The sequence below is a fragment of the Nesoenas mayeri genome (genome assembly GCF_963082525.1).
Source record: "Nesoenas mayeri genome assembly, chromosome: 2".
Taxonomy (NCBI): Eukaryota; Metazoa; Chordata; class Aves; order Columbiformes; family Columbidae; genus Nesoenas; species Nesoenas mayeri.
In genome coordinates this window covers 2,945,348-3,070,030 of record NC_137543.1, presented here as the reverse complement: position 1 = coordinate 3,070,030, position 124,683 = coordinate 2,945,348, and the positions used below count along the sequence as shown (strand labels likewise).

The window sequence follows — 124,683 nt, the reverse complement described above, 5'->3', positions numbered from 1 at the left end:
TCAGGGAGAAACCAGGTAGGATGGTGCCCATCAATGGAGCTGCTTCCTTAAGCTCAGGAATTCTGGCTTCCCGGTGCCATTCATAACTTTTCCATGCAGCAGCCACAAGCAGGCCATGAAACCCTTCACAGAAGGAGCAAGCTTGACCACCTGCTTTCACCTCCTTTGCCCACATGCTTTTATACCTTTGTTCATGTGCCATCTTCCCTGCCAACCCAAACCAGAGGCACCTGTGAAGTTCAGATAACACAAGAAATGACCTTATCTTAAACCTGGATGCCAAGAGTTGGTCTATATTTACAAACTCAGCAGGACAAGACCTGTGGCAGCACTAGCCCCAGCTTAGCCTTGGCCGGTGCCAACTAGCATTGTCCCTAAGGAATCCTAAAGCTGTGAATAGCAAAGGATAGAGGCTATTTCCAATAGTTCAGTTATTACCATCTTATCACCTGGGTATGAGGCAGAGTATGGCCATCCAAGGTGATGGAACTGTTCTTGGCTTGTTTGATGTGTTCAGATATATGTGCCACTTGAGTATCTCTAGATCTGGTAGGAGGGGAGAAAAGTTCGAAGAGAGTAGATAGGGCAGAAGAATGGACAGAAGAATTGAGCCAGCTCAGCAGTGGGATGACAGTGTGATAGAAAGCATGGGGACAACAGAGAGTCTTATGGATTAAGACAGAGTATTCTTGGCCAATTGCCTTTGCACCAAGGCAAAAAAAACCTGAGCTATGGCTCTAGCAAGAAAATACAGGTCAGAGATAAAGCCCAGACTAAGCCTGGGTGAAGGATACAATGAGGAAGGCTGGGAGAGAAAACAACCAGGAAGTGCATAGCTGCATATTGGATGTGGATGGGAGAAAGGGTGGACAAGAAGGAATGGGAGCAAGTGTGAGCCATGAGACCCCATTTCCTTTGCAAACCTGTTATAAAGAGCTGACTGTTTCTGAGTGTTATTATTCCTATGCTCTCGGCAAGTACCTGGTAGAGCGAGCAAAGTGTGTAGCTGCTCTCCCTGTGCAATGAGTCTACGGAGAGGAAACCAGTTGGGTGAGCTGCACGCAACTAATTACCCTGGGAGACCTTGTTGGGTTAATCCTAGTGGAGAGCTTCTTCAGCTCAGGAGAAAGCATTTCAGCCTCTTGTGACTCACTTTGGAAAGGTGTGAGTGAGCAAATCTCCCATTCCTCGCTAAGACAATCCACAGGGAAGGTCAGTGCAGATGAGTGAATTCCTTCCATGTTAACCCCAACAGGGAACTTGACCAGCAAACATAAAAGATTTCTTTTCAAAGTTAGTATTTTGTTACAGATGAAGCTGAAATTTTCAGACTTCAGCAGAGACACAGCAGAAACTGTCTTCTGATTATTTTTCTTTAAGCACCATGCATGATACTTTTCTCCCTTTTCAAAATAAGCTATAATGCCTTTATAAAAGCAATTTCCACTGGAAGATCTTCAATCAGTTTACAGAAAACTTAATGCTCAAGATCCCTTCTTGTTGAGTCCTGCCTTGTCCCCTCTGTTTGCCTGCTGAAGCCATTTCCTTTCAGCCACCTGACCCAGAACAGAAATTGAAAGCAAGTTAAATAGAATACTCTGAAATGGAGTCACAAAATGACACTCCTGCCAATGCAGAAAAAAAAAAAAAGATCTGGGGAGAGGCTTCCTGAAGTGAATGCGTAGTGATTGTAATATCTTTCAGCATTGTTTCAATTCGACTTGCAGATTAATGCTTCTGTTTTTGTTGCTGCTAACGTGGATGCATCCAGCCGCTGCACCTGATGTACCGTACCACATAGCCACACAAAAGAATAAAATAACACTTTATTGTACCTGGTTTCTGTTTAACAACTATAATATTAGAGGCTTCCTCAGAGCAAAATAATACAGGGCAGAAAATGTTGTAAAGGGAAAAATGGCACAGGAGAATGGGCACAGACAAAATGAAGGGGAAAAAAATATGTGGAGTTATAAAGGCCAATAGTAGGAGAGGTGGTGACTATATGGTGCCATTCTGCATGTGCAGGGCTCCACATCACACCTTTCTCTTCTAAACACCATTTTGAGGTAGGGCTGTGCTCTTATGCATTGCCATCAGAGCACAGAAAGAGCAAAAATACTTGCTGGTGGGACATGACCTGTTAGGTATGGAAAACAGGACGACATTCACGCTGTACAGAGGAGAGTTTGATCCCTTGCAATGCAAGGCCAAGCAGCTCCTTTACCCACCGCCAAGTCACTTTAGAAACCCAGACGGAGGATGCAAGCAAGACTGGTCAAGATGCCCAGAGTTACCATGGTGTAACTGGTTTTCACGCTGCTGGCACCGCTGACATTGCAAAGAGAAGTCTCACAGCAGCTGGAAGCAACACCGGCTATGCCAATATTCAGGTCAATTGATGGGCAAAATGCAGAACATTTCTTGGTAATACGCTGGTTACGGTCTTTGCCTGAAGTAAGGGAGAGAGAAAACAGGGAGAAAAGTCAGAGTTTTTATCTTCTGTATTTTTTACAGACTTCGGTGGTAGAATGGCTGTGTGATATCCAGTGGAGAATAGAATCATAGAATAGTTTGGGTTGGAAGGGACCTCTAAAGGTCATGTAGTCCAAGCCCTGCCATGAGCAGGGACATCTTCACCCAGATCAGGTTGCTCAGAGCCCTGTCCAGCCTGGCCTGGAATGTCTCCAGGGATGGGGCATCCACGACTTCTCTGGGCAACCTGGGCCAGTGTTAAGGTATCACCGCTTCAAAGTAGAAGCTGTTGTTTCCCAATCCTGTCTCCAGACTTTCCCTCCTCCTCTCTTGTAGCCTTTCTTCCCCTATATTCTTTCAAATAAATATTGTTCTGTACTTAACACTGTTGCTTTTCTCTTTAGCTTTGGCATACTGGATCATTATTTGTGTATATGTGACATATGGAGACCACCTCCAGACCTTATGACTTCTCTACTGTTTTCAGAGTGCAACCTAGGGCAGGAATCTGGAGATCTAAAGCATTTGTACAGTACAAGATTGCAAGACATCATTGTCACCATGTCTTTATATTGCCCCTTCAGGGGTACTGAGCCTCCTCTTGTAATCAGAGCCTTAGAAAAGCTTCACACTTACCATATCCCATGGTAGAGTAGGTTGTGACACAATACTTCTCGTGGTCAGCACATGTGGTTGTGCTGAGACAGTGAATGTTGGAAGTTGCATCTTTGCATGTGAAACACATCAAGGAGAAAGCTGCAAAAGAAGTACCCAACACTCATCAATCACCTCTAGAAATACCCACAAGAGCAAAAAAACTGATGGTGCTGGTCCAGATGGAGGATCTGTCAAACCCAGCATCCATAGGCAGATGCCCTCCTGAGTATATGAAACATGGCCCCAACCACTCTCATGGGCCCAAATTAAGCTCAGATTCCTGACACTGGTGTGGTTTTCTCATTTAGTAACTCTCAAGGGATCTTTCTTCTGGATAACTACTTGAATCTATTTAAACATCTGGCATCCGAAGTGTGCATCTGGAAAGAGCTCCCTAGTCTACTGCCCCTTACAGCATGAAGCTCATCTGGTTTCTTTCCAACCTGGCTCCTCCAAGCCCTGGTTGCTGGCCACCAGTACTTATATGGAAACAAATCAGCTGATTCCTGTCCACATTCATCCTCTTCAAGTCATCTGAAGAGTCCTGGTCTACACATCTTTCCTCAGACCACACACTGCAATAGTGAATGATCATAGAATAGATATTTTAGATAGATAATAGATAGAATCATTTTGGTTGGAAGAGACCCTCAAGATCTTTGAGTCCAATGATAACCTAACTCTAACACTAAACCATGAGAACCTCATTATTATTATTTTTAAAATCATCTAAAATACAAAAAAGGGAGAGGCACACCTGAGGGTATCCTCACTGACCATATTGGGCATGATTTTTTTTGCTCCGTGCCCCCACAATATATTTCAAATCAGGGACAAATGACCTAGATCTTCACCTCAGTGTTTACTGGAAAGACGGATGCTTGCATGTGGCTGGTTCATTTTCAGACCTCTCCTGTGCTGGACAACCCAGGACCTGTAGAAGACAGGGCTCAACAATCCACCCCCTTGGCTGCAGCAGAATCTGTTTTACAGCCATCTGTGGATGATGACTGCCTAACACTACGAAATGTGTACATCTGTAGCACTGTGCATCAGCAAAGTGCTGTGCTAATGTGAATGAATGAAAACAGCTTGCACTCAAGCTAAAGCAGTCATTCATAGCAAAGAGATCCTTGGGGAACGTTTCTTTGCATGATAAGAGGAAATTCCTACTCATCTGTTTATCTGGAGCAAACACTCCTGCAGTAATGTCACCCACTGGGGATTAGGCTCATTCTTCACATTTCCAGGCTACCCCTAACTGTGGCCAGTTAATCATAGAACAGCTTGGGTTAGAAGGAAACTTTCAAGCTTATCTAGTCCAAGTCCTGCCATGAGCAGGGACATCTTCACCCAGATCAGGTTGCTCAGAGCCCTGTCCAGCCTGGCCTGGGATGTCTCCAGGAATGGGGCATCCACCACCTCTCTGGGAAACCTCGGTCACTGTTCCACCAACTTCAGTGTAAATAATTTCTTCCTCATGTCTGGCCTGAATCTCCCCTCTTTTAGTTTAAAACCCTTACCCCTTGCCCTGTATCACAACAGGCCCAACTTATTTTTGCACCAGCACTGTCCTTTGCCTTCCTTGCTCGTCATCTCCCTCACTCTTCTTCTCTCTCACCCAAGATTCTTTGCCCCTGTTGGTGCCTGTGCCAGTGATGTCCCAACCTCATTGCTGCCCTTGTTTGACCTTAGGCAAGCTCATGTGGCCCAAACAAGCTCTCTTCTCCCTGCTGTCCTAACAACCCTAGCTCTGACCATGACCCAGGTGACCAGGATGTGGAGTCTATTTCATAGGTGGCCACCAAAAATACCTTTCAGGGAACGATTCATTCTTCTTTACCTCTGTGGAAACTGTCTTTTATCCCCACGCCAGCTAACAGCCCCTTTGCACTTTCCATGGCCACTCAACACTGACCAGCAATTGCCTCTCATGGTCTGTCGTCCTTGCACATCCTACACTCTTTTGTCTTCCGCAGAAGAGCAGCTAGAAGAGGACATAGGGGCCAGGGAACTGGTCTTGCAGTGACTCAGATCCCATCTCCCTCCATTCCCATGCTCAACACCCTTCCAATTTCAAAAGCTTCAGACCCGGCACACTCTGATTTGATACCAAGACTGTTGCAATTTTTAATTCCTACCTTGGTCACAGTCATTTCCATCTCCAGGGTCTCTTGGTTGTCCTGCATGGCTCTTGCATTCAATATTCCTCTGCTACTGCTGGCTACATTTTTTTTTGTTTTCAAGTCTGGGACCCTCCTTTAGACTATCTGCACTCAAAGTAGTGTGGCTTCATTCTCTTTTCTTGTGCAAAACCCATCCAGGCACATTTCTGCTCCACCCCACTAGGAACCACCCTTTCCTCCCAGAATAACCCTACACTAGAGCAGAGTCCCCAGACTGGGTTGTCCAGACATGTGACTCATTTTATTCCTTAATTAATGCAGCTTCTTTAATCAAGCCCATTCCAAGAGAAACTTCCTGAATCTATGCAGGAAAGAGTGGAGCTTCTTGCATGCCCAAGTCCTGTTTCATCCCAACCTCCCAAAGCTGCTAATTTAAGAGTAGAGTTGTCCTGAGACACTTTTAGCTAGAGGAGGGGGCAAACAGCTTCAAGGGTGATTTTTTCCAACATCTCTCTGTCTTCAGGAGGTTTCTCTCTCACAATTTTGATCCTCTGTTCTGATAAGTACAATTGCTCATAATACTGAAAGACACTTCTGATGTCACTGCATCTATTGAGATACCTGTTGCAACAAGGATTGTGTGGGGAAGGGAACAATATTTCTTTAGAAATGTGTCCCACTCTGAATGTGATCCTGGGGTTAAACCAGGCTGTGGGGTTAAACTAAGCTGCCTTTGGAGTTCTCCATTCTGTGCCTAGCAAGACCTCTGCTCTAGCTGAAAAACAATATTCCTCAAGGAAAAATTTCATGCAGATAATTCAAGCCGCCCGGGTAAACAACTTACACGTGTAAAGCATTAGCAAGTGCAAGTGTCAGTGGTGCAGGATTTACACTGCTAAAAACCAGTCAGATTAAGTGCAACAGCAACCAGCCTTCCAGTGAGATGGCACAGTGAAGTAGTGCTGCATGTGTGTTTATGTTTACCAACTCCTTTGTTAAGTTTGCTGCCTCATTACATGTTTTTTTTTTTTAAAATGTGATTACAGTTGATAAACTTCAGGAAAGGATCCTTTTATTGCCCTCAACATTTTCAGCCCCATTGAGCACAATGATTCAGCACATGCCAAGTTTAAAGCTTGTGAAGTTCCACGGTAAGAACTTCATAGTCAGCTTCAAATTAAGTGTGAACTTAAGTATTCTGCTAGAGTAGGACCAGAATGGCCAGTAATTTGCAGGTAAAGCCCTATACTGGAGCCTGAGAAAGATTCAGTTTGTAAATAAGGCAAAAGACCCCCAGCATAATGATTCAGCACATGCCAAGTTTAAAGCTTGTGAAGTTCCACGGTAAGAACTTCATAGTCAGCTTCAAATTAAGTGTGAACTTAAGTATTCTGCTAGACTAGGACCAGAATGGCCAGTAATTTGCAGGTAAAGTCCTACACTGGAGCCTGAGAAAGATTCAGTTTGTAAATAAGGCAAAAGACCCCCGAGCTGAGGAAATCAAGTATTTTCCTGAAATAATCAGAGGAATATTCAGGGCTTCACCCCGTGTGTTTTGCCTGACCCACAGGCAAATGGAGCATCTTCCAGAGCACAAGGCAGTGGTCCTTCGTAGAGCCCAGCCAGGCAGAGTTAAAATACATCTTCCCAGTGCCCCTTTCCTCCCAAAAAACCCAACATCCACCCTCACAAGATCAAGAATGGGACTCTGTGTCTGCATCCCAGAGCTGGGGTCAACGTCAGCAAAGCTACATCTTAAAGCTCCAAGCTGCAAGAAGGAGATGGGAGCCAGAATTCCATCTTCTTGTGGCATGACCATCTCTACCAGTTTAGGTAAGGCTGGTTTATAATTGCAACCAATAAACAAGAAAGTAAAAAACCAAACAAAAAAAAAGGCTGTAGTTATATGTCAAATTTGCAGCTTTATTGTGCACATTGTTCTTTGCCTGTCCAGCTCTGTGTATGCCTTAACTAACCCCCCTTCTCACTGAGCTTCACCAAGGTCTATTAGTTGCCACCCTGAGCCATTCCAAGGTCTGGGTTGGGACTGCATGGGTCAGGTGAGGTGGGCATCTCATCCCTTCAGCTCCTCCGCATCCTTCCAACTTCTGGTGGGGACACATCCCTGATTTCTCATCCTGAGCACTGGAATATTATCTAGAGCCTAATGAACCTTCAGCTCTACCGTTCATGCTGCAAAATCCCCTTACCATCCTGCAATATCAAAATAATGTCTCAACTCTCGGGGTGTCTCGCTAGTAGAAAGCAATCCTTGGAGACTCACCACTCTCCGTGCACAGGGCTACGACGAGCACGACAAGAAGAGAAGTCTTCATCCTTTATAGGTCTCACAGATTCCAAACCAAAGAGGGCTCACCCAGGGCAGGTTTTATACCTCTGCAGTGTTTGCTTTGATGATAGGATAATTACCACAGGGCTGCCGTGACGGTGGGTAATTGGGAGTAACGTGTCAGTGCCTGTATATGGAAGTATGCTTTGTTGGAAATCTAAACAGGCGTGTGTTCCCCCCACTTCTTTTTCTAGTTATTTCACAATGCAGCTTGTTCATCTGGTGTCAAGTATGCAATAGTTTCTAATTCTGGATAAGTGGAAGAAAAGCAAAACAGAACAAAAACAGTGTCCATGTGAGAAGAAGAATGTTTTCTTTTCTGGACCAGTTTGGGGCTCAGAGCAGGCTGAATCCTTGAGGGCCCTGTCCTCCTCATGTACTGTTTTAATGCATATGGAAATTGATTGAATTTGAAATCGAACTTGGGATTGAAACTTCTTCAAAATATCTCCCAGGATTTTTCAATACAGCTAGATCAGAAGAGCAATATGCTTCCACTGCATTTCACAGGGGACCAGACATCATTTTCTGTGGGCCTTTTTAAGACTGCAGTCCAAAATCATAAATGTTTCTGTTCAAAAATTGGATATTTTATATGAGGGAAAATGTTCTCTTGTTAGAAAATAAATTCCATGGGGTGGTGAAAATGGCCTGTTAAATTAAAAAATAGAAACAACACCCACCCCCATCACATCGAACAAGCTGTGACTTTTCACAAATTACAAAAAATAAATGTCAGGGAGGAAAAAAACAAGCGAGCTAAAGCATGAAGCATGAGGGATTGCCTGATCAAGAATCTCAACTCATTAAGTCTGGAGAAAAAAATATTATAGCCAGCCAAAACTATGTGAAATGCCAAATAAGAGCACTCCACTGGTTTTCCATACAGTGCTCTTTATTGCTATTTTTTTTTATCATGTTTCATCCTATTTCCCTGTATAAAATAATAATCTTTCTCATCTTCTTCTGATTGCTGTTGTATTTTTCCTCCTATTGTTGTCTTTCTGTCATCTGTTCCAACTGGCTCCCCTTCAGATGACACTCAGAGCTGCAGGAGCAACCTGGTTCCCCCAAGCCCCTGCCAGTGATTCTGTCCCTTGCTGCTCTCCATCTGTTTTATTTCCCTTCTTAGTCTCAAAATTGCTCAGATATCTATCTCCCATTAAATATTTGGGCTTCCAATATGATCCACCTACAGTCATTATCTCACTGAAGAGGCATGCCCAGTTCTTCGAGTGATGTAACTCTTTCCAACAGCTCTAAATTAGATGCCTAATTATTGTTAGTATGGAGACGTGCATGATTAAGGTGAGGAAATTTCTGCTTTCTCAATAGGTAGAGCATGAAATTCAGTTGGAACAGAGGTGGCAATTAAAGAAGAAAGCTCGAAGGAGGGGTGTTGTTTGGCCTCATAAAGACAACTCCTTTGCAAGGCAGGAGGAAAACAGAAGCAGTGCAGCCCTCTCTTCCTTGTGAAATATTTTATTTTTTCCCCAATCCAGAAGAGATTTCTCGAGTCTTTATTGGTAAATCAACTTTTATTGCTGACTGTTTGAGGTAATAGCAGAAAAAGGGGCTGTAGTCACAAGGCGATGCCATTCTGCATCTCGTACATTGCACTGCAGAGGCAGCCCACATTCAGATTTATTTCAGCCAACAGCATCCATTAACAGGTACAGAAATAGCAGCTCAGCCAGGCACTTCTTTTTTTTCCTCCCTTGTAGCCTCATCCAAGCAAAAACTAAAATATCTCTTGCCTCCTGCAAGCTGCTGAGATTTTGAGATGGCAGGGCTGTATTTCTTAAATGAGTTATTGCACGAATTCTGACAGTCAAGATTTTCCATTATATGGTCCAACTGGTCCCATATGTCCCTCTGATATTAATGTTATCTTCATCCCTCACCAGTGCCAGGTATGACAGATTGAAAAGAACCCATGGGGGCAGAAAGGGCACAGATGATCAGAACACCAGAGGGACCAAGGCAAAGGAGAAGATAATATCAGAGTTTACACATATTTGAAAGCTACGAACTTCAAGAAGATTTTGCAAAGAGTAACAGGGGATTTAACTGGAGAGTGGAGGATGGGGTTGGAAATACTTGTTTCCCTTGACACAGTTGCTGAGTGGAAAAGGAAGGAGAGTGTTTTACTCCTCTTGTTCTAAACCTGGTCGAAATTGTCTTGTGGGAAGGGCAAGTGATTTATTTACTTTGGTGAAGATACGTACATTTCATTAAAAAAAGCGTTGAAATTTAAAAGTTACTGTGAAATTCAGATGTTTTTACTGACTGTGGATTTTCAACTTGGACAAAAGCTTCGAGAATCATTTAAGAAATTATTGTAATTAACATATAGGAATAGCAATGGAAAAAGTGGTTAAAGAGAAGTGTGAAAAAACAAGTTTCTGTGGGTCCCTCAGCAGATAATTGCCACAACCATTCTTCAGTTAGCCCTTGTCATATCTAAATAAATGCCAGAACATCCTCCTTGCTCAGAAGTTAAATCTTTATAGGATGATAGAGCCTAATCCCATCTTTACAGCCTTCGTCCAGGTTTCTCCTCGTTGCACAGAAACACATGGAATTTGCAGCCTGTCCTGAAGGCTGATGGAGCAGGACACCCCTCAAATCCAGCTGGGCTGTAAACATCAGGGCTTTTTTCCAGGTGCCACTTATATACAAGCCCTCCCAAAATGTAGCACTGCACTTGTGAGCTGCTCAGCTGGGAATTAGGCACCATCCAGCTCCAAGAGTCTGTGTATTTTGCTTGTCTTAGCTATAACTCCATTCCTCCAAGAGCTGCAAGTGACCTCCAGCCCATTTGGGCTGGACTAGATCATCTCCAGAGGTCCCTTCCAACCCCAACCGTTCTGTGATTCATTTCCTTCATCCCCCAAGCCTGGAAAAGTAGCAGCAACAGAGGAAAGGGAACGACCAGAGAACTTCCCGACAAATCAGACACCTATCACCTTTGCCAGGTTGCTTTTGCCTATTTCCCCTGTTCCTGCAGGGAAGTCATGAGCAATCATTCAGACAACAGCATCTTCTCCAAGCACAGAGGTCCTCATTCTATGAGGACAGGTTCCAGGAGCACCATTCTCACCTTGAACTTCTCCCAAATCTTGGTGTGGCTTTTTTACCTATTTTAAAAGCTGAAACCATCCACCCTGCAGAGGTGACATGAGAACTATGCAGCACAGCCAGGAACACAAACAGTCCCTGCCAAACCCCCAGTCCTGTCTCTTAGAAGTTACAAAACAATTCTCATTATTGCTTGCAATGGGAATGACACAAACATCTTTGACCTTTCTAGATTGACACCTCATTCGTTAGCACTGAGTGATCAGGCACAAGATCTGGCTTTATGGAATGCGTGTCTTGAGCTGCTGGATGCAACTGAGGAATTCAATGTGAAGCAGAGATTTAGACTGCACCCTTTTCTGGCAGAGCTGTTTTCTCAGGCTGATCTTAGCATGGATATAGCAAACACACTCTAGAATAACATAAATCTTTATTTTGTCTGACAATTGTCACACACGTGCTATCAAAAGGGCTTTCCCAGGGAAAATTAGTACAAAACAGCAAATGATACAGGGGAAAAAACAGGAGCTACACTGCCATGCCATTTTGTGGATGGTACCTGAAACAATGTCTTGGAAAAACCAAGGTAGCGTAGACCCTGTTGGAGACACTTGACAGAGGATGTTGTTTCCTCAATTGGGGAATAACTTGTAGGTTCTTGGGCTGTCCCGTACTCTCCCACCCCTCATCACAATCCTGCCTTGATTACACAGATCAAACTGGCCACAGCTCCCAGGAACATCACGGTGTAGCTCATTTTTATGCTGTTGGCACCACTGAAATTGCACAGGGAGGTGCTACAGCATTTGGTGGAATAAGCTGCCACACCGAAGTTCACATTCGTCTCAGGACATTCTGCAGAACATTTCTTGGTGATGCGGTGTCCCATGTCTTTGCCTGGATGGAGAACAGACAAGAAAGGAGGGCTGTGATTTAAGATTCTTCTGAAGTCCCTATCAGAGGATGATAGGAGGAGGAATATTGCTCTATGCTTAATTTGCAATGCAGCATTAACGGAGATTAAGCAATTTGATGAATGCTGAGTGTCCACACAACCTGGATCAAATGACACTAGAAAGCCCTTGGTAGAAACCCACACCATGCTTCATGTAGGACAGCAAAAAATCACTGTCAATGCATTTCTGGTTTCTAAACACACATTACTTAGGTCTAATCCCTTTCCATCCTCCATCACAAAGTATATTTGTAAGCTCTTAGAACATACAACAGCGTCTGCTCATTAAAATCTGTCTGCTACAGCCAGCCTTGCCACATGGTGGTGATGAACATACTCCAGGTGGTGGATCGCAGGGCACCACTGAGGGTTTCACACACATTATGTGTTGTGATTCTTAAAACTCAGTGACTGATTCTTTCCAACAAGACAAACTACTCCCCAAAATAAACTATTGCACATCGGTTTATCAGGAGGACAAAAAAAAAAAAGCCTTGAGCTGTTGCTGGTACTCACCCAACCCAGCAGAACTGTATGTGGTGAGACAGAATTTCTCATTGTCTTCACACTTGTAGGTTTTAAGACAGTTCCAGTTGGAGTGTTCATTTTCGCATATGTAGCAAAAAATCGAGGATGCTGGAAAAAACGCACATGACACGTATTAGTGGTTTCCAGCAATGTCCTCCTGGGAAGAAAGTGTCAAAAGCCATGTCCCTTCTTGGAAAATACAAGGTGAAAAGTATATATTGAACACATTTTCATGACAAGTGAAATAAGCAGCTGGTTTTGATTAATGAAGCTGAAAAAGTAAACAAACAGAACAAAAGTTTTCTTTCTTTACTTGAGATTTTCAGTGATTAAACCTGAAAACACATTTTTTTCAGCCCGAGCAGCACACTCAGGTGACCCTTCTTTCTCTCCTGGGTCCACATTGGCCTGGTTGGCACCCAACCTGCAAAGAAGAACTTGCAACCTGCCCAGCTGGGTCCAGGATAGTCCTGGCAAGGAGAGGATGAACTAGCACTGTCCTCAGGTGACAGCTTAGTTTTTAGCATTTTCAGACTGCATCTGCAAAACACCATACAGATAGGAATTAATTAAAGCCTATGAAATCCCTGTGAGCTAAATTCCTGAGCAAAGAGCCACTTTAAACGGAGTTCCCTGGGAGAGATTGCTCTGGACAATAAAGATATTATTTCTACCAGTGCCTGAACAACATGTTCTCAGTGATATGATTAGCAGGGCTGAGGCAGGTTTATTACAAAGCCAGAAGGAAGTAGGATATGTATTTCTGAACAAAACTGAAGTAAATTGAGCCAAATTTCCAGCCTGGCCACGCTAGAAACACAGGCATGTGCCTTCTCGTTCCCTGGAGATGGATTCACAATTGGTGGAAACTGTTTCCGTCCTGTTCAAAGTCACACGAAATGCTCTTCATTTCTGAACAAGGGTGACAGAGGCAGTTAAGCTGCTTTTTTGCCACCAGTGATGGAGAGCTCTTGGTTGAAGGTGACCAAACTGCAAACCTGGGGGGGTCATTTGTTAGGCTGCAATTTCCCTCATTCGGTTCCTCCTGCCTTTCTCAACCCACTTTCTGCACAAAATAGCCCCTTTCCTTGAATTTGAACCTGTTTTTAACAAAGAAACTCCTCACAGGGACTCTCCAAAACCCACCTGCTGTTGATTCAAATTCACCTCTGAAGCTGAACGTGCCCATGATGCTTGGTTAGGCAATTCCAGAAGAAGTTTTAAAAGAGAATTGAAAGCCATTTTACACCCTAACTACCTCAGGCAGGAGAAGAAAAGGCCTCCTCTCTGTGATGTGGGCAGCACTAGGTGCCCCATAACCAACTGTCTTACTCTGAAACCTCCCCAAATGCTCTTTTCTAGTGCCAGGTGTTGTGAACACAGGTGTTCTCCATGGCAGCAGATAAAATCATTAGTGTTGCATCCTGGCTTTAACTTCTCTGACTATTCAGCATTCAACTGTTTCTCTAGCATTTGGATAAGCTAAACCTCTCACATCTCCTCTGGACATCCCCCAACCCAAGCTGTGAGCTCCTATCCTTTTGCAGACCCTGCCAGAGCAATCCCAGACACGCTGCCCAGCAAGTGTTATTGCATTTTACAGTCCCATGGCTCTCCCTGATTTGTTTTTCTGCCAAATATCACAAAAGTCGTTCAAACCACTTCCTGCTGCAGATGGAGCCGAGACCCCAGCATGTGTGCAAAAGCAACTGAAATGCGCTCGTATTCACTGCCTGATACAAGGAAAATCCCTCCCAGTCAGGAAACAATAACAGCTTAAACCATCACAGCTGTTATAAAGCCTTTCCTACATCTGGCCTCTACCCACCATTAGCTCAAGTTTCGCAAATGCAGCCAGAAATAGCTTTAACGGTACAAAAATGCTTGCAGCACTCCTCGGGATTGCAAGCATGTGCACAGAGCTGCTATTTCTCAGCTGGACAAATCTAGACAATAATTTAGTTATATCTGCATCTCCTTTTGAAAAAGAATAAGCACGGAGCACTGTGGATCCCATTACAAACACACTCACTCCCAGACACTTAAAAAAGCTCTTCCAACCTATGACCAAATTACTCTTATCCTTTCAAATAGCTGCCAGCAATCTAGTTTCTTAATTGTAATGTCGTTGTGGGAAATGAAGTGAAATGCTGGCAGAAGATGCGGTAGTCAATACCAGCCTTATTACCTTTATCAACAACTCCTCAAGTTTCACTCAGGAACCAAAATAAAACCAAAGGCAAAACTGTGAGCCCAGCTTAATTCTTATTAGGATTTTTCAGTTCACGTGTCTATCTTCAGATGTGAGTGGTCAGAGCTGGATACTTGAGGGTGTGAGAAACCAGAGCCAAGCGCTCATTTTCTTTGGATTATGGTTACCTCGGCAGAACTCACCCAGAAGGTGAGACTCAACCACACTAAATACTGCTTGATGCAGCTGATGCCAAAGAAAAACTTCATTACTCAGACCTCAACAATTGCAAAAAAAAAATCTGCCAAACCTTCTTGTCCCTGTTGTTATCTCTGATTTATTTTCTGGCATTTTTGTCCTTTCCATCTGTCTCTCCCAGCCCTCATGTCTCCTTACCTTGCTTGGCACATAGGACTGCCACCAGCAGGGCAATCAGAAAAGCCTTCATGGTCCTTGTGGCCTCAGAGCCAGAACGATGTGGGAAGGTACATCGCAGTAAGATTTTATACTGGCACCGCGTTTACTCTGACTTCCTCTGATTACAGTAATTTGGGGTTTGGGGAGGGATGGCACATATGATGTGATCAGCGATGGGTGTGTTTGTGCAGAGGAATCTATTACAAGGCTCCAAGTAACAACTTTTTTTTACATCTCATTCAGATCCAATCTTTTCTTTCCAAGGCCTACTCCTGCTGATGATGTCTGCATTGCTAATTAGGGGAACAATTTATCTGACTCAGACATGGGAGTCCCTTCTTATGCCATTGGGCTGAACCATGAAACCTGGAGCAAAAACATGTAGCAAAGCAGAGGCAGATGCACCAGTCTGGCGTGGCTCATCGTTTGCAAGATGCTAGGTGTCACCTGGCATCTTTTATCCTTTCTACCATGATATGAGAGCTTCATATCAGTGGGAAGTGGGAAAAGAGGCAAAAAACCCCATGATTTTTGCTAGATAGTCTGTAGGCATTCAGGATTATATCACTTGTACTAAGAAAAGTTCTTTCAGCAGAAAACCAGCTTGTATGGTTCCTGCAATGACACTATTTGTTCCTGGAGATTGTCACTAAGAGGCTTCAATGGGTTGGGCAGGGATGGGGTTTGATGCTTTTGTTTTGTTTTGCTTCTTCAGAAGCACCCAGGGTTTCCAAGCGATTATGTTTGTTGTTACCTGTAGACCAGCTCTGGACTCTGTCAGGTTTTTCCAGTACTTCATGACCTTTCTGCTCCTTCTGAGCTCTCTCCTGCTCCCACAACCACTTCATCACCTCTTGCCAAATGACTCAGGATGCAGCAGAGGCAAAAAGTGCATGGAAAGGGCTGCTGGAGTTAAATTATGAATGGGAGTGAAAGTGACTAAGAAATAAGACAAGTCCTGATCAAGAAGGTATCTCAGCATACCAGGACCCTTTGTCTTCAAAGAGAGAAATTGTAGAATCATAGAATAGTTTGGGTTGGAAGGGACCTTCAAAGCTCATCTAATCCCACCCGTGCCATGAGCAGGGACATCTTCACCTAGATCAGGTTGCTCAGAGCCCCGTCCAGCCTGATGTGGGATGTCTTCCGGGATGGGGCATCCACCACCTCTCTGGCCAACCTGGGACAGTGTTTCACCACCCTTATTGAAAAAAAAATTCTTCCTCATGTCTGGCCTGAACCTGTCCTTCTTTAGTTTAAAACCATCACCCTTGTTCTGTTGCAACAGGCCATGCTAAAAAGTCTGTCCCCATCTTTCTTATCAACCCCTTTTAAGCACTGAAAGGCCACAAGAAGATCTCTCTGGAGCCTTCTCTTCTCCAGGCAATGACCAAGGGGAGCTCAGAGACAAGGTTTGTACAGTCACAAATGATGTGGAAACAGAATAAAGAACATCCCATTTCTCGCTCTTTTACCCACATTACTCCCCAAGGAGTTGGTTCGTATGTTCTTCCTCTGATCAACTGTCTGCAAGATCCTGGGCAGATGACCCCATGTCCAACCGCTCTGATGGGTCTTTTGCTTCCAGTCATTCTTCTTTTGCACATTTTCTCCTTTTCTACAGCAGTTTCAGCCCCCAACTATTTCTGTCTGTGCCTGTTCCTGGAGCAGGGAGGAGGGGATGAGCATCCAGTTTTCAAATCCCTCCACTCTGTTCTCTGTGTTTGCCCTGACCTCGAGCATAAATCTTTAATTATCTTCTCTTTTAGCAAGGATGTGAGAGACCCACGTGACAGCTAATGTAGCAAGTATACTTCAGAAATAATCTGTGAAAAAAGGCCATACTCCCTGAACAAGACTTTGTATAAATACATGCATGAACGATATCAGGCAGGAAACATGATCCGCTAGACCATAGGGAGAAATCGTAAGTATCAGTCCACATGTTTGTTTTAAGTATAATAGCCAGGCTTCACTCAGCCAGCTGGAGAAATGGAAACCAAATCTTCCTTCCCTTCCATCCACATCAAAAATCCAGAAATGAAAGTGAATTATTGCACGGAATTCAGCTCATCTTGGAGCCAACTGAGCAGAAAAATGCAGCTCCTCAGCAAGAAGAAGGAAGCAATGTACAAGCACAGCCCACAACAAGAAAGAAGAAAGGCTTTGAAATTAAAACAAATAAATAAAGAGAAAATAAATGACACTGCTAAAGCTAAGTGCAGCTGAACAGAAAATCTGCAAGTGAGAAATGAGCTGTAGGAAGTGGAAATGTGAGAAAGCATTTAAATAGATTAGAAAGAGGGAAGGTTAATAATAATAAACAAGATTAATATTTCACCCAGAACTGGAAAGAGAAAAGGAGGGAGTTGAAATATATTGGTACAAAGCAAAATAAATCAAAGCAAACACACAAAGCTTGGGGGAAAATAATTAAAGACAGGCAAAGTGAGGGTAAGAAATAAGGTGGGATGGGAGGGAAGTATTAATGCTTCACCATTTCTCCTACAGTGGCATTACTTAGTGCTGTGCAATATGTACATGTTGGTATGTGCAGACACTGTTCAGTTATTAACCACAACCCTTCAAGGTCTGAGGAGTGTTTTCTACAGCTCCACAAATCCCAGCTTAACCAGCCACTGCAGTCAGACTACAGGGTGTCCTGTGGGGCCTGAATGAAGAAGACATCTGGGGCATTACCTGGACCCTGTCCCTGCATCCCTGAAGAAGACTGCAAAAGCTTTAGGACCCAGGCTGGTGTCTGGCCAGGTCCCAAAACCACACTATTGATATTGCAATCACGCCCAGGGCCACTGGAAGGGCTCTGGACTCCAACCAGCATCACAGCGGTGGGATGGGGGACGGGTCTCCTTTGAAGCAGAGAGCAGCCCTTTTGTTGTTTTTTTGCAAGCAAGGGGAGAAGAGAGCTGGAAGAAAAGCCAAGGCAAAGACAACTAGGGTAGTGGGAAGTGCAGATGGTGTCAGGAGACTTCAGGGAAGCGTGGAGGTGTTAAAACTACTTTGCAGGGACATAAAAAGAGATCAAAAAAAGAAAGAGAAGGGCAGCAGGGTGAATCTTGCAGCAGAAATTGGGGTATGTAGGTGTTAACCCAACAGGTGTCACAAGGGGTATTAAACAGTTAACAGAGCCTGGGAGCTTTAAGGAAGAAACCGTAACCCACTTGGAGCTTGGCAGCCGACAGCATGTGTTTGTGCCAGACCTTGGGAGCGCGTTGTGCAAGGCCTGTCCCTTTTTGTGTAATGGGAACCAGACAAAGCGTGTTTTCAACCCGTGACGGAGCAGCGAGGTGGAGCAAACTGCCAGGTCCAGGGACATTTTAATGTCAACTATCCCCTGTTTTTCCCTTCTTCTCCCCGGACAGTGGCTCCGATCACACCCCTCCTCTGTGGTGCAGGTGGAAAATGATGCATTTCAGCTCCGGATTGCAAACTGAAGCCTCAACAGGAAAAGGAGAAGCCATGGGACAAGGTGAGAAGAAGGCACCCATGTGCAGTTCTCCTTGTGTCCCTGAGTCATGCAGACGGTGCATGAAGGGCAAGTAGTCCAGTCCAGCTCCAAGCAGCATCAGGCTGATCTGGTCGTGTCCTCTCCTTCCTTGGCGGGTCAGGGAAGGTTGTGTTGCTTCATCTGGCCATGCAATGGCAACAGGGTTAGGTGAAGGACTGGAAGTGGGGAGATTGGGGGATGCATAAACCCCAGGAGAAAAAGGAGGACACGTGATATTCTGCCTTTTCCATCCAAAGCCTGACTGTTGCAGGCAGCCTGCTCTATTCTTCCCTTCCCCAAAAGCACATCTGGGTCTGTAGCTGACCTGGTAGGCTTCAAACTACAGGACAGAGCTTCTCAGGTCAGCCCCACGGCAGATGACAGAGGCTACCAAACCTCCAGCTAGGAAGGACAGGGGTAACCCAGATCCACCACGTCTGTCTGAAATACAAGGTGATCCTGGTAGACTCCCATCTCAACATGACAGCGGTGACGGTCTCCAGAAGTCTTGCTATCAGTCTCAATGGATGAGGAACCTGAGTCTTCTGGGGCTGCAGCTACCAGCCAACAGGGAATCAAAGCAGTTTTGTCGCATTCACTTTACCTCCAAGGTCCTAAGGTATAATTCAGTCCTGTCAACTTGGAGGCTCATAGGGAGTTATCAAACAGCATCAACATGCACGGAGTCAACTATCATGATTCACATCCCTGCCGATGCCCTGCCTGAAGGGCCAGAACCAGGCTAGCTCACTAAATAAGGCACAAGCCTATCCTCAACGCCCATTGGACCATCAACATGGCTTGGGCACACCCCAAACACCATTGTCTCAAACGGTGCGTGGACATGGGGCTGCTCCGTGCAAGCAATTTGGCTGTAACCACCCTGTTTGTATAGGAGAGAGGTTTGAGTTATAGATGTGAATCATTCTTCTTGGATTCAGGGCCAAGCTTTATTATTCTGTGGTAGCATCTCTTCAGTCAGGAGGGGAGATATTAGAGACCTGCAGGATCTGAAGGAAAAAGGACAGTGAAGAAGGATGGTTAGAAGGAGGAAGAGAGAAAAACGCAGTATTGTCTTGAGATTCCCTGGAAAGACTTAATGCCAGTTCTCGTCAAGGAGGACTACCACTGGCCACACCTGTGTTTGGGGACAAATGATCCTCACAGGTTTATTTAAATTCACACTTTTAACGCAGCTCAGTTGATAGTTTCCAAATCTGTAATTGCTTTTTCACTGAAGTGGCAATTTCCCCTTGTTCAAGGTCCAGCCCTCCTGATTCTCTTTCATGACATGAGCAGCCAATGTGCAGGCACTAAAATGGAACCTTCCTCTGTGACACATGTTCACTCCAGTCCTGACAAGCAACGCTCCGATCTTTCTTTGGAAATCTTGGGCTGCGATATGCATTTGGACAGTGCCAATATAAATGCTTATGAAAGGCTGATCACAAGCTTTGCCACAGAAGATTATGGCCAACATGCACAGGAAGAAAAGCAGGTGACAGCTCTCATCTTTGTCTTGACAAGTGTCTTTCTGATCACTCTGGGGTTTTTGTGTTTTGTTTTGTTTTAAATTGGACTTTAAGATTCTGGAGTCACACGGTGGTGTAGAGAGCAGTCATTTGAATCTGCAAGAGCAGTGATATGTGAGACACATGTAGGACACAGCTGTAGTAGCAGCTGGCCTTGTGAGAACCTCCACAGCCATCTGCAGGGACACCAAGAAAGCCTCAGTCTAGTCATCTATTTTACTTGTGTAAGAAATAAAATTTTCCACGCCTACCCACTATAAAGGATTGATACGCACATGCTGCCATGGAAGGCAGGGAAACAGTCACAGTTTTTAAAATTGCCTTTAAAAAAATTGCTTTAGGTTCTTCCTTTAGGTTCTTTCTTTAGGTTCTTGACTCATCTTTTGTGTGACAGGTATTTCAGGCCTGGAAATAATCCTTGGCACTGAAACCCAATATCCGGGCTTTCCAACATTAGGTGAAAGCTGAGAGTAAAATGACAAAAGCACGTTTCTCTCTGTCTATGGGAAAGCTGTGATGAGCTCCACAGACAACCTCTCTTAATTTGTTTTAGGGGCTCTGGGTCTGATTTTTTCCAAGTGGACCCCAGCTGGGTATGGAAAAACTCATTGTGAGTGGAAAAACTCAGCACACCATGGGAAGATCAGGATGGTCTGGTTTCTCTCCCGACCCACTCCTGCTGGCCCAGCCAGGTACGGCATCAAAACTTCAGTTGCATGGTGAGAACGAGAGCTTGGGCCATCCCTTGTTACGTCTAGAAACTTGTCACGCCTCAAGTAATAGCCAGGCTGAAACCTCTGCAACTGTGGCCAAGGAGGGTGAGGAAAGCAGGGCTGTCCCCAGAGTAGAAGAGCACATGGCAGGTGGAGGAGCTGGAGGTCAAGGAAATATCCTGGCTGAAACCACCCCAACCTGATGGGTGTGTTCAGCAGGGCAGAGAAACAAACAGAATGATATCTGAGAATGCGATCGTGTTCCTCACTGGGTGAGCAGAAGGGTATTTTCCCAGGAGTGTTTGCCAAAAATTCAAGGCTGTGTTTGGGTTTTTTGTTTGGTTCTTTTTTGTTCTTGTAGATGTTGTTTGGTTTTTTTATCATTATTATTTTGAAAAAGCAGGGCATGGTTTTGCTGGGGTGTGTTTCCATGAGTATTTGGGCAGGAGGAGGGAATGGTATCGGTCCACCTCAAGAGCATCCCTGCACACTACATTGAGGTGTTGGCTCCTCTCACTCCATTCCCACCACTCGTGGGGTAGGGTGAGGGCACCTCACATGCCATGATCCATCACATCCATAGAATCGTAGAATCACAGAACAGTTTGTCTTGGAAGAGACCTTCAAAGGTCATCTAAGTCCAACCCCGATCTAGTCCACCATCAGAGCAGCCCCTCTGAACCCAGCTTGCCAACTCCTCAGTGCAAGAAAGGGCTTGTAAACCTCACAGATGACAGCGTGGGAAGGGCACGGGAACCAGAAGCCACCCACACTGATCCAGGGAGCAATAGCAGGGTGGAAAAGCCACTGCGGGTTTGCATTCACCCTCCTACTTGTCAAGGAAAGGGCACGGTAGGAACAGCTCGTCCAGTCTTGATTACACAAGCTGTGTACAAGGCTTTCAACCACTCCCAACTTGTCAAAACATCAGGAAGAAGACAATCATGCCTTGAAGGGTCTTTACAATGTTTCAGCAAAGGCTCCCAGAGCCTTAAAATTTAGTCTGAGTGAGGAAAGGCACATCCAAAGTCAAAGGCATGGGACAGTGGTGACTTTTGCTCCTCAGCCTATGGCAGCTGCGGTGGCTGCTCCTGCCTGTTTTGCTTTGCAAACCAACCACTACTGCAGGAGAAGCAAGGGGGTAAAACACCGGATCTCCAATGGGAAAAGAGGCCCATGAAGGTTTCCTTCCTCTGAAAGCAAAGCCCAGTAATGTGCACTTTCGTTTTTGGGCTGTAAACACGGCAGTTGTCACCAGGCCCTGGTTTTGCTCACAGCTGCTCTCTCCTGCCTCCCTGCATGGAGGAAAACTCACTTTCATTCAAGCTGAAACGGAGCTGGGATGAAGTGCCAACAGAAACGAATCTAGGATTGCATAGCACCAGGAGATATGTTCTTCAGCCAAAAGCTCACTCCCTATCCTCTGGGCATGGCTTTCACAGCAGGCATAATAGGACATCTCATTTTCTCACATCTGTCATGTCCACAGCACCAAGCAATGTCAAAATCTGGCCATGGCATCTCTAGTGTCCTCACTGCCACCTGGTCCTAATGGTGAGGGGGTCCTGCTCACCCACACCGATCCCATCTTATTTCACAGAATCGTAGAATCATGGCATAGTTTGGGTTGGAAGGGACCTTCAAAGGTCATCTAGTCCAATGCCCCTGCCATGAGCAGGGACATCTTTACCCAAATCAAGTTGCTCAGAGTCCCATCCAGCGTGGCATGGGATGTCTCCAGGGATGGGGCATCCACCACCTCTCTGAGCAACCTGGGACAGTGTTCCACCACCATCATCGTAAAAAATTTCTTCCTCATGTCTGGCCTGACTCTCCCCTCTTTTAGTTTAAAACCCTTACCCCTTGTCCTATCACAACAGGCCCTGCTAAAAAGTCTGTCCCCATCTTTCTTATCAGCCCCTTTTAAGTACTGAAAGGCCACAATAAGGTCTCCTAGGAGCTTCTCCTCCCCAGGCTGAACGACCCCATCTCTCTCATCTTGTCCTCATAGCAGAGCTGTTCCACCCCTTGCATAATTTTCATGGCCCTCCTCTGGACCCTCTCATGCCTGCCTTGTTTTGGGGATGGAAAGGGTGCCACCAGCATGCCATACTGTGTGACCTCATGGCTGAGGGACAGACTCTGCCCCGTGCTGTTTACCTGTCTGGATGGAGCCTCTCCCTGCAGCATTTAGCTTCAGGAACTTGGTTTCACCCGTTTTCTCTTCACACTCCTGCCAATGCGTGCAGTGCATCATTCAGCATGGATGGCCTGGAGTGGGAGGTGAGATTATCTGCAGGGATGCTGCTGTGACAGCCTCCGACCCAGCTCCCTCTTGCTTCAAATAAGAGGAAGGACCATTTCAGTAATGCCTGGGAGATGCTGAGCACCACTCCTGCTGGTTTCCTTGGAAGCAGGAGAGCATCTAGGGAAAGCACTTGGTTTTGCCACCACGCCTTGGTGACAGTGGGTATTTTGGGAAATGAAATACGGTCAGACCTAGAAATTCATCAAGTTCTGCTTCCTTCAAATCCTTCAGCCCCACAGAAGGCAGCAAACCTCAAGGAGAGCATCTGTCTCCAGACATATCAACCCCAGCAGCAAGGTCCACATGCCCAGGGAAAGCTTTGTACCACGCTGGAGACACATAGCAGCCTGGGGAGGCTTTTTTGCTGTGGGGAGGGGGTAAAACAGCACCCTCCCTTCTCAGCAGTGATGACATCCAGCTGAGAGCAGGATGATGAGCAGACAAGCTTGTCTCACAGCTTTTGCAGAGTGGGGCACATCCAACCTTGGAGTTCAACAAGGGGTCTTGGACACCATCAGACCTGTTGAGCATCCTCAACCCATCATGAGACCTGTCATTCTGCTAACAGTAAATCAGGCAGTGGCCAAGAGACTGATGCACCGAGCAATGCCCACACTCTTGCCATTACTTCCGTGTTTACAGTAATTCATTATAAAAGTTACCTTGTGATGGGGAGAGATGTCTTTCTGCACTATTTGCATGCCCAGCTTCTAGCAAAGCTCCTAACAAAAGCTCGTCGGCACCACGGTGAGTCAAAGAACAGAATTTCCGGAGGAGTGAGCGACGTGGGAGCAGCCGCGGCTTTGCCATGACATGTTTCTGCATCGCATTACAGAGAGGATGAGTGTTTGCACTGGTTAGAGCAGCACGGTGCTGCAGGGGCCTGGGAGAAGCAAGCTCTGAGTGCACAGACATCTGCAGTGGGTGGGCAGGCTGACCGTTCCTGGGGTAAGGACAACCCTGAATCAGCTGGGTGAAGCATCAACAAGATATTGAGCACCAAGAGGGCAAGAGCCCTTCAGGTCAGGATGAGAAGCCCCACGTTGTTACCTCCATCTTAACTACATGAATCAGAGACACCAAGTGACTCACTTGAGGTCAGACATGGAGAAGCAGTGGTAGAGCTCAGTTTGAAGTTTCACCTAGACCACCCTCTCTCCAAAGACCTCCATGGATTTCTTCCCTTCTCTACTTTCATACAGTTGCTGAAGGCACCAAGCAGTGGGTTGAAGACAGGGTTAAACCACCTGAGTGTGGAGAAAAGAGGTGTAAATTCCATTATTTGCTGTCATGGGTAGCTTGCATCTAGGACCACGCAGTCAGTCACTTATTCCCTCCCATCAAGTGGTATAGAGGAGAGAATCAAAAAAGTCGAAGGAAAAAAACCTCATGGGTTGAGATAAGAACAGTTCAACAGGACAGCAAAGGAAGAAAAAATACTACTAGTAATAATAACAATATACAAATGATGCACAACGCAACTGCTCACAGCCTACAACACCAATAGCTCATTGGTTCCCAAGCAGTGTTATTTGCCCCCCAGACACTCTAGTTTATATACTGAGCATGACATCATATGGTAAAGAATACCGCTTTGGCGAGCTTGGGTCAACTGTTTTGGCTTTGATCCTTCTCAGCTTCTTGTACACCTGCAGCCTTCTGGCTGAGAAGTCCTTAACTTGTTGTAAACATTGCTTAGTAACACCCAAAACATTGGTGTATTATCAACATTCTTCTCATACTAAACCCAAAACATAGCACTATACCAGCTACTAGGAAGAAAATTAACTCAGCTAAAACGAGGACATTTTCTTGCATAGTGGTTTGCAGGTGCCAGTCTTGTTTTATGGCTGTGACTATTAATGGGAGGGATGGAGGGAATTAGCAAAGTTTAGTGTTACAGGGGTGAGAAGATGTTCAAGGAGTCATTGCAAAGAGGGAATGTGTAGGAAAATCAGAAACAAAAGACAGAGTCACTCATGATGGTGACTTGTAAAGGAAGATCACAGACCTGTTGGAAAGGGTCCAGAGGAGAGCAACCAGAATGATCGGAGGGATGGAACACCTTTCATAGGATGAAAGGCTGAGAGAGTTATGGTTGTTCAGCCTAGAGAATAGAAGGCTTCTGGGAGACTTTATTGTGGCCTTTCGGTGCTTAAAGGGGCTGATAAGAAAGATGGGGACAGACTATTTATCAGGGCCTGTTGCAATAAGACAAGGGATGATGGCTTTAAACTAAAGGAGGGAGATTCAGGCTGAACATGAGGAAGTAAATGTTGCCCCTGAGGGTGGTGAGAGCCTGGCCCAGGTACCCAGAGAGGTGGTGGATGAACCATCCCTGGAGACATCCCAGGCCAGGCTGGACGGGGCCCTGAGCAACCTGAGCTGGTGAAGATGTCCCTGTTCATGGGAAGGGTTGGACTGGATGAGCTTTGAAGGTCCCTTCCAACCCAAGCTAGTCTATGATTATGTGACAATGGGACAGAAAGGTGCAGCCCCATCTGATTCTATCCCCTCTTTAGTCCGTAGGACCTTACAGGTATCGAGAAAACAAAGTTCCCTGCGTGCTGCTGCGAGAATCGGTCTGAAGATGGAACAGTATTTGCCTGAACATCGCCATCAAGAACTTAGAGAACTGAAGCTGAGACCGAAAGAAAAGATGAACAATAACTCGGAGAGAGGCCCAAAGAGAAGCATTGTGGCACTGTTTCTCCAATACAGGGGGCTGCTCCTTACAATGGCTCCTGTGTGGACTTTGCCTGCTGCTTCAGCCAAACCAGCCCCCACCTCCTGAAAGTGATTGTTATGAGGGTCTCTTCGACCCAGGGACAACAGCTGCTGTCCAGAAGATGTGTTCTCACCTGCAGCCTCAGTCACACCTGTTCCCCACCTGCTCTCCCAAACAATGGCCAACAAAAAGGAGCATGCCCAGGAGCTAGCCAAGGGTCCTGAGGTCACACAGTGGACGAGAGAAAGACCCCTGAATGCTGGACACATAAGCGCTGGCAAAAGAAAGTGTGAATATTTGAGCCTGCGCAGTACGAGCCTGGGTTGTGAAATCAAGGTGGAGACTGGGCTAAAACAATGGGAGTGAGAGGGGTGAAGAAGCATAAAAGGTGACTCCAAAATGGACATCGTTGAAGATCTTCCCTCCAGAGGATCCCGAACCATGACAGAGGACCGGCAGAACTCCATGGGACTGGAGACCAGAGGGACCCTTCTGGAACTGGACTGGTGATAAACGCAACCTCATTATCTTTACTTTTACTTTTACTTTTCCCTATTTCTTTTCCCTTTTATTTTTCTTACTCTCTTTCCCTATCGTGTGCCTCTTTACGGGTAAATTAATAAAGTAACACTGCTTGATTGAATTATAACCCCTTGGCATTTTGGTTGCCTTAATTTTGTGCTTCAAGATCAAGGTAAAAGAACCATCATGAATCCATCACCGAATGGACCTTGACAGCTGCCCAAGCCCAGCCCAACATCATCCTAGCAATTCTGGGGACTCCCAAGAGCACCCCAGGTGTAGGAGAGGGAGGGACAGACAGTCACACTATACTTCCAAGCAGCTCATGGCCAGAGGCTCTGAATTAAAACCTTGCAAGGCTTGGTACCAGCTTTGTGGCTTGGATGGAAGTGCACAGGCATCGCAGGAGGTGATATGAGACACACTAGAATTATCCTACGCAGCCAACTCAAGGCACGTCTGTGGCGTGGGAGCGAGCAGACGCTGGAGTCTGGCCAGGACCTGCCATCGGCAAACAGAGCTGGCATCAGCAAGGCGATCCTGCAGCCATCCTTCCCTGGGCTGCTTCCAGCTAAGCCATCCCATCCCTCTCACGGCTACTGGTTTTACCACCTGGAAATTGCTCCTGGAGCACTGACTTTGTGTGGGCAGACAGTATTTTGCAGCCAGTCCGGCGCCACACAGAGACACCAGCTCCCTCTCGTGGGCTTAGTCTGGTTTTCTGCGCTGGAAACCATCCAGGATTACCCATGAAAGTGGTTTTTTTAATGTTGTTTCCTCCCCTTCATAAATCAGTACATTCATCAGTGCAGCAGACAGTGAAGCTTAATGGAAACGCGTCAACTTCCATCAAGCTTACTCTTGTAGGCAAGGTTTTTTTGACAGTTTTGCTGCTTTTGTTTTTTTTATAATTATTTTTCTCACCAAGTCTGGGATGCAAAACAACTAATTAAGACATGTAAATGGTAGGTGTCTCTGAATCACTTGCCCCAAACCTCTGGAAAGAGTTGAGGTCTCCACTGAGCCCTTCAAGCACTATCTTCAATGCCTTTCCTAAAAGGAGGGAATCACCCCAAAAATGCAACTCGAGGGGCGGGCACAAGCTGAGGTATCCAGCATTTAGGTACCTTAATGAAGACAACAGCATGAGCCCCTGAAGGCCATTTCAATTTGTGATGCTTGAAATCAAGTATGTTTTATGAAGTCAAAATCAAGAAAGAAAAGGAGAATAATAATTATAAAAAAAAAAAAAAAAAAAAAAAAGAAAAGAAAAGAAGAAGGAAAAGAAAAAAAGAAACCTCTTTTAACTTGAACTACAAACAGAAATGGGGATTGACCCCAAGCATTGCCTGGGAAATGCATTTCAGCTTCTGGCTTTGGTTTAGACAAATCCTGGTTTCCCCAAACAGCTGGAATTTCCCCCAAAGCTGAACTTCCCACAGCATTTCAACCCAAGCCCCCAACAGGGAGGTGTCATAAGTCCAGAGAGGAGTTTGTCAGTCCTGCAGCAGAGCTTGGTACCTGCCAGGGACAGACATGTCACTCCCTCCTCTCTGGGTCGAGTGACCCAGCATGTCTCACCAGCATCCCGATGATGCCAACTACCCCACAAAAAAACCCCATAGACTTCCCCTCCCACCTCGAGCCCTGCAGATAATTAGGCAACACATCAGGGGCTGCTGCACTTCAGAAGGGTGGTTTGGTGTTTTTCCGGCTGATGTGATACTCATCTCGGTGGCGCGGGTGGCCGTGGGACAGATGGGGTGGCTGACGACCACAGGAAGACTTGGATGTCCTCATCTGCCACTCCCACTCCTGGGAACCCCTGCCCAGGGCACCACTGCTTTCCTTTTTGCAAGGTTTGATGCTTCCAAACCCCCCTCATCACTTCTCACATGCACAGCTTGGGGCTAAATTTATTGCATGAGTTTGGCTGCTAGAGGCTGGAAGCTGATAGATCCTACAGCAGATAGGACTAGTGACAACCACACACAGCGAGTCCAACTGTCCTACAACCTGGACCTGAAGGAGTCACGTCACAGCTCCCCCTGACGTCTGTCCAACAAGTCCCTTAGGTATTTAAACTGCTAGTTATTATCTCCAATTAGGTATTTATTATAAAATTTGTGATTGTTTGTTGCTTCATCTCAGTTCTACATGTGACTGCCAGCTCCAACCACTGAAAGGACTTTGTTTGCATGTCAAATCGTGTGTTCAGTTTTGGGTCCCTCATGCCAAGGAAGACTTTGAGGTGCTGGAGTGAGTTCAGAGAAGGAAATAGAGCTGGGGAAGGAGCTGGAGCACAAGTGTGATGGGAGCGGCTGAGGGACCTGGGGGGTTCAGCCTGGAGAACAGGAGACTGAGGGGAGACCTTCTGATCTCTGCAACCACCTGAGAGGAGGCTGGAGTGAGCTGGTGGGGCTGGTCTCTTCTTTCAAGTAACAAGCAATAGGATAAAAGGCAATGGCCTTAAGTTGTGCCTTGGGAGGTTTAGATTGGATATTAGGAACAATTTATTCCCATAAAGGGCTGCCAGGCATTGGAACAGGCTGCCCAGGGCAGTGGTGGAGTCACCATCCCTGGAGGGGTTGAACAGACGCAGAGATGAGGTTCTTAAGGACATGGTTTAGTTCCAGCATTAGGATAACAGTTGGAGTCTATCATCTTGAGCGTCTCTTCCAACCAAAATGATTCTATGATTCTAAGATTCTATGATTCTAAGTGGCATGCTTGGGCACTTATTTCTCCATGAACCTTTCTCCACCCCTTGCACTGGGGTCTTTTAGCCCCTTTGGAGGATAACAGCCCCCTGTTCCCTCTGTCCCCATGTCTGGCTGGTAGGGTATCCCTTCCCCAAATGCCTGTAATAATGCTGTGCTGAGCCTCTGTAGCATCTTTCTCCCACACCCTGGACCATCTCCAGCTGAGTTGTCTCTTTTGCACTGTGCAGTGCCCCAAAACCCGAGTCCTGCCCTGTGCTGGGGAGAGCAGAAGGGCTCCTTCACCTCTCTCCCACCCCTCCCACTGCCATCAGATCTTTGAATAGAGTCAGAGAAGCTCAGTGGGCTCTGTAGTGATGATCATGAATGTAGTGATGATCATTTCTGTTTAGGGTCCCCCAAGCCCCTTTCAAACCCAAGAGGTGAACACTGCCTTGTATGATGACACAGCAGAAGGCTCAGGGTAATTTTCTGGACAGCCCCATCCACTTGCTAATGACTGACATCTCTCTGTGATGCAAATTGTCCATAATTAGTGGTCATAATTAGTGGTTAGGAATCGCACAGGCCTCTTCTTACTCCCTACATATCTTTGGTCTATTGGAGAGGAGTAATTGCCACTCGGGGTAGCTTTGCACCAAGGGAGAAGGGCAGTTTTAAGCATCCTTGAGCTGCAATGCCCTTTGGGCAAGGGAAATAACCCATTTGCTCTTCAGCTATGCCCAGGACAATTTATTTCCCCTTTATGTTAACCATGGGATACAACAATGCTCTTTTTTTTTTGCAGTAAAGGAGGACTGAATCAAGCAAAAACCAGCCAGTTTTGCTTTAAAGCAGCAAAAAAATATACCAACCTGTGTTTTCCTCCAGGCTGCAGGGGACTCTGTCTCTGCTACTGCAGGATGTGTAAATCCAACACAATGAAATATTAATTATTAGAGTCTGTCCAACTGGGACTCCTCGGTGCTTTCAGAGAGCTAAAAAATTCTGGCACACACACACACACACAAAATAAAAAGCAACAAAATAGCAAACTACACAAGTCCTTTTATTTCTATGAGAAAATATTGTGGAGGGAGTACATAAGAGCTTTTGAGAATTCAGGCTGAGGGACAAGATGGGGGTTGGATTACCTCAGGGTGAAAAATGCAAATTACTAAAGGGGGTATGAAAGAGATGGTGGTCTAATGGAGGGGTAAAGGGAGATGCATCACCCAACGTGGCTCCTTCGGCACAGAGATCTGCCCTCGCAGCGTGGTGTAGCTCTGAGAGGGAGAGGGCAAAGGAAAGTAGAAGTCAATTAATAAAAAGAGAGCGCAGATCTCTGAAGACTCCCGTTTATGCAGCACTTCAGAAGAATGAATTTATCCAGAGCAGCCACGGGCAACGGGTCAAGGCAGACGCGCCAGCACAGCTCAAAGACCCTTTTGTCCCCCTTGTTTACCAGAGTTGGGTTCCAAGCACAGCACGGAGCATCATCCCTCAGCTGAGCAATGTTTTGCAGATTTAGGAGCCCAGGCTGACACAAGTTTAGGCATTTCCATGCTCTTCCCAGAGCAAAACTCCTCCAAAAAATTGCTTCTTGGAAGGAGGGAGAGGCATTCAGCAGCACCTCTGGCAACGAAAAACCTATGAGCTCTTGTCATTGTTCACTTTTTCAGCTTCCTTTTGCCCTCATTTCTCTGCAGCCTTTGGAAACATCTACATGAAATATTTGGCCTCTCTGAAATCTGTATTCTTCTCTTATAAATCCCTCCACTGTTCTTCACCAGCTCGACCCAAATGCTGCAAATACTTTTCGTTTCCCTGCAGTTGCTTTGGGGGATGTCTGAGGGAAGGGTAAATGAATGGTTTTCTGGAAGACACATTGCCAAGCAGTCGATTCAGGGCAGTGCTAGCCCTGGGTAAGGTCACTTGGCTTGAACAACAGCCACAACCAAGCAAGGCAACATGAAGAAATGGATGAGGAAGACATTTTTGACACTGAGAATGGTGAAACCCTGGCCCAAGTTGACCAGAGAGGTGGTGGATGCCCCATCCCTGGAGACATCCCAGGCCAGGCTGGACAGGGCTCTGAGCAACCTGATCTGGGTGAAGATGTCCCTGCTCATGGCAGGGGCATTGGACCAGATGAGTTTTGAAGGTCCCTTCCAACCCAAACTATTCTATGATTCTGTGAGCAAGGATGGCTGCTGGAGATGGAGGTAAGGACAAAGACTGCAGATAAGGAGATATGCACAGATGTGCACAGATGTGCAGGCTGTGCAGATAATCATCATTTTGATAAAAATATGGCACTGCAGACAGAGCCAACAGGAACAGGCATGTAGCTGACATGTCTGACTCTTAATATGGCACAGGGGTGTGTCATTGTCCCCAGCTTGGGGCTGGGAGTGAGAGGCTGGATGGAGTGGGTGAGGGATGCAAAGAAGAGCTGATGCTAGCACCCATTGCAGGAATCAGGATTTTATACACAGAACTGCCCTTTTTCCTTCTCCAGCAGCAACCCTGTGAGTTTGCAAGGCTTATCTTCTGAGTTTATGCAGAGGGGTTTGTAATTTTTCCCCGCTCCCCCTCCCTAATTCTGGAAGCTGCCGCTGTGTGGCTCCCAGCTGCACCTGAAATAAGGTAAGATAGCAGGAGAAACCCTTCTAGAGATTTGCCGGACATGCAGAAGCAGCATCTCCCTCCCCGAGGCTGCAGGAAACATAGCACGGACACTTCTCCATCAAGCTGCCAAGGTGACAGAGCTCGGGCATGAGAAGCAAGTGAGAAGCTACAGGTTAGGAGGCAACACAGGGCAGAAGGCGGTGACCGTAATACTTTATCTACTCTGCAGCATGCTCGGTGTCCATACCCTCCTGGGGAAATCTGAGCGTGCTCTTCAGGGCTTTAGGAGCCCCTTTATCCCACCACCGCGGAAGAAGGACACAGGCACAGGACCCTCTACCATTTCACGGTCGAGCCAGCCTGGGTCCTGGGCACGCATGCAGGTTACACAAGAAGCTTTGGCAGCAATATGAGGTGTAGGTAGCCAGACCCATGAGGAAGTTGTAGTGTGGGCACGTCTTGGAGCACTTCTTGGTGATCCTCTTCCACAAAGACAAAGAGCCTTGCCCGAAGAAGAGAGAACAGCATTAGCAATGAGAGTTTGTTGAGTGTTCCTCCATCTTGTACAGGATGGAGATGGGCTAATGAGTCCTACTGTCCCCAACAGCCCCAAGGGCCAGCACAGCAAATGAGACCCACCCCAATCCCACCATAGCCCAGTAATTGCTGGTGACCAGCTACACAAGGTATTCAATGTCCCTCCCAGGCATCTGGCACCTCCCAGCATGGACACTCATGTCAAGGCTTCCTTAGGTGTACAATAGCATCCATGACACAATGTTCACGCCTGAAAGCACATTTCCAGACTTTTCTGCCTGAATGAAATAATCTTATTCCCCTCTATATGTCTCTAGACCTCCTTATCCACCCTGGCTACCTGTTTCTTTTAATCTCCTTGTCTAATCAAGGTTCAAATTTATTTATTCTTCCCTTGAAGGATCCTTTTTGTCCTTCCTTAGTGTCCCTTGCCTGTTTCAAGCAGGCATAAAACAAAGCTTAAGGGGGAAAATCTCAATGTGTGATGGGGAGGAGGATTTCAAAACGTATGAACTTCAGCACAGCCAGGCTGAGCTAGCAAGGGTTCCACCTCCCACATGTCCTTCCCTGTGACTCCTCAGCCCATCCATCTACAAAGAGCAACCATAAAAAATCCAGGCAAAACCTCACATCTCATTCCTGAGTCCTCGTTGGAGGATACACAGTGAGCACATACCAATTCCTACAGAGCCAACATTGGTCACACAGTACTGATCCTCCTCTGAACACTTCTCGGCCTTCAGACAGTTCCAGTTGCTTCGTTCCCAGTCGCAAGTGTAGCAATAAAGGGCATTTGCTGCAGGAGGAGACACAAGATATGGAAGATGGAGACAAAAAGGCTACCAGTCCTGGCAGGAAAAATGACCATTTTCTTTCCATTAACTCTCAAAAGCATGAGGTGCAGGTCTGTTGAAAACAGTGGGGCTGCAAGACCCAGACCCAACCCAACCCTGCTGTCCACACACTTGCACATTTACACTCAACACATCTGTACATACAGCATCAATGATGCAAATTTGCCTTTCCTGTCCTACACTGAAAATAATAGTATGGTCACAGAATCACAGAATGTTAGGGATTGGAAGGGACCTCGAAAGATCATCTAGTCCAATCCCCATGATGGGACAAGGGTACTGGGTTTGATGTGATGCAGGAAGCTAGGAAGGACAAGGTCCTCTGTAAGAGTCTACAGGGATGTCCCAAGGCTTGGGCATCACCCCTTCTAATTGATGGAGACACTACAACATAGACTAAAGTCTAATTGGGCAGTAGGCATGGCAGTTGAATAGGGTTAATTGGGACCTCCACAGCCTAAAAAATACAGTGTCTTATGCTGGTGTCTTTAGGAGGGACTTAAATGCCCTCAAATATATATCCATTACCTGGATTAAAAAAAAAAAAAAAAAAAAAAAAGGCAAATAGGCATTTTAACTCTTTGCTCTGTGAATTCATCCCTAAGACACATATAGTCTAACATTTCATTTTTATTGCCTAGGTTATCTAACACCGATTAGGTCAGTCTTTGTCTTGGCACTGACAATCTCATTGTCTCTTGGGCCTTGTTAACACTTGGAAATCTGCCAGAATAGCTATTCTGGTAAGTGGACAAAGATAAATAGCAGAAAATTATTCTTAGGCCACAACAAGATGGAAATAACTACTCCCATAAATTATTTTTCTGCACCAGACAATGTGGCAAATTTCCAAGTGCTGGCAAACCCTCTTTCTCTTTACAAAATGAGGATAACATTTACTCTCTCCGGTTACTTAAAGTCTCACCTATAGAGGCTATAAGATCATATACCGTAAGAGGGCTCTGAGTTCATTTGCAATGTCCCTGTGAAATAAAATACATAACCTATAATGCAAATAATATGCAAATATACATATCCACCCAATATCCCAGCACAAGGTTGCTTAGCCCATTTAGCCCACCACCCAACTTCTCCCTAATTCCCCAGTTTTGTCCCAAAAGCTCTGAAATCAGCCGGCTTGTTGGGTCTCTGAGGTGGGTAGAAATCAGGAGTGTCCAATAGGCAGCTGCAAAAATCCAGTTGTTGTAGGTCTGGCTCCATCCCACCGCTTCTGCCAGAAACGGTGTCACTGACCGGAGCAGAAACCAGGCACATGGAGCTGCTGATGTGTTGTGCTATCGTAGGCTGAAGTATTTCTTCATCAAGATTTAGAAATGACCACATTCCTGCATCAATGACTCTCCAGACAAGCTCGCTGGAGAGTCACTTAGCAAAGGCAGAACAGTAGCAACTGCTTCCTTTTTCTGTCTTGCTTTCATAAAAATCCAGTGGTGCGTGAGTCCATAGAGAAATTTCCTTGAAGAAAACAAACCGTTCGCACATCCAGGCTGAGACTGCAGATAAGAAACCCACTGTGTCCTTCAGCTTCAAGAGCCAATGCGCCCTCTCCCATGATTTCTTTCCCTGGTTACGAGGCCTCCCTGACTTTAAAACACTCAACTACTCTTTGTCTAGTAGCAAACCATGACACCTCACCTTGAACTGCACATAGGACCAAAGCCAGAACGGCAAGGAGGGAGGACTTCATCTTCTCTCAGTCGTGTCCACAGCCCAGGAAAAGCACCCTCACCTGGGGACAGGATATATATCTTCCCTGCGTTTGGACTGGGCGATGATGAAGACAACAATTTTGAAACAGTGGGCAGGGATCATGTATTATTTGAGAGGCTAGGAATGTACGTGGGTTGTTTTTTCACCTCAGCATTGCCTTCAGGCTTGTCTGATGGGTCTTGAAGAGAAGTGAAAGCACCGAGGTAATTCATTTCATTTATTGCTTTTAATACTTTAATTTACCAATGGTCAGGCTAGCAGTGCTACTGATGTCTGAGTCGGGGTTTTGTACTGTTTGGCTCCAATCTGATCACCACATCTGTGGGCAGATAGTTTAGTGAAGGCAGCTACTCAAAGCAAAATAGTAATAAGTGGCACAAATTAATGGCTTCATCTGGGTGGATTATTGTCAAGTCCATTTCAGAATTAGACCTGGAGAACTCCCAGTATCTACAGTCAGGGTAGATCTAGCTGTGTATTCAAGGTTGGCAATATAAACAGGAAATGTCTTATAATTTCCTGTTTCCCTATAAAAGCTGCTTGCCGTCTATAAAATCCTAAATGCTCTGCCTCATGGTTTTGAGAGCAGCTGCAGAAAGAAAACAATGGCTTTGGGGTTGAAATCCAGGAGAGGGGACACGGGAGGTCAGTTTCCAGCTTTGCAACATCTGAGCAATGAGTAAAAACATATTTGTCCCCTGTTTATATGGAGCATCCAACTCAAAGTCCTGCTAGATACCAGTCAGATAAAATGTTCTCAGTCTTTACAATTTCTCTGCATGCTTACAATTTGGGTGGAGCTGGATCTGATAACTTCATCCCTCCTGGGGCCTCCGTTTGACAGCCTGTCCCACTTGGGCTTCCAAGGAAAGAGTTGCGGGAAAGTTTGGTGCTGGATATCAATCAGCAGACATCTCCATGAGTCACGTCTCACCAAGCCATCAAAGAGCAGAGAGGACGAAGCAGGAGCAGCTTGGGCAATCAGCTGTCTTCTCGCCCCTTTCTTCTCAGCCCTGCAAGACTCATTCTGCAGGAAAGAGAACAGAGACCCAGGTGTAGCTACACAGCCTGGGGTTTAGAAGATGGAGATGCAGAAGAGGCAGAGGCTCAGAAAACATGTGGAAGAAAGAGATTAGATGGATGAGGTGAGGGCTAAAATGATTTGGGGCCAACATTAGTTTTTTGGCAGGAGATCAGTTAGATGAGCAAGCATCCCTGAATCAAGAGTCATGCTCATCAGAGACATTTAGAGCATTTGATGGAACTAATCATTGTTCATGACAGAGAAGGCATGGCCAGAGGAAGTTCAAAGGGACACCAAAACCCATAGCATCTTCCTTTTAAAGAAAAAAAAAAAAAAAAGGCAAAGGGGAATTATTGGGTTGAGATTTTTTTTTGTTGATTTGCACGTTTTTGAGGTTTCTGACATGGGTGTTAAACCACTGGGTCTACCAATAGAGCTGACATAAAGCAGGATTGACAGGATGGTGAAGTCAGCCCTGATAACCCCATGAGTGCAAACCATTCCTCTGTGATAGACATACACCTTCTGGGTGTGAGAGGATAAACCACATCGCTTGCCCAACAGATGAAATTCTGGCAGACTCAGGGACCACATGCCACCATGGATGCCAGTGGAGGTGAGTCAGTCCTCCCATATGTCACAAGGCAGCAACCAAAGAGCTCTACCTACTCCAGGGAGTAAGGATTGCCCAGCATGATTCACTGCATGGTGTCCTCCTGCAGGGGTGACTCTTCAGGGGTGTCTGGAAATCGTCCTGAAAAGCCAAGGCTCTATGTTCTGCAGCAGCAGGAGCACCCTGGCAAAGATCTGCATTGTTAAAGCAGTTTGCTTTAACCAGATTTGGGTGGGTTTTTTGAGGAACAAGGGAAAAATAATGGTGTTACTCTTCGGTATGATTAAAAAAATGCATTCTTGATTATTTTTTTTTAACAAAGAAATGTGTCAGACTCAGTTTATTCTCCCACTTCCAAGGACTCATCATGGAATCATAGAATGTCCCAAATTGGAAGAGACCCACAAGGATCATTGAGTCCAACTCCTGTCCCTGCACAGGACAACCCCACAGTTCACACCATGTGTCTGAGGACATTGTCCAGTCTCTTCTTGGACATTGTCAGGCTTGGGACTGTGACACCTCCCTGGGGAGCCTGTTCCAGTGTCCAGCACCCTCTGGGTGAAGAACCTTTTCCTAATGTCCAACCTGAGCCTCCCCTGGCACATCTTCCTGCCATTCCCTCATGTCCTAACACTGAGAGACGAGATCAGCACCTGCTGCTCCTCTTCCCCTTGTGAAGAAGCTGTAGACAGCAATGAGGTCTCCCCTCAGTCTCCTCCAGGTTGAACAAACCAATTGACTTTAGCCACCCCTCATATGGCTTACCCTCCAAACCCTTCACCAACTTCTAATGACGTGAATGTCTCCTCTCTGACGTAGAGCTGGAGAAGAGTCACCTGGTCCAAGGACTCAAATTGGCTCCTCGCTGACAGTGGGAAGATGATCTGCAAGGCCACGGGAAGCGGTCCACCACTGGTCCACTGGCAAGAGTGGTTTGATGGACAAGGGCCACTTGACATTTTGAGGGTTGTTGGTGGCCCATTGATCCAGATAGCTGGCCTCAGGTATGTCTGATGCACATGTGTGAAGTGTGGGAGTACCATGGGTAGCATTTCCTCAAAGGCACATGAGAGACTGAGGATGGTGGTGTCACCCTAGGTGGCCAACACATGACTGCAGTATGGAAGGCAGTGCTTGGACTGGATAAGGACAGATAGCTGCCAAAAAAGATGTCCCAGTATCTAGCATCACAGAGCAGAAATGAAGCTACAGCTGTAGTAGTAAATTCAGTGTGACCAGAACCATCTCCAGCATGGAGGCCAAGAGGTGGACATCAATGGGGCCTCTTGCAAGTGGCCTTTCCCTTGTGCTCAATCCTCTCTTTTTTCCCAGACATTCCATCAGACAATGGTAGCTGCCCCATGTTGAAACCTTTCCAGGGAATATGTTAGTAATGAAAATGATTAATTAAATGTTGTGGATGGTGGCATTACAGATCATGGAATATTCCCAGGAACTGTTTATTTCCCTATCTCAGGCTGAGCCTTGGAGATCAGGCCTTTGCAGATGTGTGGTCCCAGATTTTACTCTTGTTTGTGCCACACTGCGCTGCACAACTGTGTTGGAGCTGGCTGGTAAATACAGCTTTATTTGGCTGCCCTCTGCAATGTTCTGCCCATTGTGTCTTCCTAGATGGAGAACAGAGATCAGAAGTCACTGAAGAGAAGTCAGCCATGGAGCTGCTCATCTCCCATCTCCTGGAAGCTTCATACTGGGCTCTCTTCAAAAGGCCTAAGGACAAGTGTCCACCTATGGAATCACAGTGAGGAGAAACAGAAACCATGTGGGTTGGTCTCATGGAAGCTCCTCCTGTTATTTGTCCTAAAGTGTTTCAATTTTTCAGGTTCCCTGTGATCAGATCATGATGTCTCCCAGGCCCTCCTACCCTCATCACTTCTTAGGTGGTATCTCAGAAGGTCCCAAAATATTTCCATCTATCCCAGCATCATCCCAGCCTGCACATATTGCCATTTCCCACCCATTTGCTAGTACACCAGGGGTTGCAGGACAGAAGAGGTTCTCAGCACCAGGTGTGATTGCACCAACAATGATTTTTCAGCCCTATACAAAAGCCACTGAAGCAGTTGTGGAATCTAACCCTGTCTTGTTCTCCAGCCTCTATTTTGGGTGGGGTTTTGTTGGAGGAAGAGGACAGGTCAACATGATGCCTCTTGTTGTTTTGGGAAGGGAAGACCACAGTTTGAAGTAGGCATTGTCCTGGAAGAAGAGGCAGCTATGTGTATTGAGCACCTCCTGGGTGAGGGCAAGATCCAGTTCTTCCCATCCTTGGGTCCAATGACAGTAGCTGAAGAGTAATTTTTCCTCCTGGTTCTCTCCCGCCATCTTTCTCCTTCTCAGGGATTTACTTGTGGTTGGTCTTACAAAACTCATTCTTTGTATCCTTCCTGGCTGTGACATCCCCAAAATCAGGACATCAAGGTGGGTTGTCATCACCATCCCCCTGAGGCAGATCTGTCTCCACCTCAGACCTTCAGAGATATTTCAATGCTTACATTACAGGGAAGCCAAGGGGAATTCAGAGCTAATCCCAGACATGAGGTTTATTGCAAACTAACGTGGGCTTAAACGCTTTACATGCCAAATCATGGAAGGACTCAGACCTAGTGGCTTCTCCTACCCCACATCCCACATGCTCCCTGTTCCTGGGTGCTGTGAAGATCACCAGGTACTCACTGTAGGAGCCTGTTAGTAGGGCAGACATAATTGTGTTCAAGAACATAGTGTGGGCAGCCTGGGGCCAGGTTACACCAAGGTGTTGAAAACCTTCTGAGAACCTGTCCTTTCAAGCAGAGCGGGGAAATGGTCCCCCAAGGGCATCTCAAATCTCTGTTTACCGGTATGACCTGATTTTATGGTGTCTCCAGGACTCCTGTATTGCCCAAATCCCAGCTGGGTCTGGATATAAGTTACATACAGGATGATATCTGTACATAAGGGCATTAATAGGGGTATCCAGCAGTGATGTCTGGGTGTCACAAGCTCCAGAGGAGGTCCACCACCCTTTTAGCTGCCCTGGGGCTGGAACCAGACTGCAGAAGAGCTGTCATGGAGGCAGCTATGTCTATAACAATAACACAAGGAGAGTGCATGCACACTTTCAAGAGTTGTCCCACTGTTGTCCACACTGTTAACTTGTTAGCATACTCCTCAGCAGGTTTTTGGCCTGACAATCTGGGACCATCCCAGACAATTGCAGACCTACTTTTGAATTGGTATTTTGGATTCAGCCATCTTATTTTGGAGAAAGAAGCTTGGCTATAAAGATGGGCACCCCAGGACCAGGAAAAGACACAGAGTGTTTCATTTGCTAGTATGCTTCCCTCATGCTGTCCCAGACCTTGTAAGGACCGTAGAATCATAGAATAATAGAACAGTTTGGGTTGGAATAGACTTTAAAAGCTTATCTAGGCCAACTCCCTGCCATGAGCAGGGACATCTTCACCCAGCTCAAGTTGCTCAGAAGCCCATCCAGCCTGGCCTGGGATGTCTCCAGGGATGGGGCATCCACCACCTCTCTGGGAAACCTGGGCTAGTATTTTTCCACCTTCATTGTAAAAAATTTCTTCCTCATGTCTAGCCTGGATTTCCCCTCCTTTAATTTAAAACCATTACCTCTTGTCCTATCTTGACCAGTGTGTTGACAGTATACTAGAACAGTACCATTAGAGATGCAAATCCATTATTTTCCAGGTGTTTTCCTACAAGCCTTCAGAAATTTCTGCCTGGCTGAGACAGTAAAAGACTTACTCTGATCTGGGGCTGTGCTGATCAAGATTGTATCTTCCTTCTACTCACCTCCATTTGTTTAGATCTCTGTGTAATTGCATGGACAACTTGACCATGCTGCTTCCAAACCCCAGCCCTGCTGTGAGTCAGAACTCAACAGACATCTCCAAGGTGTTTATTAGTTTTTAAAATAGTGGCTGCAGAGTCCTGTGCATGAGAAGCTATAAAGGAATAAATGACAGGTGTCTTCTCCATCAAGCTTAAGCTAGTTTCAGACTGGCCTTTCTGTGCCTGAACATCAGATGTTCAGAAGATGTTCTGGGGAGAGATGGGCAAAATGACTGTAGGTCAGGACCAGGACAGGTTAAGAGGCTTGGACAGGCTATTCAGCAGGGACCTCATCACAGTCCAGCCCAGAGAAGGGACCTGATAACACTGACCAGAACTGCAATTCCCAGCACCACTATGGGAGGTCTCATCCCCGATGCCTCATTGCAATTGCATTTGTCCTGACTGCAACATTTGTAAAGGTCTCAAAACATTTGAGATTTGGAACTTGAAATACATTTTTTTTTAGCTGATCAGCTGCTGCTGGTGTGTGTTTGGATAAAAAGCCAAAACCAAACAAGCCATGAATCTTTCTTCTAAGGGCAAATCCTGATTTTACTGTGTAGGCAGCACATGAGATCGCTCAAGTTTATACAGGTTATGGTGTTCACTTAACTACCCTGTGCCTCACTATTCAAACAAATAAATAATTTTGCTATAATCCAACACTATTCAAGTTCTTCCAAAACCCCATGGAAGGGGAATGTTATAGACACAAGTTCATGGGAGCAGAAAGGGGGAAAGGACATAGACACACTGATAGGGGGCTGGGACACACAGGAGCATTAGGAGGCCACAACCCAGGCATTTCGTGACAGTGGGACTCACCAGCACCTATTTTCTCAACTACAGTCACGCGGGCTGTCTCATTTTTGGTTCATGGGGAAGTCATCAGGCACTGATCATTGCTGGGGTGGTTGGCTACAGGAGAGGAACATAAATGAGGTCAAAGCAAGAAACTCCTTCCCAGCTGGACCTATTCCAATCATCATGCAGGCCACAAGACTTAAGACACACTGAGTCAGTTCTACCGCTTCTTCTGTCTCACATCCAAAATTGCTAAACACACACTTCTCTGTAGAAAAACCCTCCTTCTGGGTGAGTGGGAAGCAGAGGATTTCTGCAGACATTGATAGACAACTATCCCATTACAGCACTTAGGAAAAGGTCACAGGGTCAGAAGAGCAGTGAAGGTTGCAGTCAACATTTAGCTCAAAGCTTAATTGCACCCTGATCCAAGGAGTCTCTGGGAAGATCTTATTGTGGCCTTTCAGTACTTACAATGGGCTGATAAGGAAGATGGGGACACTGGCCCAGGTTGCCCAGAGAGTTGGCGGATGCCCCATCCCTGGAGACATCCCAGGCCAGGCTGGATGGGGCTCTGAGCAACCTGAGCTGGGTGAAGATGTCCCTGCTCATGGCAGGGGTTGGACTGGATGAGCTTTGAAGGTGCCTTCCAACCCAGACTACATATGATTCTATGATAGCAGTCAGATGCCATCAGGAGAGCCTTCATCTCTGTTTGCTCTTCTCTATCTGCATGTTCTTCAGGGGAATCAGTTCCCAACCCTTCATGAAGCCCTAGCCAGGAGGGCAGCCAATGCAAAGGCTGAGACAGGTCAACCCACGTGCTACACAATGTGCAAAGCCCAAAGCAGAGGCTGACAGGTGCTTGCAGAGCCTTGCAGGACCCCATTGCTCACATATGCTGCCCAGGTTTTGTGCACTGCCTCTGAGCACATGTTACCAAAAACCTCAAAATAAGCCAAAATGAAGGCAGTTGTTTGAGATAATAGTAGATCCTCTTTGAAAGAAGCTGGGAGATTAAAGGAGAGTAGGAAGTGGTAACTAGCCTAGAAGGAAGCAAAGCTACCAGAAGAGGGATAGAGACTCTTGGACTTGCATGCTGTGCCTTGATCCTAGAGAAACATAATATCATTTGGTTGGGAAAGACCTTTAAGATCACTGAGTCCAGCCATTAATCCCACACTGACACTAAACCATGTTCTTAAGAACTTCATCTACATGTCTTTTAAACGCCTCCAGGGATGGTGACTCCACCATTGCCCCGGGGAGTTTGTTCCAATGCCCAACAGCCCTTTCTGTTAAGAAATTTTCCCTCATTTCTAATCTAAACCTCCCCCGGTGCAACTTGAGGCAACTTGTTATTTGTGAGAAGAGACCAATACCCTCCATGCTATGCGTTGCTGGGTCCACCAAGGAGGAACCAGTCTTTGAGGGTCAGGACAAATTGCATTTAACCTATTGGCTTCCTCCTTTCCATCTTCAGTTGCCCCATAGGGGTCAAGCCTGGAGCCTTGGATTAGCACTTGTTTTCCCTGTGGCTATGCAGATTTCCCTTCAGTGACTTGGCCCCAAGCACTGGTCTAGCACCTCTGTTACCACAACTCTAAGCTTGGTGTGGTAGCAGCAAGATCAGGGAGTCCATGAGAAGCAGGGAAAGATGTTATGCTACTTCTACAACCTCAAAATCTCATCTTACAGGCATACAATGTATTTATGTATATATATTAGTAGTAGAATTTAAAGCCCAACACTCTCATCCAATAATGATTGTTGGTCTAGATCTAACCACTAAAGAAAAACAAAGAATAATCCTACGCAGAATGATGTTATAATTAAAATTATTACACACACTTAATCACTTCTACCCTTTTTCTTGGTGTGATGCTCATCCTTCCCACTCTTGGGGGTTTCATGCTGGCAGCATTACCGTGAGTCAGCATCTGAAGCCTGTGCAGAAATAAGATGTTCATGTTGGTGGTTCCTTTTTCCTCTCCCAAGGATCCACTCAGAGTAATTTCAGGTTTAGTAAGTTTTGGTTTTTCTTTTTCCATTGGTCTGCAGCTGTGTGTTACATCTCAATGTGCTATATGCAGTATTTTTTACATATGTCAGGGACTACTTTTGTACTGTTTCTTAGCCCTAAAACCAGTCTGGTCCAGCTCCAGATTTTTTTCAGCTGGATGAGTGGTTTATAGCTGAGGGGTCTCCAGTTCCAACCCAAGCCCCATCTCACCACCCCATACCTGCACTTCTGTGCACTACTTCCCACTCTTTAAAAGCTTTGCTGTTGTAGCAAGCTTGCATTTATCTATAACATGTCCTTGGGTCAGTCGTAAACACTTCATCCTATACAGAATAATGACTTGTTACTGTCATCTATATAAGCCTACACTTGCACTATGCAAAGATACACAAAAGTTAAAACAAATTAGCCTTGGCAACTTGGTCAATTAGAAAAATTGCTCTTACCGCTCAGCCAAATTAAACAAAAAAAAAAAAAGCCTCAGGCAGGTCAAGACAAGCTCAGTCAGAGCAAAACTAATAAGCCTCAATCCTGAGGTCTTGCAAACTCAGTGCAAACCTTGTGGCCCATTACTAGCAATGTCAATACCAAATTAAAATTGCTAATGGATAATAAACTATCTTGTCTTAGACTCTCAAAGGGGAAACACGGGACTGAATTATTCTCTGTTTTATTTATGGAAGTGTATCTCTGTTTGGGTTTTGTTTATTTTGTTTCTCTTTCGCATCTGCACTTTTTTCCCTGTTCGTTTTGTTCTTCTATTTTGATTAGTTGTGTTTCTTTCTTTGGGATTTTTTGGGGGTTTGGTTTTGGGTTTGGGGCTATGTTTGTGTGGGGCTTTTTGTTTGTTTATTGGTTTTGTTGTTGTTGTTGTTGTGTGTGTGGGGGGGGGGTATTGTTTTTTTTGTTTTGTTTGGGGTTTTTTGTTCTATGAGAACAACCCAGCACAACCCCTCATTGAGGCTCTTTCAAATGTGACAATATAGAACATGGGGAAAAAAACCAAACAATTATTTGCACAGCAAGGGTGTCAGGGGTTGTGCAGCCACAGTCCAGTCACGTTTCTTGCTCAAGCGACCACCCTGCAAATCCTGCCCAACTGGCTGTAGGGAAAGTGGAACTAAATCAAACCCAGCTAAGACCCAATGCAAAGATGCTCATCTCTTTGCCAGCATTGCCAAGACTCCATCAGGACAAAGCTAGTATTGGTGACCCCCCAATGAAGGACATGGGGGTGAAGCAGAAAGCTGCATGAGACACAAAGCCATTGTCATGCAGTATAGGGTCCCAAAGGAGAAGGAAGATAAGTCCAATACAGATAAACAGGATTGTGCCAAGTTCCTAGGCTAGGAAGAGCAAAGGTACCTCCCGGGTCCAGTTCTTTATCTCCCCTCAACACCTTCAAATCACACCCCTAGAAAGGCAGCAGCAGAATTTGCTTTTGAAGGCACTTGTGTCCATCTCATGCCTATTTTTGTCAGGAATCCTTCTACATAAAGAAATAAGGACAGTGCTGGGTGTCCAATAACTCACAGGAGAAGCAGGGGGATATTTAACCCTTCCATGTGTTCCCTCCAGTAGAAATGAACTGCATGAAGTCAGGATCTGTTTCTGCCTGGGGAACTACCAAGAATGAAATGCAAGCCCTAATTAAAACTTAGTTGTAACAATCACCACACTGTTCTTTTCTGCTTTGGCAAACTAAGCCTTCAGGAGTTGAAGACTTCAAGCTATAGCTTGAAAAATAGATGGAGGAGATTACACAGAACAGCTTTAAACAAACATCAGAACAAAAGAAACAAATTAAAAAATACCCAGGAAAAGAAAAGAACAAACCAAAGAGCTCATTCAAGTGTGATACCTAACAATGGACTGGAGACTTCCTTGTGTGGCTCACCTTGGCAGACAAATAATCTGCCCTGTTTACAAGAGAAGGGGCAGTGAGTATGCAACCCACCAAGCTTGAAACACAGCATTTTTATTGCAAAGCATCAGCTCCCTGCCTCAACATCCCTCCTGCAATGTGGGGCAACCCCAGGGAACTGCTGGGAGCTGCCTTGGTTTGTAGAGATGTCGCATCAGCTCTTCTCAGGCTCACGACAGCAGAAGGAACTCAACATCCCTCCCACAGCTGCAAAAGCACTTATTCAAAGGGTTATTTCTGAGTCAAGCCAATCACTTGTAATTGCAGCCTAATCCAGGCCTGGATTAAGAATATTAATTAAGTAATGTATTGGAATTCCTCCTGCCCCAGCTTGCAGTAGCTCAGGATTAGAGGCTGGAGGAGCCATTCTCGGAGCTTGAGAGAAGCTTGGCTGAGCTCTTCCTGAGTCTTAATTTCATTTTGAATAACACAGGTGCTCAGCTGGCCAAAAATATCACTATTAGGGCTGAAAAAACACCTGTGAGAAGAATTAACCTATGTCATCTACTCCTTCCCTGGGGACACCTATGATGGTCAACCCATCCCCCTTCCACAGTGGCACATTGCAAATGCCAAGAGTTCTCCTTCACAGGGCACAAATCTGATATCCTAGACTTTCATCCTTGCTTTGGAAGCCTTTCCTCTGCCCCTCATTGGACCATCCTTCATTTTATCACAGCAATTCAATTTCTCGTAGGTTAATAATTTATTTTCCTTTGCAGCCACTCTCCTTGGCACCAGCAGCACTGCCTTTACAAACATGTGGCGAAGGCTAATGTCCGCCCCATTTGAGCTTATTTTACAGCAGTCTAAACTTAGCTGACTGTTGACGGACTCTGAGTACAACCGTGTAAACCCAGGGAGCTCCTTAAGCCCATATTTTATTTATGTCAAACCACAGATGTGATCTTCTCTCCCGCTAAACCCTCTTGGAAAAGGAAATTCCTCCATTCGCTGTGTTCAGAGACAGAGGGTCTGAAGCACAGCCATGATAGCCCCAGTTTAAATGTTTTTCTACCCCCTTCCTCTCATACTGACAAAAGCATTACCCATTAAAGTTTCTATTCTGCTTCTCTCCTTTTTTTTTTTCCTGTTTCCATTTTTACAACATCAAACCTCAAGGGAAGGAAGGAGCAGAGGAAAGACCCTCTGGAAAACCTTCACATTTTCTCTTCTGTCCCTACAGGGGTTTCCCACCTCTCACATATCTCTGCCAGACTACAGCTGGTTTGTTTTCCCCTTAATCCGATCACTCACCAGGGAGCAGATGCAGAGCAGAAGCAGCAGCTCAACAGCAAATGCTCCTCGCTGAGGAGTTTTCCTCACACCCACTTCCCTCTCTGCACCAATTAAGATGAATCAGCCGAAAGCCCATCTCTCCAAACCACCTACAAGTGAGCGAAGGCCCTGTCATTAAGCAGATAAAAGAGCAGATAAGCAGCTTTGATGGCTGTTCTTCCTCAGATCACCTGCCAGGACCTCTTCTCCACCCCATGTAGCCCTGCCAGCCCCCACCAATATGCAAAGCAACTCAAACGAGGAAGCTGATTCACTTTCTTCATCAACAAGGATCAATACTCTGTTGGCTGCGCATCAAGAGCTTGACTCATCCCCAGGAGAAAGCACGACGTGGGAAGGTTTCTGATGAGCGTGGCTCGGTCAAGAGCTTTAGTGTCTGCAAAAGATGCACATGTCGAGCTTTATGCTCCCCTGTCTTCAGAATGTTGATGCAGAAGGAACAGGCAGGGATGGAGCCCCATGGGAGCCTCCGGCAGCTCAAACAACTTAAGTGGGGAGAGGGGAGAGGTATTTCTTGTACAGCTCCAAGCTATATAGGTTAATAGAATACTTTGGGTTGGAAGGGATTTTCAAAGCTCATCCCACCTCTGCCATGAGCAGGGACATCTTCACCCAGATCAGGTTGCTCAGAGCCCTGTCCATCCTGGCCTGGGATGTTTCCAGGGATGGGGCATCCACCACCTCTCTGGGCAACCTGGTCCAGGCTCTCATCACCCTCAGTGTCAAAAATTTCTTCCTCATATCCAGCCTGAATCTCCCCTCCTTTAATTTAAAACCATCACCCCTTGTACTATAAGAACAGACTCTGCTAAAAAGTCTGAGCCTGTCTTTATTATTGATCCTTTTTAAGCACGGAAAGGCCACAATAAGGTCTCCCCAGAGCCTTCTCCAGGCTGATTGAAATGGTCCTATCTCCTTTTGACACATCCCTCCAAGGGTCATCAGGCTGGTGTTTGATGAAAGGAGAAGCTCAGTAGAGCTCATGAAGTTCAGCAGAGTTCTAGATATGGGGCTAAATGATCCCATGCAATAGGGCAGGCTAGAGGGGAGGGAGTTGCTGCCTTCAACTTCTTCCTGGTGGGCAGGTATAGCTACAGATAAGCCATAGCCAGACTCTCTTCAGAGGTCCACAGAGAAAGGACAAGAAGCTGGTCACAAGACACAGCAAGGGAAATTCCAACCAGATATAAGGAAGAAAAGTTTGCCAGGGTAGTGATTAAGTGCCAAAACAGAGACCCTGGGATGTGGTGGAAGAAACTCTCTCCCTGGAGACACCGAAATCCAGCTGCAGAAGGCACTGAGCAACCCAACTTTGACAACCCCCTTTGACCTTTTGAGCAGGAGGTTGGACTCAAGCCCTCCAGAAACCTTGTCAAACTTCAGCATTTCTGGGAAGAGTCTGGGCACGGGCAGCAGATGCCAAAGCAAGGCAAGAGAAACTTCTTGCTACCTCCCACCACACCCAGAGGTTTCTCTTATCAAAGACTCACAGTATCAGAGCTGTCCTTGTGCCATCAAACAGTGTAAGACATCCCTGTCCCACAGGCAGGGAGAGACACTCTCCAGACCCCAGAAGATTTTTTTTTTTTTAAAGTATCATTTTAATCATCATTTTTAAGCATAGCTAGAGCAGCCCTAAGCCTGTCCCAGTATCAGCATGAGCTTAGTTGCTGGTAGATTTTCCTTGAGGTCTCATCCCAACCAATATTAACAACAGGCTTTTATGAAAAGCACAACAGTAACCCAAGAATTTACAGGGGAAGGTACCACTTCTGGTTTTGTCTGAAATCAGATCTTCCCGTTTCACTTTTTTTAAGATAAAAAAAAAAGGAAGGAAGTAATTGCAAAGAAAAAAAAAAAAATGATAAACTTTTGACCTTGCATTTCACTAGTCAAATACTGGCAAAAAATGCCAGTATCTTGACTTCAGGCTACGAAGTGTCTTAGGCAAAGCACAGGCTTTTCCATACCTACTGAAAAGGCACTTTAGTGGAGAAGCTGAATTGAAAACATCCCTGGAAGGGCCAAGGCAGGTAAGGTTCACATGAGTAATTCAGCATTGCTTAGAATCACCAAAAAATCCAAAACCAGGAGAGGGAACATCCTCTCAGAGGTATCTGTGATGGAGTCATGATCCTGATTCTCCACAGGGCCCTGAGCAGTGGAAAAAACCCATCAGATTGGGCATCAGGCCACAACTGCTGCTTCATGATGCTGTGATGCCAACAGCAAGTAGCTCAACTTCTCCAACCCATATCTCACTTGCTTATGGCAAACAGCCATGAGGACACTCTCCAGGACTCATCAGCCTCTCTTTAAAGCTTAACTATTTCAAACACATTGTCTTACTCCAGTATGGGTTATTTGATACCTGGTGAAATGTGTGAACTCTCCACCTTGTGCTTGCTTCACACCTCCCATGAACTTAGGCTTCCAATCTTGATTTCACTGAGCTTTTTGACAGAAGTGCTCAAACCCCATAGAACTGGCTCACAGGACAATACAATCCAGGGTAACACCCTTTGAGAAAAAGATGTTTCATTTAAGCTCCTGAAGAAGAGCCAATAATTACCATTTGGCTGACACCGGCAGATCTTTGCAGACCTGACTTCCAGAGCATCTGAGCATGGCCAAGGAGCCCCTGCACAGACCCATCTGCCAGCCTGGACCTCCTCATTTGCAGCAGCACAAGAGGCAAACACAAACTTCATTATCTGAAGCTGTCACTGGACCTGAACCACATCAATTTTTCTCCAAGCATGGCCATTTGGAGAGAAGCAGGATGCTTTGATAGAGGCAGAGGAGCTGTTGAGGAAAGCACAACCTTTTAAGTATGAAACATTGGCAGCAGCCACTTTCGACATCCACCACCCCAGAAAAATGAACAAACAGAAAACCCCACAAAACAACAACAATGACCAAAAAAAAGCCACAACAGCAAAACAGAGTGAAGATGGACAGGACCATGTGGGACACCAATTACCCAGCCTTTCCACCCCACTAACCCACAGCACTGATGGGAACCTACTGGAGGAGAGGCCAAGGACCAAGTTACTAATTTTACCAAAAAAAATGTAATAGGATTTGCTTTCCAGGGTGATTTTTCCACAGCTCCCCCAGTAGCTGTTCCAACTGCTGCAGCTGCTCTTACTAATGCAGCTCCTTTCTCTCACATGGTGCTTGACAGACATTTTCCTCTAGGAAATACTTAAAAATCTATTGGTTCAATGGAAACACCCACAGTGCGCATACATTTGCATTTTGCTCCCTCTTTATTTTTTGTCCTTCTGGAAAACAGGAGCACTGTTTCACTAAGGGCTTGGCTAGAATTGTTCCTTTGCTCAAGATGGAACTAACTTTCTACCACAGTTAGTGGTGAATATTTGCTTTAACCTCTTTCAAAAGCCAGAAAGCGTTTAGCAAGGTGGGCAGATAAACACCTCCACTCATTGGGACCAAACTGGTTACCTCTTGTTTCACAGGTACAAATCCAACACAGGGGTCAATACATGCTTAGCAGCTCCTGTTTGTTTCTTGTGCAGCTGATAACTGGTCTGCCTTTGCCAGAAAAGTAAACCTTGCCACCATTCAGATTGATTTAAATCCCCATTTTAGGAGTTAGTTGCCTTGTTAAAACTGATGTGAGCTCTTGGGCTTGGAGAGATGGTCTAGTTGGAGCTTCACAAGCTGTCACATCTCAGCCAAGTGATGGAGTACACCCCAGTGCAGATGAGAGATAAAACAGCTTTGGCTTCATCCACATGTTTTCCCTTTATATTTGTCACAACTCTGCTATCATGCAGCAATTCAATTTTGGTGGCCCAGTTTTGTATATGGGTCCTTAGGGACGAAGCACAAATGGTTTTTGAGATCTGCAGGCAGACTCTTTGCTTCAAGGCAAAGGATTTCCTATCAAGCCTGATCCTGTGCAGACAACTGAGCACACACAGACCCCATAATAGAGATTGAGCCCTGGCTCGGACCTCTGCACAGCAGCTCACAGCAGAACCGCACCTTGGATGGGTTACAAAACAGCCTCCAGTCACCAATACTCAGAAAAAAAATCACTTCTACTTTTAATGAAATGCATTTCAAGTCCCTGATTTCCAACCAAAACAGCAAGTTTAAACACAAAGAGCAAGTGGTTGTAAATGAACACGTGGGAAGCACCGAGAGCTTTGGACTGTAGCGACCTGAACATCAGCCCTGAGATGACAAAAGGCTTTTCTGCCAAAGCAAGAGCTTGTTTACACCTGAGATTCTCTGGCATGTAGCTAACTCATGCCAGGTACATGCTGATATTTGTTGGGTTTTTTTCCTCTGAAAAGCAGCCAATTAGGCAGCAAGCACCAACAGTTTAATGCTATCAGTCCCTACCTGCTCCATGCCCAGCAGGAATGAAAAGGGGAGGATGCAGCCTGGTGACCAAGCTGTGATCCAAACACAGGCACAGCTCCAGCGAGGTTGGTACCACTGCACTATCACATCCCACGGGAACCTGGTCCAACCTCATCCTCTCCCATTGCTGAAATCCATAGTTGGACAGTTTAACTTTTTGCTGCAGACACAGTGAGCTCGGCCAGAGTCAAACGAAGCAAGCAGAGGAAGGAAAGATGTCCTCTCCCAGACCAAGGTTTAACCACATAGGAGTGATTAAAGTACACTTTGCTCATGTCAAGGTGAATTTCATCCCTCCAATGTGAAACCTGTTTTATTCCAGCATCTTCCCCTCTCCTCCTTCTCATACCATGACAGTTACCCTCTCCCACAATGTTATTTTTTTCCATTTTGACTACCCCTGACCCAATCCCAGATCTTATGCCACAGCTGCCTGTTTCGGTGCTGTCATTGCCTCGTGTTTCTCCATCAGGCCAATTCAGAGAGTCAGAAAAGGGCAGCACAGCTCCACTGCATCAAGGAGATAGGATTAGATCTAATCTCATTTTATCAGCACAATTAAGGCTCTCATTCAATCTTCTTTCCCAGCCTCCGGGAGGAGGAAAGAAAAGATCCAAAGCACTTGGCAAATCTGAAGAGGAATTAAAAGTTCACAGGAAAGTCACTGCAGTCAGGATGAGTCTCACAAATCAGCAATACCTGTTTCAACTAAAAAAAAAAAAACAACAATAAATTGGTATTTTCTTTTGTATACAAGAAAAGGCACAAAATACCTATATCAAACTTTTTCATTACACAATCTCCCAGCCCCGCACATAAATAAAGCTTTCCAACAGCACCAAATGAGCACGACGCAACATGAAATGGCTCAGAATTCAAAGTCCTCATCGGCCATGTCGATTGCCCAGGCAAACTTCTCCCTCTGTGTCTTGTTGTAGATCTTCTCGATGGGCACACCAAACTTCTTGCACCTGTACAGACCACAAGACAGCAGTGGGGAAGTGTGACCCATCCCACTCTGCTCCCACCACAGATGTCCTCTCTGCTCAGTGTCCAGCATCTTTTATCCTTACGCCAAAGCTCCTTAGGAAATCATCCTTCCAGATTTTTATTGCTAGGGGCACAAAACAACCCCTTCTTGCCCTAAACTCAGAAGGGACATTCTGCAAATGGCTATTTGCAGACAGGTAAGCATTACCTTTGAACTTTGCTCACCTGCCCCAATATCTCCAGGGCTTAGGCAGGTTTCTCTGGCCAGATAAATTTTATTCCTTCCCATCAAAGGCTCAGACATGTTTATTCCCTTCCCCAGGCAGGGTTAGGTGATCTGCACATATCTAGAGGAACATCTGCCCCATAGCGTGCTCAAGACTTACCAAGCTATACTAATCCTGGGGTCCAGGTAATTCAGCTTGGACGTGCCCAGAGCAATCTGCTTGTTCTCCTCCTTGTCCGTGGCTTGGACGTTCAACTTGGCCAGCTGCTCTTCCAGACGCTTCAACAGCTTCTTTTTCTTCTCCACATTGCTGAGGGCAGAGAAAGAGCAACACAGACAGTATGTTAAAGGGGAAGAATCAAACAGAGGTGAGATACAGAGCAGTTCTGGTCCACCGCTGCCTGGGAGCATGATGGGAAGACAACAAGCTCCAGCCTACAGCAGCCTCTACACTCACCTTAAGTCCTATAAGGCTTGAGCCTAGAAATACTCCAGAATGGCAAACTGGAGGACGCCATCCAGCATTAACACATTTCCCCAAGTACACTGACCTCATAAGACTATTTTAAAAATAGAATTATTTTTATCAAAGTGGGATAAGCACAAAAGCCAGAACCCAAAGACCACATCCTCAAATCCAGGCTCCATGACCAACCACCATCTCTAACAACGAGCTCAGCATCTCACCAACACAATGCATGAGCAGAAAAGTGAAATCCCACAGTAAAAACTAAAACACAAGCCTTGTTTCTCTCCTCCAGTCTTTTGTTTCTGGGCAGCAAGTCACATGTGGGCTCTGGGAAGGGGGGGAAAATCTGAGGGTGGTGAGAGCCTGGCCCAGGTTGGCCAGAGAGGTGGTGGATGCCCCATCCCAGGAGACATTCCAGGCCAGGTTGGACAGGTCTCTGAGCAACCTGATCTGGGTGAAGATGTCCGGGCTGATGGCAGGGGTTGTACTGGATGAGCTTTGAAGGTCTCTTCCAACTCAAACTGCTCTATGATTCTATAAAATTTGGACAGACTCTATGCACTGACTACTGCAGAGATCAGACAGCCTACAACCCACCACTCAAGTGTTCCACAAGAAAAAGAAGTATCAAGGTCAACCTGTGTATCCCCAGCTCTGACATCAAGCTCAGTATCCTTATCATCATGGCATTTATAGGACAATTCAAAGCCAGCAGCTTGACTTGAAGTCTCAGTATTCAGCGAGGTGCCCTATCACAAAGAAAGCCCCTGAAGGAGCTCTTTGTAATGCTGCTCTTGCAAGAACCATCCATAAGACCTCCATCATCCAGCCAGGCTACCATGGGACAGCAGGCACCTGATACCCAACAAGGATAGAATAATTTTGGTTGGGAGAGACCCTCAACATCATCAAGTACAAACATTAACCCAACACTGGCACAAAACCATGTCCTCAAGAACCTCATCTAGAGGGCTTTTAAGCAGCTCCACAGATGGTGACTCCACCACTGCCCTGGGCAGCCTGTTCCAAGGCCCAACAACCCTTTCCAGGAAGATATTTTTCCCAATATCCAATCTAAATTTCCCTGGTGAAACTTGAGGCAGTTTCCTCTCTTCCTGTCACTTGTTACTTGGAAGAAGAGACCAGCACTGTCTGTACTACAACCTCCTTTCAGGCAGTTCAGAGATCAGGTGGTCTTCCCCCAGCTCCTGTTCTCCAGGCTGAACCCCCCAGGTCCTTCAGCTGCTTCTCATCACACTTGTGCTCCAGACCCCTCACCAGCTCTGTTCCCTTCTCTCAACTCTCTAATATCATGACACGTCAGTTCTGATGAGCTGCATGTAGGGTATCAGACTGCACCACCCCCATCTGCACAGAGATGCCTCCGCAAAAGGGGATTGTAAGAAGAATCACTCACGCTTTTGCTTTATCATCTTCTGTGTCTTTGAACTCATCTTCAGCATTTTTTAGCTCTTGCTTGGCTTCCTCCACCTGTTGCTTTTTGGCATCAATCTGTGAAGGTAAATACAAATTGAGCCCATGGTCCTGTCTTCCTTGAGGGTTTCAGCTGCCTCCCTCTTTCCCTTTGCCACATTGCTCCTCAATTTCTCACTAGCCTGGCCCTAGAGCAAATAACTTGCCCCTGCAGCATTTACTGGAGCTCAAGCATTTCTTAGCATCTTGCAAACAAAATCCTTACGGCATAGATGCCAGAAACACTTGAAGCTCTTATTTATCTTGTGGAACTGCTGGCTTGTGACAGTGCTGGAATCCTCTGCAAAGTCCAAGCTCACCAGCAGAGCGTGAACAAAAGCTGAGGACAATTAAAAGCGGTACTTTGAAGTATTTGCTTTGCAGACCCATGAAATTTCATCTGGTCCTCTTACAAACAGCCAAATGGGAAAACCAATTTCCATGGTCCTGAGCCAACTGTGCCAACACAAAAGGCACCCAGCTTGGTTTTAAGACACAAAGTGATGTAAAAAGAATTTCTTTGTCAAGTGTGCTTCATTCAGCATTTGAGCTTACCCCATATCTCTCCACCCTTGGGTTGCTGATGTCTCTGCACTGATTAAAAAAGCAACTCTTCCTGGCTCACTCCCTGTCATGCCTGATCAATGTCATGTCTTCAGGCATCAGGTTATTCACCCTCCCTCTTCCCACTCAAAAAAAAGAAGAATATCAGAGGTGAGATAAGGTGTGGGGACTCTCACTTTGGACTGTCTTACCTTGGCCTGGAGGTTTTGCATTGACTTCTCAAAGGTTTTTGGTATAGACCTCTGATGGTTGCATAGGATGGCCACAGCTCTGTTAGCTCGGTTGTAGGAGAGCAGCTTTCCAGCAACATTGTCGTCAGCTAGAAATAAACTGAAGAATCAGTATTTGACTCTTTTCTAGGAGATGGAGAATCATGGAATAGTTTGGGTTGGAAGGGACCTTCAGAGCTCATCCAGTCCAACCCCTGCTATGAGCAGGGACATCTTCACCCAGATCAGGTTGCTCAGAGCCCCATCCAGCCTGGCCTGGGATGTCTCCAGGGATGGGGCAACCACCACCTCTCTGGCCAACCTGGGCCAGTGTTTTACCATCTTCATTGTAAAAAATTTCTTCCTCATGTCTGCCCTGAATCTCCCCTCTTGTAGTTTAAAACCATCACCCCTTATTCTATTGCAACAGGCCCCGCTAAAAAAATCTGTCCTCTGATTTGTTTGCCTTTCCCACCCTTTCTCAGGGGAGATCAGTACTGGTTGTTGAAACTGGTGAAGGACACTTAAGCATCACTGAATTTGATACTTGTGCCTTATCACTTAGGTACCCAAGGCCATCAAAATTAATGTGACCACCAGCAAAACAAAGGAAGGAAAAAAATACATCTTGGCTATTAATTAGCCAAGGTGTTGCTGAGCAGGTAATGGTTTTTCACTAGGCATGGTTCCCAACATGCTGCACACCCCCATAAGTTACATCCCACCCTACAACGTGGTGTACGACCTGCCAAGGAGGAGCAGGCAGTTCTAGGGACCCCAAGGCAATGGATGGACATCTCTGAGCTCACTGGCCGCAGAATGCAGCTGCTTATATCAGTCTTAGTAACTCACGGTTAGTGAGCGCCTTGAGCTGCTCCTGCAGGGTGATGGAGGCATTGTAGGTCCTGAACACTTTGGCAGTCAAACCATCCATCAGTTTCTGGAGGTGTTTGTTCAAGATGCATGTCTGGTAGAAGGAAGAAATTACAAAGTAGGAAGAAGGAAGGAAGAGAAGCAGCAGAAGCCAGGACAATAAATCACTTGCTTTTCAGACAATCAGCTTCTGCCTAAGCAATTTAATTAGGTATTAAGTCTCCTGTAGCTTGCAGATCTACTTGAGGGCTAAGGCTATCATCTACCAAGAACTGGCACAAATTCCATCTAAACCCACAAATAATTTACCTGGAAGTCAACAATTTTTGCCCATCTATGTTTGAGAGGGCATCCAATATCATATCCTGTGTATATCACACCCAGTATCTCTGTCCTACAGAGCACAAGGGGCTTCAGTTGGGCTGGAAACAGAAGATGCAAAGAGGAGTCATCTGAGGTTTGGATGAAGGCTTATTTGTACCAAGAAAGCTTATCACAGATAAATCCTATATAACCAGAGAGAAACAGCCTCTTCAGAGGAAAGATGGGCAAGTGGCTTTGTAAGGGATGTGGGCAGAAGGGGAACATACGTGGCAGCACCCCATATTCCATCCTGAGGTAGAGGAGGAAAGAGGTTTTTGCAGGGAAGTAGCTCTGGAAGAAAAGCTGCAGCACATTTCTCCAACAGCTCTGTGCTTTGGCAGCCTCTCATACTTCTGCCAAGCCCCAGCAAGGTGCAAAAGCATTGAACAGCCAAGGTTTGACACCCCTAGAAATGCCCTGAGCAACATGTGTCTGGGCAGGCCTTTCCAATCTAAAGAAAGCCCAAGCAGATGAGTTAGAGGAGGGAAGGAGCAGAAAGCCACCTCCTTAGCAGGGACATGGGCTACTTGTGGGGGCAGGCAGGCAGCCAAGCCTGAATTCAGAGAAGCAGAGATGCTACCAGTGCAGAAAGAGGATGGAAAATAAAAATACAATTAAAAAAATCACATCATACCAAGAGGGTGTTGAAATGGTTACAGTGGTGTCTGTGGAGAGATTAAAACCAGGCTAAGAGATGACACTGATGTAGCACCACAGCCTGGCAACCTGCATGCTGGGTAGGGGTGTCATGTGTTATGTTCTACTCCCTCTGGGCCACCAGTGCCATTTCAAAAGCTTAGAGGTGACAACTCACACTGAGCTGGTCAAAGAGGTCATCTGCTGGGTCCTTGTTTCTCATGAACATCTTCAGGTTCTTGAACACCTAAGGAGGAAGAAAGGATGGCCCTGATCAGAGAGACAAGGAGAAAATTGCTCCCAGACATCTCCCTCATCTCCATCTGCCTCTTCATCCAGACAGACTCTGACTCAGACTGGTGCAGTACACATCCTACCACACCAGCCTTCTCAACTTTGTGGGATAATAGAATAGATTGGGTTAGAAGGGACCTGTCCAGCCTGGCCTTGAATGTTACCAGGGATGGGGCACCTACCACCTCTCTGTGCCAGTACTTTATCACTCTCATAAAAAAAAAAATGTCTTCTTCATGCATAGCCTGAATCTCCCTTCTTTTAGTTTAAAATCTGCTATCTCTGGCACTCCAGTTTCCCCCAAACCACCATTAAAATCATATAACCCATGGGCAAAGCAAAAAATAAAATATCAATGAGGACAGTTCAAGTCCTAATGCCCACTAGTCAACTGAGGATGCTCCAGAAGGAGACAGGACTTCTCTCTCATGGTTCATGGAGTCAGACAACCTTGAAAACATTATCTCAAAATTTCTCCCCCTTCTCCAGGCCAGGGTTAGCATGTGTGTCCTCATCACCCAGCACCATTTCAGCTCACAAACATGCTGCCACCATAGTGCTTAAGCAGAGGAGGCATCTTTGCAATGGGTTTCAAATGCAGATTTGGGACTGATAACCATAGAGTGAACCAAGCAACTTAACTAACCCTACACCACATTGCCATGCTGGCTACTGCCTCCATTTCTGTCCCACTCACCGGCTTCTCCACGGACACTTTGTTGTAGTAACGGATGGAGTCTTTCCCAAGGAAGTCGAACTCTACCACGTGCTCCTGCCCATCCAGCTCCCGGTGCAGTTTGATGTGCTCCACACGCAGTGAGCAGCAGCCAACCGTGTCCGCGGTCTCCCCTTCCTCCTTCTCATTGCCAGCTCGCAGGGCCAGCTGGAAGGAGAAAAGTAATCCATCCCAGTCCAACATAATCATAGAATAGTTTGAGTCAGAAGGCACTGTCAAAGTTCATCTAATCCAACCCCTGCCATGAGCCCAGACATCTTCACCCAGATCAAGTTGCTCAGAGCCCCATCCAGCCTGGTCTGGGATGTCTCCAGGGATGGGGCATCCACCACCTCTCTGGGCAACCTGGGCCAGTGTTTCACCACCCTCAGGGGCAACAATTTATTCCTCATGTCTAGCCTGAATCTCCCCTTTTTTTTAGTTTAAAACCATTACCCCTTGTCTTATCGCAACAGGCTCTACTAAAAAGTCCATCCCCAACTTTCTTGTTGGCCCCTTCAGCAGAGCCTTCTGCAGGTTGAACACCTGAACTCTCTCAGCCTGTTCTCCCAGCAGAGCTGTTCCAGCCTCAGATCATATCTGCGGCTCCTCCAGCCCCTCTTCAGCAGGTCCATGTCCATCCTGTGCTGAGGACCCCAGAGCTGGACCAGCACTGCAGAGGGGTCTCATCAGACCAGAGCAGAGGGGCAGAATCACCTCCCTTGACCTGCTGGCCATGCTCCTTTTGATGTAGCCCAAAATACAACTGGCTTTCTGGGCTGCAAGTTCATGTTGCTGGCTCATGTCCAATCTTTCATTCATCAGTACCCCCACAGGTCCTTCACCACAGGGCTGCTCTCAATCCTTTAATTCCTCAGCCTGTATTGATACTATTGATTGCCCCAAACCACGTGCTTGGCCTTGTTGAACCTCCTGAGATTCACACAGGCTCACTTCTCAAGCTTGTCTAGGTCCCTTGGTTATAACAGTTATAACACCAAGGGATGCACAGGGGAATCTCTCTCAGGACAGTGCCTCATCTAAATTGTTGCTGGGACTCTGGTGGAAACGAAGCAGTGACTGCCTCCAGCAAGAGGTTATTTCTCTGCTTTAAGAAATCCTAAAATATCTCCCAGGAATAAAGTTATCCAGCTCTCCAGTGGGGCCTTTGCCATCATGCAGAGACACACATGCAGGTAAAGTCCAGGAAGGACAGCACAGCCCCTGCAGTGCCACACAACTGCATCCTCATACAAGCATCAGCAGATAGAAGGAGTCACCATTCTCAGTGATCACTGCCAGATGCCACATGTGGAGCAACCCTGGCTTGTACAATCAGCAGACATCAAAAAATACACAGGGTGGTGTGGGTCAGGTAAGCTAAATCCCAACCTCCACATTAATGGGGGACCTGGGAGCCAAGGTGAGGGTGTAGATACCTTATCAATGAAGTACAGGGCCACTGCTCTTTGTCGGTTCTTCATCTCCTTCGACTTCCAATCAGCTCGGTACTGAGCGCGGATTTTCTGGACAACATCCTTTAAGCGTCGGGCTACCTCATACTTATGCCAGTCTTTCTCCCCCTCGAAAAAAAGAGGCCAAGGCTCAGTGTCCCATCTGCCTTCCGCCCCTACCAGTTAGACCCTGTTCTGGGAACACCTCAAGCATCTAAATACCCAATAAACCACAGTGGTTTCTTGAGAAAAATCCAAGTGGAAAATAAAAATAATCAGAGCAGAAACAGCTCATCTAGGTTTTCTGTGCCCTCTGCTGGCTATGCTGGACCTGGGATCTGGCCAATTCTGTGCTGCTGACAGTCTGCAGATGTCTTCCATCAGGTAGGAGCCAGCACACAGCAAGTGGTCAAGCACTGTACGGCCATGGTCACTCTGCTGCCTTGACACCACCAATATGGACTGGCACAATGCACTTGGCTCAGTTGTGCCCAACTTGTACAGTTCCCTTATTTAATGTGAGGACTGAAAATAGCTTTCAATCACCTTTCCCTCCCCACCATGTTCACTCCCTCCCTCATGGCACTACAGATGGTGATCGCAGCTCTCCCTAGTCTTTGTTTACTGGCATAAATGAATTTAACCCCATAGACTTAGGTCCTTGTTGATCCTCTCAGCCCTTGCCTGGCTCTTGACATCCTTCCCCAGACACACAGGAGCAGCACAACACAGGGATGGCTCTGCCAGGCACAAATCCTCTCCCTGGAACAGGCTTGATGCTTAACAATCACAGAGTCATTTTAGTTGGAAAAGGCCCTCAAGCTCATTGAGTCCAACCAGTAACCCAACACTGGCACTAACCCGTGTTCCTAAGAATCTCATCTCCACATCTGTTCAGCCCCTCCAGGGACAGTGACTCCACCACTGCCCTGGGCAGCCTGTTCCAAATGCTCGGCAACCCTTTCTATGAAGACATTTTTCTTAACATCCCATCTAAACCTCCCCTGGTGCAACTTGAGGCCATTTCCTCTCATCCTATCACTTGCTACTCAGGAGAAGAGACTGAACTCCCCTCATTACAACCTTTCAGGCAGTTGTAAAGAGCAGGAAGGTCTCCCCTCAGCCTCCTGTTCTCCAGGCTGATCTCCCCACATCCCACAGCTGCTTCCCATTTCTGTCCATTTCCCCTCATCACCCAATAGAACACCCACTAATTTAGTGTACCCCTTTTTTTTTTTTTTGTCAGGGAGTGCTAGGGGTAGGGAAAACCACATTTTGTTCCTATGCCACATCTCTGCTTTCCTCTGATCTTTCCAACTGGCAAAAAGCCAGTAGTCCAAAAAGCAACAGCTCTGCCTGAACAGCAGCATCATTCCAACCTTCAGCTTGGAGCTGGGGTTCAGCATGATGTACTTTAAAGTATTCTGGATGTTTTCTGTCCATGAGGCCAGCCAAGTAACTGTGTTGTCGAAGCGCACTTCCTTCCACTTGTGTCCTTCTGGTGGCTTGGGGATCTTTGAGTTCCTGTGGGCAGAACAGGATTACAGTCCTGAGATCATGAAGAAGAAACAGGTCATCAGCACAACTGCTTCTTTACTGTGAGCCAAGGATGGTCAACATTTTGCAGCATTACTTGCAGAAAACATACAGCCCACCCAAAATTGCTCCACAACATGATCAGGTCTTTATCCTTCAGATGGTGGGAACAACAGGACAACTTGCTGGGTTGATGGGGGGTGTTTTGAATCAAGGCCAAAAAGTCTCCGTATGGGTGGTTAAAGCCAATCCAACTCATAGCTTAGAGGGCAAACGCTCTTAACCCAGACACTGCTTTTCCTCCCTCTGGTGACAACTTCCAGACAGCACAGGGGACCCATAAAATAAGGAGGAATGGCCTATTAGGAAGAGGAGCAAAGGACTTACTGCAGACTTCCAGTGCTTAAAAGGGGCAAATAAGGAAGATGGGGACAGAGTTTTAGCAGAGCGTGTTAGGACAGGACAAGGGGCAATGGCATTAAATTAGAAGAGAAGAGATTCATGGTAGACATGAGGAAGAAATTTTCACTACTGAGGGTGATGAAACGCCAGCCCAGGTTGCCCAGAGAGGTGGATGGGGCTCTGAGCAACCTGATCTGGGTGAAGATGTCCCTGCTCATGGCAGGTATGGGACTGGATGAGCTTTGAAGGTCCCTTCCAACCCAAACTATTCTATGATTCTGTGAGCAAGGATGGCTGCTGGAAATGGAGGTAAGGACAAAGACTGCAGATAAGAAGACAGGCACAGATGTTTTAGATAGATTGGGACAGCAGCATCCTGTCCTGCGAGTCTTAAGATTTTGTGACAGTCCTGGTTTTGGTAAGCCCTTCAAATTCAACCTCTTTGGTAGATATGGGCTGATGACACCTGGTTTTTGAGAAGAGGGGCTGGGTATGACGTTCTCACTTTTAATGACTGGGAAGAACCTGCCTCTCAAGGGTAGTAAGATACCAGCCCAGGTTATCCAGCATGGTGGTGGATGCCCCGTCCTTGGAGACATCCCAGGCGAGGCTCTGAGCAACCTGATCAGAGTGAAGATGACCCTGCTCACGGCAGGGCTTGGATTGGATGAGCTTTGAATGTCCCTTCCAACCCAAACTATTCTGCGATTCCATAACAAGAATTATAGAACTGTCCCTTCTTCAGGGAGACTGTAGGAGCACTGCAGCTTTTGCAGTTGATGTTTGGTGAACAGTGAAGGCAACAGTGAGAGATGGTCACTGCTGAGCAGCTTCCCTGCCTGCTCATCCCTGAATATCCCCAGAGAAAGTTCAAACCTAACTGCAAAGCAGATATTTGGAGGTGAACAGGAGGCGATATGAGGTCTTCAGCGAGCTCAAACCTGACGGTGGACAAAGCAGTGATTGTAGGGGGGGAAAACAAAAACCACCACAGCTCCAGACAGAGAAGATGTGCTGTTTATCCCACTCCCAAATGCAACTCAGCTTTTGGAAGCTCAGCTCTTCCCAAGGAGACTCACTTGCTACAGTTGATGATAACATCCTCTGGCATGATCCTCTTCTTCAGCATGCCCATTTTGGGGTGGTCACCACGTCCACGGAACAGCCCCGGTGGCTCGGTTTTGAAGTTGCCTATCTTCTCCCGGTGCCCATCAAGGATGCAGTACCCGTATTCCTCCTGGATCTTGTCTGCCTCCTCCTTCAGTTTCTGAAACGAGCACCATCCCACAGGATGAAACCAAAACCCCATGTCTCATGCCTACTTATTGTTATCCTCCTTTCCCAGGAAAAAGCAAGGCTGGAAAGGTAGAGTTCAAAGGGTTGGAGAAAGATAAGGGCATAGGTCCAAGTCCATTCCCAACAAAAGGCTCATCTCCACCCACTTTGCAAACCCTCATGGTGATGCAGTCCCCACAGGAGACACTGATGGAGAAAAGTCTGTGTGTCACCTGGCCCTTAGCAAGGTCCACCATCCTCTGGACAGGGCAGGGCCCCAAACCATGGTCCAAGGATGACTGGTACCCTGCAAAGCCATGAAACACTCAGCCTCTGCAGATAGAGGGGTGTGATGGTCATGGAGAAATAGAGTTAGTCCAAAGGACAAATAAGTCTCAGGTCAGGGCATAACACCAGGAAAGGAGAGAAGCAGGAGCTGAAATACTCCAAGGTGGTCCCAAAAAACATATCAGCCAGCCCCAGATATCATAGAAAACAGTCCTCACCTGCTTCTCCTCTTTGGAGAGTGCTTTCCGTGCCTCACTTTTGTCCACAAAATACTTATGAATCTCACTGAAGTCGCACTTGTCCAGGTCTGTGATTATCTTCTGCTCCATCAAGGTCATCTCCTGAGTGAGAGATGAGAGGGGCTGGGTAAAGCCAGGAGGTAAAAATCAAATCTGCACAGAGTTGCTGCCTGTGCTTCTGCTTCACAAAGAAGGAAAGAGAGATCTACATGCCAGGTCTTCAGAAAAATATCAGAAGGAAGCTGCCACCCCACCTATCCTAGCCACATCCACCCAAGGACGGACAAAGCTGCCATAGCAGGAGGCTAAGCTGCCTATAGACACCTGAGCCTGCACCCACAGCCAGCTCTGGGGTGGAGAAACCTCCAACCCTTGCTGGGGAAACAAAAGGTCCACAGCTTGCAGGAGCTGAAGAAATCACACCAAAGATATCTGAAACATGTAAATTTGCCCCAGTAAAGGGTCCCAGTTTCACTTGTGGACTAGGCCATGGTGCTGTGGGACCGTGTGATGTTAATCCTTCAGCAGGAAACGTGCCCCAAGCAGCTCTCAGAGCTGTTTGCAAGACCTAAAACTTGATTTCTTTAGTAGCATCACTAAAACTCTGAGGGGGCAACATGAAGCGTTGCAGGATGCTGCAGACAGCAAGCCCCAGCCCAAACCCACAAGGAGCAAGGAAATAAGTCATGAAATTTAGAATCTCATAGTTATATGATTATAATAAAAAAGTAAGCCACAAAAAACCCTCATCCCCTCCCATCCCACACTATAGCCTATAGTCTCCCTAAGGATGAAAGGTTTACTGCTGAACGTTTAATATGAAGGATGGGCAGTGAGGAAGCCCCTATAGGTAAAGTACCTTCCTCCAGTCATTGAAGAAGTTGTTCTGGAAGATCTCCTTGGTCGTGTATTCATGATCAAGCATTTTGGCATAGAAGGTGGCAATTTCCTCCGTGGCCAGGCTCAGCTTCAGGGGTTTGCCTAGGAAGAAAGAGGACCTTTAGTTATGTGGACAACCCAAACCTACAGCCACATGTCACTAGGCTCATCATGGTGTCAAAACATGGACATAGGGCAAGAACAGACACTGGGAGGACTGCAGCATCCTCTTGTACTAGGTACAGCATCATCTGCAGATCAATACCCAGAGCACCAGGCACAGCAGGATGCTGTTTCAGCCCATCTGTGATCATACGCTTCATCATCTTCTCCAGGAGAGCGTAAATCCTGATTTATGTTAAGGTCACTGAGCCATAGGGCTTTCAGCAGCCACAATGCTGTGATGAATCTCAAACTAAGGGGTCCACGGGACAACACAGAAAAGTTTGCTTTCTGACCACAATCACTTCCAGGACCACACACTTGGAAAGGCTTCATCTCAAATGCTTTCCCACATAGATGGAGCAATCATGGGAAGCTCAAAGCTGAGATTTGTGCAACAGATATAGATGCAAGAGCCTCTCATGGTTGGCTATTTCTAGGAGGTGGTAAAACCACCATCCCCTTCTAAGCTCTTTGGCAAGAGCAATCAAGTCTAGTGAACCCAAGGAACACCTTGGCTCTTCCAAGGAGACCAATACTTTGAAATAGCTTTTCTAGGCAAGGTGTAGGAAAATCATCCTGCAGAGCTCCAGGGGATGGTGTGATCCTACCTGCACCAGACACTTTGGTTTCTGGGGTTCCTGACCTCCACCTGAACTATAGGGCATGGTGGGTCACAACCTTATAGCAGCCCCACAACAACTTACATACATCAGTTCAGCCGTGGTCCCTTCCTATGTGGGGTTATTGCCTGTTCATAAACACTTCTTTATCCAAGAATGGTGACACCTTCTAGCAAATGAACCAACGTTACCCAAGATCTGAGGTCAAAGCCACCAGCTTAGATGCAACCAACACAGATGGGTCTCCAACAGCTCAGAGACCACAGAGAAGGTCTAAACCCTATGCAGGACTTGATATAACTGCCAGAGCCGTCATAGGGACAAAAGAAGTCTCTTACAGGCCAAGGGATGTCCCAGCAGTGCCCTCTGGTGACAGCGTTGCCAAGAAACCTCATTTCCCCAGACTGGCCTTTTTTTTTTCCTATTGTAAATAAGCCCATAATGTATAGGAAGCCCCAGTGAAGGGGCTGAGGAGGACCAAGACTCCATGGGGCTGTGGTCTCTTATAATCTCCAGCATCCTTTGGTCAAGCTCCAAGGTATTTGTTGCCTCCTCAGGCTGCTCCTCACAGGCTGCCCATGGAAGTGGTGGAGTCACTATTCCTGGAGGTGTTTAAAAGGTGTTTAGATGAGGTTCTTGGGGACATGGTTTAGTGCTAGAGTTAGGTTATGGTTGGACTCAATGATCTTGAGGGTCTCTTCCAACCAAAATGATTCTATGATTCCTTCCCTTAATCTATCAGAAAATACTCCAGGGATGAAGCTGAGAGTGGGGAGGAAAAGACAACCCAGGAGGCATGGCAGGAAACCAAGGGGGAGAGCAGAGACCTGGATCTGTCCTGTCAAACTCAGCCCCTCATCGATGCAATAAGTGGCTGTAAGTTGATGTGCAGTGACCATGGGGACAACACCAGGAGCCATGACTAAAAGCTCAGAGCAGCCCAGTCAAACCCTTCAACATCTTAGATTAATGGTTGCACTTGAGGGTCTTTCCAAAGCAAAATGATTCTATTATAACATCTTGGAGTGCAAGTGGTGTGTCCGTCACTGAGGCCATGGGACAGGCAAACTGCAGCTCTCAAAAGCAAAAAATCTCATTTTCCCAGCTTGCAGGGAAACCAAGCATGAGTTAACTTAAACCCAAAATGCGTCCTAATGAGACTCTCCAGTTCATCTTCAGAAGAGCTACACAAGGACTTCACATGAAGTATTGTGTCCAGCTCTGGGGTCCTCAGCACAGGACAGACATGGACCTGTTGGAGAGGGGCCAGAGGAGCCACAGAAATGATCTAAGGCTGGAACAGCTCTGCTGAGAGAGTTGGGGTTGTCCAGCCTGGAGAAGAGAAGGCTCCAGGGAGACCTTATTGCAGCCTTTCAGTACTTAAAATGGCCAATAAGAAAGAAGTGGACAGACTTTTTAGCAGGGCCTGTTGTGACAGAACAAGGGGTGATGGTTTTAAACTCAAAAGAGATGAGATTCAGACTGGATATGAGGAAGAAGTTGTTGCACCTGAGGGTGGTGAGAGCCTGGCCCAGGTTGGCCAGAGAGGTGGTGGATGAACCATCCCTGGAGATGTCCCAGGCCAGGCTGGATGGGGCTCTGAGGAACCTGAGCTGGGTAAAGATATCCCTGCTCATGGCAGAGGTGGCACTGGATGAGCTTTGAAGGTCCCTTCCAACTCAAACTGTTCTATGTCTTCAGGCAACAGCATTGACATGAATTGCTTCCTCTCAAGGAACTCAAGGTCCAGCTCCACCACTCCATCTCCTGCAGCCATAAGAGGCTCATTAGTTTTCCAGTAACCCCATAACTCCCACCAGATGCAAAACCCTCCAGCTTTAACCCAGGGTTCAGGCTTTATCCAACAAGATATTTAAGCTCTTTAATAATTTGTGGTCTGCAATACTTGCCCTGCCCCATCCCACCCCCCCCAACCATACAAGAGAAGATTACAGCTCTTTGGCCAGGTAGGACAACTCCACGTGCCCCAGGTCCCATTGTAACGTGGACGTACCATCATAATAAAACTGCACATCGTCGGGCAGAGGCTCATAGAGGGGGGCAAAGTAGGGTCCTCTGTGCTCCAGCTGGGTCCACTTCACTCCATCTTCTTTCTTCTCCTCTTCCCACCTGGAACAGACACATAGGAACCCATGAGACCATCCCAACCCTGGGGTCTGGGACCTCCTCCCAAGCTCACCCTGGGAAGATGCTTTGAGCAGCAACGGTCAACACAAAACCCATGTGAAATCCTGTTGTCCTTGCTACTGCCTCAGTTTCCCCATTCTTTCAAAGAACGGCTGCAATGCAACCCAAGGAAAGGTGTCTTGAGGAAAGGGATATGCTTGGTGCAGTGACACAGAGGGACACCAAAGGGGTGAGACCAAAGGGGTGGATCAGTCAAATAAAATCACATGCACAAGTAGACACCCCACTGCCAAGCCATGAAAACTGCTCATTTTGCACAGAAAGGGCTGAAAGCACTAAAATGCTCCCTCTCCCACAGCCCTCATTGCCTCCTTTTTCTTTTAAACAGCATTAAACATTTAAACAAACAAACAAACATACCAACCCCCAAGGGTTCAGAGATTCATGTGCATATGCCAGAAACAGGCAGCACGTAACATTCATAAATATTTATGCCTGTGATCTTAATGCAAATACCATCTTAAAGCAACTCTTCGCCCCCCCATCCAGAGCAAACAGGATTTTGAAGTCATTGCAAGCTTTAGCTGTTAAAAGAATATTTTTTAACTTAAAAAATAATAAATAAATAAATAAAAAGGCAAAACAGGCACCCTAAAAATCAGAAAAGCATTAGAAGAAATAACCCAGGTCAGGAGCAGAGGAAAAATTCCACTGGAAGAGCGGTGCTGACAGCAGGTCATGGGATGGGCAGGGGATTCTGCACCCCTGCAGCTCAGCACCAGCCCATTAACCCCAGCAGCTCCAGGAAAACAAGAATTGAAGTGAAAAGACAGCAAGATTTAACCCTTGGGGAGAAGAAGAACAAAGGAAAAGAAAAAGAAAAAAAAGAAAGCTCATTTTTCTCGCTCAGCAGTGACCCGGAAGTATTTCTGACTTTCCTCCTCCCCATGGGAAGCGGGGTGGAATAAATTAAATGCATCAAAATGTGCATTGTGCCAAGAAAACAGAGGGAAAAATATAAATAAACATTTATATATAAAAGAAAAAAAAAATGAACAAGATACAGAGAACTTGGCTGAAAGTACCTGAGAGACAGGCGGGCGCAAGCGTGACTTGCAGGACGCAGCAAGGGCTCTGTATCTCCTCCCAAATCCATGCGATCCCCCCATCCCATTGCCCACACTCACCTCTCGCAGCCCCCTGAGTGCTGCCGCAGGCAAACAGGGGTGAACCGGGGGTGACGGACCCTGCGGCCGAGCAGCGAGGACGCGAGACGCCGGTACATGCCACCAATGACCCAGGGGATGATGGGGCTGGTTGGGTGTGCAAGTCACCCCAAACATCCTGCGCCAGCACCTCGCTACCCACCGGGACGTGGTGGTGCCCAAGGCATGGCCATGAGAAGCCACCACTGTGTCCAAACTAGTCCAGACTGTGGCACTCCCCACGTGCCAGGGCACCGCAGCCTTATGGGAAATGTAGTCCCTGAGTGTGTTTTTTGGGGGCAAAACTGCTGGGAACAGAGTTAATGCCTTGTACCGGCCTCTTGCCTCTGTGCCAGGCTCCAGTACTTTAAATAAGGGGGAAAAACTTGGCCAAAAAAAATTTGCATACTTGCATTTTTCCACACCATGTCCCACAAGAGCCTGTCCCAAAGATTCGGGCACCCATGGGCATCCCTGTCTGGCATCTCCATCCCTGGCATTTCCCCATAATCTCGATTTGTGACCTGCTCCAAACCATCCAAGCCCCCTAAATACTCCTTTTTTCTGCCCCAGATATTGGGGTGCTCTGGGAGAGAGTGACACCAAGTGGATAAAGTTGCCACCTCACCACGACCTAAAAAAAAATACAGCATCCATCAGCCTTGCTCAAACACTCTTATCTCAATGTTCTTGTACCAAAAAGCTTTCCTGAATCACCCAAAAACTCCTGAAAATGGGAGGAAATAAATGGCAGCTGCTTTATATCCTCTACAACTCCCCAATACGGCTCCAGCTGCCTTGGAAGTTGTTTTATTATATTACAGGAGGTTGTGCAAATTCCAGTAGCCATCAGCATCTCCCTTCTTTGGCTGGGCACCAGCAAAGATATTTCAGAAGAAATACACATATTGTATTAACTGCTATAAGAATTTTAAAAATATATTATACAAATACTATTGTGTATTCAGGACCTCCTGTCATCTCTCACCCCCTGCCTCCTGCCAAGAGTGGCAAGTTCAAGGCTTAAGAAAATACAGAAGAGCAGTTAAAAATAGTAATTAAAAAAGTTTTCACAGTTTTACCCAAAGGAATAAAACTAAAACCCCAATTGAATCGGTGTCAGACACACATACAGGCCAAAGGCACACAGAGCACTTACCATTTCCACTTGTTTTCTGCCTCTGTCTTTTCTTCCTCTTTCTTTTCCTTTTTAGTCTTTTTACTGTTCTTTTCTTCTCCTTCTTCCTTAGATTTCCTCTTCTGGGTTTTCTTTGGAGCCTCCTCTTCTTCACTCTTCTCTTTGCTCTTCTTCCCCTTCTCTTCTGTTTCCTCCTTTGGCTTTTTCTCCTTGATTTTCCGCTTTTTCTCTTTCCCTGACACATTTCCCTTCCCCACCTCATCTTCCTCCATCTCCTGCCCAACCTCTGCACTCCAAGTCTCTCCCCATCCTCCATCCCCTTTATCATCCACCTCTTCTTCTTCCTCCTTTACTCCATTTCCACCTTCACTTTCCTTTCTCCCATCTCTCTCTTCCAGTCCCTTTCCCTCTTCTTTCTCTCTTTCCTCATCTGTCTTCTCCAGCACTTGCTCCTCTTCAAGCATGTTTTCCTTTCTTTTCTTCTTCCTCACCTTCTCCACCTCATCTGTTTCTGCCTTCTTGCGCTTCTCTGCTTTCCCTTTCTCCTGCTTTTTCCTCCCATCACCCCATCCCTGGGTGCTGCTGCTCCCTCGCTTTGTTCTGCTCCATCCCCCGGCCCGATTCCTGCCCCCATCAACCCCCTCCTCCTCCTCAACACCTTCCATGACATCCACAGGGTTTTCCTCAAGTTCAGCCTTTTTCCTCCCTCCTTTTCCTACCAATTCCTTTTCCTGCTGCTTCCTCTGCTCTTGCTTCTTCTCTCTTTTCCTCTTTGAGCCTTGCTGCTGTGGGACAAGGGGGTCCAGCTCCTTCTCCTCACCCTTCCTCATAGTGGTGACCCCCGCATCCATCCTCAAAGCCCCAGGCTCTCCAGAGAGGGATGCAGCCCCACCAGCAACACCATCACTTGGTTTTGGGACCTGTGGGAAGCAGCCAGAAGGGGAGAAAAGCTGAACTTGGGAAAGGAGAGAGAGATTATCCCAAATCCCATGCACATGGAAGAGGTGATAAGTGGCATGTGCCATGCAGGATGAGGTCCAGGTGATAACTCCTTGGGTTTCTTACCCCAACTCCAACCTTGATCGCCGAAAGTTGCCATCCTGCTCCGGGTTCTGCTTTCCGAGGTTTGTGCTGTGACCTACAGCAAAAGCACAGATATTTCTCACTGTATTGGTGAGCAGCAGCCTCCACCACTTGCATGCAAAATTAGGGGATTTCTCCCAAACAATCCCTTGTTTCCCTTCAAGCATGGCAGGACCATGGGTGCTGTGACAGCTGGAGGTATCTCAAGGCAGCAGTGACTGGTCCTGGTAGGACATGGTCCCAGGTTGCAGCTTGTGGGATGAGGAAGCTCAAATGAGCAGGACCACAAGCTCTCCAGACCAAAATGGAGGAGGCCCCAAAGAAATGTCCACAAAGACACAAAGGGGACCTGTCCGAAAGGTTGGGCAACACCAGCAGAAACCAGGAGAGAAATGACAACAGGCTGAGCATTGTGGACATGCTGGAGGAGGAGATCTTGTGATGGGATATATCTTAGCCTGGAGAAAAGACAGCTGAAGGGAGACCTCCTTGCTCTCTACAACTACCTGAAAGGAGGTTGTAGCGAGAGGAGGTTGGTCTCTTCTCTCACGTAGCAAGTGATAGGATAAGAGGAAACAGCCTCAAGTTGCACTAGGGGAGGTTTAGATTGGATATTAGGAAAAAAAATTCCTCAAGGAAAGGGTTATCAAGCACTGGAACAGGCTGCCCAGGGCAGTGGTGGAGTCACCATCCCTGAAGGGGTTTGAAAGACACGTAGGTGAGGTTCTTAGGGACATGGTTTAGTGACAGCACTGGGTTAACAGTTGGATTCAATCTTGAGGGTCTCTTCGAACCAAAATGATTCTATCTCCTGAGACTCTGAGGACAGTCCCCCCTAGTCCCCTCCCAACCTGAACATTGGTACAACAGTGAAGAACAGAACCTCATCAATGCAACAGGATGCAGGAAAAGAAGCATCCAAATTCATAACTTCCACCATAAGCTATATGGGTGAGGAACACGAGAATGTTTCCCTGATCAGCAGAGAGGTCAGGTGAATTTTTGGGACTTACGCAGGACTTTCAGACATTATAAAGCACTAATATGCCCCCTATGAAATATTTTCTCACAAGGCTTCTCCAAGCCACACAGGGAGTTGGGAACCTCATCTTTGAGTTGTTCATGTTCAAAACAAAAAGAAGTCAGGAATGAAGAGAGAGAGCGCCTCAACCAAGTCTACACCTTGTAGATTGAGCCTACATCTCCACAGGCTTGAGGTGATGGTATCACCATCCCTGGAGGGCTTTAAAAGACAAGTAGATGAGGTTCTTGGGACACGGTTTACAGTATCACAGTATGTTTGAGATTGGAAGGGACCTCAAAAGATCATCTAGTCCAATCTCCCTTCTGGAGCAGGACTCGACAGTGCTAGGTAAATGTTTGGACTCTATGATCTAAAAGGTCTTTTCCAACCAAAATGATTCTATGACTCTATGCCCCTGCTGGGTCATTGCCCTGTCCCAACCAAGTGAGGTGCCCAACAGGCTTGCAGAGTATCACATTCCAAGCTTGTGATCAGCACCACCACAAAACAAACAAAGAAACACAACACATCAACAACAACAAAACACCAAAAAAACTCAACCCCACACCACAGGCCAGCAGGCGAGGGCAGCACGTGGAAAGCAACCAAAGCCACTTTCCTCCAGTCCATGCTAAGCAAACTGGGAGCTGAGCTTAGGCCCTTGCACCAGCCCATGGGTCTGACCCATTTCCAGCCTTTCCCTCCTCCTGGCACCGCTCAGCAAGGCCAGTTTGAAAGCATGGCCACCTGTCCTGATGCCACCCAGAAGGGAGCTGGAAAGCCAGGTTTCCCCTCCCAAGGAAGGTGGTGATGGCTCTCCTGCATGTCCAGATGAGCACAAAGAAAATTAAGCCACAATTTCTGCTTTTAGACAAAACTTCCTGTATAGAACGTTTCTGTAATGGAAAAGGAAATGTCTGGTCCTTTTCTAAAATTTCATTTAGGCTGATGCTTAATTACCAGGCTGTGGGACATCAGAGCAACACAGGGCTCAGGGAAGCCTTCAGCTGAGAGATGAGGTTGTTCAGTCTGGAGAAGAGAAGCTCTGAGGAGACCCCATTGTGGTCTTTCTGTACTTAAAAAGGGCCTATAGAAAAGATGGGACAGCCTTTTTACCAGGGCCTGTTGTGATAGGACAAGGGGTGATGGCTTTAAACTCAAAGAGAGGAGATTCAGGCTGGACATGAGGAAGGAATTGTTGCCCCAAGGGTGGTGAAAGCCTGGCCCAGGTTGCCCAGAGAGGTGGTGGATGCCCTGTCCTTGGAGACATCCCAGGCCAGGCTGAACAGGGCTCTGAGCAACCTGAGCTGGTGAAGATGTCCCTCCTCATGGCACAGGTTGGACTGGATGAGCTTTGAAGGTTCCTTCCAACCCAAACTAGTCTATGATTCCATGAGTTTGCTTGAGGTGCAGGCAGCAAGTTCCCAAAAAACAGGGGCCAGATGCTTCAGCCAAAGCGTGCATTACACAATCTCCACTAAATTCATTAAGGCAAATGGCCCAGCAAAACACGCTCAGCCCCCCAATCTCATTAGCAGCCAAGTACCAGCAGATCCATGACTAAGAAGGTAAAGTCTTGCAGCCTTTTGGGATCGGCTCCTTCCCCAGAAGGTCTTATTAGAGGCCTCTCACTGGACATTAAAGCCCCCGCCTCTAAGACATAGAGAGGATTAGCCTGCTAAGGGCCAGCTTAATGAATGCAGCTTCCTATCTCTGCCTAGATCTAGCATGGGACAAGGGAAAGAAACACCCTTTTCCCAGGCTTTGCAAGGCTGGTTGTCCCCAAGAGCGTTTCCCCACCGCCTACCTCCATATTTATGTAGGTATGTGCATCTGAGCGATCGCGCCCTGCTGACTCAAGCATCCCTGGGGAGGTTGGTTGGGACCAGGAGCCTCCCTCACTGCCCTCAAATTCCAGACTGAGGCCTCAAATTCCACTCGCAAGGTTTTTGCAGGCTTTAAGGTCACTGAAGGCACCAAGGCATGCCAAGTTGTTCCATGAAGGCATCAGCAACAGGGTGGTCTCAGAGATACAGGAGGGAAAACCAGGGTTGGGCAACCCCATGGCAAGAAAAATAAAGCACAGATTTCCAGTTCTCTGTGCAAAAAACATTCAGAGCATACCTTGAGGAGTCTTCCAGCCCCACTGATGGCCCTTGGTTGAGGGTTGATTCAGTCTCCTGAAAGAGATTCACAGTTTTGATCCGGAAGGCATTAGAAAGGCAGAGATGGCATAGGTATCCCAAAAGCAGCATCACCTCCAAGCAATTACCCAGCCCCTGAGATGGCAGCCAGCCAGGCCACAGTACCCATCTCCCATCCACATCACCTTCCACTTCCTAAGCCATCTTGGCTAAAAACCAAAAGCCTAAAACAGCAGGGTCTTCCAAGCTCAAAGAGAGCGTTGAGGTTTTATGGGGTTAGGAAATCCCTGTCTTACTTCCAACAACAGTGAAAACGTATTTTCTGGAGCAAACACACTAAAACTATCACCCCTTCTCAACCACCTTGCTCATCAGATGCATTGTTGCTACCAGTGACACTGGTCCAGGGCAACAGAAGGGATGCGAGAGCTCCAAAACAAAGATGCTTCAAATGACAGCTTATGTGCATTCATGCCAGCTTGGTCTTTAGAAGATTAAATGACTCTTTGTAGCAGATGGTAAGAGGGAAAGAGAAGTGGGGGGCAAAGCCACAGGGTTGGAAATACAAAGGTGAACAGAGGGCAAGAAGAAAGAAAAAGCAAAGCATAGGGAAAATGGGGACAGGACCTAGAAGAAAATTAGCTCAGAGGGGACTCTGAGCCCTCAGAGCTGACCCATGGTGGCCACCAGAAATATCACACTGTTTGCATACTCGTTTTCAAAGCTGAAGCCAGGTTCTTCTGCTCCTGGCTGTGCAAGGTTACATCCAACCCACGCAGAGCCCCAAAACCCATCCCAGCTTCACCCAATGCTTGCCAAGCATCGAGGCTCTCGTTATGAATTCTGGTTTCCCCAAGTTTCTCTTTTGAAGGCTTTCAAGGGAGGCTAAAACCACACAGGAATTTTTCTTGAAAGCTGCTGCTGAGAAGCTGCTGGCTTAACTCATTAAGGGGGAAAACAACCCTGAGTTAATTATAGGTTGGTTATGGCAATATACACTTTTGTTCTCTGGGAATACGCCTGCTCTTGAATTCACAATCCTTCAGCTGCTGTCAAAAATCAGGTTGGTAAATTCAGGAGAGACAGCCACAATCTTCTAAAAAGGTCCTGCATGCAAATGCCTGGTGCTTGGACTGGGAACACCAGCAACACCAGGACATGGACCATGGGCACCCTTGGGGGGTTTCAGGGTTGCAGCTCCAGTTGCATCCACCCAGGAGAGTTTGCTGAGATTTCAGACACTGTCTGCAAGAGGAATCGAGACTGATCACGGAGAAGGGAAAAAACAAAAGCATCTCTGCTGGCTTTACATGCCAAGGGGACAAGTACAATATGTTAATGTGGGCAAAGCAAAATGTAGGGGGAATTGGCCAGGATCACAGAATGTTAGGGATTGGTAGGGACCTCAAAAGATCATCCAGTCCAATCCCCCTGCCAGAGCAGGAACACCCAGATGAGGTTACACAGGAAGGTGTCCAGGTGAGTTTGAACATCTGCAGAGAAGGAAACTCCACAACCCCACTGGGCAGCCTGTTCCAGTGCTCTGTCACCCTCACTGAGAAGAAGTTTCTTCTCAAATTTAAGTGGAACCTCTTGTGTTCCAGTTTGAATCCATTGCCCCTTGTCCTGTCATTGGTTGTCACTGAGAAGAGCCTGGCTCCATCCTCCTGACACTCACCCTTTATATATCTGTAAACATTAATGAGGTCATTCCCTCAGTCTCCTCTTCTCCAGCTCCAGAGCCCCAGCTCCCTCAGCCTTTCCTCACATGGGAGATGCTCCACTCCCTTCATATCTTCGTTGCCCTGCACTGGACTCTCTCCAGCAGTTCCCTGTCCTGCTGGAACTGAGGGGCCACAACTGGACACAAGATTCCAGGTGTGGTCTCCCCAGGGCAGAGTAGAGGGGCAGGAGAACCTCTCTTGACCTACTGACCACCCCGCTTCTAATCCACCCCAGGTACCATTGGCCTTCCTGGCCACAAGGGCACAGTGCTGGCTCATGATCATACGATGATGGCCAATGACAGTCATCTCCAGCATCATCCCAGGAACTGCCATAAAGACCAAATGCCTCAAAAAAGGATGTTGTCAGGATGAGATGAACCCCAGCCTTATGCTTGAGAAGCGGTGGGGGTCACTCATGTCCTGGTTATCTTGTTAATGCCAGCCCACACTCCTGGTCCAATACCAAACTGTGACTGATTAAACCACAACATCACATGCATCTGCTAGCAAGGCACAGAAGTTGCAGGCAATTTACTATTTGATTTAATTCAAGATGCTCAAACATTCCCTTTCAGGGGCTTGCACATAACAACAAGCTGCAGGACACCATCTTCACAGCTCCCTCAAGATCAAACCACAAGTGTTCCTAATCCTTTGGTGCAGAGACCACCACATACCAATCCAGATGCAGCTTCCTCCTCCGCTTGGATCTCATCCCGGAGGCTCAAGATGACACCTTTCCCTTCTGCAGCCTCTTGCTTTAGGGAGCTTCTTGACCAAAAGGGAGACAGAGAAGGAAAACAAGTTTTTCCCAGTTAAAAAAACCTTTTTGATAATCAAAGCAACCCGAGGAGAGCAGAGTTGGATGCAGCGCTCCAATGCTTGGCTCTGGGTTGAAGCCACATGTGGAAATCCAGCATGGGGAGGAGGACAAATTCCCACAGCTCATCTCCTCCCTGGTTGCCACCATCAACCCCCCCATCCAGCTGAGGAGTTACCTGCTGATGACGTTTTCCTGCAGCGGCTTCTCCTTGGCCTTGGGTGATTTCTTTTTCTCCCCTTTTACCACAGGGGGCTGCACATCAGGACAGAGCAGTATAAGAGTAAAGGGAGTTCACGGAGTAGATGCGATGCCCACAAAAGATTGTGGGCAGTCACAAGGGTCACCCCAAAACCTGGGCATGGTGAGGGCTGTCTGGTACCTGCACCACATGTTGTATTTCCTCTGGTTCCTTCTTCACGGCCTTTCTCCTGGATGCCTTTGGTGCCTCCTTCCCTTTCTTCAACTCACTCTTTTGCTTCCTGGGTTCACAAGCAAATTCATCCCACTGAGGCCAAGCAGGCAACACCTGCAGCAAGCCCCTTGGTGGTGGAAATAAGCCAAGGTGAAATGCCACACTACTTAACCCTTATATCCAGCAGCACCAGAAAAAGACTCCAAAAAGGAAATTTAGAGGGATTTCCCTGCTGACCAATTTATAGCTAAGATGCCTGACAGAGACAGGTGCAGCAAATATGATAACATGAGCCTGGAAGTCCCCCATGGTACCCACCTGCTGCTGTTCTTGGCCCTTGAGACCCCCATGGCTCTGTCATCCACCAGCTCTTTGAGATGCAATATGGAGTTAAGGTAGCATCCCCAAGGATGGTCACTGCAATAAGACAGAGACAACGTGTGGCTGTTAACACCCCAGTTTCGCTCTTAGAGAAAACCCTAACAGATACTCCACATCTCAACCCTGAAATTCACAGCTACCCACGGGTCAAGTTCAGCTTTAACAAGGACCTAAGCAGAACACCGAGTGGAAAAACCTTGAGCTCAGTCACTGAGCTGCCACTAGAGACAGTAAAAATAAAATTGCTGCTAAAATAAAGAGAAAAACCTCCAAAATAGTATAGGAATTCACAGCTGCAGGTAGGTAGATGGGGGCTGGATGGTGCTGGGGTGGATTCACACCCTCAGAACAGCCCAGGGTACACAGCAAATATTACCTAGGCCTTAAATACACCCAGAAAGCCACAACAGCAGAAAATATTGAAATATAACCAAGAAATAAGAGTAAAATAGAGATAGAGTCCCCTCACCATAGCAGGCAGCTGGGCTACCAACACCCAGCTATCACCTCTACTCATGGCTGGAACAGTCAACCCCAACCAAAAATCACTGTTTCACCTGTAAATTCAAGGCCTCAGAGTATGCAAGAAATAAATATAAAATCCAAACAACACCAGGGTGGTCCTTTATCTGAGAGGCCTTCACCAACCGAAGAAGGGGACTTTTCAAGGAGAGAAGACGAGCTACAAAGCACTACAGGACACCCTACAGACTCCTAAAGGAGTAAAGAAAAGCACATTGAAAGCCTCCATATTTTACCAGCCTTTGCCAAGCTGTGAGCACTTACAGCTGCTGGTAGGACCAAGCTCCCCTAAGAGCCACCCAGCCTGGAGAAGACTCCGACCAAATCCCAGCCCAGCTGCCTCCCTAAAGGAAATGCCCCCTCCCAGGCAACTTATAAAAAGTCTCCCTCAGCTCTGATTGGAGCGTCTCAGCTCAAAATGCACCCTGGGAAATGAAGTTTTAGCCCAAAAGCTGAATTTGAGAAGAATCCCTAGCCAGCACCTCCTTGTCAAGGTAGAGAGGAAACACTTTGTATGGCTCAAGTGAAAGAAGAGGCCAAAAATATCACTAAAAAAAACAACCTGGGGAAGTCTTCCTTCCAGGAGATACACCCTCTACAATTAGATAATTAAATTAACCTCCCAAATGCAGTCTTTCTCAGCTAGTTCTTACCCATCAGAGCCTCATGGTTGGATTTAGAGAGGTCTTTGAGCCCAAACACTGGGTGCAGAGGTTGGATCTTACAGGGCGTTGCATAGTAGAACCCATAAACCTCATTCTGAAGCCCTCACCCGCTCCTTTCCACCTCTATTCATGCAGGTGACTTATTACTTTCACCTGCTCATGTTGCCATCAAGCACCTCATCACAGCTGGACCTAAAAATGGTCTCAATCATGCTCAGACTAGTGCAGGTAGTGTTGCTGAGAAGGGGCTGGTAGAAATAATATACAGGGGCTTTGCACAGCATGAAGAAACAGGAGCTTTCCTCAAAAATGCTGGGTTTTGGGAAGGAACATTTGTGGTAAATGCGAGGAAGAAGCTTTGTATAATGAGGGTGCTGGAGCGTTTGCCCAGGTTGCCCAGAGAGGTGGTGGGTGCCCCATCCCTTGAGATGTCCCTGGACACGCTGGACAGGGCTCTGAGCAACCTGAGCTGAGTGAAGATGTCCTTGCCCATGGCAGGATTTGGACTGGATGAGCTTTGAAGGTCCTTTCCAACCCAAACTATTCTGTGATTCCATGATTGCCCCATACTGAGATCCCCGGCCACAGTGAGTAGCGGGGCCACGCGTTCCCCTGGGAAGATGCCGCCCGGTTCGCAGCCAGGAGCAGAAAACCCCAGAGGCAGGGCTGGCTCCGGGAAAGCCTCTTTGATCCTCGTTGCGCCACCCAACCGAGGAAAAAGCATCCAAGTCACCTTTCTTGCTGGATGAGTAAAAGTTGTCAAGGGATGGGAGCCGGCCCCGGGGCAGGGAGCAGGAGAGGACGGTGTCTTGTTGGGGCTTGTTTGCTCTCGGTCGCCTTCTGCCAAGCCAAGGACCAGCGTCTTTTTGTTTTTCTTCCATTTTCACCTTGGGTCTTGTATAGATTTATTGAGCCTTGTTGCTTGGTGAAGGTTTCTCCCAAGTTTTCCATGCTGGCTCAGATGTCTTTGATATGAAACGATAGGGTTTGTAGTGTGGTTGAGCTGGGAAAAATCTGTCCTAGCTTAGACCAGCTCCAGATTGCCTATGCATCCTACCCAAACACAACTTGGGGTAAACTTCCTAATAATAGGAGAAGTTTCATATATTTTTATGTATTTTCCCTTTGCAGATGCTCTTTGTAATGGGGGAGATGGGAACAGGATGACTCCATCTGTGGCTCTGAAGTGGGGAAACACGGACCATAAAGAGGGTCTGGCTCATCTTTGGGGAAAACCAGACTGCAAATGGGGTCCCTGTGAGGTTTGGTGACACCATGGTGAGCTGTTGCGGGTGATATCAGTGACAATGTCCTGTGGGCTGTCAACTGTAGTTGGGCTGAAGGCAGCTCCCTTGTCAGCAAAAGAATAAATACCTCTTCCTACGCACTCCCCGGTGTGCAGACAGTTGCGGCCACAGGATTAAAAGCACTTCTCTTTGCAAACCACCACAGTATTCATGCAGAAAAAGCATTTCTGCCACTCCAGATTGAACAGTAATTCCACCTTTCTCATCCAGTGGCTTCTTTCAAATTGGGAAATCCAGGAGGGAGAGAAAAGTCCTTCCTAACATACTCATTTCCTTGAGATTATGCAATCCTTGAAGCCCCGATGAGCAAAAATTGGCTGCAAAAGGTGGAAATGTTTTAATATATTCAGGCAGTTATAAAATAGAATCATGCAATAAAAAAGTTTTAATGTATGCTGGGCTAATTTTCTTTTCCTCATTAAACAGCTGAATCTGCACAGGTTCCTTGTGCCATATTGACATGATTAGGATCATCATGCATGAGTGCTGTCTCATTAACTTCATGGAAAGGAAGTCAGGCCCCAGTAAAGACTTAGGGACCTTTTCATGGTGACACGCTGGTGACAACACAGTTCAGCATCCTTGTGCCGGGTACTGCATGGTTTATGGTCCCATTTGCATCTCGGGAGTTGGAGTTTTCCAACCCCTGGACATTGTTCCATGAAATCTCGACGGTTTTGACACCATTGCCCAGTCCCAGCTCTTATTTTATGGGCGTGATTGAGAGTAAAACCCTTTCATGGTTCAATAATATGGCCCAGAGAGGAAAAAGCGGGGTAGGATTTGCCTGTATCTGGCTGGAAAATGGATTCTTCTCTTTTCTTCCTTCTCTTTCCTTCCTTCTCTTTCCTTCCTTCTCTTTCCTTCTTTTTTTTGCTTTAATTTTGCATTATATTGTGTTTCATACAGCAACATCTGATGGGTATAGCAGAGCAAAGGAATGAAAGTCCCAGGAGTTACAAAAGTGCTCTGGCAGCTGTGGGAGCTGCAGTGTAACCATCCAGCTGTTTGTTTGTTTGTTTTTATTGGGGGGGGGTATGTGTCCAAGGGGCCACACAGAAGGGAGCAGAAGTGGGGCAGACGACAGCTGGAGCTGCCTGAGTGGGGGGTGCGTGGTGAGTGCTGCTTTATTGCACCCCTCGCCACCACAGCAGCCCAGATGTTGCGGGGCAGGGGGTGAGGGTGAAAGGTGTGAAGCCCGGGGGTTGCGGGGATTATAGGGACTGAATGTGGGGGGGGACACCACACCCAGATGTGGCCGGGACGGTAGGGGTGAGCCTGGTTGGAGGTGGGATAGTCCAGGTGGGGAACGGGCGCGCACCCAGTTGTGGTAACAGACAGGGGGGGTAAGCGGTGGCAGTGGGAGGGGCGAGAAGCCCCGCCCCTCCCGTGACGTCATCAGCGTTCTAATTCCCACCGTTGCCACGGGCGACAGCCCCTCCGCCCCGCCCCTCCCCGAGCCGCTCCGTTCCGCTCCCCCCTCCTCTCCGTGCCCCGCGCTCCCATTGGGCAGCGCCGCCGCCGATCCGCGCCGTCCCCCTCTGCCATTGGTTGAACCCGCTCTTCGCCCCGCCCCGCCGCCCTGCTTATGCCCCGCGCCGCGGCGGGGCCGGCGCCGCGATCGCTCTTGGCCGGCGGGGGCACCGAGGGGTGAGCGGGGTCAGCATCTCCTGGGGGGGCCCGGGTATTGATTCACCCGGGGGTGTGGGGTTTGCCCCGGTTAGGGAGTAAGTTTGCAGGCCTGTGGGGTTTTGCCTCTAGTTGGGGCATCTCTGCAAAGGAGTTTGGGAGGTCTGGGGTAGCTCTTGCAAGGGGGCTTTGGGGGGGTTTACCCCCTCGTTTGGGGTAGTTCTTGCAAGGGAGCTTTGCGGGGGGTCCTATCCCGGCTGGGGTAGCTCTGCAAGGGAGTTTTGGAGAGTTTGACCCACCCCTATTTGGGGTAGCTCTGTAAAGGGGGGGTCTGCCCCCTTCCCATTTGGGGTAGCTCTTGCAAGGGGTTTTGGGGGGTTTACCCCCTCATTTGGGGTAGTTCTTGCAAGGGAGTTTTGGGAGGATTTGACTTCCCCCCCTATTTGGGGTAGTTCTGTAGAGGGAGACTGCCCCCCTTCCCATTTGGGGTAGCTTTGCTGAGGGGGTTTGGAGGGGTTTGACCCCTTATCTGGGGTAGTTCTTGCAATTGAGTTTTGGGGCACTTTTCACCCCAGCTAGGGTAGCTCTGTTGGGGGTTTGACCCCCCTCCCCATTTTGGGGAGCTCTGTAGGAGGTTCCCCCCCGCCCCAATCTGGGATATCTCTGCAACGGGGGTAGCCAGCTGTGGGCTTGCATCTAGCCAGATGTGAGGTGTGCAGGGGTTTGCAGCATCAAGGCATAGGGGCCAGTGGGGGTTTAAGCCCCCCACCCAGGACAAGGCTGGGCTTTGAACCCCTTGGGGGCTACCAGGGTGTGGGGCTTGGCCAGGAGAACCAGAGCAACCCAAGGAGGGGACACAGAACCCCAGAATCACCCTGTGGGGGGGTCAGAGTTACCCCAGCTGGGGGTCCACCCCTCTCAACCTGTGGATGCTGCACCCCTGGAGATGATGTCCCCTGAGGAGGAGACCCCATCCGCTGGTGGGGAAGGGGATGGGGACAGTGGCCTCGTCCTCCTGCAAGCCCTGAAGAGCAGCAGCACCCGGAAGGTGAGGGACAACTGTGGGGTGCCATGGGTGGCAGTGGGATGGCCAAGCACCCAAGTGACGCTCTGTGGAGCTGGGGATCTGGTCCACGGGGATGGTGGTCACCATGGGTGGGGATGCAAGTCCATCCTGGCCATCAAACCGTGCTGGGGATGGCAGGTGGCTGGATGGGGAGGGTTTGGTGTGTGATGTGGCGTAGAAATGGGTCAGTAGCATCGCAGAATCATGGAATAAATTGAGTTGGAAGGGAACTTCAAAAGTCATCTGATCCAGCCCATCCATAGGCAACCCTACACAACTCATCGTTCATCTCTCAAACTCCACTCCTCTATCACTTCTTCCTCTGCTGGCTCCATCTGCAAGCTTCCCAGTGACTCCTTTTAACCAAATTCTCCTATATTTTGGCTTTTTCTCCTTCTTGCCCATAGGAAGATGGTCCAGCCAAGCGCTGCCTGTCCCTCCCCTTGCCATCGGTGGTACCGGGCAGCACATTTATCGCTGCCACGCGTCTCCCCCGGGACCTGCCCATGAGGAGAGTCGGTGCAGCCCGGCTGTGCGTGCGAGATGGGGCCGATAGCTCTGCTGGCGTCACTTGTTTAATTAGTAACAGCGAGGTAAAACTAACGGGGATTGTCCTCGGGCTGCCACCGACCCTGCCGCTCGACTTTCCGTGCCATCCCTTGGGTGTGAATATACGCTCCGAGGCTTGAGGAGCTCTGAGGCTTCTAAAAGCACCGCTTGTTGTGAGAAAAGATGGGGAAAGGTTATTTTTTTAGGGCTGTTTAAGCACATCTCTTGTTAGGTCTGTCCTCTGGGAGCTGGCTTTATAAACCTGTGGCGAATTCGCCCTGTAATCTGATCTCTTCTTGCAAGTGTATAATTTTCAAAACTTGTTCTTCAGCAGAGAGCTGCGTTTCTGCAGCCCTTTGGCAAAAAAACCTCCTGTGCGAGTGTTGAGATCGCAACCTGGCTAAACAAGGATCAATCTGATCTTGAGTCACTTGAGCCTGGCCTCGCTGGCTGCAGCTCAAGAGGTTGCAACCTTAAACCAGGTTGGAGTTTGCCCAGGACCTTGTCTAAATAGCAGGTGCCATTTGTGAGAGAAGATTAGCAGCAGTTCTGTGTGGTTTTTTATTTCATTTTATTTTCCAATTTGTTCTGCATATAGACACACCATTTCCCTTGTATGAGCAATCAGTTCACCCTGTTTGCAACTGCCGGACGGTAGCACAGAGGAGAATAACACAGGAAAATATTGCAAAGCTTTAGGAGGAGGAAAACTGGCAGGGGATAAGCAACATCTGTCATAACATGATTACTTTTTTAAATTAAAAAAACCCTAAACCATTTCCTATTAATTATATCAGGTTTTTTTATTTAAGAGAAACTATCAATATAATCTCTTCCAGTTGTGTGTCGCAATTTTGTTGTTGTGGTTCATTTTGTTGTTGTTGTTTATTTATTTTTTGTTTGGTTTGGGGGATTTTGTGGTTTTGTTTGTTTGTTTTCCGCTGTTGGTTTGTTTGTTTAGGGCTTGCTTATTTGTTTTTCCACACTAAGGAAAGGGCTGTGGATGGGACCACTGCATGTTTGCTTCCATGCAGGGGATCCTGAACACTGCTGTGACAGTGATTTAGATATATATATATATATATACATATATATATATATATACACACACTTTATTTATTTTTTTAATGTTTTTGTCAGGGTTCATGTATCAGCGTTGAAGATTTAATACATCTGTTTCCTGCTGGCGCCCTGCCCCGGCTCTCATGATGCCCCGTACCTCCCCCAGCTCCCCAGAGCAGTTTCACTCTCATAAAATTCAAGCTCTGGATGCAGGTTTTGATGTTTAAAAACCCCAATCCCCCATTTTTTTATTATGTTTTCCTCCCGTTTTATTTTTTCTTCCTCTTGCTGAGTGCATTAGCCAAAGAGTGAGGGCACTTTGTTGGGAAACTTAAAACCTTAATCCTGCACTCATTTGTTAAAAGGCTGTGTGATGTAACCATATTCTCAATAAAAGGTTTTAGAGGTTTTAGCTGGTAATGTCTCCCACAGAAAAACAGCTTGCAGATGGAGTGCCTCATGAGATTAGTTTCATGATAGGGACTTTTATATATAAATAGATGTTTAGGGAGAAAAAAGACATTTGCTGTGACCTACTGTTTGTCTTGTAGTAACAGCCCATATTACTTTCTGAAAAGCCCTTGGCTAGGAGGAGAAGGAAATTATCGATGATCTTGAAAAAAGGAGTATTTTAAAACCTGCTTTTGTGTTTGGAATGGTTCTCTGACTTTTGTTTTGCTCTCTGTCCCATGGGCTAATGTGGCTAAACCAGGGTCACTTGGCCACTTGTCCTGTGCTGGCCTGACATGAAGAATCATGGGTTGCAAACAGGAATAATAATCCAAATTGACAGATCTGGCTCCAAAATAACTTTTAGACCAGTGTGGTTCTGGAAATAAAACAGGTTCTGAGAGCTTGATGCTCCAGTTACCATGTTTCTACAGCAAGTTTTCTGGCTGCTGGATCATCTGTGCACATGGAAACACCTGTTTTTGGGGATAAAACTCCGTTAGGAAATATTATTTCTCCTGAGAAGGGATGAAAATAAGGACCTGCCTATTTTATTATTTTATTTTTTCAATTGGGAGGTGCTGTAATTATTTACTGAGTAAAACCCGCAGGGCTGAGGTTGTACCTAGAGACAGTGTGTTCCATGCACAGGGCTGGGCTCATAGATCAAGGGTATCTCTGTTAATGACAGTGGTAGCTTGTGTGTCAGTGCTTCATAAAGCTGTAGAAATTGTTTCAGTTTTGGTGATTCCGTGTCTTTTTGCTGGTATTTTGCTTTGGCTTTTATTAGAGAGCAAATGGAATGTGCCTTGATGTGAGCTGGGTGGATTAGTGGAGAGCAGACGCAGCTTGGACTTGACCCGCTCTCATGGAGTTATCATAGAATGTCCTGAGTTGGAAGGGACCCACAAGGATCATCGAGTCCAACTCCTTTCCCTGCATATGACAACCCTGCAGTTCTCACTGTGTGTCTGAGGACATTGTCCAGTCTCTTCTTGAACATTCAGTCAGGCTTGGAGTTACCCACTTCTACCTGAATTACCCTTGGTGGTTGTTGCTTGACCCTCTCAAGCACTGATCTTTGGCTCTTTGTTCACCATCCCTGCTGGGGTTGAAGGTTTCCAGGGTACAAACTGTACGATTTCATAGAACTATAAAATGGTTTGGGTTGGAAGGAATCTTAGATATCATCTAATTCCAACCCCTCTGCTGTTGGCCAGGCCATCTTCTTCTAGTCCAGGTTGCTCAGAGCTCTGTCCAACCTGGCCTTGAACACTTCCAGGAATGGAACATCCCCAGCTTCTCAGAGCAGCCTGTTCAGTGTCTCACCACCCTCATGAGGAAGAATTTCTTCTTTGTATCTAATCTAAATCCACCCCCTTTCAGTTTCAAGCCATTAACCCTTGTCTTATCGCCATATGCCCTTGTGAGAAGTCCTTCTCCAGCTTTCTTGTAGGTTCCCTTAGGTACTGGAAGCCTGCTACAAGGTGTCATTGGCATCTTCTCCAGGTGGAACCACATCAAGTCTCTCAGCCTGTCTTCATACCAGAGGTGTTCCAGGTCCCTGGTCATCTTTATGGCCTCCTTTGGACTCATTCCAACAGGTCCATGTCCTTCTTATGTTGGAGACACCAGAGATGAACACAGTACTCCAGGTGGGGTCTCACAAGAGTGGAATAGAGTGGAATCACCTTCCTTGTCCTGCTGGTCACACTTCTTTTGATGCAGCCCAGGATACAGTTGAGTTTCTGGGCTGCAAGTATGTATTGCTGGGTCATGTTGAGCTTGTGCTGTAGCACTTTGTGTTCCTTCATGTGCTGTTTTCTTTAATTGCATTGTGAGTGCAGACTAGTAGTGCTGGAAAGGTTGGTTGGTCACTAATGTGGAGTGCTGTAGGAGCTCACCACCCAGCAGCCACTTTGCAGACAGCTCTGAAGACTGGAGGCCTTTAGGATTAGCAACAAACCATATCCAGCACTGGCATAGATTTGCCATTGATCTCGAATCTCACTTCTACACAAAAGAATGTCCCCTCTGGATAAGAGGACAGTTTTCAGATGGAATAACTCGTGGCGTACCTAAAAGGGCCTACAACAAAGCTGGAGAGGGACTTTTTACAAGGGCATGTAGTGTTAGGACAAGGGGTGATGGCTTTGAATTGGAAGAGGGGAGATTTAGATTAGATACGAGGAAGAAATTATTCTTCATAAGGGTGGTATAGCGGAAGGTGTCCTTGCTCATAGCAGGAGGGCTGGAACAAATCTTTAAGGTCTCTTCCACGCAAACTAGTCTACGATGTCCAAAGGTTGCTGTGGCTCTATCTGAAGTGTGGCCTTCATTGTCTATCAGGTGTCAAACTGAGATGCCTCGGGCCGGTCTTGTAGCTTTGCTTGGCTTTGCCTTTGGCTCCAAATGATTTATTTATTTTATTATGACTGCCAGTTCTCTTTCTATGTGTGTAGAAAGAGCATCTGAGTTGGCTTTTGTGGGAACGGCTGGGGTAGGAGGAGATGAGGTGGAGCTGAGTCATGGGGAGCCAGGCTCCAGGAGAACTCCTGCCATTTTGTCTGAGGGGTGTATTTATGCTCTGAGCAACCAGCCTCAGGAGCTGGCTGGTGTGAGGAGGGAACAAGGCAGCACCGGAGATGTCAAATGATTGAAAACCCAACAGGTTATCCAACAGAAGAGTTGAACCATGTCCTTTTTTCAGTGGTGCCCAGTAATAGGATGATGGGCAACAGGCACAGACAAGCACAGGAGGTTCCATATGAATATGGGGAGAAACTTCTTTACTTTAAAGTGCAAGAGCCCTGGAACAGGCTGCCCAGAGAGGTTGTGGAGTCTCCTTCTCTGGAGACATTCAAACCCACTTGGACACATTCCTGTGTGATCTGCTCTGGTGACCCTGCTTTAGCAGGTGGGTTGGACTGGATGATCTCCAGAGGTCCCTTCCAAGCCCAACCATTCTGTGATTCTTCCTTCCCTGGGGAAGGGTTTAATAGCAAGGGTCTTGTTGCCTTTTGACTCCCTCCCTTAAAAAAAAAAAGGCAATAAGTTGTCCATTACCTGGGAGGGATAAATTATAAAACTAAAATAATCCTTAAGGCTTTAAAGAGCATATGCAGCAGTCTGGGATAATGGAAACAATGAAGGCAGTTATGGCTTCAGGTGATGTAGCAGATGAGCATTGTTGGTCCCTTTACTAAATGCAGCTGGACTACGCTTAATATATTTGTGGTATCCACCATCTCCTGAGTTGGTCTCAGCAGTAGAAGGTGAGATGGGCCTAATACTGCCCCTTGTCCTTCAGCAACATGCCTGAACTCTGGTTGTCCCATATCAAGTGTGTTGTTCTGCGTTGTGAGAGCAGATAAGAGCCTGTTTTGTCCTACAAGAGGTACCAGCACAACAATCATAGAATCATTTTGGTTGGAAGAGACCCCCAAGATCATTGAGTCCAACCATTAACCCAACACTGGCACTAACCCATGTCCCTGAGAACCTTATCTCTGCATCTTTTGAACCCCTCCAGGGATGGTGACTCCACCACTGCCCTGGGCAACCTGTTCCAATGCCCGACAGCCCAACAGTGAAGAAATGTAGGTGAAGACAATGTAGATGTGCTGCTACCAATGACATTAATAGCATATCTTAGGGAAGATTATTTTATTTCCATCAAACCAGGTGATTCCCTCATTGAAAAAAAGACAAAATTGTAGCTAAAAATGCCTCACCTCCTAGGAGTGGCAGCTCATCCCTTATCTATTGCACTGCCTGACACCAAGTGTCTCTATATATTTATATAACCACATGGCAGCGATACAGGGCGGGCTGGTGTCCTGCTGTCCTTGCACCTTTCTCCTTGAACTTCCCTGTCCTTAGGCATGTGAAGGTTGTCTCCTTGGTGGTGGGACTGGTTGTAGAGCTCAGGTCAGCACCAGGTTTCAACTTATCTCACCATTGCCACATTATGGAAATCTCCAGTCTACGTTCAAATTAAGCTGCTTTAGTTTCTCCTGCTATTCTGTGGGCACTCTCTAGCTGCTCTAATCGGCAATAATCCTGGTGGTGACTGTTTTATGGCTAAAGCTGGTCTTGGAGATGGCACAGCTTGGTCCATGCTTCAGCAGATGGGCTGTGGAGCAAGTCCTATGATACAACCCAGCTCTGCAGGTAGCTGGGACCTTTTACTGCAATATCCATTGCAATGATAACTAAAATTACAACTACACGTTCTAACAGCTCACAGTCGTCCTTTGATCACTTCATATGCATAAGTTTTGATTTTATTTTATTTATTTTTTTTTGCTGGAAGCAACTGAGCTCCTGTTCTTCTAGCAGAAACAAAAGAGCAGAAATTAGCCCCTTTGTGTGTAGCTTTGCCCTTTGGACTTGCTGACATCTCCCTCTTCCTCCAGGTGATTAAGTTTGTGTGTCATTAGTGCTGAGAAAGCTGGGAGGTGGTGGCCTTGTTTTGTCACCAGGGTCACAAATAATGCTCTAGGTGTGTCACAGAAGACATATCCAGGCTTCAACTCCTGGAGAAGTGAAGTGCAAAGTACATGTGGTGATCATGTCTACACAAACATTCCCTAAGGCCTTGCTTGCAGAAGGAAATCTAACCACGTAATTGCCCTATTTAACACCCCAGATGGATGTTCTTGAACTGGAAGAGGTGTCAGGGAGTTAATTACACCGTTACATCATTGTATATATTCCCTGCAAAGATAGGGTTTGAGTTGGCAGAAGCCTTGACATCCCTCAAAGAGGATCTGTTTGTCTTGGCCACCTCTGGAAAAGGTCTTCTGGCCTCTTCCCTTCCTTACATGGTGACATGGGCCAGGTCCTTTCTGTAACGCTGACATCTTTCCATGCTGAGAGTTGAACGCAATGTTATTTGGCAGATGTCTTCTGAGCATAAAATGGCCTTGCTACAATAATACTGGCTGTAATCCTACTTTGTCAGAGGCAATAAGCTTCAGAGCTGGCCACAACTCATATAACTTAATGACCCACACCTCATTCGTTTTCATGGCTTTCTTAACACACGTTGTCCTCTGTGTGCTGTTCCTTGGCTGCTACATGACTTATGGTCTTTTACTGGAAGAGTAGAAGCTTTAAACTGGGAAGGCTAAGAAATCTCAGGTTCAACCTGGGCACTTCTTAAGCACCCAGCTTTATTCTTCTCTTGATGTCCCTAGGTGCACCCCAGCAGCCAAGAGGCTGGTTGAAATAACACATCTTTCTCCTGACGTGAAAGGGTTGACCTCAAGAGCTTGTACAAATAAGAATTAGGTTATAAAAGAGATTTTCCTCGCTTAACAGTGGGGTATTTTTCCCCTATGTTCTCCCTTATGTAAGGCATTCTCAAATCCATTGCCGCTTACTGTAGAAACTCGGGTGCTGTAGTTTTTAGCTTTTGATTGGGTCTTGGAGAGTATGGGTGCAGGCAAAGCGTTTGGTTTCTTTGAATGCAAGGTGTTAGAGGGTGGGCATGCTCTCCTCTTGACTCTCTATTTCACCTATCATAGAATCATTTTGGTTGGAAAAGACCCTCAAGATCATTGAGTCCAACCATAACCTAACCTAACTCCAGCACTGAACAATGTCCCTAAGAACCTTGTCTATGTGTCTTTTAAACCTCCAGGGATGGTGATTCAACCACTTCCCTCGGCAGCCTGTTCCAATGTCTGAACTATCTACCTTTTTGTTTAAATATGACCAATTTTGCTTGTGATGGTGCTTCCTTTCCTATGTAAGTTAACCTGGACTAAGCATCTTATGCTGGAGCTGAATTTCTTTCTTGCTCCAATACTTGTGTTGCAGAAATAACATTATTTCACCCCAGGAGCAGCTGCAGACTAGACTTAGTGGTTCTCCATGGTGGCCTTGGCATAATGCTTCTACTGGTCCATGCTTTGGGACCAACAGCAGATCTTCTTGAGGTGAGATGTGCTGCAGTCCCATGGGTTACTGTAATTACCCAACATCAGAAAGGGTGAGGAGGAAAGTGAGGTGTGGGAAGGTCACATTAAGTCCCTAAAGGGGCAACAAGGCTCAAGATCCTGACTTGACACCCTCAGAAGGCTTTGGTATTATGTCAGGTGCTCCAATACTTCACTTTTCTGTACCTTTTTGCTGTTGACTTAAGAACCTGGATGGAAACTGATAACTCTCTCGATAAATCTGATTGAGAAGATGCCCAGTATTCAGATGGGGGGGGGAGGAAACAGCATTGCAGATCTACAAATGGTTTAGTGTCTCTTGAAGGGGAAAGTCTAGGGAAATCCAAGTGCCATGATGTCCTGGATGTTGTTGGGGCGCGTTTGGTCCCCAGCTGCTTCAGGGCTTGGAAACGTTGCTGGAGGGCAGCTCCTTCATGGCCTTGTGGAAACACAAAGTGATCAACGATTTCCAGTGCTGTTCTGTTGCATGTTTGAGAGGGGTCTCGTTCAGCAGCTTTGACACTGTGGTGACTTGAATTTGGCCTCTTAGTGTTGTCTCAAGCTGGGCATGGGAGAAGTGGGAAGCTGCCAAGTCAATTAGTTAAACCCCTTAATTGCTTTTGCAGCAGAGAGGTTTTAACGCTGGATTTGAGTATCTTGTAAAACCATCCTAGAGTCTGCTCATAACACTCTGCGTCTCACTTCTTGTCTGAGACTGAGAGAACTGGGGCTGTTAAGCTGGAGAAGTGAAGCTGAGAGGGGATCTCAAATGTTTATAAATATCTCCAGGATGGGTGTTAAGAGGATGGAGCAGACTCTTTTCAGTGGTGCCCAATGATAGGATGAGGGGCAATGGGCATGGAATGAAGCACAGGAGGTTCCATCTGAACACGAGGAGAAACTTCTTTACTTTAAGGTGCAAAAGCTCTGGCCCAGGCTGCCCAGAGAGGTCGTGGAGTCTCCTTCTCTGGACACATTCAAACCCACCTGGACACGTTCCTGTGTGATCTGCTCTGGTGAACCTGCTTTAGCAGGTGGGTTGGACTGGATGATCTCCAGAGGTCCCTTCCAACCCCGGCCATTCTGTGATTCATGGACCTTCTCTGTTGTTTTGGATAGTCCTTCCATTTGTGCCTCTTCCATCATCTCTCATCTGCAGTTCCTCTGGCCTCCAGCTCATTTATTCAAGTAGTCTTTGCTCTTCCCTCAAAAAAAATCTAAGAATCTTCTGACTGCTTTCAAGCAAACTTTTGCAAAAAGTGGAGAGGTCTCAAAGGTCATGAAAGCTCCTGTAGGAAGAACTAGTGCTTTCCACCTCCAGCTGTTGCTACCAGGGCTGTTGAGTTTTGGGTAGATTTTTATGATTCTAGAGGCAGAGAGAGGGGGCTTGGGTCCTGCTCATTTGCGTGTATTTGGGTATATTTTCATGTTTATTTGGATATATTTGCATATGTATTTGGCTTGCATGTCTCTGGAGCTGACAAGTGCACACAGCTCTCATCAATAAACCTGAGGGGCTGTTGAAATTTTAATTAACACCACCTTCACAGCTTCTTTCCCCCACTTTAAGCTTTAATTTCCATATACAGGTTAATGCCTTGCACTGTGTGAAGAAACACAATGTTTGTAATCAGCCTTTAATTAATAAAAGAAATACTTGTGCAGTATCTTGGACTACATCTGCGTGAGCAGCTACTTTCTGGGCAAGAGTTTGGTGCCATCTCCTTTGTTTGTGCTCAGAAATGACCCAGCTCCTTCTTGCTGGAGAAAACCTGGCATGATCCCTTGCCCGTCTCCATGGTGTGGGATTACTCGTACTTTTCCTTTTTCTTCCAATTTCTGGATATTTTTCCCCCTGGGGAGCCAATGATGTGTACAAGGTGGGTGGGTTCCCCAAGACAAATCAACAAGTGGCATTTCTGGATCAGCCTTTCCTGTATTTGCTCCTCACTCCAGATTTGTGCAGCTGTTGGGATGTTTTCCTTAACATCCCAATTAAGTGCTTCTCCAGAATAATCATGACCTCCTGCTTCCAGCTTATTCCTTCAGTAATTTCAACAAATTCGTAAATTATTGCATAGCATTAAGCCTGCAGATTTATGGACCAGATGGAGTGACCCTTATTCTGTGGTCTCCAATGTACCAATTAGGAGCTCAAGTCTTTCACTTAGATACAAATGCTGATGTTAATCCAGGACCCTTTTCAAAGGGGGCACCACTGAGTGGACTTTGAATACAATAAATTAATTTTCAGAAAGCTGAAGTCCCTGAAAACACAAAATTTCCCATTCCCTGTTTACTAATCAAAGCTGCTCTCATACTCTTTTTTTTGAGCAAATATTTTTTTCCTTTCCTATTGGCCCAGAAAAAAAAAAACAACCAAATAATTTGTTATAAGTTTTCCCAGAATACCAACAGGACCTGCAGTATCTTCTAGAAAGATAACCAAGGGTTTCCTTGGCTTGTTGGGTTTGAGACTGTTGTGACCCATCCTGGAGGATGAGGTGAGGCCTAGTGAAACCCATCAAGATCTTCTCTACATGGAAGAAAAGAGCTGAGAGAGTGTTTTGGATAAGGTGCACACTGTTTGAGCTCTATTGAGTCTCTTGGGTGGCAAAACAACTTTTGGATGTGGAGTCAAGGGGTCCACCACCAATGATGGGGGAAAAGCAGTGGGGACCAGGGCAAGATGTAGCAAACGGATTTTTTTTGAGGGAATCAAAGGGCAAAATAGTGGCTTTGAGGAATTTCTTTCAGTGCTACAGTGGATCTTAATATGTTCTTGGAGGTATCTGCACATACTTTATGCTGGTGTATGAAAAGCAGGCTGAGAGGTCTCCATCTCTTAAACTGCATGGTCTTATGCCCTCCCGAATACATTTTTTGAAAATTATTATTATTCAGGGGGCTTGTAAGGTCCCATTTTGTCTGTCTGAACTGCTCCTCGCACAACAAAAATCATCTCTGCTTGGGTAGAGCTTTTGTGACCTCAGATTCAGAGACCCTCCTCATAGCAACCTCTGTGCCAGAGGCATCTCATAATAACCTGCAAGACAGAGGGATATTACTGTCTGCGTTTCCTGAAGTCAGAGATTAAACATCATTTCCCTGTCTGCGGAAAATCCCAGCCGAAGCCGAGGAAGGAGGCAGGGATGGAATTAATTTATTGCTTTGTGCAGCTTGTTTCTCCACCCCCATGAACTATTGACTTGCTGCCTGTGCCTCATCCCCTACAGCTGGCAGGAGACGGGAGCACTTATAGACACAAGATCACATCTGTTCCTGAGATCAGGGGTTGTATTGAGTCTTGTCTTGCATCCGGATGGTGAGACCCTGGAAAGAAGATGCTTGGTTTCCGTTCATGGTGGCATTTGTGAAGCATTTTCTGCATAGAATAGAATCATAGAGTCATTTTGGTTGGAAGAGACCTTCAAGATCATGGAGCCCAGCCGTTAACCCAACACTGACACTAAACTATGCCCCTGAGAACATCATCTCCACATCTTTTAAACACCTCCAGGGATGGTGACTCCACCACTGCACTGGGCAGCCTGTTCCAATGCCCCACAGCCCTTTCCAGGAAGAAATTGTTCCCAAGATCCAACCTCAACCTGCCTTGGTGCAACTTGAGGCCATTTCCCTTCATTCTATCACTCATTACTTGGGAGAAGAAACCAACCACTCACTCACTCCAAGCTCCTTTCAGGCAGTTCAGAGATCAGAAGGTCTCCCCTCAGCTCCTGTTCTCCAGCTGAACCCCCCATGTCCCTCAGCCACTCCCATCACACTTGTGCTCCAGACCCTCACCAGCTCCATTCCCTTCTCTCTACTCGCTCCAGCACCTCAATAGCTTAGAAAATAAATTGCTGTAAGCAACAGGTAGTATTAGATAACAAAACATTCTTCCAAGTGCAACATCAGGCTCAGAAAGTGCTATTTTTACTCCCAAAATTCTAGGTCATTTTGGTTTTGTTTTGGTGAGACCCTTTCCCTCTCTCTCAGCAGGGCTGCGACCCGTTTGCCCAGACCCAGCGCAGTAAATTGCAGCATCGCCGAGCGCGGATTAACCAGCAGATCAACAAGGAGATGAGGATGCGAGCTGGGGCAGAAAACCTCTTCAGGTGAGTTGTGGTCCCTTGAGCATCCCTCAGGTCCAGGGATTTAGTGGAAATATGGTCTTGATGTCTACGAGGCAATTGATGCTGGCACTCCTATGGCTGTGGTGGAGATTTGCTCTGTTTTCCTTTGACTTTGCAGTATTCATCCTAGAAATGCCAGCCCTCCATTCGGTGGAATGCTGATGCTATGCATTTTAACAGAATATTATCATTTTAATGTCCTGGGAGCCTAGGGCAAAGCAGGGTTTGAGCACATGTAATAATGGGCATAAAAGTTGAGCTGAGATTGAGCTCAGAGTGCAGCATCTCCTGTCTGATGATACCCTATGCAAATGGGTCAAATCCAGCTTTCATTCCAAAAATCTCCATCCCAGTGGTTCCACCAGAATCTGAAAATTCAGGTATAACTTTGCAGATGGGTTTTTCACACTGTTGGAACAACACATTTATGGGATAGTGCAAAATTTGGTACCTTTGTGTGGTTTTCAGATTGCAGCCAGTCCAGCACAAGTAAATCCAGGGAATTAATGCCTTTCTCTGTAGAGCTGTCATGATGCAATTTCATTGTTTTTGCAGCTATTTTAACTTTTTTTAACCCGAGGATGACCTTTTTTTGTAGCTTTTGCATGTATCTTCATGTTTGTGTTGGATATTGCCCCTCAGTTCCAGAAGGACAGGGAACTGCTGGAGAGAGTCCAGTGCAGGGCAACGAAGATGCTGAAGGGAGTGGAGCATCTCCCATGTGAGCAAAGTCTGAGGGAGCTGGGGCTCTGGAGCTGGACAAGGGGAGACTGAGGGGTGACCTCATTAATGTTTACAGATATATAAAGGGGGAGTGTCAGGAGAATGGAGCCAGGCTCTTCTCGGTGACAACCAATGATAGGACAAGGGGCAATGGATGCAAACTGGAACAAAAAAGGTTCCACCTAAATTTGTGAAGAACCTTCTTTTCAGAGAGGGTGGCAGAGCCTGGCCCAGGCTGCCCAGGGGGGTTGTGGAGTCTCCTTCTCTGCAGACATTCCAACCCACCTGGACACCTTCCTGTGTAACCTCATCTGGGTGTTCCTGCTCCGGCGGGGATTGCACTGGATGAGCTTTCGAAGTCACTTCCAATCCCTGACATTCCATAATTCTGTGATATTGGAGCATAAGTCTACCCTAAAATAGCTTTATTTTTGCATATTTTTCCAGTTTGATTGGGTGTTTTTTTTCCCCTCAATAAAATCAGATTGGCTTTTCAATTCTGAACTTAATCATGTAATGTCAGCGCTGCATGCACCTGGAAGAAGGGAGTAATAGTTGCTCCACTAAAGTATAAAAGAAATGGTATTTTAATGGCAGCGAGGCTTCCTGGGGGAGTTGAGGTTACAGCCCCCACACCTCAACCTCATCTAATTAAAAAAAAAGGCCATGAAATCCCAATGTGTGCTGCTCCACACGACTCCCCTTTATTATAATAAAAACAAAAGGGAAATGCGCTGGCTCAGCAGAAACGCGCCCGGCCGCGGTTTTGGTGCAAACAACGGGAATCGGAGCCGTGTGTAGGGGAGTGAGCGAAAAATGTGATGCAAAACACATCTTAATTACTCAGCCAGGGAAATGCACTGATGAGGCTCTTTTTTTCCTTCTTGGTTTTTTTGCTGGATCAGCAGTTTGAATGTCTTTTCATAGCAGCCACTTTTCCTCCCTTCCACAAGTTCACTTTCCAGCTGAGGACTTTTTAAAATTTGTTAATGTGTTTTATTTTGTTCTATTTGGTTTATTTTGTTCTATTTTATTTCTTTATTTCTTTAATGTGGGTTTTTGGGTGCTACAGTGCTCAGAGCTTATGAAACACAGGAAATCTTGGAGGGGAAAATCACCCCAAACAAACAAGCTTTTGCCTGAAATTTAAGGCTGCAGGGGGATTATGTTCTAAGTCTAAAGGTTATTTCTTAAAAATTATAGACTTGAAATTTCTTTTGCATTTCTATGTGCTAATGCTCAATGCAAATGGGAAAAAATGCTGTGGGTTGCCCAGCCTGGGGCAGAGTTTGCAGCTGAAAACGCTGGTTTCTTTGCCTCAAAAAAAATGAAGATAATAAAAAAGACCTCTAAATGCTTTAAAAAATAATCTGAACTGTTCTGTTCAGCGTATCGGTCGCCTTTCCTGGAGAGGTTACCATGAATGGTGTGCTGGAAAAATAACGCACGTGGTGTTTGCTCAGGGGCGCTAAGAGAGTTTGTTTGCCAGATAAATAAATGGGCAGGGGTGGCAGAAACCTTTTCTGTTCTTGTTCAAATACTGGGGCTGAGCGAAGCAATTGGGGAGATAAAGGTGTCGCCAATAAAGCAGTTTCTTAAAAAGAAATTAAAAAAATAAAAAAGAATTAGAAGTCTTTGGTGTTAGCTAAGCAAACAGCTGATAACTTCACCGAGGAGGTCGATGGAGACACATAGGTTCTGGGTTCTCATAAATCAGTTCCCACCCTGGACAGGGTGCACAAAGCACTTGGGTTTGGTGATGGAAAAGATGGGGTTCTCCCCTAAATTAGCTTTTTAAGTGGTCCTGTGCTCTTAATTGCCGCGTGTGGCACTTGGAGTGCCCCAAAGTGACACTCTGGGCTTTAAAACCTTAACCCAGTGACAAGACCTGGAAAAACTTGCACGTGCGTGCAAAACCCTGCAGAGCAAATTTGAGCTTTGCAAGGTGATAAAGTCCTTTTTGATGCAGAGCAGAGGTGAAAGCACCAGTCAGAAATACATCGTGTGTGTGTATGTGTCTGCAAACTTAGCATGGTGTTGCTAGGTTGCAAATCGGCACGCATCCACTATTAATAAGTTAAGAAATTTAAAATATATACGTAAATATTGTTGCCAGCTGGGAGCAAGGAGGGGAATCTCCCTTTAATTTTTATAGGAGGAAAATTGTGATGACAGCAGCGATGCACCTGTGTCCTGGAAGTGTTGTGATGTGTAAAGGACTAAAATAGCAACTGAATACTGGTTTATAGGGAAAAAAAGAGTGGTTACTGTGCTGATACCATATGGGGAATAACGGAAATGCTGAAGGATGTTTAAATGGAAGTGGCTGTGGTTCTCCTTTGTTTGAAATTAAAAAGAAATTAATTGGTTTTGGGGAATCTCAGCAAAAGGGAGTGAGGGGAGGAGACAGTCAATGAAGGGCAATGAAGATGATTAAGGGAATGGAGCATCTCCCTTATGAGGAAAGGCTGAGGGAGCTGGGGCTCTTTAGCTTGGAGAAGAGGAGACTGAGGGGTGACCTCATTCATGTTTACAGATATATAAAGGGGGAGTGTCAGGAGGATGGAGCCAGGCTCCTCTCGGTGAGAACCAGTGATAGGACAAGGGGCAATGGGTACAAACTGGAACACAAGAGGTTCCACTGAAAAATGAGAAGAAACTTCTTCCCAGTGAGGGTGTCAGAGCCTGGCCCAGGCTGCCCAGGGAGGTTGTGGAGTCTCCTTCTCTGCAGACATTCAAACCCACCTGAACACCTTCCTGTGTAACCTCATCTGGGTGTTCCTGCTCCATGGGGGGATTGCACTGGATGAGCTTTCCAGGTCCCTTCCAAGTCCTGACATTCTGGGATTCTGTGAGACATTAAAGGACCAGCATATTAAAAGAAAAACAGCATAGCTCTTTCTACTGCCCTGAGCCAGGTCCTGGCAAAGCCTTTGGAGGATGCTGTCCACAAAGAAAGAAAGAAAACACAAAAGGCAAGGGCAAAATGCTCTCCAAAAGCTGGGGAAAAGCCCTGAGCAGAGCTTGTGCACGTGTTGTTTTTCCCGGAACGTGACGTGATTTAGTGCAAGCAGCCAGAATTGCTTCCAGCCAACGCTGTCAGCTCTGGGTTATCTCTTCTCTGCTTTCCTTCGGAGCAGATAAGAGGGTTATAATCAGCCTGGGAGCTCGTGTTGCTGGGAGCAGGCAGCTGAAATCAATCCATGGTGTTTACATCTCCTGACGTGCAGGAGTGGGGAAGGGAGGGCAGGGTCTGGCTCTGCTAATGAGTGAGCAGAATGGTCGTTTGCACCTCCTCAAACCCAACCATAAAGCACTTTTTATTTTACTGTGTGTGAGCACTTTGAGTGCTCATAGCAAAATCTGAAGCTGCGCTGGAGGTGGGAGCGTGGATGGGCAAGGGGAAAGTTGCTCTGGGGCAGAAAGAGCAGGTTGATCTGAGCAGGGTGCAACACTGATGAGTTTTGCCCGTCCTCAGCCTCCGTGGCACAGGGGTCTGATTGATCTGGTTTCACTGGTCTCAAAAGGCTGAGAGATTTGGGGTGTTCAGCTTGGAGAAGAAAAGGCTCCAGGGAGACCTTCTTGTGGCCTTTTAATACTTAAAAGGGGCTGATAAGAAAGATGGAGATGGGATTTTAGCAGGGTATGTTCAATTGGACAGGCGGTGATGGCTTTAAACTAAAAGATTAGGGAGATTCAGATTAGATATAAGGAAGAAATTTTTTATTATGAGGGTGGTGAGACCCTGGCCCACGTTGCCCAGAGAGGTGGTGGATGCCCCATCCCTGAAGACATCCCAGGCCAGGCTGGACGGGGCTCTGAGCAACCTGATCTGGGTGAAGATGTCCCTGCTCATGGCAGAGGTGGGACTGGATGAGCTTTGAAGGTCTCTTCCAACCAAAACCATTCGATGATTCTATGATCATGTGCAGAGCAAGAGACACAGTTCTCCAGGAGCATTTGTATGGATGCACATGTTACTGTACCGTTGGATAACTTCACTTCTATTTATCAGTGCAGCCAAGAGTTGATAAATAAAGTCATTGATGAAACGGAGGGAGGTTTGATCCATATCGTGTTGTCTTGCAGGGCCACCAGTAACCACAAGGTCAAAGAGACGGTCGCCCTGGAGCTGAGCTACGTGAACTCCAACCTGCAGCTGCTGAAGGAGGAGCTGGAGGAGCTGAACAGCAGCGTGGATGTCTACCAGAACGAGAGGTAAACTGCAGAGAAGGAAGAGTAGCCTGCTCAAATGGGATGTTATTTTTATTATTGTCATTTAATTTTTCCTTTTTCTGGGAGAAAGGCAGCCTCTTGCTTTGGTACCCATTGCTCTTGCCTCCCTGCTCTGCACAGGGTTTGACCTTCTGGCAGGGACCACGAGGCAGAGGTTGGAGAATAGGGGAGGACCTAGGAATGGGCCAGATTTGCTGGGAACAGTTATTCATCCTGGGAACACTCACTTTTTGTCTATAGAACTACACGGAGAGCAAACTCATAGAGCTGCAAGGAGACCGAACTCAGCATATTTTCCTACTTGGAATCATAGAATCATTTTGGTCGGAACAGACCCTCAAGATCACAGAGTTAAACCACTAACCCAACACTGGCACTAAACCATGTCCCTAAGAACCTCATCTATGTGTCTTTTAAACATTTTCTGTGATGGTGACTCTACCACTTACTTGGGTGGCCTGTTCCAATGCCCGACAACCCTTTCCATTAACATTTTTTTCCTAATATCTAATCTTAGGAAGCATTTGGGGATGGGTTGTGCATCCTCTGGATGCCGATGTCACAAAGCATGAGGAATAAGATAGAAACAACCATATTCACTTTTTTCTATCAGGTGAAATAGGATATTTATCAGAAACAATTAAAAAAATGGCTGTACAGGTGCCCAACCTCCTGTTCTGGCTGTTCCCACAGTGGATTACTCACTAGTTTTCTTTTCCCATCCAGGGTATCAGGTTATTTTTCTGTCTTTCTGAGGTTAGACCTTTTGTTAATTGAAACTCTCTGCTGCTGTGAAATGCTTACCCAGCCACCTTGGGCTTGACTCACTGGAACGGTAACCCTGGCATGTTCACCAGCGGCAAAACAACGTGCCGGGGTGGTTCATGAACACCGTTTGGCTGGGTGAGAAATGCAGAAATCCCTGAGGCAGAAAAACCTAAGATGCTGCAGCAACATGGGAACTGCTGCTGCTCCTTCCCTTCCTGAGATGGGTGGGTGGATGGTGTTTGGTGACACCAAGCTGAGTGATGTGGTTGACACGCCTGAGGAATGGGATCCATCCAGAGGGACATGGACCGGCTCGAGAAGTGGGTCCATGTGAACTTGATGAGGGTCAACAAGGTCGAGTGCAAGGTCCTGCACCTGGGTCGGGGCAGCCCCCAATATCAGCACAGGCTGGGGGATGGATAGGTGGATGAATGAATGAATGAATGAATGGAGAGCAACTCTATGGAGAAGGACTTGGGGACACTGGTGGGTGACAAATGGGACATGACCCAGCAACGTGTGCTCTCAGCCAGAAAATCAACCATATCCTGTGCTGCACCCAGAGCAGCGTGAGCAGCAGGTGGAGGGGGGGATTCTGCCCCTGTGCCCCCATGTCCTGAGCCCCCTGAGCTCTGCGTCCAGCTCTGGGGTCCCAGCACCAGCCAGACATGGAGCTGTTGGAGCGGGACAGAGGAGGGACACAGGAATGGACCAAAGGCTGAATAGCTCTGGGGAGAAAGGCTGAGACAGTTAGGGCTTCAGCCTGGGGAGGAGAAGCTCTGGGGACACCTTACTGTGGCATTTCTATACTTAAAGATGCCAAAAAGAAAGATGGGGACAGACTTCAATAGGGCATGAAGCAACAGGACAAGGGGTGATGGTTTTAAACTCAAAGAGGGGAGATTCAGATGAGATATAAGGGAGAAATTTTTTACTCTGAGGGTGGTGAGAGCCTGGCCCAGGTTGCCCAGAGAGGCGGTGGATGCCCCATCCTTGGAGACATCCCAGGCCAGGCTGGACGGGGCTCTGAGCAACCTGAGCTGGGTGAAGATGTCCCTCCTCGTGGCAGGGCTTGGAATGGATGAGCTTTGATAATCCCTTCCAACCCAAATTATTCTATGATTCTTTGTCCATCCACGTGCTTTTCCTGTTGCATGGTCCTCCTCAGGTGGCCAAGAGAACCCATATCTCCACCACCCTTGGGTGTTTGCTGCATTCAGAGTGTCTTTTGCAGTCTCTGATTGTAATTCTGAATGCTGGTCCTTCTTCTGTGTTAGAAGCAGGGATGCATGTAACATATCCCGCATTGCATGCATCCTGCCCAGATTCTCCCCTATCAAGCATGATGGATTTTTCCAATCCACTGCTTGTTTGCCCTGGTTTAAGAAGAAAACAACAGTAGCAGCAACCCCAAAACCTTTCCCAGGCCAAACAAAAGCCCATTTGTTTGCTTGGGGCATTGGATTCAAGTGGAAATCTTGTTAGGGAAGGAGCGATAATGGCTTTTCTGCACTAATTATAGCTCTCAGAGATGTTTATTCAGTATGAGCAGATGAAAATATGGGTGTAACCTCCCGGCCCCGAACCCCAGATTTTTGCAACTTGCCTCTTTTCCTCCCTGGACTAATGAGTGATGTGCCAACAAGTTATTAGCTGTATCTGGAGGTAAGGAAACGGGGCTGTTGTGCAAACCTGGGTGAATGATCTAGATGAGGAGACTGAGTGCACCCTCAGTAGGTTCACAGATGACAGCAGAAAGGGTGGCAGTGTTGGTCTGCTCAAGGACAGGAAGGTTCTACAGGGGCATCTGGATGGGTCAATGGGCTGAGGCCAATTGTCTGAGGTTCAACAAGGCTAAGTGCCAAGTCCTGCACTTGGGTCACAACAACCCAATGTAGCGCTACAGGCTTGGGGAAGAGCGGCTGGAAAACTACCTAGTGGAAAAGGACCTGAGGGTGTTGCTTGACAATGGCTGAACATGAACCAGCATGTGCCCAGCTGGCCTGGAAGGTCAAGAGCATCCTGACTTGTGTCAGCACTAGTGTGGCCAACAGGACTAGAGAAGTGACCATCCCCATGTCCTGGGTACTGAGGAGGCCAAACCTTGAATCTTGGGGTCAGTTTTGGGCCCTCCATGACAAGAAAGCCCTTGAGGTGCTGGAGCAAGTTGAGAGAAGGGAACGGAGCTGGTGAGGGGCTGGAGCACAAGTGTGATGGGAGCGGCTGAGGGACCTGGGGGTTTCAGCTGGAGAACAGGAGCTGAGGGGAGACCTTCTGATCTCTGAACTGCCTGAAAGGAGCTTGGAGCCAGGGGGGGTTGGGCTCTGCTCCCAAAGAACAAGCGCCAGAAGCAGAGGAAATGGCCTCAAGTTGCACCAGGGGAGGTTGAGGTTGGATCTTGGGAACAATTTCTTCCTGGAAAGGGCTGTGGGGCATTGGAACAGGCTGCCCAGGGCAGTGCTGGAGTCACCATCCCTGGAGGGGTTGAACAGACATGGAGATTAAGTTCTCAGGCTACCAGGGTTGGGTTAACAGTTGGACTCAATGATCTTGAGGGTCTCTTCCAACCAAAATGATTCTATGATTCTGTCTTCAGCATTTCACAATATCGAACCAGCTCTGCGATAAGAGCTATTATTAGATAACTGCTGTTAATAGAGGTAGAAAACTTCAATATCAGGCACAGCACTGCAGCCCAAGCAAGTCCTTATCAGCACTGAAGCCCAGATTAGCACACAGGAGTGGCTGAATCCGTGACCTGTCCTCACATCACACCTGGTTCCCAAGGGTTGCTAATTAAAGCAGCTTCATTACTGGAGCCTATTTTGTTGCTCTTGTACTTGTTATGGAGAGAAAAGCAGAAGCTGGAAGAAGCTGGAATGATGATTTCAGATTATTTTCTGTGCACCCCTCCTCTTTTGTTGCTGTTCCCGACATCCCATTGGGAAGAGCATCCTTCTGCTATGTGGAGTCGAATCTTCTTCTAGTTTCACCCTTTAATAGGAGCAGCACAAGCCCAGGGCAAAGAGCTACATCATTTTAATCCATGACACAGAGGGTCTTTCCAAGGCTTTTAAACCAACCACTAAATACATTTTTGTCTTCTTCCAGCGAGTCCATCAGTGTCCCTATGATCCCTTTGGGCCTGAAGGAGACAAAGGAGCTGGATTTGCTGGTACCACTGAAGGTGAGCACTGGGGTTTCACACATTGTAAACTGATGGAGGGGAGCGACTGTGCAATTTGGGAGATGTTTCAGCTCATGGGTGGTGTTGGGTGTTGTAGAGGAGGTGCTGCAGCATCTACAAAACATTTTCTTGTTTAGAACAGCTGCAAAAAGTAGATTTATGGGGAAGAGCTGGACTTAAGACACAGTAAAGTGGGAGGTAGGGGTCTGGAGATGCTGGAGAGCAAGAGCCAGGCAGAGGACGAGATGGTTTTCCTTGGTGAAGGTTTCCTTGCAGGGAAAGCAGTATTATATGGAATTACCCAAAGTCACCCTTTAAATCATGAAAATCTGTTTTAAAGGGTGGGTCAGGGTTTTCTTTTCTCTTGTTTCCTCATCCAGGATTTCATCAGTGAACACTATGGAGAGGAGAGCATCTTGTTTGAAAAAGAAATCAAAGAGTTCATGGAGCTGCGGCAGGTTGGTGTCCCTTGAGCTGCAAAGTCTTGCTTTGGCTTGTCCAGAAACACTCATTGGAGGTGCCACATTTTGTTTCAGATGTCCCCTCATCCCCTCTCCAAACAGCACCCTTAACTTTGTGAATAAGGGATTCCCACACTAGGGCACCTCAGCTTCAGTTCATAGGTTACAGAATATTACAGACTATTCAGTAATTGTTTTCTTACCCTGTCCTTTAATGCCTGGCTAACCTGGAATGGAACAGCAGTAAAATGTGTAATGCAATCCATTACTGATTTATGAATATTAATTCACTCCCAGCAAGGCTAAACGACTGCGCTCTCTCCTGCTAGTGCTTGGAGAAGAGGAAATATAAAGTAATCTGATAAAGGTGAATTTTTCCTCTCCTATGAATCTGTCTCATAAGTAACATCAAGTTTTGCCTTGCTGTGAAGCTTTGATCTCAGAGAGCAGGAAGGAAAACACTTGCCCAAGCACTTGTGAAGGGCCTGATCGTGCTCTTCAGGTTGTGGGAGAGGAGCCTTGCACAGGCAGACGCTGGGAAAAAGCCTAGTTAAAATTAGGCATTAGGAGAGCTCTGACCCTCCTCACTATGCTGGGTCAAAAGCTCAAGGGCTTTTTTATTAAGAGCAAAAAATGCTATTTCATCATTAGCATTTATCTAATCAAACTTTGCATGAGTTTCTCTTAAATAAAAATTAAAATAATCTCAGCTTGGTTTAGATGAGCATCACCTCCAGCACAGCTCCCAGGTGGCTGGCTCTGGATTTGGGTGCCCCAGCACCCAATTGGTGCCTCCTCAAGCTTTCCAACAGCTGAACCCGTGCGGGGGGGCTGCACAGCATCTCATCCACTATTGACCTAATCCTATTGATTATATTGGTCAGATCCTATTGATCTAATAACTTGGGTGGAGTTTCTTCCCCATGGGCTGGCCAGCACGTGCAGCTCCATAAATCTGTCCTTTCCCTTCCCGTTTCCCCCTGTCTTCCCACCCATGTGTCTCCTCTCCCATCCCTGCAGGCGATGCGCACCCCGAGCCGCAACGAAGCCGGGCTGGAGCTCTTGATGGAGTATTACAACCAGCTCTACTTCCTTGACAGCCGTTTCTTCCCTCCCACCAAAAGCCTGGGTGTCTTCTTCCACTGGTTGGTGCAGATTTCCCCATCCCGCCCGGGGGCATCGCGAGTGGGGAGGGAGATAGTACCAAACATCCACATTGGGATTGCTGCCTCAGCAGCAAAGCTGGAGCTAGCAGATGTGGGGAGCTGGGTTTTCGCCTCACTCTGGGCTTGCTGTTACAGAATCATGAAATAATTTGAGTTGGAAGGGACCTTCAAAGCTCATCCGGTCCAAACCCTGCCACGAGCAGGGACATCTTCACCAGCTCAGCTTGCTCAGAGCCCTGTCCAGCCTGGCCTGGGATGTCTCCAGGGATGGGGCATCCACCACTTCTCTGGGAAACCTGGGCCAGTGTGTCATCACCCTCAGGGGCAAAAATTTGTTCCCTAGCCTGAATCTCCCCTCTTTGAGATTTAAACCATCAGTCCTTGTCCTATCACAACAGGCCCTGCTAAAAAATCTGTCCCCATCTTTCTTATCACTCCCTTTTAAGTACAGAAAGGCTGCAATAAGTTCTCCCCAAAGCCTTCTCCAGGGTGAACACCCCAACCCTCTCAGACTGTCCTCCCAGCAGAGCTGTTCCAGCCTTAGATCATTTTTGTGGCCTCCTGGCCCCTCTCCAGCAGGTCCATGTCTGTCTTGTGCTGAGGACCCAGAGCTGGACCAGCACTGCAGGGGGTCTCACCAGAACAGAATAGAGGAGCAGAGTCACCTCCCTCAACCTGCTGCCCACACTCCTTTTGATGCAGCCCAAGATATGACTGACCTGGGCTGCAAGCACACAGGGCCAGCTTTTGTCCAATCTTTCATCCACCAGCATCCCCAAGTCTTTCTCTGCAGGGCTACTCTCCATTCCTTCATCCCCAACCTGTATTGATATGGGCAGTTGCCCCAAACAGTGTGCAGGACCTTGCCCTTGGCCTTTTTGAACCTCATGAGATTCACATGGTCCCACTTCTCAAGCTCGTCCAGGTCTCTCTGGATGGATCTCGTCCCTCGGAGAGGGAGCAGCCACACTGCTCAGCTTGGTGTCATCCGCAAACTGGCTGAGGAGGCACTCAGTCCCATCAAGTTGCCCTGGTGGTTGGTTAGGGGAAGAAGGAGAAAGTGTGTGCCCCATGGGGATCAGTGAGAATGGTGGCTTGCAAGCCCACGCAGAGCACTGAAAACCCTCCAGGCTCCTCCTGCATCCATGAACAAGAATCCAGGGTTGGACATTGACTCTTCCGTTCTCCAGGTACGATTCCCTGACGGGGGTCCCATCCCACCAGCGGGCCCTGGCCTTCGAGAAGGGCAGCGTGCTGTTCAACATTGGAGCCCTGCACACCCAGATCGGAGCGCGGCAGGACCGTGCGTCCCTGCCGGGGCTCAACCAGGCCATCGATGCCTTTCAGAAGGCAGCTGGTATGTGGGTTTTCCTCCTTCCCTGGTTCCCCAGGGGCAAGGAGGCAGCATTTCCCTGGGGTGGGAACAATCCAGACAAGTGCAAGTAGCGAAGGGAGCAGTTGTGCAAAGAGGGCTCACAGAATAGTGGAAGGGACCTTCAAAGGTCATCTAGGGCAACCCCTGCCATGAGCAGGGACATCTTCACCCAGATCAGGTCGCTTAGAGCCCCATCCAGCCTGGCCTGGGATGTCTCCAGGGATGGGGCATCCACCACCTCTCTGGAATTGGGACAGTGCATCTCCAAGGGACCACAAACCAAGTGTATGTTGGCACCATGCTGCTTCTTGTGAGTGATGAAGAGAAGCTGGGATGACCCAATAGCCACCCAAAGGGCTCTCTGTTGCCACATGACAGTAGGAATGTCCCAGCTGAGGCTAGGAGAGATGCTGATGCATCTGTGAGCAGCTGGGGAAAGAATGGATCCTGTGATTGTGGTCACCCAGGGCTTTGGAGAAGAAAGCTGTTGGCCCAAGAATGGGTTAGATAGCAAGGGAGGGACTCCTGACCTCTTTACCCACCAGTTATGGTGAGATATTTGGTGTGCAAGCTGGTTTGCTGACTCTTCTCCCATGCTGCTGGTGGGGAAACCTTCATGGGCCAAAAGCCTGACCCTCCTGCTTGCAAGCCCCATGGCTACCAGGAGCTTCTCCCTCATGCAGGTGCCTTTAACTACTTGAAGGAAAACTTCTCCAATGCTCCCAGCCTGGATATGAGTGCAGCCTCCTTGAACATGCTGGTGCGGTTGATGGTTGCCCAAGTCCAGGAGTGTGTCTTTGAGAAGATGACCTTGCTGCGTGCCCAGCATGACTTCCTCACCTGGCTGCAGCTTGCCCAGGAGGCAGCAAGGGTGAGCACCCTGGGGAAGAGAGGACTTGGTGGGGCTGTCACCAATGGAGAGGCTTCTTCTGTGGTTGGCAGAACCCCCTAGGAGAGGACAACCTTCTGTCACTGTCTCCCGATGGACATCCAACATCCCAACCCATGGCTTAGCAGTTTGTCTCTTGACTCCCCACAGGTGGAAGATGTCTACTCGCTGGTACACCAGACGATGACCCAGGCCCATGTGAAGGATTACGTTCCCTTCTCTTGGACCACCATGGTCCATGTCAAGTCAGAGCATTTCAAAGCCCTCTCCCACTACTTTGCTGCTGTTGCTCTCTGCGACTGCCCTGGTGAGTGTTACAGCTTGGACACAGCTGCCTGCTCAGCCAAATTCTGGCTTTGCATGGCAGCCTGGTGCTGGGGAGGGATTGCAAAAGAAGAGGTGAATGGAGGCATGCACAGGGTAGATGGATACAAGACCTAAAGTTTTTGGGATACTCTGAGCTGTTGCTAGAATCGTAGAATCTTTTTGGTTGGAAAAGACCCTCAAGATCATCGAGTCCAACCATTAACCTAACACTGGCACTAACCCGTGTTCCTGAGAGCCTCATCTCCACATCTGCTCAACCCCTCCAGGGATGGTGACTCCACCACTGCCCTGGGCAGCCTGTTCCAATGCCCGACAGCCCTTTCTGGGAAGAAATTGTTCCCAAGATCCAACCTCAACCTCCCCTGGTGCAACTTGAGGCCGTTTCCTCTTGTCCTGTCACTTGCTACTTGGGAGAAGAGACCAACCGCCTCCATGCTCCAACCTCCTTTCAGACAGTTGCAGAGAGCAGTAAGGTCTCCCCTTAACAATGGGAGGTCTCACTTACTGACTCAGAAATTCATGCCCATGGCAGATTTCTCTCATATTTCTAGTTTGCAAAGTCCTTCCAAGAAGATAAGCATAGAGGTCCTGAAGGGCTGTCACTTGCTGTCCCCTTTGGGGTTGGGTGGGTAAGCAGTGGAGGGTCAGCTGCCTGTTGACCATGCATATGCTGGTGTCCTTGGTTGAGCATTCTCCTTGGGTACCCCAGGCCATGTGACAGGGCAGCTGGGGGCTTCAAAAAATAAAAATATAACAAAAAAAATCCAAAGTAGCCCTGGACAAACTGGTCTGGGCTACTCCAGTTTGATTGCCAGCCTCATGGCTGGTTGCCCTGGGCAAGCAAGAGTGGTGGCAGCAGGGTATGGGTGGCTGTGCCAGAACTGAGCTGACGTGGCTCTGTGGAACCAGCTGGAGCGGGGATGTGGGCTGTGACCTATCGTCTCCATCTGCACCGTCACCAGCAATTTTGGGTCAGGCAAGAGGATCTGGGGGCAGACAGCCGATGCACGCCGTGACCTGTGGTGCCGACCCATGACTTGGTGGTGATGGGACACCTGAGGACAGGCTGGGTCGCTTCTTGGGAGATGGCTGCTGAAAGCAATGCTGTGACGGTGATGGCTGCCAGACTGTCCCAGCGTCCTCCCCCGCTCTGGAGCCTGCCCGAAATCTTGCTGCTGGGCTTGTGCTGTGTGGGTGTTGCAGAAGCTGAATTGAGACTGAGGTGCCGTGCGGCTGGAGCGGCTCGAAGACAGAAGCAGCAGAGGATGGTGATGGAGCTGGGTTTGCATGCGGCTACATGGACAGGGCAAACGTTTGCCCCAAAATTTTGAGGCTCGTTCAATGTCCTAGTAACCTTGGCTGCTGGGGGAAAGCATAAATCTGCAGGAAATCCCTAATTGGAGTGTTTGGGGATTTTCTTTTTCTTTGCTTCATCTAGAGCACGCTGTTGAGATCTCACGTGCTCTCTCGCTGCCTCTCCAAGCGTACCCTGACCCCTTTGTTCAGAATAACAAATCTTCCGCTCCCATAACCAGCTGGCAATAAACTCCTTGTGCTGCAGTTTAATCCCCTGGGGATTCTGGCACAGGGAGAACCAGCACTGGAGCTGCTGATTCCCACCCCACCAATGCCAAGGTGCTCACCAGGCTTTGGGATCCTCCATTTGGACCAGCAAGTCCACAAAGCTGCCTGGAACCCTCTGGGTTGCTTCTTATCAGACTCTCTGCCCAGGAAAGGAGGCTGCTATGAAACCCTGAGCTCCATGTGAGTCAAACGGGATTAGGAACAGCTTTGGCTGGAAATAAGCGTGTAAAAATCCCACATACAGAGCCCAGTGTGGTGCTTGGAGCACGTGTGCAAGCTGCATCCATCTCCATCCTCTCCATCATAGAATCATAGAACCATAGAACAGTTTGGGTTGAAGGGACCTTCAAAGCTCATCCAGTCCAGCCCCTGCCATGAGCAGGGACATCTTCACTCAGATCAGGTTGCTCAGAACCCGTCCAACCTGGTCTGGGATGTCTCCAGGGATGGGGCATCCACCACCTCTCTGAGCAATATGGGCCAGTGTTTTACCACCCTCACTGTAAAAAATTTCTTCCTCATGTCTGTCCTGAATCTCCCCTCCTCTGGTTTAAAACTGTCACCACTTGTCCTATCGCAACAGACCCTTCTTAAGTCATCGAAGGATCTGTGGTTGCACTGCAAGATCTCTGCCCATGCAGAGGTCCCATGTGCAGCAAGGAGGGCTCACTTTCCAAACTACACTGTAGTCTGCCCTGCTTTTTTGCTTTAGTTGTTGTCTGAATTGTCTCTGTGGCACTAACCTCCACGTGGGGAAACACGGGGCTCTTGATTTCCAGTGCTGCTTCCAGACTGGGGCAGAGGAGGGAAAAGAGGCAGAGGAGTTGGATGCTTGTGCTGTGAATGGGAGAAATCCTGCACTTGACTTCAAAGCCTGGTGCAGCCTTGAAAGTGATGACAGGACAAAAGGAAACAGCCTAAAGTTGCGCCAGGGGAGGTTGAGGTTGGATATTAGGAAAAATTTCTTCATGGAAAGGGCTGTCCAGCATTGGAACAGGCTGCCCAGGGCAGTGGTGGAGTCACCATCCCTGGAGGGGTTGAGCAGATGCAGAGATGAGGTTCTTCAGGACACAAGCTAACTTGTGCCAGTGTGTGGAGTTAATGGTTGGACTCAATGATCTTGATGGTCTTTTCCAACCTGAATGACTCTATGATAACTCATCCCTCTCCAGCAGTGATGTCTTAGTGGTCGTTTCAGGCTGTGACTGAGTCAGAGGAAGCTTGTGCTGAAGTTATCAGGGCCGTATGAGCATGGATGTGACTTCATGGTCACTTTGTCCCCACCACCATGGGTGTCTGGGTTGCCATGCAACACCCTTGACTTCTCTTTAAGCCCATACCCACCCATTTGTTTTACACAGTGGCATCTGATGCTGAACTTCCAGAGCAGGAGAAGGCTTTTATGCAGTTCCACGTCACCATGCCAGAGGGACCATCGCTCCGTGTCCTGCTGCAGGACCCCGAGGAGAGGAGGAAGCTCGGTAAGTGCAAAGATGCTGAGGAGTCTGGAGCATCTTTTATTGAGGAGAGAGTAAGAGAACTGGATCAGTTCAGCCTGGAGAAGAGAAGGATGAGAGGCAATCTCATCAATGTTTATAAATATCTCCAGAGTGGGTGTCAAGAGGATGGACCGGACTCTTTTCAGTGGTGCCCAACTATAGGATCAGGGGCAACGAGCACAGACTGAAACACAGGATGTTCCATGTGAATATGAGGAGAAACTTCTCTCCTTTGGGTGTGACAGATCCCAGAGAGGTTGTGGAGTCTCCTTCTCTGGAAACATTCAAACATGCCTGGACACATTCCTGTGCGATCTGCTCTGGATGAACCTGCTTTAGCAAGTGGTTTGGACTGGATGATCTCCAGAGGTCCCTTCCAACCCCAACCATTCTGTGATTCTGTAAAGTGCATCGTTGGGGGCAAATCCCCCGGTTCTTGCAATGAAACCTCAAAGCGTTAGCAGTGAGCCCCATCATCACCTTCCCCATGTAGGCACGGTCTCCACGAAGCAATGCAATGAGCTGCTGGGGGATGTTTCCATGCAAAGACACCTCTCTTTTTTTATTTTCTTTGAAAAGAACCTCTTTTGCAAAGGCGGGAAAATGTCACAGTTCCCTATTAGGGTGTTGAGGACCAACTCATGGTACTTGCACCAACCTGTCCAGCTGATTTGATGGTAAAACCTCAAACACTGAGGTGGCCTGAGCCAGATAACGTCGCCCAACGCAGCGTGGAAAAATCCTTAGGGACGCAGAGATCCTAGAAGCTCCTTGGCTTGGGCTTGCTGCTGACTTGGCTTGATGACAAGAAGACACAGCAGATGCCAGGGGGTGGATTTTTTTAGCTGTGCCAAAAGGCTCGAGAGACGAGAGCTTCCTCCCATGCGGATCTTCAGCTTCAGGGGAAAAACAGAGCGTTGCTTATTCAGCTTAAGTTGTGTTTTGGCAGCCCCTTGCCAATGAGACTGCAAAGAGAGTCAGCTTAGCACCCTGATTTTGGGGTGTCATCTCCTCTTTGCCTCCCCCACGAGCATGAAGAAATAGTTTGTCACGTCACCGGCCCCAACAAAGTCCTTCTGGCTGCTCAGTCTGTATTTTTCTGCTCCCCTGGTCTCCTACTCTTATAACATTCTGTTTTATCAGACGTGGTATATTCCACCATTTTCAACAGAATTGAGCCAAAAGCTTGCACAGCTTCCATGCTTGACCTCTATTCCCTCTGATCTCTTGAAAATAGCAGGAGTTGATTATACTCGATAAAACCTCATTGTTTTCTTGGCCATGGAGTGGGCTGGGTGGGGGTACTTCGATGAAATACAATTGATTGCATTTGATACAGTTATTTTGGAGAGTTTCTTCTCCTCTCGTTCCATCCAGGGTCAATATATTTCCTCGACTGCAGCTTCTTGAAGGGGGAAAGCAGAGGTCATCAGGCTTTGGTCCTTATTAAGTCTGGAGCAAAGTTGCGCCATCTCCCTGGGTTATGTTGCCACCGTGTGTCCTAAAAGTGGAAATGCTACAGGCACACGTGTTTCTATGACACATCATTATTTTTATAGATAGAAATATATATATATATGGCTTTTTTTGGTAGTTCAGCATTGGATACAGGCATCTTGGTTGCAGTCTCTCGCGGAGGAGATGTTTGCGTTGATACCCTTGGGCCATCGTAATTTCATCTCTTCTGGCTGTTTTTCGGCCGCTCCGTTTTCCCGAGGGTGGAATAACGTCGAAGGCAAGTCGAGAGGAGCAAAGCAAGAGAAGATGCTGAAGAAGGGTGGAAAAGCGGGACCTGCAGGGCAAGGAGAAGGCTTTGCCTAGCCTAGAAAACAGGGAGGCATGTTGCATCTTCCTGAAGCTGTCACCAGGAGGATGGGGCTCAATTTTCCTCCGTGTCCCAACACCCCCCCCAAGGGACACAAAGTGATGGAGAGAAGTTAATTTGCGGAGGAGATTGAGGTTAAGCATTAGGAGGGACTTCGGGGGCGGCGCGACGTGGTGGCAGCTCCTTTGCCGGTGGTTTTTGGGAACATCTGCCAGCTCTGCCACCAGCGCCGGGGGGAGTGAAGTAGGTCACCCCTTCAAGGTCCTTTTCCCAGCCCTGCATCAGGGGGGGTGAGATGCTCTGACGGCTGGGACCTACCCCATTTAATGCGCGTTGGAACGCCTGGCAGGCTGCGAACGTGACTGGGCTGTCCCTGAGTCACGTCGGGTGACATAGGCTGCTGTCATCCGTGGGCAGCCGAGCGAACGGAGAGAGAAACGGCGGCTGCTCCGCTCCTCTCAGGCTGCGACCGTGTCTCTCTGCCCCCCTCGCAGGCAAAGCTCATCTGAAGAAAGCCATCATGAAGCACGAGGAAGCCATGAGGATCCACGGCTTGTGCAAGATCCTGCGGAAGATGGACATCCTCCAGGAGGTCCTCTCCTTCGCTCACAAGCGTTCGCTGAGCAAGTACTCAGAAATCGACCACGAGGAAGACTTCTTTGAAACAGGAGATGCCCCAGACATTCACCGTAAGTGGTTTTATTTTTGAGGGGGTGCATCTGAGAAGGGGATTTGTGGCAGCTTTGCGTGGGGTGGGCAAACTCCACAGTGAGTTTGTGGCGTGTTGCTGTGGACCAGAGCTCCCTGCACAGTGGTGGAGCATCACATGTGGGAGTTGGGGGCTCGAGGGGGCACATCTGGCACCTACCCGAGCAGATCCCAGCTCTTATGGGTCACTCCATCCCTTCTTGGGGAGCGCGATGTCGAGGCAGCAGCTGCCGCAACTACCTGACCCCAGTGTGTGTGCTTTTCTCTCCCTACTACCAGCCAAAACGCACCAGAAACCGGAGATAAAATCCCCCAACTTCTCCCAGGTGAAGGTGACCGACCTTTTCCACAGGCTGGTACGTACAGCTATGGGATGGAGGTCTCCCTGAGGGAGCAGACATCTCCTCCTTCTCCCCTGCATGCTCTGCTTTCCTGATGTCCTTCCTCCCCGCAGCCTCTTCTCCCTCTCCCAGTGCAGCTGCTGCCCTCACGGGTGGTTTTCCAAGGAGAACGAGCCACCTCCTCCCAGGCAAAATGAAGGGTGGGAGGGCATGGATCTGTCTCTGCAAGACCTAAATGGGTCATGAAGCTCCTCCGGTGCATGGAGGAGTGGGCACAGGCATTTTTAAATGATTTTTTACTGTTTTTTTTAACAATGAGGGTGGTGAAACCCTCGCCGAGGTTGCTCAGAGAGGTGGTGGGTGCCCCATCCCTGGAGACATCCCAGGCCAGGCTGGACAGGGCTCTGAGCAACCTGATCTGGGTGAAGACGTCCCTGCTCATGGCAGGAGTGGGACTAGATGAGCTTTGAAGACCCCTTCCAACCCAAACTATTCTATGATACTGTAATTTGGGGTGGGCTTTACCCAAGAAGGACCAAAGGGACCCTTTAGTGGAAGCTTTTTGGAGGAGCAAGATGATGCCGACTGGGAGGCACTAGGAGAGTCCCACCAGACCTTCATCCCTACCCTCCTTAGGCTTTTACAGGGTTTTGGGGAGCAAGGTTAAGCTTTGGGGCTGATGTCCCGGTCCCCCAGGCACCCCAAGGGCTGCATAGCACCTCAAGGAGAGGTTGAATATCTTTGCTTTTGAACATCTCCAGGGCAGGCAGGTATATCCTGCTCCTGTGGGAATGGGAAAGTAGGAAAAAGACAGGAAAACAGGAAAGATATGGGAAGGATCTGACCCTGAAGAGGTGACCCATCCCACCAGCTCGCACCCTGCTGCTGTATCACCCCAGCCAGGTGTGGGGTAAAACCTCAACTCCCTCCTTGGGCGATGGGTTTTATTTACTTATTTTTCCTGAAGGGAGAAATTAAGGACCCAGCTCCCTCCACCGGAGCTTTCTGTCCTGTTTACTCCAGGATTTTAGTGTTTAAACTGATGCTAGCTTGCTGACCAAACATCTGACATGGGCTTTTAAGCACCTCTAGCTTTGTAGTGTGTAAATCTGCATTTTGGGGCATGCAGGAAGGGGGTTGGTTTCTTCTCCCAAGTAGCAAGTAATAGGACGAGAGAAAATGGCCTTGAGTTGTGCAAGGGGAGCTTCTGGTTGGATATTGGGAAAAATTTCTTCACAAAATGTTGCTGGGCATTGGAACAGGCTACCCAGGGCAGTGGTGGAGTCACCATCCCTGGAGGGGTTTAAAAGGTGTTTATACAAGGTTCTTAGGGACCTGGTTTAGTGCCAGTGTTGTGTTAACGGTTGGACTCTATGATCTTGAGGGTCTTTTCCAACCGAAATGATTCTGTGATTCTAAAACACCAGGCAGGCTCAAAACTGCACCCTTAAATCAATGCAAAAAACAGGTTTTTTTGTTCTGCCTCCTCCCCATCAGTGGGTGTTTTGCAACGTTGCACATCCTTGCACCAAAAAAAAGTGTTTTCCATTTTTCTACCTTCCTCCAGGGGCCCCTCTCGGTTTTCTCAGCCAAAAACAAGTGGTACCCAATGCGGAGGGTCCACCTGATGAGAGGAGAGAACGGCTTTGGGTTCACGCTGCGAGGAGACTCCCCCGTCCTCATCGCTGGTGTCATCCCGGGGGGCTGTGCTGCCGTGAGTACCTGGAATGCCACAGGTGGGGTGTCAGGGCTTCCTTTGAGGGGTGCTGGGTGGTTTTAGGTCTAAACGTCCAGTTTTGTGTAACTTGGTAACTGCATTGGTGTGCTCAGGTGGAGACTCGTCCCTGCCAGATCTCAGCCCGGGTGTTAGACAAGAATTGAGATTATATTTTTAGGAGACAGCTAAGATAAAAAATAGAGGTGAGCTCAGTTTTTAACTGCTGGCACCCTTTCTTTGGCAAGTGCCCAGCTCCCTTCTCCCTCATTTTGGGATGTGACAGTGGATAGGACAAGACGGCAAATCTGAAATGCGAGTTATCTCACTGTATGGGTTTCCTGATGGATCAGGAGCGACTTTGTTTTGCAGCAGAAGCTTGCTGGAGCATCCTGGTGGGATGTCCGAAAGGTGTCCCCCTTTCCCCAGCACTGCTCAGCATCAACCCTGCCATCCACAGCTCAGCATCTCCATAACAACACGTTCCGTAGCAGCAGGATCACATCCCTTTTTTGGAAGACTAAAATCTTCTTAAAGACTATGTATGGTCCATATCTGCACCACAGTTGTGTCTCCTGGGCTGTTAACATTCGTTGCATTGAGCTGGGATGGGATTGGTGTCTAGATAGACACCAAAATCTGTGTGTCCCTGTGTGGGCAAGTTTCTAAACGTCCCTTGCAGCTGGTCTGGCGTGTCCTAACTGGGTTACTCCTGGTTCTGGTGCTGTCCTCATAACCCCAGGCTGGCACTTCAAGCACATCAAGGGCTTTGTTGATGCCTTGATGAATAAAGAATGTGCGTAGGACCTTGCTGAGCCTGCTCCATTTTCTCAAGGATCTAGGCTTGTAGGTGATAACTCCAGCAGCTGCAGAAGAGATCCTTAGTCTGTAGAGCATCCCACTTGTGTGTGCATGCTGCAAAGCAGATGTCAAATCTTTGGGATGATGAAGGCATCGTCTGTCTTGTGCTCTAGGTGGAGGGTGGACCCCAACCCTCCCTGTGGGCTGTATCTCTGTAGGATTGGAATATGTGGGGTGGGACGGACACTGAGAAGACCTCACGCAGGGGCATCCATGAGCTCAAATGTGCGTTGTCTGTTCTCTACCCCCACAGGAAGCTGGGCTGAAAGAGGGAGACTACATCATCTCGGTGAACGGCAAGGACTGCAGGTGGTCCAAGCACGCTGAGGTGGTGCAGCTGCTGAAGAGCACTGGGGAGGAGGGAGTGGAGATCGGTGTGATAACCCTGCAGGGTTCGGAGGGACCAAAAGCTGTAAGTCACATAGAATCATAAAATAGTTTGGGTTGGAAGGAACCTACGAAAGCATCTAGTCCAACCCCTGCCATGAGCAGGGACATCTTCACCAGCTCAGGTTGCTCAGAGCCTCGTCCAGCCTGGCGTCGGATGTCTCCAGGGATGGGGCATCAACCACCTCTCTGAGCAACGTGGGCTAGTGTTTCACCACCCTCATTGTAAAAAATTTCTTCTTCATGTCCAGCCTGAATCTCCTTCTTTAGTTTAAAACCATCACCTGTTGTCCTGTCGTAAAGGGCCTTGCTAAAAGTCTGTCCTCATCTTTATTATAGGGCCTCTTTTAAGTACAGAAATGCTGCAATAAGGTGTCCCTGGAGCCTTCTTTTCTCCAGGCTGAACAATCCCAACTCTCTCAGCCTGTCCTCCCAGCAGAGCTGTTCCATTCCTCTGATCAGGAGAGGCTACGAAGTTGGTGAAGGGTTTGGAGAGGAAGCCATTTGAGGAGCAGCTAAAGTCACTGGGTTTGTTCAACCTGGAGAAGTGGAGACTAAGAGGACACCTCATGGTGGTTGCAGCTTCCTCACAACCGGAAGAGGAGGAGCAGGTGCCGAACTTTTCTCTTTAGTGACCAACGACAGAACCTGAGGGAATGTCAGGAAGATGTTCCAGGGGAGGTTGAGGTTGGACATTAGGAAAAGGTTCTTCACCCAGAGGTGCTGGACACTGGAACAGGCTCCCCAGGGAGGTGTCACAGCCCTAAGCCTGACATTGTTCAGGAAAAGACTGGACAATGTCCTCAGACACATGGTGTGAACTGTGGGGTTGTCCTGTGCAGAGACAGGACTTGGACTCGATGATCTGTGTGGGTCCCTTCCAACTCAGGACCTTCTATAATTCTGTGATCATTTTTGTGGCTTCCTCTGACCCCTCTCCAACAGGACCATGTCTTTCTTAACTCCAAGCCTTAGGCGGGAAACTGCAGAACAGATTCCCTGGTGTGTCGCTTCCAGTCTGGAGGTGCAGGGTTGAACCCGGGCATCACATCTCCAGCCCGGGTGCTGCCCTGGCTTCATTACCCCTTCCCCTCCCTGAACAGGCAGACAAGAAGGCCGCGGCGATGTCCTCGGGCAGCGGGATGCTGAAGAGCAACAAGGAGAACAGCCGAAAGAGCCTGATGAACAGCAAGAGCGCCAGCACGCTGCTGGTCTGGAGCAAGAAGAGCAAGAGGAGCAAGAAGAGCACTTACGGTGTTCCCTTCACCGCGGTGGGTGACAACGAGGCCATGTACTGAAGCAACCATGGGGTTAGGTCGTGTCCCATGAGCTTGGGGACTCGTGAACCTTCACAAGCATTGGTGGCCTGTCCAGGCTGTGCGGGCGTCAGTTCTACAGGGACCCCCCTTCCCTGGGGATGTGCCGCTGGTCGGATTCTCTCCAAAGAGGCGATGCACAGCACCGGACTCCACCATCTCCCAGCTCCTGCGTCTAATGATGCTCAGCTAAACAATACAGGGAAACACTGATTTATTCTTAATTTTTGATTAATTTTTTTTTGCTCTTAAGGGGTCAGGGGGAGCTGTGCTTCGGTGTAAAGCAGGGACTGGTTTGTGTCTTTTGCTCGGTGCGAGGAGCAGCCAAACCAGACCCCAGCCATTAAAGCAAAAGCTGTAACCTTCTTTAGCGTCTCATAGGCTTTCTCTGCAAGATTAGAAGATGACACCGCTGCCACTGCTCACCCGAGAGCTGCTGGCAGAGATGAATCGTTCAGCAGCTCCAGCTGGAGATCACTTTCGACTCCTCTTTTTTGAGAGAAGGGATAATGTGGGCATCAACGATTCATGGTGACCCCATCATGGGGTCCAGCACCGACCTGCCCAGGCAGCAATGGGCCATGCATCTCTGCCAGGTTACCAGTTAGGGGTGTCCAAGTGAAATGGGTTGAAGTTAGCATGGGTTTAACTATTTTTTAGTGCTTTTTGTTGTTTTGGGGTTGTTTTTTTTTTTTAATGGAAACCCAGGTTGGCCCAGCAAAAACAGCCCAGCTGCACAGTCTGCTTCTTTGGAAGAAAAGGGAAAGACTTAACGTGCATTTGTCGTCTTGCTTTTTTTAATCAGCAGAGGTGGATTGCCCTAAATATGTGAGTAGATTAATAGCTAAGAGTCTTTCTTTCTTTTTCTTGGTGTGAGATTAAAATTCCAGGAAGATAGCTTCTCCAGATTATTAAACTACTAAATTTGTGCTAGTATTGGATCTTGCACACGTTGCTAATACCCTAACACTGTGCTGTCAGCATTTGTACCAGGGCTGGGCTGATGGATACATACATCTTGGTAATTGTACTGGAAACGCTGGGAGACTCCGAATACATGCTTAGATATATTGGCAAAATTTTCTCAATCCCATTTCCGCCTCGTGCATTTATTTTTCCGAAGGCTAAAGAGCTGTCTGGTCTTCAGTGCTTGGATGATCTTGGTAGGTATAAAATACCCTTCAGAGATGCAATTGTATTTTTGTACTTTTTAAGTCGTGACGAATTTGTAGCGGTAGTTTAATGAAGCGAACGCGAGCTGGCAGCGGGACATCATCGCGAGAGCATCCCCCCTGCCCAGGGTTGTACCGTGACTTCTAGGCGGCTCCATGCCCATGTGCCAACCTTTCAGCCCTAGTTTTATTAAAGGAGAGCTAAAGGAGGGCTCCTAACTCTGCGTTATTGACCCAGAGGCTTCTCTGTAGACTGAGACATCGTCAGACCGGATTATGGATCTGGCTGCCACCATGGGGCCATCTGGCATCGTCGTATTTCCTACGTCATCTCGCCAGCTGCTTGGTGAGGACGGGGGTAGGTTCACAAAAAAAAAAAAAAAAGGCCACCTTCCATCCTGGCAGCATCTTCCCACGATCCTTAAAACGTGTTGCCGACACGGGCATCTCCGAGCTGGAGGTGTATTTATTTGGAAGAAGCCGTGCACAAGCGGCGAGCCCGCGCGTCGCGTTGCCACCCGCATCACCCAGCTCCTCCACTGGTATTGGCGGAGGGGTTGTGTTTTGTGCGGGTAGGATAATTTCCCTAACAATGATGGTTTTGTTGTTTTATTGTTGTTTTGTTTTTTTTTTTTTAATTTGTAAATGGACTCTCACCTTTTATGGATTAAAAAGCACTGATTCGAGAACACTTCATAGCGCATCTCTGTTGTGAATTACAGATAGGTTGGGTGCACCAGCCGTGGAGGGGAGCAAGCCCTGGATTGAGCTTGCAAATGGGTCGATTTGGGGTCATTTCTACCTAAAACTGGAGCTGTTGAGGTTGGGAGGGATCATTTGGTTCTTGGACAGCCTGATCCAAGCACACTGTGCTCCTAAGCATCTAGATCAGTCCAACAGCCCTTGGTGAGGCATCATCTCCACCTCTAGTGTTGTGTGATGGGAGCTGGTGGCTTCGTCACCTGAGTTATTTCATGGTAGTAACATGGGAGATGGGGAACGAAGCTCAGGCTGGATCCCCTGGGGGCTTTTCTCCTTGGAAAACAAAAGGAAACCATTCAAGAAAGTAATCTTTGCTTCACCCAGCATGTTTTAATCTGCTGGGTTTGGGTTTCCAAGGGAGTTTCCAACAGAGGTTTCCAAATCCCTTGTTTTTGGAGGAGCAGATCAAGAGGATCAAGGCATCACCCACACTGGAGGAGCTCCTTGACAGTGGGTAAGCAGCAAAGCCTTGATGTGGGACTCCCCATTCTATTCTCCCTTTGGAGGTCTATATTTCACTGGACCCCACCTCCCCAACACCCTGGGAGGACAACAAACCCCATGGCTGTGGGGCTGGACCATGGCTCCTGGTAGCCAGACAGGTCCCTTTCTCTGGGACCATGCACCCCACAGGACAGAGTAACCCCTTTCCAGAGACACAGAGGTGGCTTTAAACCCCCTTAGATGGGAATGAACCAAGGCCAGTGCTTTCAACGTTGCGTTAATTAATAAAAAAGTGGTGGGGAGCTTCCTGTCTACCAAGCCAGGGTTAAAACACCATCTAATTTTTATTTTTGACATATTTTTGTAATTTGTTTCCTCTTTCATCACACCTCCCCTACCCAGCACCAACCTCAAAGCCATACCAAGTACTTTAAGCCACCCACAGCAAGTCGTTCTGCTCCAGTAGATCCTTTTCCCACCCACGTTCAGTGGATGTGGGAAACTCGTGACTCTGTAGCCGGAATCACCTCCCACTCTGATGACAGATTTTCAGAGGAGATGTGTGCTCCATCAGCAAGAGCCTGGTGCTCCTTGCCTCCTCCTCCTGGATCTCTCCATGCTTGTCTTCTCCATCTGGACCAGGAGGTAAAAGGATTCTGTTGGTGGAGGAAAACATGGGTAGAAAGCACAAGAACCATTGCAGAAATAGCTTTATAGTTACTAAGAATTTAAGGTCTCTCCAGCCTCTGTCCTTGTGAAGAGGAGCTCCAGGTGGGCTCCATGCTCCTCAGTCTGGGCATCCTGGGTTGGCACCAGTTAATGCAGCTCTTGGGGGCATCTTATGACCAGAGGGAAGATGCAAAGAGTATTTCTACCCCATGTTAATGTATAGAACACTTGAGACAGAAAACAGTGGTGTCCACCATCCTGGAAAACCCCATCAGGTAGAACCCACCAAACCCACAGTGGTTCAGCCCAGTTTCCTGCCTTTGAGGTTGAATTTTCTTCCTCTTGGAGCTTCACGTTCAATAATAAAAATCTCCTGGCTCATATATCCAGCCCTTACAGCACGGTGGGAAGGTGGTTTGATTTTCCCCTCCATTAAGTACACAATGGCTCTCTTAATAGAAGAGGAAAAGGTACCTGAAGTGTCAGGAGGTGCGGCCATGCACCTGCCTCCTCGCTTCATGGCTCATTGGTACCGTAAACCATAATTGCTCCTCTGGAGCTGTCACCAGCTACAAATTAATGCTCCTGCCTGTCCCTGGAGACAACAGAGGGAAAGTAGCTACTAACGGAACCCTCTCCCTAATGTGTATCATAGAATCCTAGAATCATAGAGTAGTTAGGGTTGGAAGGGACCTTCAAAGCTCGTCTAGACCAACCCCCCCTGCAATGTACAATGAGCAGGGACATCTTCCCCAGCTCAGGTTGCTCAGACCCCCATCCAGCTTGGCCTGGGATGTCTCCAGGAATGGGGCATCCACCACCTCTTGGCTGGGTCAGGCCGGGTTTTCACTACCCTGACTGTAAAAAATTTCTTCCTCATATCCAGCCTGAATCTCCTTTCTTCAGTTTAAAACCATCACCCCTTGTCCTATCGCAACAGTCCCTGCTCAAAAGTCTGTCCCCATCTTTCTTATTGGCCCCTTTTAAGTATGGAAAGGCCACAATGTGGTTTGGTGCTGGGACACTGCACCCATGCAAGGTGCTCACTACACTGAACTTGCAATTTGTTAGCGGGATCAGGCCCTTCAGCAGCACCTGGTGCTACTTTCAAACAGTCCTGGGCCAGGAGCAGATCAATGGGGCCATCTTGGGAGAAGGATGGGGCAGCACAGGCTTTCTCCTGCTCCTGGGGAGGAAAGCGATGCTGCCCCCACTTGATCCTTTGTCCTGTGCTCACTCCATCCTATGGAAGGTATCATAGAATCACAAAATCATTTTGGTTGAAAAAGGCCCTTAAGATCATCGAGTCCAACTGTTAATACTGAGTCTACATCTAACCCATGCCCCTAAGAACCTCATCTCCGTGTCTGTTCAACCCCTCCAGGGATAGTGACTCCACCACTGCCCTGGGCAGCCTGTTCCAATGCCCGACAACCTTTTCCAGGAAGAAATTTTTCCCAATACCCAACCTAAACCTCCCCTGCTGCAACTTGAGCCCATTTCCTCTTGTTCTGTCATTTGTTACTTGGGAGAAGAGACCGAGCCCCCCTGGCTACAACCTCATCCTCGGCCCCACATCCCACCTTGGCCCTCCTGAACACCCGTGTTCTTGGTGTAGAGCGTGGTGCCAACAACCACCCTCCTTTCCAGCCTGAGCCCACTGGAGGGCAGCAGCACCTTGTCCAATGCACCCGTACCCCTCCACCTGCCACCCCCGGGTGAGTCTAGGTGTCCCTGAGGTATTTTGGAGACCAGTGCATTGCAAAGCATGGCATAAAAAGTAGTTTTAAACCATATATCCTGTGAAGTTACACACACACACACAAATAATGATCAGAGGACTGGAACAGCTCTGCTTGAAGGACAGGGTGAAAGAGTTGGGGTGTTCAGCCTGGAGAGGAGAAACCTCCGGGGAGACCTTATTGCAGCCTTTCAGTGCTTAAATGGGACTGATAAGAAAGATGGGGACAGACTTTTTTACAGGGCCTGTTGTGATAGGACAAGAGGTGATGGTTTTAAACTAAGAAGGGATAAATTCGGACGAGGTATAAAGAAGAATTTTGGTGAGAGCCTGTCCCAGGTTGCCCAGAGAGGTGGTGGATGCCCCATCCCTGGAGACATCCCAGGCCAGGCTGGACAGGGCTCTGAGCAACCTGAGCTGAGTGAAGATGTCCCTGTTTATGGCAGGGGGTTGGACTAGATGAGTTTTGAAGGTCCCTTCCAACCCACATTATTCTATGAACTTCTATGGGGGATGTGTGCAAGAAAAATAAATAAAGCCAAACATTCATCGCAGCATCCTCTGGGGTAGAGGACCCTATAGAGGAAGGGGTGAAATTCCTCTGGGAGCACTGGGAACACCTACCCTGCTCCTACAAGCTGGCCCTTTGGCCCTTCTGGGCCTGCAGAGTGGGGTTTGCTCCCCTGGGCTCATCCTAAAAGCTTTGCCAAGGTACTCTCTGAGATTTGCCAGGTCCCATCTCAGCCCTGGCTCCCCAGCAGCTTGGAAGTGCTCAAACTCTCTTCTGTGGCCTTACATGGCAGCTAACAGCACCGGAGGCTCATCAGACGTGAGGCCACACAAGAGGGGCTGTGCTGGAGGGGTGTGAGGCCAGCAGGACAGCAGAGCCAGGTGGGCCAAGGTTGGGCTTCAGGTCAAGGCTCTGGGGGTTTCAGGGAAGGGAGACCAGTAGGTTCAGGAGCTGGTGGAGTTGTAAGCTGGCAACGTTGCGCTAGAGGGCAGAGTCGGTACATGCTGAATCCTGCTCATCACAGCTCAGCCAGCTCTTGGTCACCCCAAGCCACCCCAGCACAGGGTGGGGTGGTTTTCGAGTCCCCAGTTGTCACATACACTGCTATGCATGTAGCTCCATTGCACATGGCTCTGTGCAAACTGATCTATGCGCTCGCATGCAACGCAACTCTTGCTCCAGCAATTGCCTCGATGCTGCCCAATAGCAAGTCCTCTTGCATCTGCCCCATGGGCAAAGTGTTGCTGGGGGAGGAGGAAAGGTGACCTGCCATTAACAGGGACCTGCCAAGCACTTGCCTGTCCCCAGGGCCCATCAGCCTCAGCTGCATCCTACCAGGGACAAAAGTGATGGCTGGGGACAACCCCCATCCTCGCGTGATCCTTGGGGAGTGCTCAGCCACCTTCCCATGCACAGGATCTAGCATCTCCTGCATGGGAGCAGGTTAGAACTGGCCAGGGGTGGACCTGGTCTGACAGAGGTGCACAGACAGAGAGGGGAACCTCCTTTGATCCCTTGTGCCCCATTTTCTGCTGTACTTGAGTGTTTCTGAAGGGTTTGTGCTCTCTAATCCAAAAGAGAATGGGGAAGGATGCTGGTCCTCTACTGGATTAATCCCCAGAACTTGTCCTGGATTAAGGGTCGCCTTTTCTAAGTTAGTAGCTTTCACATAAACTCTCTTTCCTTATTTTATTCTGCAAAATTTTTACCCTAAACAGAGTACAAAGCTGCCCTGTTTGGGGATTTGCATCCCCCTGTGAGGAGCTGCCTCTGACCATCTATTTGCAATAGCAACAACATGAGATGGGCAATTTTCCACTGCAGCAAACTCACTGGCACAGGAGACTGAGGCTGGAGCAGACATGTAGGGCTTTCACAGGCTACATGATGCACTGGGAACACAGTCTGGGTCTACAGTGAGCAATGAGGGCAAGAGAGCTGTGCTGTGGAGCAAGGAGATCATGCTGTGATGAAGGGAAGTCACGGTATGGAGCAAGGTGGACATGCTAGAGGGCAAGGAAGTCAAGTTGTGATGAAGGAGGGTCATGCTATGTGTGTCATGCTACGGAGCAAGAGGGCTGTGCTATTAGTCAAGGACATCATGCTATAACACAATGGGATCATGCTATTGAGCAAGAGGGTCATGCTGTGGGCCAAGGTGGTTGCAAGAGGGTTGTACTATGGAGCAAGGTAGACATGGAATCATAGAATCATTTTGGTTAGAAGGGACCTTTAAGATCACTGAGTCCAACCATAACCTAAATCTAGCAATAAACCATGTCTCTAAGAACATCATCTATACATCTGTTAAACCCCTCCAGGGATGGTGACTCCATCACTTCCATGGGCAGCCTGTTCCACTGCTTCCCAACACTTTCTGTGAATAAATTCTTGCTAGTATCCAATTTGAACCTCCCCTGGTGCAACTTGAGGCCATTTCCTCTCATCTTGTCCCTTGCTACTTGGGAGAAGAGACCAACACCTTCCATGCTACAGCCTCCTTTCAGATAGTTGCAGAGAGTGATAAAGGTCTCAATTCAGCCTTCTTCTCTCCAGGCTAAACAACCCCAGCTCCCTCAAACATGCTGCAGGGCAAGAGGGTCATGCTATGGAGCAAGAGGGTCCTGCTGTGGGGAAAGTGGGGTTTTCAAGGTCCTGATACCCAGTAGGGATCTCTCATGGTTTGGAACAAGCCTAGCTGGTGTGATCTCACTGCAGGGCTGAGTGAGCTGAAGCAGCAGCTTGCATGATCCTCCAAGAGCTGTGGGTCCCACTCAACTTCTCGGGGCCAAGGGTAAATAGAGGGGCTTCTCTGCAGCACCCAGGGGAAGTAAATGCAGAGCAGCCCTATAGGCTGCATATCCCTGTTCTGCTTCTTCCTCCTTTCCTACGAAGTCCCAAGACTCTCCCAACAAAGTCAGCCTGCTGTGGGTTTTTTTT

At 47.5% G+C, this 124,683-nt stretch overlaps 5 protein-coding genes across 5 annotated transcripts; 1 reads left to right on the top strand and 4 right to left on the bottom strand.

Moving 5' to 3' along the window:
* Positions 1–2,243: 2,243 nt before the first annotated feature.
* LOC308037920 (lymphocyte antigen 6E-like) lies at positions 2,244–7,594 on the bottom strand (the record flags this gene model as incomplete). Its single annotated transcript, XM_080340012.1, has 3 exons — positions 2,244–2,452; positions 3,112–3,231; positions 7,543–7,594. 3 exons carry the CDS (start codon positions 7,592–7,594, stop codon positions 2,244–2,246), a joined length of 381 nt encoding a protein of 126 aa, XP_080196138.1.
* A 3,783-nt stretch (positions 7,595–11,377) lies between these two features.
* On the bottom strand, positions 11,378–14,811 carry LOC308037420 (lymphocyte antigen 6E-like; the record flags this gene model as incomplete). The annotated part of the gene is made up of 3 exons (XM_080339166.1): positions 11,378–11,586; positions 12,161–12,280; positions 14,760–14,811. 3 exons carry the CDS (start codon positions 14,809–14,811, stop codon positions 11,378–11,380), a joined length of 381 nt encoding a protein of 126 aa, XP_080195292.1.
* A 16,954-nt stretch (positions 14,812–31,765) lies between these two features.
* Positions 31,766–34,520, bottom strand: LOC308037448 (lymphocyte antigen 6E-like; the record flags this gene model as incomplete). Its single annotated transcript, XM_080339242.1, has 3 exons — positions 31,766–31,923; positions 32,635–32,754; positions 34,469–34,520. 3 exons carry the CDS (start codon positions 34,518–34,520, stop codon positions 31,766–31,768), a joined length of 330 nt encoding a protein of 109 aa, XP_080195368.1.
* Positions 34,521–51,017: 16,497 nt separating this feature from the next.
* Positions 51,018–67,757, bottom strand: TOP1MT (DNA topoisomerase I mitochondrial). Its single transcript, XM_080339710.1, has 14 exons — positions 67,495–67,757; positions 66,174–66,289; positions 63,355–63,476; positions 62,475–62,597; positions 61,773–61,960; positions 60,135–60,279; positions 58,741–58,884; positions 57,284–57,469; positions 56,471–56,539; positions 55,273–55,387; positions 54,403–54,530; positions 53,592–53,686; positions 51,866–52,015; positions 51,018–51,460 (listed from the first exon to the last, which is right to left on the bottom strand). Exons 1-14 carry the CDS (start codon positions 67,590–67,592, stop codon positions 51,358–51,360), a joined length of 1,782 nt encoding a protein of 593 aa, XP_080195836.1. The 5' UTR covers positions 67,593–67,757; the 3' UTR covers positions 51,018–51,357.
* A 13,556-nt stretch (positions 67,758–81,313) lies between these two features.
* RHPN1 (rhophilin Rho GTPase binding protein 1) lies at positions 81,314–116,927 on the top strand (the record flags this gene model as incomplete). The annotated part of the gene is made up of 15 exons (XM_080340410.1): positions 81,314–81,415; positions 93,442–93,560; positions 98,391–98,519; positions 102,417–102,492; positions 102,873–102,950; positions 103,974–104,098; positions 105,310–105,476; positions 106,178–106,365; positions 106,534–106,690; positions 109,656–109,775; positions 112,113–112,307; positions 112,606–112,682; positions 114,235–114,381; positions 115,496–115,654; positions 116,733–116,927. The coding sequence occupies 15 exons, from the start codon at positions 81,314–81,316 to the stop codon at positions 116,925–116,927; spliced, it is 2,034 nt and encodes a 677-aa protein (XP_080196536.1).
* Between the last annotated feature and the right edge of the window lie 7,756 nt (positions 116,928–124,683).

Coding starts and splice junctions, on each gene's coding strand:
- TOP1MT (XM_080339710.1), bottom strand. CDS start 67,592: ATGTACCGGCGTCTCGCGTCCTCGCTGCTCGGCCGCAGGGTCCGTCAC. Junction 57,470..58,740: donor CCCTGTACTTCATTGATAAG/GTATCTACACCC, acceptor TTCTCCTTCCAG/CTGGCCCTGCGAGCTGGCAA. Junction 56,540..57,283: donor AAGTGTCCGTGGAGAAGCCG/GTGAGTGGGACA, acceptor CTTCCTCCTTAG/GTGTTCAAGAACCTGAAGAT.